At 50.2% G+C, this 141,413-nt stretch overlaps 4 protein-coding genes across 31 annotated transcripts; 1 reads left to right on the forward strand and 3 right to left on the reverse strand.

Moving 5' to 3' along the window:
- Positions 1-992: 992 nt before the first annotated feature.
- On the reverse strand, positions 993-26,189 carry Tyk2 (tyrosine kinase 2). 5 transcript variants are annotated; one of them, XR_015626308.1, is made up of 25 exons: positions 26,120-26,189; positions 23,684-23,840; positions 21,875-22,094; positions 19,369-19,492; positions 18,987-19,134; positions 18,484-18,647; positions 16,176-16,542; positions 15,338-15,538; positions 15,094-15,251; positions 12,230-12,338; positions 11,940-12,135; positions 11,749-11,852; positions 11,475-11,651; positions 11,295-11,382; positions 10,409-10,536; positions 8,718-8,853; positions 8,478-8,632; positions 7,918-8,068; positions 7,606-7,703; positions 6,761-6,953; positions 6,257-6,375; positions 5,264-5,473; positions 4,853-4,970; positions 2,178-2,288; positions 993-2,101 (listed from the first exon to the last, which is right to left on the reverse strand). XR_015626308.1 is itself a non-coding variant. In XM_087560011.1 (25 exons), exons 3-25 carry the CDS (start codon positions 22,080-22,082, stop codon positions 1,967-1,969), a joined length of 3,561 nt encoding a protein of 1,186 aa, XP_087416137.1. In that variant the 5' UTR covers positions 22,083-22,094; positions 23,684-23,840; positions 26,120-26,189; the 3' UTR covers positions 993-1,966. The 5 variants fall into 5 exon arrangements, 3 of the variants coding, with proteins under 3 accessions (XP_087416137.1, XP_087416135.1, NP_001244276.1); XR_015626307.1 differs by having other exon boundaries at positions 21,875-22,135; XM_087560011.1 differs by having other exon boundaries at positions 5,264-5,436.
- A 10,665-nt stretch (positions 26,190-36,854) lies between these two features.
- On the reverse strand, positions 36,855-49,478 carry Cdc37 (cell division cycle 37, HSP90 cochaperone). Its single transcript, NM_053743.2, is given in 8 exon segments — positions 36,855-37,387; positions 38,977-39,048; positions 39,175-39,357; positions 40,553-40,675; positions 40,756-40,871; positions 40,964-41,072; positions 41,499-41,777; positions 49,267-49,478. Coding segments are annotated over 8 exon segments (1,140 nt in total). The 5' UTR covers positions 49,369-49,478; the 3' UTR covers positions 36,855-37,231.
- Positions 49,479-49,534: 56 nt separating this feature from the next.
- Positions 49,535-112,293, forward strand: Pde4a (phosphodiesterase 4A). 22 transcript variants are annotated; one of them, NM_001393736.1, is given in 17 exon segments: positions 49,535-49,656; positions 58,465-58,532; positions 62,017-62,202; positions 88,818-89,009; positions 89,889-89,925; positions 90,017-90,087; positions 92,985-93,034; positions 93,124-93,236; positions 97,221-97,314; positions 99,943-100,139; positions 101,960-102,058; positions 102,147-102,311; positions 103,484-103,583; positions 104,091-104,245; positions 104,423-104,545; positions 105,595-105,777; positions 109,753-112,293. In NM_001393736.1, coding segments are annotated over 15 exon segments (2,292 nt in total). In that variant the 5' UTR covers positions 49,535-49,656; positions 58,465-58,532; positions 62,017-62,140; the 3' UTR covers positions 110,404-112,293.
- A 14,832-nt stretch (positions 112,294-127,125) lies between these two features.
- On the reverse strand, positions 127,126-136,584 carry Keap1 (Kelch-like ECH-associated protein 1). Of its 3 annotated transcripts, none has more exons than NM_057152.2 (6): positions 136,309-136,584; positions 134,306-134,991; positions 130,827-131,500; positions 129,145-129,350; positions 128,659-128,835; positions 127,126-128,268 (listed from the first exon to the last, which is right to left on the reverse strand). In NM_057152.2, exons 2-6 carry the CDS (start codon positions 134,942-134,944, stop codon positions 128,102-128,104), a joined length of 1,863 nt encoding a protein of 620 aa, NP_476493.2. In that variant the 5' UTR covers positions 134,945-134,991; positions 136,309-136,584; the 3' UTR covers positions 127,126-128,101. The 3 variants fall into 3 exon arrangements, with proteins under 3 accessions (NP_476493.2, XP_087416308.1, XP_087416307.1); XM_087560182.1 differs by having other exon boundaries at positions 127,445-128,268; positions 130,827-131,512; positions 136,309-136,483; XM_087560181.1 differs by having other exon boundaries at positions 127,445-128,268; positions 130,827-131,512; positions 136,028-136,483.
- Positions 136,585-141,413: the final 4,829 nt, after the last annotated feature.

Consider the following 141,413-nt stretch of genomic DNA (forward strand, 5'->3'; position numbering starts at 1 on the left):
TGCTAAAACATACAGCATGTATGCAAATGAGTCTGTAAGTAAATTGCCTTGCATTGATTCACCAATGATTTTTTTTTTCTTTTTTGAGACAAGGTCCCTCTGGGTAGTCCTGGCTGGTTTGGAACTCACAGAGTTCTTCCTGTGTCTGCCTTCTCCGTGCTAAGATTAAATGTTGTGTCCCACCGGGGTTGGGGATTTAGCTCAGTGGTAGAGCGCTTGCCTAGCAAGAGCAAGGCCCTAGCAAGGCCCTGGGTTCGGTCCCCAGCTCCGAAAAAAAAGAAAAAAAAATGTTGTGTCCCACCATGCACTGCTCAATGATGGAGTTTATTTAAATGTTGCATGTGTGCATGCGTGCACGTTTGTGTGTGTTTCATGCCAGCCAAGACTACTTTAATGAGATCTTGTCTCAAAAAAAGTTTTTCTTCCCAGCTCCGAAAAAAAGAACCAAAAAAAAAAAAAAAAAGTTTTTCTTCCAAGATAGACTTTCTTTGTAGCCCTGGCTGTCCCAGAGCTCACTCTGTACACCAGGCTGGCCTTTTAAACAAGTGATGCGCTTGGTGGCACGAACTTGTCTTCCAGAGCCTGGGGCTGAGGTGGGAGGGCAGTGAGTTCCAGGCAATATGGATAGAATCTGTGCTGATGCTGACCTGCATCTCGGTAAACAGCAAGCTTGCTAGTGAGCACTGGTATATGTCCTCATGTCAGCGTCAGGAGTTGGCTTCACTGCCGTTAGAAAGTCAGCCTTCTGACTTTATGTGGCTTAAGAACTCACTTCTGATGTTTTAATTCATTTGTGATCCTTGGAATGGAATCAAGGGCTAGGAGCACTATCTCTGAGCCCCGCGCCCAGCCTGTCACTGCCCGGTAGGATTCAGTCACCATGACCAGCCTATGTGAAGTCTCTAGAAAACCTTGGAGAGCTGATGACTTCCCCACCTCCCTCCCTAGAACTCTTCTGAATCTCACCTCCTCACCCAAAGAAAACACCAGAATAGCAATAAACATAAACTTTATTAAACACTCATCTGTGTCTCTCCTAAGCAGTTTAAATGGAACCCATCATCAGCTCTATGAGGTAGAAAGGCTGACCATCCCCATGGCTGAGATGAGCCCAGAGAGGTCAAGACATTTTCCTGAGGTTACACAGGAAGGAAAGGGTAAAATTGGCAGTCCTACATATGTGACAAATGGCCTTCCTGTGTGAATGCATATGTATGTGCAGGTGTGTATGCACATGTTTGTACAGAGGTCAGAGGACAACTCTGGGTATTCTTCCTGAAGCACTGCTCCACCATTTTGTTTTGCTTTTTGGCCTGAGCACCACTGAATGGACTAGGCTTCTTGACAGTGAGGTCCACAAGGCTGCCTGTCTCCATTTCCCCAGCACTGGGACAACAAGCATGTCCTACCACACAGAGCTAACGTGGGTTCTGGGAATTGAACTCACGGCCTTGTGCTTACTTGCAAGGCAAGCACTTTTGAATGCCCCTCACTGACCAAGCCATCTCCCCAGCTTCTAACAAGCAGCTACTGAGTGCCTTCTGTATACCAGGAACTGATCTAGTTGGTGGCTTAGCCAGCTAGGGACCCATGCTAAGCACAGGCTCTCCAGGTCACACTGCAGCTTGGCTGCTGGTTTAGGGGTGATCAGAAGTATCACAGCTTCTTTTGAAGTCTCATTCTGCTTGCACAGCTCGATAGGCTACCTTCCTGAAGATGGACCCCCGAAACCCTCAGGCCTCCAGCAAAGCAAACAGCTTCTTCCCAGCTAATGAAGACAGTAGGTCTCAACTGTGAAAAGACCCAGGACTCCCAGTTATCCCTGTTGAACATCCAGGGTCTGTTCAGGTCATAGCCAGGCTCAGGGCCAAGGAAGGAAACTTAGTTCACAGGTGGGGTTTCAGGCAGAGTAAGGGATAGAGTGTGTGGAGGCCTTTGTGGGGCTGTTCCCCGATGCCCTTGACTCTCAGCACACGCTGAACACTGAAGGCACCTGGCCTTGGTACTTCTCCTGTGCTGTCTTAAGGATGGGCACAAGATTCTGGAACGTGGGCCGGAAGGAGGCCTCTGACTCCCAGCAGTTCTTCATGAGGTGATAGATCTGCGGGAGAAATGGGGCTGTGAGGCCATTTACCCTGACTTGAGGGTGGGAAAGGGGAGCATCTGTCGGGACTCACCTCACAGGGACATCTGTCAGGCCGCGGCAGCCTCTCCCCTCGCTCCAGCAGCTCTGTGAGCCTCAGCACAGTCATCTGGCCCTGGGTTACGCCGATGAGCTCGATGAATTTCTAAAGCACAATTGACAGCCATTATCTGCACAAGCTGTGAACCAGTGACCCGTGCCTCCTAGTGTGTGTGGGCACATACACACACATGCACAGGCAGGATGCATATGCATGGAAAGGCCAGAGGATGACAAAGATGTTCCACTCTGTGCTTGTCTTAGTCCCTGAGACAGGGTCTAGATTCTGTCTCCCTCCCACAGTTTTGGGTAATATGTTGCATACTCATACAGTCATGCCCAGACCATGTACATACATGTCTGCATGTGTGTAGGCACATGTGTGGGGGGCATATGCTCTAGCACATACATTAATATGGATTTCTAATATTAATATGGAGATATGAGGTTGAGCTCAGGAATCATGTTGGACACCATCTTCCACCTTATCCACTGAGGCAGGGTCTCTCAATCAAACCCAGAGGTCCCTGATTTGAATAGCCTGGCTCAGCAGCTTGCTCTAGGAATCCCATCTCTGCCTTCCCTGGAAGGATTTAAAGCAGGTCAACATGCCCTTCTGACAGTCAAACGAGTTCTGGGGACCCGAACTTTTCTCCTCATGTTTGCAAAGCAAGTGCTTAACTACTGAGCCATGTCCCCAGCCCTGGCACTCTTTTGAGGTATCCCAGGCTAACCTTTAACTCCTGATCTGATCCTCCTGCCTCCACCTCCAGTGCTGGGAAGGCAGGCACATCCATTTTATGCTGGGCTGGGGATGGAACCCAGGGCTCCATACATGCCATCCAGTGCTCTACCAACTGAGTCACAGCTCCAGCCCTCTTTAAAACCTGCTTCTTGAGGTAATGATCTCCCTACGGGCTGGTGCTCACCTCTCCAGCTCAAGGGATTCTCCTGCCTTGACCCGAGTAGCCGAGGAGAAAAGCTGTCTTTGGAGCGAATGCTCTCCTGGCTTCGCCCCCTAGCTCTCAGCTAACCAATCACTGTAACCCAAAGCCTTTCAGTGATTCACTGTGAAGTGGACACATGAACTGGTTGGGCCCATCAGAAAAAGTCACAGGAATTTAGAGCAGAAAGAGAGGGTCCCTTGATCTAGTGACTGAGGGATGTCGAGTGACAGCAGGACAGGGGTCACTGTGTATAGCGCAGCCAGCTTCAGTCACCACCACAGTGAATGTGGGATGGAGCTGGACACTGGCTCCTGGCAACAGCAGACGTCTCACTCACATGGACTCTACCACTGCACAGTAAATATCAGGACTTTTGCCTGTGTTGGGCATTTTGAGTATTTCAGTTAAAAACTCCCCTGCAAGGGGAGACGGCTTCGTGGTTGAAGAGTATTTGTTGCTTTTGCAGAGATCTGGGGTTCAGCTCCCAGCATCCTATAGCAGCTCACAACGGCTGTTTCTGAAGTTTCGGATGATGTGATGCCCTCTTCTGGCCTTCCTGGCACAGCACATAGACAGTGCACAGACACACAGTTAGGCAAAGCAGCCATACATATAAAATAGAAATGACAGACTGTCCTGCAGTACCAGCACTGAGTGAGGCTAGAAGGCTGGGAGTTCTAGGGCAGCCCGAGTCCCCAAAGGAGCTCCGTTCTAAAACAAAGTGAGGGCTGCCAAAGGCACTTGGCTGGCTAAAGGCACCTTCCACCGGGCCTGATGACCTCTGACCTCCACATGTGTGCCTCCGCACAATGTGCTCCTCCCCAGTGCGTAAATAAAATGTGATTTTTAGAAATCATTAAAACAAGGCTGGTGACATAGACAAGCTGATAAAGGTGCTCTGTGCTGAGTCCAATCCTGGGGACCACGTGTTCCTGCAAGCTGTCCTCCTGCCTCTGTCAGCATGCTGGCCACCAGGCTCCCTCAGGGTCATGTCTGTCTTGTTACAGGCTCCATGATGACATCATGGCTCCTCTCCACTCTTCTTACCCCATCCCTACCCTAAACTTCTGCTCATGGGCTTCTATTTCCCCAGCTTCTCCTATATAACCTGCCATTTTGGTCTCTTGGTCCCTCCCACCCATCTTAGCCAAATTTAGTCTACTTTCTCTCCCTGTCCTGGACTCTTCAGATGCCTCTGGCTGTTTTCTCCCTTGTGTCTACAATAAGAACCTTCTCCTTGACCACACCTTGCAGTGGTCATGTCCTCACTTTATACATCTGGTGCCAAACGCCCTCCACTACCTGTGTGATATGACATGTGGGTGCACACCAACACATGATGAATGGGTGGGAAAGAACCATACAAACAAACTCCACAGAAACAAAACAGATCCCCACACTGCCAGGCAGCACCTTCCAGGTCAGGCAGGGCCGGGCAGAGAGGCTGGGGCAGAGCCCATCAGCTGCTAACAATGGTGGTGCAGGCCTTTAATCCGAGCACTTGGAGGCAGACACAGGCGGTTCTCTGAGTTGGAGGCCAGCCTGGTCTACAGAGTGAGTTCTAGGACAGCTAGGGTAACATGGAAAAATCCTGTCTTGAAACCCCCCCCACCCCCAAGAGAGTCTGCCAGTGTTGGGGGTGGGGGTTTGAACTTTAAATGCATGCTTTTCTACAAAAGCTCCCTAGCAAACACAAGGGTATAGTGGGATGTCTGTTGCTCACCGTGGGGGGACTCTGGCTAGAGTCACAGTATGTCAACAGCTCATAAAGGGTCACCCCGAAGGACCAGACATCAGATGCATAGTAAAACTTGCACTCCTTTAGGCATTCTGGGGCATACCTGGAAACAGAGGCAGCTCAGGATTGTCTGACTGGAGTTGGAGTTCACAGGCAGGTGAAAGGACCCGAGTTCCAGTTGGGACCTCACCCTTCAGGGCACAGTCTGAGGGGTTACTGACAGACTAAGCCAAGGCAAACTAGCCTAGTGGACTTTAGTCATGCCCCTTTTGTCCCTAGGCCCCGCCCACTGGGCTTCAGCCACGCCCTTTTCATCTCTAAGCCCCGCCCACCTTCCTTCTGCATCCCAGTGTCTTTTCCACCCTGCCCCCTCAGACTATGCCCGCTCCTGATCACCAGAATACTGGGCTGTCCCCGTCCTCGCGCACTCGGTAGTACTCGTGGCCTTCAGGTACAGCCTTGGCTAGGCCAAAGTCTCCAATCTTGACCAGCCGGTCGTTGTCCAGCAGCACGTTTCGCGCAGCGAGGTCTCGGTGAATGTAGTGCTGAGCGTGCAGGTAAGCCATGCCCTGGGGTGGGGCAGAGCGAGTCAGGCTGAGCCCTGGCCTGAGCAAGCAAAGGGAAGAGCCAGAGCAGGGCTTGGAGCTAAGCCAGCAAAGCCAGGTGGGAGGATGAGTTGCGAGGGGCGGGGCTTTGCGGGGAAGGTCAAACGGAGGATTGTGCAAATCTCTACAACAGTGGTTCTCAACCCATGTGTCATGACCCCTGGAGTCCAATGTCTCTTTCAACAAGGGATGGAGTATCAGACTTCCTGCCTATCTGATATTTGCATTGTAGTTCATAACAGTAGCAAAATTAAAGTTATGAAGTAGCAATGAAAATAATTCTATGGTTGGGGTTACCAGAACATAAAGAACTGTATGAAAGGGTTGCAGCATTAGGAAGGTTGAGAACCAGTGCTCTACAAGGTTAGGAGTGGGGCTTTCAGAGCCAAGCTAGGCTGGACAGAAACTGACAGAGAGGTGGTGGGACTTGGTGGGTGGGACCTAGCAGAGATGGCTGGTTCTAGGAATAGGCGATCCTCTACAGGATTTCTCGTGGGGCCTGTAGCTACTAGGCCAGGCACGGTAGGCTACACAGAGGATGGGGATGGGAGGGAGGCTGGCCTCCCGGGTTCAATGGGAGGCGCTAAAAAGGTGCATGCGTCCAGTCTTAAGGAAACTGTAGGGATTAAGGGTGAGGCCCAAGGGGCTGTGTCCAAGTGACCAGGACACAAAAGAGTGAAAGCAATCTAGTCCAAGGACAAGGGCAGGGACAGGAATAGAACCTATTGGACCCAACAGACCCGCCGCAGCAGATTCCACTCTAAAAGGGGCCCGGCCATCCCACCTCGCAGATCTGCTGGGCAAACAACAGGAGCTGAGCCAGCCCCACGCTGTGCCTTGGCAGGTAGTCTCGGAGGCTGCCCAGAGGGACGTATTCCATGACCAGCTGTACAGACTTCTCCCCTGTGAGGCAGAGACCAAGGGCGATGTTGCAGAAGGGTTGGACTCTCTGAATCCTGGAGCCCTGAGCTCTGCACAGATTCCTCCCGTGTAGGGAGAAATGATCAAGACCCGTGCATGCTGGGGCAGGTCCATGCCCTATGGACCTACTCAGAACCCTGTTGCATGCTAGGGGCTTTTCTTCATCCTACCTCTCCCCCACATAGGTAACACCCCCCAACTGAGAAGAAGGCTGCCCAGCCACGCCCCCACGGAGGGTGAGTAATGCTAATTGGTCAGGCCAGGATGGTTCCCACCTCCACCCTAGTGTAGAGATCTTGGATGGACGGAACAGCCACACCCACACACCGTGGCTGCCCCATGCACACCATGGCCAGCTGGTGCACACCTTGGTCTTCACAGCAGCCTTTGTACTTGACAATGTGCTCGTGGTACAGCGTCCGAAGGATTTCGATCTCCCGCTGCCAGCCTGAGCGGAGCTGGGGACCACATCCCTCCTTCAGGGCTTTCACAGCCACCATCTCGCCAGTGCCGTCATTGTTCGGGTCATAGCAGTACAGGCTGACCTTGCCAAAGTGACCCTTGCACAAGTGGGCAGGAGGGTCATCCCGGGCCGTAGAGCTTGCTAGCCCTACTTACTCCTTGTGAAACAAAATTCTTGGGGCTTACTTAGGTCTTTTTCCAATTCCCTGGGCCTTCTTTCAAACTTGAGGAATGTTTACCACTCCCCCATCAGAAAACTATTTATTTTTTTAAACTCACACTCTGTAGCTCAAGTTAGCTTGGAACTTGATATGCAGACCAAGGAGGCCTCAAACTCAGAGATGTGCCTGACTCTTCCTCCTGAGTGCTAGCATAAATTATCATGTCTGGCTCTCAAAACTATTCTCTTTTTTTTTCGGAGCTGGGGACCGAACCCAGGGCCTTGCGCTTCCTAGGTAAGCGCTCTACCACTGAGCTAAATCCCCAGCCCCTCTCAAAACTATTCTTAAGGCTTCCTTAAGCCCTAAATTCCTCGCAGAGTGGCCCTGCCCCTCAGTCTCCAGGCCCTACCACACCTCTCTAAACCAGCTCAAGTCTCCAGATAGACCTCAGCCCTGAAGACTCCATTCCATAGCATCTGAGCCCCAAACCCAGCTCTCCCCCTCCCCGAATCTTCAAGCCTCTCCCCCACATCTCTACCCTACACCCCAGCTGTCCATTCCTACTCCCGCTCTCCAGCCAACGCCTCACCTCACCCAAATCCCGGATCCTTTTCAAGTAACGCTTGTGAAAAACGGTGGGGTCCGATGCTGGTGAGTCCGAGTTCACAGTCGAAGTTCCCACTAGATCTGGGAGAGTCAAAGCCAGCAGTTAGAGCCTGGCTGCTACCCAAACGGTTTCCCATGCCCAGATCCTCACCATCCCTCTTACCCGGAGACCCTTGGGTGAGTATGAAACTGTCTCGCACCACGCCCCAGTGCAGAGGCCTCGGACGTACAGTGCCTGCATTGGTAGGGAACCCCCCACCCCCGCCAGCTGCACCCTCCCGGGGCCCTGGCTCACTCTGTGGCTGCAGTCTTGTGAGGTCCCGCAAAATGGTGCGGAACGATGGCCTCTGTGCGGGTTCATAGCTCAGGCACTGACGGGTGAGTGTGGCCAGCTCCGGGCATGAGGGCTCTGGCAGCTGATGTTTCTTTGTGTAGAACCGTTCTTTCTGTGGGGGTGTTGACCCCAGAAAGTGAGTGCCCCATTCCACCCCACATCTTCCACGAAGGCACAGCGAGCAACAGGGTTAGCTCGGACCAGGACCTAGTCTTTTTATGCCCACTTTACAGAGAAAGCGGCTTAAGCTTAGTAAAGACTAAAGAGTTGGGAATGGGCTCTGCAGAGTGGGGCGGATAGCTACCAACTTCTCCCAGCATCCCGGCTTCCTCCCTGCCCTCAGCTCAGCTGCTTTAATGCCCCCCCACCCCCAACAAAAGCTGTGTCTGGAATCAAGGCTGCTCTGGCTGGCCTGGCGCAAGAGCCAGGTTCTGCATTTGATGATCCCCCCTTTAGGAATCTTTCAGCCACTTAGACAGAGGCCGGAATCCTCCAGACCCATGGAAATCCTCAGGACTTACCTCGGAGGGACCACGGCCCTGCAGAGGTGCCTCTCCATCAAAACAGATCTCAAGGAGGGTGGCACCAAAGCCCCACATGTCCGTGGCAGTGCCCAAGCTGTTGGCCCCTCCGGACAGGCACTCCGGAGCTGTCCAGGGGATTCGCTCCACCCGCTCTGGGAGCATAGGTCACAGGTCAGCCATGGCATGGAAAGGACAGAGAAAGACTATCCCTTGGCCCAGCCCCGCTCCAGAACTCACCTTCCCTGGAGAGGGCGCCTTGGCCCACGCCAGGGTCACTGAGCTTGATGAAGGGGTTGGTACCCTCCTCCAGCCCCAGGCGGGCCAGCAGGATGTTCCGGCCACATACGTTCCCGTGAACCAGATTCTTGTCCTCCTGGGGTGGCAGAGGAGAGGAAAGTGTATGGTTCCCAGGGTTGGGCCCACTGGCCAGCCCTACCCTGTAAGGCTCCTCCCCAAAGGGATAGCCAAGTGAAAATGACGGTTGTCAAATGACAGTAAGGTCGGTCACATTAGGAGCCAAGGTTCTTAGCCAGGAACAAAAAGCCAGAAAACCCCACTGCAGACCCTACTCATGCCAGGCACACCCCTTTGCCCAGGCTGCTCCCACATGCACGCACGCACACGCCTGAAAATGATCTTCCCAAGATTTCCTCACAGCAACCTCCTCACTGTCAGGTGAGGCCTGCCCCGCCCACCCGTTTCAAATTCTGCCTCATTCCCAAGGTAACTGTGCCTCACCTGACCCTCAGTTCTGTGTTATGTGTATGTTATATGTTGCTTTGTGTGCATACGTGTGTAGGTTAAGGATGGATGCTATGGTCTTCCTCAGTTGCCCCTCACCTTATTCTTTGAGACAGGGCCTCGAATTGAATCTGGAGCTCACTGACTGGGGAAGCTAGCCAGGCAGGGATCCTCCAGTCTTTGCCTCTCCAGTGCGAGGGATACAGGCTTTCAATGTGAGCTTCGAGGGATACGATTCACGGCGGTACAGTAAGCATTTACCACTATCTCTCCAGATCCGCCTGCTCAATCCTGACAGCTTTCAGTACCGTTAGCCCTCTCTAAACACAGGCCATCTTCAAACTGAGGTATGATCAAAACTGGCACTCATCGAGAATGAGTGGGTTCCTGTCACTCGCAGAGGCAGAGGTGAGTAGATCTCTAAGAGTTCAAGATCAGCCTGGTCTACATAGCAAGTCCCAGACCAGTCAAAACCGTACAGTGACACACTGCCTCAAAAAAAAAAAAAAAGTAGTAAGATTTTGCATCATTTTCATGACATTTATACTGTAAAAGATGGCCCTCCTGCCTCCGCCTCCCCAGTGCTAAGTCTTAGGGATACATCACACCCTGTTGACAGGGCTGGGATGGACTCCAGGCTTTTCCATGTGAGGCAGATGCTCTACCCCCAGGCCCCACTGTAACGCTTGCATCAGGGTACTGTATAGCCCAGGCTATTCTCAAAATCACTGTATAGCTGAGAATAGCTAAATTCCAAATCTCCCGGCCTCGGCTCCTGGGAGCTGTGATGGCAGGGATGTGTCACCATGTCATTATTCCTGGCTTCACCCATATCCCATTTTCTACAGGAGACTGGAGCACCCACAGATAGGGAAAGATCTATGCTGTCTCTTCCAACTCAGATGTCAGGCCCCAGAGTCCACAGTGTGATAAGTGTGCAGGGTCTGGCACAGAGCCTGGTGCCCTGCTCTTGGGGCCACTGAAGTGAGCGTGAGGATACAAAAGAGAGAAGACCTTCAGGAGACACAATGACAGAACAGCAATGGCTGGGGCATATTAGAGGTCAAGCTTGTGGACAACCCCCCTGGGAGTCACGACTCATAACTCTGGTTAGTGTGGCCTCCCTTTCTGATCCCCAGGGCACCTACGACCATCTCACTGACAAGTATCCCTTCAGGCCCACATACCAGGTAGCTCAGGGCGCTGGCCAGCTGCTGAGCCACGACCATCTTCCAGGGCATGGGCACTCGGCCTCTCTGTCTCCGTAACCACACATCCAGGGGACCGTGCTCTACGAATTCCGCTACAATGATATCTGCAAAGATTTAGCTGCTAGAGGGGCAGCCACCTAGCTCTGTCTCCAGGACCAGGACACTGGGTGCAAAGGTGACATCAAGATAGAGGGGTGGGTCAGGCACAGGCTGGAAAGCAGGATCAAGGGGCACACATGAGGGTACTGCAGTCACAACTGGGGTCAGCCTGCACAAGAAGGTTGGAGGACAGGCAGAGAAGGAACAGAGGTCTAAGCAGGGTGGACACACAGGATGACTGACAACAGAGCTGGGACCTGCCTGGGGCCGTGGCGATGAAGAAATTGGAGGATGTATGATGTATGCAAGAAGGAATTCTGGAAAGGATGGAGACTCACATAGAGCAGACAGGGCAGAGTAGGTATAGCAAGGAGACAGGGTAAGGGGGAGGGTCAGAGTATGATTCAGTGTTAGGATGTAAGCCGAGGGCTGCTATGCGGTGAGGAGTGGGCATTCGCTGTAGGTCAAAGTCTGGTCTCAGGGTTACAGCACAGATTGATGGTCAGATGGCTGGGGTGTGGCTCAGAGGCAGAGCCCCTACCTAGAATCCTCTAGTGAGGACCTGAGGGTATAGCTCAACAAAAGAGCTCCTGCTTGGAATACCAGAGTGAGGGGCTGGGGGTGTCACTCGTGGGTTGAGTGTTTACCCTACATGCTGAAAACCAGGGCTCCATCTCCAGTACCATTAAACAGAAAAGGTGATGAGCTGGGGAGTGTGAAGGGGTAGCATGCAAACCCAGCTGGGTGGGAGGGCTGCACTCACTCTCTGAGCCACGCACGCAGACACCATGCAGGAAAGCCAGGTGCATGTGTGACACCTGGCTCATGAGGCTGGCAGTCTCATAGAAGGCCTGTGGAGACAGGGCAGGGCAGGTCTGCAAACCCACCCCATCCCTCCCAGTTGTCCTCTCCAGATACCCCAGGGTCGGCCTTGCACACTTACCAAGGCGATATCATGGTGACTAGGGTCGAGGACTTTGAGCACCACTCGAAGCTGCTGCCCACTGCCCCTATCAGGCCCAGAGGGGCATCCACTGTCCACTTTGCCCTCATTGGGGCCTCCCACACTTAGCAGGCCCTCATACACATTGGTCCTTGTGCCTTGGCCCAAGTGGGACAGCTGTAAGGAGCGGCACAGGCTGCAGTGAGAGTGGCACTGGAGAGCAGGTAACTCCCCCCCCCTCCCCGATGTGCACACCCTACCACACAACACCTACCTGGGTGATTTCATCCTGGTGAACCCTGTGGAAGCTAAGCTGACTGAGGTTGAGTGGCCGGGTGTGGGCCCTAGACCCCCGCATGATGACAAGGTTGGAGATTTCTAGGCAGAGGAGTGGACATTGCCCTCGTGGGCTGGCTTCAGGGAAGAGTGTCATCCCTACCCTGTGCCTTTCACTCTCCTACTCACCTCTTGGTCGGGGCAGGCAGCAGTGGTGCAACGGGAAACAGTCATCACCAGCTCGCAATGAGCAGCCCTGCAAGGCCTGCCGAAGGTCCCCCAAGCTGTCAAAGGAGCGGCCCCAACCATCAAGCACAAAGGCTCCAGGCTGCTGGGTGATGGGGAACTTTCGGAGGCGTAGGCCCCTAGGGCCGTTTCTGGAAGCCTGTGGAGGCAGATGTGAGAGGGGGTCAGGCAGAGCTCAGATCCAGCTTATGAAGGGAGTATCTCCCTTGCCCTCCACCTGACCCCAGGCCCACCGGGTTTCGATGGGCTACGGTGAGGATCAGTCGGTGCAGGTGGCTGGTGCTCCACTGGATCAGGTAGAGGCCATCCTCTGGCCACAGCTTAGCCTGTACAAATGGGTCCCTGGGAGAGGAGGACAGGGGCACCGTCAAGCCTCTTGGAGTCACTGTGGGACTCATGCCAGACAATGTCCCAGAGATACACACACCAGCTGGGAGACAAGTCAGACAAAGGAGGTGTGGTGGTCCACACCTGTGACTCCATCTCTAGAGTTCCATGCCTTTTCTGTGTTCCATGGGCACTGGAATTTATTCGGGGCGCGCGCGCACACACACACACACACACACACACACACACACACACACACACACACACGAAAATAAAAAGAAACCCATGGAGAATGACTGAGGAAGACTTCAAGGCCAACCTCTGACTGCCTTATGTACACATACATGCATGCAAAACCTTCAGAGAGCCTGTAAGATGCTCTGTGGGGAAGGCACTTGCTAAGAGCAAGATGACCTGAGTTCAGCATCCAGGACCCATGTGATAGGAGGAGAGAACCGCAGGTTGCCCGCTGACTTCCCCACGTACACTATGGCATGTCCTCCCCTCAAATACGTAATGTGTAAAAACCTTCAGAACCACTGAGATTAAGTCCACACGCATCGCTATACATATAAATGACCACTGACAGAGAGTAAAACCCGTGTACCTAACATCAAACACAGCCACTGACAACAGGACAGATGCTGAGGCAGGAAAACAGCTATCTGATGTCACACAGGTCACACCCAGATACAGCCACAAAAGGACAGGGTGATTTACAGTAGAGAGATAGTCACATGTCCCCAAACTACAGACCATGGTTGCTGTTCATCATCCTAGGTCACAGGGCCATGTGGGGACACCATTTCTGTGTGATTTGTCCCCTCTGAGGCTCATGTGATGTCCTACATTCCATGATGAGGGGTCAGACATGATGGGCTGGAGAGATGGCTCAGAGGTTAAGAGCTCTGGTTGCTCTTTTCCAGAGGACACAGGTTTGATTCCTGGCACCCAGAAAGGGGTTCACAACTGTTCTGTAACTCTCAGGTTTTGTGGGTAGCGGGTATGCATGGGGTGCAAATGTATAAACAAGCAACCAAACCAACAAATGGTTCACATAAAATTATAACCACAACCACAGCAATAACAAAACTTAAAAAGTAAGAGGTAGCCACAGGTCCCTAGTCCTAGCATGGGGAGGCAGAGGCAGGAAGATATGGAGTTCAAGGTCACTCTCGGCTGCACTGGAGCCGCATTCTCAAAACGAAACAAAACGAGAGGCAGCAAGATGACTCAGCAGGTACAGGTGCTGGCTGTCGGGTCTGATGACCTGAGTTTGATCCCCCGGTACCAAGACGGTAGGAGGGTCGAGTGCTGTAGACTGTCCTGTGGCCATCCACTGGGAATACCTGCATACAGCACCATGCCCAGTTCACGCACTGCTGGGGATTGAACCAAGGGCTTCGCATGCTAGAAAGCACTACAGCTTGCTCCAGTGAGCTACAGACCCAGTCTAGACTCTTGTCACTACATCTGTGCATGTGTGCACGACACTGCTCATGTCAGAGGACGGCCTGAGCTTCCAGTCCTCACTTCTGCTGTTGGAGGCAGAGGGGGTCTGTTGCGGGCTGCCATGTATACTGGACAGTATCGGTCTCCAGAGAGTCCATCTCTACCTCCCCTGGCACCATAGGAATGCCTGGACCATAACGCGCCGCTGAGCTGTGGGTCTTTTAGGGCTCAAATACAGATAGAGCCTCACACGAGAAGGCAAGCACTTCATCCAGTCATTTCCCCTAGACATGTTTTTAAATTCAATTTTTAAAAGCTGGAGAGATGGCTCAGTCATTAAAGGGGCTTCCTACTCTTCAGTAGGACCCAAGTTCAGTTCCCAGCGCCCACACCGGGTGGCTCACGACCACCTATAATACCAGCTCCAGGAGGATCCGATGCCTCTGCACTCTGTAGGCACCTGTATTCAGGTACGCCAACATACACACATAATTTAAAATGCTTAAGAAAATCCTTACAAGAGAGGGGAGAGGAGAGAGAGAGAAGCCGTGGCAGGATGATGGAGGCTGACGTTAAGATTCTGCTCTGTGTATTTACAGGTTGTTATTAATATTCCTAAGGGATGGATGGTACTGGGCTTTGTATGTTTAAGTGGGCAATTATATATTATCAATTGGGTCAAAGAAAAAAAAAAAAAGAAAATCCTTACAATTTAATTTTGAGACAGTGTCTCACTATGACGTCCCAGCTGACCTGCCTGCACTGAGCTGTGCAGAATCACAGCTGACCTCTTTTCTCATTAAGGATCCAGCTTCAGGTATTTTATTACAGTAATGAAAAGTGAACTAGCGGGCTGGAGAGATGGCTCAGTGGTTAAGAGCACTGCCGGCTCTTCCAGAGGACCTGAGGTCAATTCTCAGCATCCACATGGTGGCTAAAACCCTCTACTGCTGTGTCTGAAGATAGCTACAGTGTAGTCATATGCATAAAAAAAAAGAAAGAAAAGAAAAGTGAACAAGCGTAAGGGCCTTGACATCCTAGAGGTGGCAACAGCAGTGATGAAAATGAGGACCAAAGGCATCATACAGAGGCCAGACAGCTAGACACAGTGACAGACACACTGATGTGGCCCCCAGCTAACTGGCCTGCGGGCTGTACCTAGGTGTGATGTAGCTGTACACACTTGCACACACCCTACGTGGGCTGCAGGAAGCCTGTGTGTACACGCCCCGCCAGTGTATGTGTGAATGTCTCCTAGGATTCCGGCTTCGGCTTCCTGCAGTGCCAACCCTGGCATCCCGGGGACACCATCACTCACATCAGGGGCCCGTGGATGCCATTCTGGATGCTAGTCACCAGCCTCGGGGGTGCTACCTCATGGCACAGGTAGTGGCTGGAGTCAGCAGTCAAGCGGAAATAGCCATCGACCAGGGCCACAAAGGACAGGGCCTCGGCCTGGGAGCAGAGGCACAGCAACTGTGGGGCCAGGAGGACATAGTCAGGGGGCCTGGCAGGACATGACCCAGCCTCTGCCACCAAAACCTAGCACCCGTGGGTCTCACCAAGCACTTGTTGTCTTGAAGGTGGATGTGCACTCGACGCTCCTTTAGTACCACATGGGAAATGTCCTGGAAGTCACAGAAGTAGGTCCAAGGTGGTTCCTGGGGACTCCCTGCCAGGTGCTCTCCAGACTCAGGGGCCTTGGGTTTCTTCCCAGACTGGCTGCCTTGGGGATTCCCTCTGCTGTGACCTCTCTCAGAGTCCTAAAAACCAAAGTTGGGTTGGGGGTGAGAGACAGAGCAAGGCAGGGCTAGTTTGATTTCCCTTAAAGAACAGAAGGAAACTGGGCTGGAGCCTGTAGCTCCCCCGCAGGGGCAGCACCATGAGTTCAACTTCCGCCTCAGTACAGCTGAGTCCCAGGTCAGCTTGTACCGAATGAGACCCTAACTCAAAAGATAAAAATAAAAAACCCTCAGCTGGACGGTGGAGGCACACGCCTTTGATCTGGGGAGGCAGAGGCAGTGGATTTCTGTGGGTCTGAGGCCAAGAGTTCTAGGACAGCCAGGACTATATAGAGAAACCCTGTTTCAAGAAAACCAATAAATAAATACCCCTCAAGGGCCAATGAGATGGCTCAGCAGGTAAAGGTGCTTGCCTCCAAAGCCTGATGACCTGGGTTTGGTCCCCAGAGCTCACATGGTCAGAGGAGAGGAACCAGCTTCCCCAGTTAGTATCTCATTTCCACATGGACACTCTGGGACACCAGCACTCGCCTCCCACAAATAAATGGAGGGTTAAAAACCACAGGGACAGAAACAGGACAGATTGACAGGCCTCTAAAGCCAAGTGAGAAGCTCACATGAGCTCCCCTGAGGGGCTACAGCTATGGTGACTGCTCACCTGGGTCTGTAGTGGACGCCACTGGATACCTCCGGTGCCTGTCACCAGTACCTCATGGGTGGCTGGCCCAGAAGCCAGCTCTGGGCCTGGGTCCCCAGTGGTCTGCCCACTGTTCTGGATGTAGCAGGGGTCCCTCTCAGGCTGGGCCAGAACTTCCAGATGACACACAGGTATGTGCTCTGAGCCAAAACGAGGAGCCAGCCGCTCCAGGGTGGCCAAGTACTTAACCATCACAACCTGTTGGGAGAGGTGGCCAGGCTGGAAGGCCTGCAGGAAGCGGCGGAAGACTCTGCGGAGACGCAGGCGCGTAAGCACATTGTGCTGGCGGATGTGCTGACGGAAGGAGTGAGGGATACAGTTCTTGAAGCTGTAATGGTGACAGGGGGACAGGTCAGGCACGGTGAGTGGCTTGACTATCCTGCTGCTTAATGCAGACAATAAGGCCCGGGTCAGGAATGTGGACATGAAGAACCCAATCTAAAGCACCATGGCTCTGCCCTTAGCCCCAGCACTGCAGAGCGAAACTCTATATATCCTGAAACTTTCTCTCAAGTTGTTTTATTTCATTTTTGTTTTTCTCTCTGTGTGTGCATGGGTGCACATGATCCTGCACACATACATGTGTCCACGATGACAAGAAGAGAGCTTGGAACTGGAGTTACAGGTGGCTGTGAGCTGACGTGTGGGTGCTGGAACTGAACTTAGGTTCCCTGCAGGAGCAGCCCGTGCTCAGAAGCAATCAACCGTCTCTCCAGCTCCTTGTCTTGGTTTTTATATTATATACTTTAGCCCAGGCTAGCTAACTAACTGTGTAGCCAAGGCTGACCTCAAACTTGAAGAGATTTTCCTAGTTCTATGTGCTGGGTGTAAGAATTACAGGTGCACAACACATCTGGCCCTAATTTCTTGTGTCTTGTGTTTTGGGGATAAGGCCTCACACGCCCCGGACTGCTCTTCAACTTACAGTGTGGCTGACACTGACCTTGAATTCCTGATTCTCCTGGCTGTACCTCCCATGTGTTATAATTACAGGTCTGACCAAATACTCTTAGCTTACTTATTTGGGTGTTGGGAGGACCAGGTCATATACACTGTAGCCCAGACTAGCCTACAACTTGTAATTCTCCTGTCTCAGCATACTACTGATTGTGTGACTAGGTCTGTGCCAGAGACAGACCCTTACTGAGCTTCCAGAAATTGCCTCAGATTTGAGATTTGAGTCCCACAGTGCCTTCCAGAAGTCTGCACCGACAGAGAACACCACCTCTGTAGGACTGGCTTTTATGGGATTAATTCTTTTTTTTTTTTTTTTGGTTCTTTTTTTCGGAGCTGGGGACCGAACCCAGGGCCTTGCGCTTCCTAGGCAAGCGCTCTACCACTGAGCTAAATCCCCAACCCCCTTTCTTTTCTTTTTGAGGCGGGGTCTCTATGTAACCCTGGCTGTCCTGGAACTCACTCTGTAGACCAGGCTGGCCTTGACCTCACAGAGTTCCACTATGCCTCTGCCTCCTGGGTGCTGGGATTCAAAGTGTCACGAGGGGCTTGAGAGATGGCTCAGAGGTTACGAGGTCTGTTAAGTGGTCTGCTCTTCCAGAGGCCCTGAGTTCAATTCCCAGCAACCACATAGTGTCTCACACTATGAGATCCTGTACTGGGATCTCACGCCTTCTTCTGGTATGCAAGTGTGCATGCAGATAGAGCCGGGTACATGAAATGAATAAATAAAATCTAAATTTAAAAAATATGTGTATCGGGGCTGGAGAGGTGGCTCAGTGGTTAAGAGCACTCACTGCTCTTCCAGAGGTCCTGAGTTCAATTCCCAGCAACCACTGGTGGCTCACAACCATCTGTAATGGGATCTGATGCCCTCTTCTGGTGTCTGAAGACAGCAACAGTGTATTTATATATATATATATATATATATATATATATATATATATATATATATATATATATAAAATAAATAAATAAGTCTTAAAAAAAAAAAAAACAGTCAGGAGGGTTGGAGCCCCTGGAGCTATGGACAGTTGTGAGTCACCCAATGGAGGTCCTGGCAACCGACCTCAGGTCCTGTGCAAAAGTCAGGTCTGCTGTGCCATTTCAGCCCCTGGGTTTGTATTTCCTTTAGGACCCAATCTGCTTTACAATGTGTCAACTTGCTAAGCTGATATTCTGTCCTAACACTTACAACTAGTACACAGTAGGCGCTCAATACATGTTTGCTGGATGAATGAAGGCAACATGAGGGGTCCACTCTGGGACCCCAGAGCACCCACTTACTCCTGGTTCCTACTCCATTTCCAGTCACCTGATCTCTCTGGCCATCTCCTCCAGGGGGACGCCACGGTTGAGAGCAAGATGGCAGAGGTGCAGAAAGGCCATGCCCAGGCTCTCATTCTTAAAGTGGTGGATCTCTTCCTCGCTAGACAGGTCCCGCAGAGATACCACATCGTTCATGAATTCATGTTTTCCCTGAGGGGTGGAGAATAGATAGAAAAAGAGGTGTGGGGAGGTTTTCGCTCTATTGCCAACAAACTCTAGTATCCTACTTCTAGGCACCTTTTGGGGAGGGAAGAAATAAGCATTTTCCTAAGACCAAGATACCACCCCTGCAGGATTTTAAGACCATGACAGACATCACTAATCAATCCTAGCACTCATTCACCCCAAGTTCTTCTAGTAAAGAGAGCTAAAAGATCCCAGCTGGTATGAGCTGTAATATAGAGCCGAAGTGGAGCTAGAAGTGGAAGGGAGTCCTTAACCATTCCTTTGTTCCCTGAAATGGTCTAAATTCCCCATTCCTGCTCATACCTGCTCAAAAAGGTATTCAAATGAGGCAGAGTCCAAGAGCTGTACACCTTGCTCTGCATGGTCTGAGGAAGTCTCTGCCCCTGGGAAACCACATCGGTATACAGCAGGCTCTTGGGGATTCATGCCATGCCAGTTCCGGAAGTAAAACCTGCAGGGAGGGAAAGGGTGAAGGAAGCCAGGAGGAGGCAGTGGGATAGGTATTTGCCAAAATCAACCTGCGTTTGATCCGAGAGACCATGGCACAGTGGATATACTGGGTTTTCTTCTACGCTGATGCTGTGGCACGTGGATACATGGGCACACGTGCACACACACATATACACACACCACACCCAAGCACACACAACACATTCACACTCTCTCATATACACCCCCTACTCACCTCATTCGAAAATAGAGCCTCAGGGTTGCGTCTTGGGATGTGTCCAGAACGTGGTTTGGGGGCAGCCAGACCTTGGCCTGTGCATCGTAGAGTGCGAAGAGATTCAGGCAGGGTGGAGTGATGCCTGGAACATGGGGGGGAGGAAGTTGAAGCCACTCATCTGCAGATCCTGAGAATCCTACAACCCACTGACTCCTCGAACATGCCCTTCCCAGGCCCCCTCCCATCTGTGAGTTGTCAAATGCTGATGTATGCACAAAGTAGTTCAGCATTTCCACCAGGCCCAGGCTTCCCAGAACTACATTTCCCAGCTTCCTTGCAGCTTGGGTAGGGACACTGGACTAAATGGCATGTAATCCCAGAACTCGGAGGCTGTCCTGAGCTATATGAAACTCTAGCTCAAAAAACAAACAAACAAAAACAAAACAAAACAACAACAACAAAAAAAACAAAAACAGGTTGAGCATGGTGGTACATCCCAGCACTCAGAAGGCAGAGGCAGGTGGATTTCTGTGAGTTCCAGGCCAGCCAGGGCTCCACAGAGAGACCCTGTTTCAAAACACAAATAGCAAAACCAGGTAAACACAAATTCTTCTCCAAGGTTACTACACGTTATTCTCACTAAGGGCTTGATAAAACATGGTACCTCACTTGTAAAAGCCTTCTCATATGCCATGTGCTTTACTCTCTGGCTTAAGCCTCCCCTGGCTCCCTATTCTCTGTGGAGAAATCCCGTCCCCTTCGGCACTGAGTCACCTGGGCCTGGCTTCTGACTCTGATGCTTGCTTTCTTTTTTTTAAATGTATGTGAGTACACTGCAGCTGTCTTCAGACACACCAGAGGGCATTAGATATCATTACAGATGGTTGTGAGCCACCATGTGGTTAGGAATTGAACTCGGGACCTCTGAAAGAGCAATCAGTGCTCTAAGCCACTGAGCCATCTCTCCAGCCCCTGATGCTTACTTTCGATTCCTCTTGTTTAACACAGGGCTCCCAGGGTTCAGGCTGGTCTCGAAGTCCATCTGTAGCTGAGGATAGCCATGAATTTCTTCCTGAGCTTCCTGCCTACACTTCCCAGAGTACAGGGATGACAGGCGAGCCTTGTCACATCTGGCTCTTGTGGTGCTGGGGGTAGAAGCTAGGGTTCTGTGTGTGTGTGCGGGCGGGGCGGGGGGGGGGTTCTGTGCGTGCTGGACAATGTTCTACCAGCTGAGTGACAGTCTTATCCCTGAGTTTCAATTTTTAGTTCCCTTTTCCAGTTCTTAGACCCAGTCAGTCTGAAGGTCTTTTGGTTCCTCAAACAGAGCATATGCTCTGGACCTGTGTGGAGACCATTTTCTCTGTGGTGTAGAGAGAATCTCTGTGCACTGTGTGGGAGCATCACCTGCCAATAAAAAGCTGGTGGCCTCTCATCAAAAAGCAAGAAGTAGAAGGTGGGAGTTCTGGTGGAGATAAAGGAATCCTGGGAGAGTCAGAGGTGGGAAGAGATTTGCCCTGAAGTCTGAGGAAGTCTGATGCATGAAACTGAGACGAGGTAGCCAGCCATACGGCACTCACATAATTAAGTTATGAGCTAGTCAGGGAGCAAGCCCAACGTATGGCCTAGGCATTTATTCATAAGTAATTGAGTCTCGGAATTGTTAATTTTGGGAACTGTGGCGTGCGTGGCTGGAAAAAGCCCACAAAGAAAAAGTCACAAGAAAGAGCAGGTCCTGTTGCTCGTGTCAACACAGCAGAAAGGTGGTGAGAGATGTCACAGTCCAGTACATGTCTTGTGATGGTCTGACCATGTCCCAACGCTCACCAGCCAATATCACCAAAGTCACCTCTTAATGGAAGTTAAGGGTGGTACCACTGACCACTGACGCGTGATTGGGACTGAAAGAAGCTGTGTGGGGAGGTGTGGCCTAACAGTGTTAGCAACTTGACTTTGGGGGATACACAGAGGCTGGAAATCAGAACTTTGCACAAACTGGTAAACACTCTAAGCCCTCACTGGGCATTTTGGGTGGTGGCTATACCACTGGGTCAGATGGCAGCCTCTTACTGGGGGATTCTTTTTTTTTTCTTAAGACTTGTTGATGCGCATTGGTATTTTACCTTCGTGTATGAGTGTGCGAGTGCCAGATCCCCTGGAATGGGAGTTACAGACAGTTGTGAACTACCATGTGGGTGCTGGGAATTGAACCCAGGTCCTCTGGGGGAGCAGCCAGTGCTCCTACCGCTGAGCCGTCCCTCCAGCCCCTTCACTGGGGAAGTCTAGGCAGGAGCCCTATCACTGAGCCTAAGATCTGTTTTCTGAAGCAGGGTCTTCTGGTGTCATCAGTTTGGCCTGGAACTTGTGAGGATCCTCCTGCCTCAGCTTCCCATGTTCTGGGATCACGGGCCTGGCTTAGCAGAGTTCTCCATCCCTGGCCCTGACGTAAGCGGTGCTCGAGCTCACTCCTTTTTGTCCAGTGATGGGGAAACACAGCATCAGCTACTCCCCGGGGCTGTGTACTCACCGACTTTGTGTGCGATGTGGATGCACATCTCCTCTGCAGTCAGAGATGGCTGGCTGAAGGTGACCCAGGGCTCCCCGCCCTCAGGCCCGGGCCAGTGCAGCAGCACCATCAACCGTCCTGTGGGCACCAGGGGCTGAGCTTCTGTGCCATCTGCCTTGCTGTCTTCCGAGGCGGCTCTCCGCCCACACAGAGGCATGCTTGTCACCATTCACGGCGCTGGCTGAAGACAGGCAGGAATACTTACCCGCCAGCCACCCCAACCTTTAGTGAGAGCAAGACATCTTATACTTTTGGTTTCATTTTGGTTTCATTTTGTTTTTTAAGACAGTCTCATATAGCCCAGGTTTGCCTCCAGCTCACTACTGTACTGTTTCTGTGTGTGTGTGTGTGTGTGTGTGTGTGTGTGTGTGTGTGTGTGTGTGTGCGCGCGCGCGCGCGTCAACTCCCACAGAACTGAAGTCACAGGCAGTCATGACCCACTTGATGCGAGTACTGAGACTAGAATTCCAGTTCTCTGGAAGCGTGGTATGTACTCAACGTTCGACTTTGAAGTCATCTAACTAGGTTCTATTTGTTTTCTTTAAAAAAAAAAAAAATTCTCAGTCGGGAGGCAGAGGCAGGCAGATCTCTGAGTTTGAGGCCAGCCTGGTCTACAGAGCAAGTTCGAGGATAGCCAGGGTTATGCAAAGAAACCCTGTCTCAAAAAACAAAAAAACAAAAAACAAAACAAAAAAACACAAAAAGAGGGCTGGAGAGATGGCTCAGCGGTTAAGAGCACTGACTGCTCTTCCAGGGGTTCTGAGTTCAATTCCCAGCAACCACATGGTGGCTCACAACCATCTGTAATGGGATCTGATGCCCTCTTCTGGTGTGTCTGAAGACAGCGACAGTGTACTTATATATAATAAATAAATAAATCTTTAAAAAAAAACAGAAAGAAAGAAGAAAGGAAGGAAGGGAGGGAGGAATATGTACCACCCACCGCCTGAGAAATATTTATTTAGTTTGAACAAACCCTTGAAAAAGATCTTAGTATACTTTTTTCCGGCTGATTTTCAATATATTCAAGCAATCCACCTGCCTCAGCGTTCCGAGCAACTGGAACTACAGATGTACAACAGTTTTAGCAGAGTGAGCCTCCTGTCTTGTTTCTGGAAGGTCAGATTCACACAATGGTCCATCTGTCTTGCTCAAGCTGGCCTCAGAGTGCAAAAAGCCTCCTGACTGTGCCTCCCTCTGCCTCCCGACTGTTGAGCAGGAGTCCCCGACGGGCACTTTCTCTTTCAGTAATCTTTCAACAGTCTGAAAAGCTACCCTGAGGTGCACAGTTAGGGGAGCACTCACCTGCTATCCCAGCACTTCAGAGGGAGGCAGGAAGATCAGGAATTCAAGGTTACCCTCGGATATGTAAAGTATTGAAGGCCAACTAGGGCTACACAATATCCTCTTGTCTCAGGGGACAGCTCAAGGGTTAAAGGTGTTTGCTGCCAAGCCTGTAAGCTGAGCTCTACCCTTGCCCAGGATGGAAGGAGAGAACAGACCAAAAAAACCTGTCTTCTGACCTACACATGTGCTACACACATCCCTATAAAAACACCTTACCAATAATAAACAAAAATAAAATATGTTCAACCCAGGCACCGTGGTGCATGCCTTTCACTGATGACTCTGTGAGTTCAAGGCCAGCTTGGGTCACACAGGGAGATGCTGTCTTAATCACACAGAGGCATGCAGTTCATCAATCAGGCAATCAGTCAGTATCTACTCTGAACCATAGTCCCTGAGGACAGGCGGCTAGATGCAACAGACCTGGCAGTGCGGCTTGAAACTTTCTGTGTGACCTCAGGCAATGCACTTAACCTCTCTGGTCCTCCATTTCCCCAGGTAAATTAAAGATGCTGAGACGGTTGCTATGGAAAGATCTTCCAACCTGGTTCCACATGGCATGGTACTGGGTCAGCAGGACCTGAATTAGACAGGAATAACAACAACCAAATATGACACAAAGAGAATCCGCTGCAGGCGGAGGAGTTGAGAGTAGCACAGCATGTATCCTGTATGCATTGTGTCCTAGGCTTCATCCCCTGACCAGCAGTACTACATTTTAGGGCCAGTGAGATGGCCCGCAGGTAAAGGGACTAGTGGTTAAACGTGGCAACCTGGGTCCAATCCCTTTAACTCACACTGTGGGAGGAGAGAACTACTCTGAGTTGTCCTCCACTTAAACTACATAAGTACATGCTCACACACACAAACATAAGTGTGTGTAACTTAATTATGTCATGAGCTTTACCATTTCAATTTTCCCTTCAGTGCCCCAGATCCACCCCTGTAAGAGACTGGGGCTGCTCTGACTCCATTAGGGAGGTGCACACCTGGGTCCCCACATTTAAGAGACAAGGTTTCACACGAACACGCCTTTAATCCTAGCACTCAAGAGGCAGCGGCAGGCAGAGATCTCAGAGTTCAAGGCCAGCCCGGTCTACAGAGTGAGTTTCCAAACACCTGGGATTACACAGAAACCATTTCATAAAACAAAACAAAAAAGTATAAACATGATGCATGTGTGTGCAAGGTGTACGAGTATGTTCATAGTATGCACATGTTATAGGTATATATATTCATGTTGTATGCGTGTGTGTGCAGGCATACATATGTGTGCATGGCATAAGCATGTATGTACATAAATTATGCATGCATGGATAGTATATGAGTATATACAAGTATATATTGTGTAAGGTATATATGTACATTTTATATGCGTGTGTATATGGTGGATGGATGTGTGGTGGATACACTATGCATAGGTGTACATGAACAGTGTGTACATGCCTGCGTACCTAAGAGTGAAAATCTGCTTCCCATACGTATATATGGAGGCCCAAAGTGAACATTAGGTCCTTCCTCTATTACTTTCTACATTTTTGTGCTTTTTCAAGACAGGGTTTCCCCGTGTAGCCCTGGCTCTCCTGGAATTTGCTCTGTAGACCAGGCTGGCCTCAACCTCAGAGATCCGCCAGCCTCTGCCTCCTAAGTGCTGGGAGTAAAGGCTCACAGCATGGCTGCCTGGTTTCCACCTTATTGTTTTGAAATATGTGTAAGCCTTGTGACTACACATGTCTGCGCTGTACCTCATTGTGCCTGGTACCGATGGAAGCCAGAAGGTGGAGTAAGATCCCCTGGGACTGGACTTATATACAGCTGTGAGCTGCCATGTGGGTGCTGGGAACTAAGTCTGGATCCTCTGGGTTAAAGACGACTTTAACCCTAAGTTATCTCTCCTGCTCCTTCACCTTGGTTTTTGAGGCAGGCTCTTACTAAACCAAGGTCACTGATTTGGCTGGGCTGTCTAGGAGCTCTGTCTCCATCCCCTAGTGCAGGGGTGACGTGGCTGCTGCCACACTCCAGTTTATGTAAGTGCTGGGATTCAAACTCCGGTCCTTGTGCTTGAGGGCACTTTTCCAACTGAGGGAATACCCATTCATCCTTTATTTTATGTTTTTGACATTGGTCTAACAGTGTAGCCCAGGCTGTCCTGGAATTCACACTGTAGCTCACACTGGCCTCCAACTCACAGTGATCCTTCTGTCTCAGTCTTCTAAATGCAGGGATAATGCGCTCTACTCAATATCGTGAGCACACACGCACACACCCTTGTACACACACACATGCACATACACGTTTACACACACACACCCGTGTGTACACACACACACACACACACACACACACACACACACACACTTTTTATTTTGAGGCAGCATTTTACTATAGAGCCTAGACTAACCTAGGCCCACAGCAATCCCCCTGCCTCTGCCTCCCCAGTGTTGGACTCGCAGGTCAGCAAGCCCAACCTTGAGCCCGCCAGCCTTAATAATTTGTGGGGCTGTAGGCACACCTACAGTAAGATCTGTCGGAACGTCTCTCCTCTCTGGGCCAGGTTTCTCATGAGGAAAGAAGGTAGGTACCAGTGGCTTTTAGGAGAGCTCCTTCCCTCCTTCCTGGATCTTCTCAAAGATCCAGGCTCAGCTTTGAAGACGAAATCCATCCAAGTAGTCTGTACTTGCAGAAGCTGCATCTCTCCCCGCCGACTGCCTGAAAACTTGCCTACCCATCTGGCCCAGACGACAACTGCACTGTGCATTCTCCAGGCAGCACACCAGTCCCACTCTGGGGAAGGGTTAATGCTGGCAAGTCCCCAGCCTCCTCCCTGCCAGCTTCCCAGAGAAGACCCTCAGCACTCACCGTTTCCGGAGTTACTCAGACTTGGGACCCTGGACCCCGCCCCACTGCCGCAGGGAGCCGCTGGAAGTCCACCGCCTACGCGCCGCTTGCCATTGGCTGCCTGAAATGCGCATGCCCTTTGGCTGCAGTCCGTCCCGCCCAGCTCACGGTCCTACATTCCTATTGGTCATCGTATAAGAACGGCGGCACTCAGTATGTTGATGATGGGGGATTATTCTAGTCGTGATTTGTTGGTGCGGCAAGCGGAATCGATGAGGCCTCTCCGATTGGACGTTCGAGGTGAGGGCGGAAACGCAGAGGAGGGCTGCAGGGCCGGGCGGAAAAGTGAGGTCTGTTGGCGAAGGTCCTGGAACCTGCATCGTCTAAGCTTCTGGTGACTTACACCAAGGTATTGCGGCTGCAGAGTCACCCAGCCTTGAGGCTCCCAGAGCTATCTCTACCCATCCAACCTCACCCACCACCACCTTTTAAACACAGTAGCCTAAGTCCCACCACACAGGCCTTCCTTGAACAGTCTTTCATAAATAGCCTGTAGCTCAGTTGGTGGACTGCCAGCGGTGCTTGACGTCCTGGCTCCACCCCAGCACCACCAACCACCGTTAAGTGTGAGGACACATGCTTGTAGTCTCAGCACTTGAGTGGTAGAGAAAGCCCAGAAGTTCAATGTCATCCTCTCTACACTGGGGTGGGACGAGATTTGAGAACAACAAATGCTGTATGAGACCCAGTTTTTGTTATTGTCGTTGGCTTGGTTTTTGGAGACCCAGGGTTTTTGTAACCCTGGCTGTCCAGGAAATTGCTCAGTAGACTAGGCTGGCCTCAACTTAGAGATCCCTGCCTCTCAGGTGCTAGGATTGAAGGCACGTGCCACCACCGCATCACTGGTTTTAAATCCATGACAGACAGAACTACATCGAAAAGCCCCAATTCAAAAAAACAAAAACAAAAACAAAACAAAACAAAACAAACCCCCCCCCCAAAAACAAAGAAAATCTCCAATATGTACTACAGAGATAGCTCAGCAGCGAAAGGCATTTGCTGCCAAGCCTGAAGACCCGAGTTAAAGCCCTAGAGCCCCTGATACACACACACACACACACACACACACACACACACACACACACACACGCGCGCGCGCGCGCGCGAACAATGTTTGTAAACAAATACATGGTGAGCAGGGAAGAAGGATCTATCCAAGCAGCAACAATATGAGCACGAGACCATCACCACCACCACCACCACTTCCTCCTTTCTCTGCTTCCTCTTTTTTTTGACTGATTTTATCTGCCCGTGTGTAAATGTACTGTGTGACCTCAGCTGGAACTGGAGTACCAGATGATTGTGAACTACCGTGTGGGTTCTGGGAATCTAACCCTGGTCCACTCTGAGAGCAGTCAGTGCAGTTAGCCAGAGATGTATTTCTCTCTCTCACTCTTTTTTTTAAATTGGATAGTTTTTATTTACATTTCAAATGCTATCCCCTTTCCGGGTTTCCCAGGCATAAACCCCTATCCCATCCCCTCTCCCCCTGCTTCTATGAGGGTGTTCCCCCCACCCACGGACCCCTTCTGCCTCCTGGCCCTGACATTCCCCTACACCGGGGGTGGGGGAGTGTGGGGGGCTGTCCAGCCTTGACAGGACCAAGAGCTTCTCCTCCCATTGGTGACCAACAAGGCCATCCTCTGCTACATATGCAGCTGGAGCCATGGGTCTGTTCATGTGTACTCTTTGGATGGTGGTTTAGTCCCTGGGAGCTCTGATTGGTTGGTATTGTTGTTCTTAGGGGGTTGCAACCCCCCTCTTTTTTTTTTATTGTTTGGTTTCTCAAGACAGGTTTTCTCTGTGTATCCCTGACTGCCCTGGAACTCACTCAGTAGACCAGGCTGGCCTTGAACTCAGTCAGCTGCCTCTGCCTCCCAAGTGCTAAGATTAAAGGCATGCACCATCACTGCCTAGCTGAGATGTAGTTCTTTAAAAAAAAAAATCCAGTTATTGTGATACATGTCTGTAATCTCAGCATCCAGAAGGTAGGTAAAGGAAGGGGATTAGTAATTCAAGGCTAGTCTTGGCCACATGCATCTCATAAAAGAAAATCAGGGGGAAAAAAAAAGCTTAAGATGCTTTGGTAAACCAGCTTCCTTTCATTTTAAATGAAGTTCTCTATGAATATAAGTCATTTACAAGGACAAGCTTTTTTATTATACATTTTTAAGATTTATTTATTTATCTATTTATTTATTTTATGTATGTGAGTACACTGTCGCTGTCTTCAGGCACACCAGAAGATTGTGACCCACCATGTGGGTGCTGGGATTTGAACTCAGGACCTCAGGAAGAGCAGTCAGTGCTCCTAACCACTGAGCCATCTCTCCAGCCCCAAGGACAAGTTTTATTTAGCTTCCTCTGTGTTTTCAAGGTTAAACCTAAAACAAATAACTAAAATCAAGTAGTTTATTTAAAATCAGAACATGTGCAGTTGACTGTCTTGCTCTGCCTACATCAAAGTGTGGACAACGGTTCCATGTTCCTCCTCCACGAGAAAACTGCTCAAACCTGGTCTGATGGTCCAAAGCTTATGCTGTTCTGTGCAGAGCCACTGAAGATATGCTGCTGCCCTTCCCATGTGACAGCTGACCTGTGACCACTGTCCCCAACAAGGCCATTGAGACCACAGGACCCCAGGACACCCATCTAGGTAGTGGGTAAGTCTCTGTTAATTTGATTGATACGTAAGTCATTTGGACTGCACCCTCCTGCTGTAATTTACCCTCCCCAGATCCCTGATGGTGTTGATAGCTAACTGTAGATGTCATTTTAGCAGCCGCTAAACTGCTGGTTTAACAGCTTGATCAATGCATTTCACATATAAAAACCAGGCCTTACTTCTCCGGAGCAACTAGGTCGCCTGATGAACAAGGCAAACTCACAGACAGGTTTACCTGCCTCATACACTTCATATTAAACGGTTTCATATGTAACCTTTATTAACAATTTAAAGGAATTTGCTTTGCAAGGCGTGGACGCAGTAATCAGCCACTTACATATGTTTAACAATAAATAACTGGATAAGAATTTAAAGTTTATATGAATTATTTTTTTAAAGATTTATTTATTATATATTAGTACACAGTCACTGACTTCAGACACACCACAAGAGGGCATCAGATCCCATTACAGACGGTTGTGAGCCACCATGTGGTTGCTAGGATTTGAACTCAGGACCTCTGGAAGAGCAGTCAGTGCTCTTAACCTCTGAGCCACCTCTCTATCTAGCCTGTTTATATGAATTATAAAAAACCTAAAATTAATTCAAATTATAAACCTCTGAGGATATAGAAGTTGAAATCAGTTATGAGGATTTAAAAAGATGACTTACACGGTATAAATACAGCTAGGCAGTGGTGAAGCACACCTTTAGTCCCAGCACTCAGGAGGCAAAGCAGGCTGATGTCTGAATTCAAGGCCAGCCTGATCTACAGAATGAGTCCGGGACAGCCAGGGCTGCACAGAGAAACTGTCTCAAAACAAAAACAAAAACAAAAACACCCCAAATAAACAAAACCTGAAAAAGATAATTAAAAGTTATTTTATGTTGTTGTTCTTATACTAAGATTCCAGAAGTTCAGAGTTTTAACTTTCGTCAGTAGAGTTCTGATAAGCTACTAAGGCTTGACTACTGTTATCTGTCAGGATTTTATATTTCCCCTGGTTGTCTCTTAAATATAAACATAGGGATATTTCTCATCATGCTAAAACCATCTATGTCCGACCTATGCATCCTGGAGGAGAAAGTTTACACTTTTTACCGCAAAGCCATAGCTTTTGCTATGGCTCAAAGGCCTAAGCCTACTCCAGCTGTTTACAGATTCTTGTTGGCTGTTTTCTCTACAAAATGGATTTCAATGCAGATATAAACTGTGATTATGTAAGCCTGACTGTCAAGAAAATCACGAGACTTGGGTCCACCTCCTACAGGTCAACTGCAGAGACCAGATAAGTACTCTGGCCAATCCACAGCCTAGGCTGCCCTGCCTGTTGTCCATTCCTGAGGCACTCCAAATATATGTTTCTTTTAACTTCATTAACTTTTGTCCCTAGCCTGTATCTATATTGACATGGTTCCACTTGGCTGGTGGACACGATCAGAAGTAGATTGCAAACTGCTCCAGAGATGATCTGCACTGTATCAGACCCAAGCAGTCCTACAAAACCAGAAAGCCCTGGACTTACTGATGTGAGCCAGCCCAGAAGTCTCTTCAGTTGGGTCAGCAAACCATATGCTTCTGGTGAGTGCCTTACTGTCCTAATTTCCTCCCCTACTCTGGCTAATAGTCCAGCCTTCCTGGGCTGTGACAGGGCGTCCGATTTTCACTAGAAAGTAGTTACAGAGCAGAGAGCATCACCCCTTTTCCTCAACAAAGTGAGAGTGTTAGATCCTAAGAAACTCCCTGGCAAAGGAAACAAAATGGCTACTTTTTTCTGTTTTAAGATTTATTTATTTATCTTATGTATATGAGTACACTGTCGCTGTCTTCAGACACACCAGAAGAGGGCATCGGATCCCATTACAGATGGTTGTGAGCCACCATGTGGTTGCTGGGGAATGAACTCAGGACCTCTGGAAGAGCAGTCAGTGCTCTTAACCGCTGAGCCATCTCTCCAGCCCCAAAATGTCTACTTATAATACCTATTGACATAACAAGATTATATGGCTTTTAAAAAATTGTTATTGGGCTAGAGAGATGGCTTAGTGGTTAAAAGCACTGGCTGCTCTTCCAGATGATCAGGATTCAGTTCCCAGCACCCACATGGCAGCTCACAAATGTAACTCCAGTTCTGGAGGATTTGCGCATCCTCACTCAGACATACCGATAGCCAAAACATCAATGTACATGTCTTAGTTTTTCTATTGCTGTGATAAAACACCATGGCCAAGGCAACTTACAGAAGGGAAGTTTATTTGGGGCTTAGGGTTTCAGAGGGATAAGAATCCATCGCCACAATGGCATGAAGTATAGCAGAAAGTCCGGGGCATGGAAGACCTGTGAGATAATATCTGCAACCACAAGCAGGAAACAGAGCAAGCCAGGAATGTCATGAGCCTCAACTCTCAAAGCCTACTCCCAGTGATGCACTTCCTCCTGCAAGGTCACATCTTCCACACCTCCCCAAACAGCTACACCAACTGGGAACCACAAAGTCAAACGCCCAGGGCTAGGGGTGACCTCCTCAAACCACAAGAAATGAGAAGCCAGACTTTAGACTAAGACAGTCAAGCTTAGAGCTTCCTGTCAGCTCTGCCCCTGAACCGTGTTTTCTTTCCTTCTACCTTGGGACCCTTACCAACCCTTTCTCTCTTCATCTGGGATGCTTGAGATTGAATCTTGAACCAGAGCTCTGCAGTCTGTGCTCTGCTCACTTCCTCCTTGCTTTTAGGTTTGTTTTTTTTTATACTTGTAGATATGGAAATGTAGCCTGTTGGTGTTTCTGCACAGCACATGTATGCCTGGTGTCCATGAAGGCCAGAAGAGGGCATTGGAGTTACGGATGGGTGTCTACCATGTGAGTCTGAGAAGCAAATCCAAGTCCTCTGCAAGAGCAGCCATCTCCATCCCCCACATCCTCCTCCTCTTCATTTTTTTTCCATGACAGGGCTTCTCTGTGCAGCCCTGGCTGTCCTGGAATTCACTCTGTAGATGAGAATGGCCTCAAACTCAGAGATCCGCTTGCTTCTGCCTCCTGAATGCTGGGATCGAAGGCATGTACCGCGACCACCTGGCTTCTTTCTTCTTTTCTGAGACAGGTGCTTATGCAGTCCAGTTTGTCCTTGATTTCTCTATATAGCTGAGGATGACCTTGAACTCGATAATCCTTCCTCCACTCCTGCTGGGATGATAAAATATGGCTCTGTGTATTCGTGCACATGTATGTACATGGATGAGGATGGGACTGAGCAAGTGTTGATGACACCAGGTTCGTGAGTGCCAGGGATGGGACCTGGGGCACTGTATACACTAGATGAGTACATCACCAAGTTCTGGCCACTGCAAGATTCATTGAGGACCTGTACTGATAACTCTTTCCTGGTCTAGCATGTCAGACCCACCAGTGCCCAGTGGGTAGACACCAAGTAGTCTGAGCTGGAGGCCTAGGTTGCTGTCTTTCTGTTTTCCGAGGGGCCAGCTGTGTCTCCCTGCCTGACCCTCTGTGGTGGTTTGAATGAGAGTGGCCCCCATAGTCATATTTGAATCTGGTCTCCAGTTGGCAATTCTGTTTGGAAAGGGTTAGGAGGTGTGGCCTTGTTGGAGGAGGAGGTCACTGAAGGTGGGTGGATTTGAGACTTCAAAAGACCACGACACTCCCAGTTAGTTCTCCTTTCTATGACCTCCTGCTTGTGTTTCAGGATGTAAGCTCTTAGCTATTGCTCCACTGGCAAGCCTGCCTGCCTGCCTGCCTGCTGCCTGCCTGCCTGCCTGCCTGCCTGCCTGCCTGCTGCCTGCTGCCTGCCTGCCTGCCTGCCTGCCTGCTGCCATGTTCCCACCATGATAAAGGACTCCAACTCTGGAACTCTGATCCCCAATAAATGTGTTCTTTTATAAATGGCCTTGTCCCTTCACAGCAATAAAAGTTAACTAAGGCAGTCTCCTCCTTTGTCACCGCCCAGGCCACAGGAGTTCAATAGCAGGAAGCGGAGTGTGCGAAATTCAAGAGCCGGCTCTGATGGAAGTGACTCTGGGGCTCTGAGGCTGCAGGAGGCCTGGGTGACTCATAACGATGATGGCCATGATAATCACAGCAATAACAAACATAGTTCACCTGCCCTGGGGGACGCGGAGTCACCAGCCAGTGTTTGGCGTTCTCCAGAGGTTCGGCTTTTCCTTGTTTTTTCTTTTTTTGCTTTTTCAAGACAGGGTTTCTCTCTGGAGCTCTGGCTGTCCTGGAACTCATTTTGTAGAGCAGCCCAGCCTCGAACAGAGATCCTCTGACTTATTGTTTGTGTGTGGTATTTATGCACATGCATGTACAGTTGTGGAGGCCAGGGTAAAAACCACAACTGTCATTCCTTAATTGCCCCCCCACCTTGTTTTTGTCGGTTTGTTTTGTTTTTGGTTTGAGACAGGTCTCACTGGCCCGGAACATTCTGCTTGGATAGACAAGCTGACCGATAGGCTCCAATGGCTGGCTGTTTTCCCTACACTGGCTAAGGAGTATGGAGCACCCCATCTGGCTTCCATGGAGGTTCTGAAGCTCAAACCTCACTTCCTCTATAGATCACTTTGTAGACTGAGCTTCCTCTGGGCTGGTTGGCTGCCTTCCCTTCCTCCCTCCCATCTCCTCCTCTATTTCTGTTTGATTTTGTTTTTACATTGTTTTGGGGGCAGGGTCTGTGAAGTTCACTTTAGCCTGGGCTGACCTCCAACTCCTGCTGTCTCAGCTTTCCAGATGTTGGAATTACAGATGTGAGTGCCAGCCCCAGTCTTCAGGTCATTCATAGCAGGACCAACAACCCTCACTCAACAGTGCAGAAAAGCAGCTTCCGGAGCCTACTGGAAAGGTCTGTGTTTGCTCCTCTGACCCAGCTCTTGTAGAACTTCTGCAGAGTAAACCTGGCCAGAACTCAGTAGGGATGCCCAAGGGGTTTCCCCAACAGGGACTTTCCACACTAAGAGGGGAAACCCAGACAGTTAAGGTACGTTTCTAACATGGGGGGATTCCCTTAAGTTCCAATCAGGCCTGGGAAAAGCCATGATAAAGAATTTAAAACAAAGTTTTTTGAATGGGAGAGGTCAGGGAACAGTCAGGCCCCTCTCTCCTGAGGGCTTCAAGGTGATTTTCTGACGTTCAAAAATGGTTCCTTGTTCTGCTGTACATGTGTGTGAAGCCGTATTCTCCAGAAACTGTGTCAACCATGGCAGAGAAAGGAAATACTACAGCAGCAGGGTGCCAACAGACAGCCCACATTCAAGACCCCACTCTGCTGCTGGGACATGCCTCCCTTAACTTTACTGTGTTTTACCTGTCTGTAAAGTGTGACTATCAACTGAATTAGTAAAAAAAAAAGAACCAAGTCAGCAAAGTGCTGGCGCTTCCGTGCAAGGAGCCCGCTTAATGCCCACCACTGTGCAAGGAGCCTAGGAAGATGGGGACAGGAAGCCACCAGAGGCTTCCTGACTAGCCACAGTAACTGATGGGAGTCCCTCTATAATGAGTTACTGAGATGGCTCAGCAGGTAAAGGCACTTGCCTGGCATCAACACTGACTTCTCACTCCAGTTCTCACACGGGGATAAGAGAAACCCAGGCTGCTTTTCAATGTTCCCACAACAAATACGTCAATAAAAATTTTAGACCTATTTGTAGAACTACTTTGTTATGAAAAAAAAAAAAAAACCAAAACCAAAACAAAGCACATTGTGACAAGATAACCCAGGCTAGTCTTGAACTCCGTCCAGACTTGTGCCTCAGTCTCCCAAGTGCTGGGATTATAGGCATGTACTCCTCATCTCTCCTAGGATGATACAATGAGTAAAGATATAACCCAAGCCAGTCTTTCAAAGTAACTCACAACCTTATAATGCTATACACACACGTGTGTGCATGCCCATGCGTGCTCCAGTGCACCCGCACCCACACCCACGCACGCACGACCCCCCTTTGGATCACCTGGAACTGAGTTAACAGACCTTTTAACTAGAGAACACTGGGGACATAGATTTGTGGCTCACTCCTGACCCCTGGTGGACAGACACTCGGACACAAGGGCATTCTGGCCAATCTGCCAATCTTTTTCTGTGGGCCTTTGTGTGCTCCAGGACCCTTTCCCAGTACTGTGGGGGTCTCAGGAGGGAAAGGAAAGGCTCACAGTGGCTGACATTGCCCAAAGTCCACAGAAGGTGATTAATACCCCATCAGTGAGGCAGTCTGGGCGGTTAGGTGTGAAAGACAAGGTCCCAGGAGCTTGTCTAGAAGGCGGTGCTCTGGAGCTGGCTAAAATGGTTTTTTATTCTGTTGTTCTGAGATAGGATCTCACTGTGTAGTCCAACTTGCCTCCAAGTCACCATGCAGACTAAGCTTGCCTCAGATTCAGAGATCAGCTGGTTGCTGTCTCCCAAAGGCTGAGCTGGGTGCTGAGTGTGAAGCAGGTCCCAGAGGGCGATGTGCCCTAGAGGAGGATGAAGGGTTGGACATCTGGAAACTCGTGCTTTGGGTCATTTCAGCTGAGGCAGCTCACGGCACCATTTTTCATGTTTATTCATCTGCTTGTTATCTTTTAGGTCACACTCTTGGGTGGCATGCACACCTGTGTGGAGCTGAGGTCAGTGTGCTGTTGGTTCTCTCCGGACACCATGTAGCATGTCCTGGGAATTCAAACCGCTAAGCTTGGTGGCAAGTGCCCTTCGTGGCCGAGCCGCCTCAGCAGATCATGTAAAATTTACTTTATCTCACATAGCCTGGACAACCATGTACTTTGTGTGTGCCATTAGGCACATGTGTACAAATGCCTGGGTGGACTGGTGGACTCCAGAGGGTGCTGAATGCCCTGCTCTACCAACCATGCTTCAGGTTATCCCTGGTCACGGTCACTCAGGCAATCTGAAACAAGACCAGCAGCCATGAAGCCCCAGGGATGCAGTCTCAATCTCCAACAGCATCGCAGTTACAGAAGCAGGTGTGGCCGCGTCCAGCATTTCTCGTCGGTGCTGTGCTGGTATCTGAACTGAGGTCTTCTCAAGGCCTCTGCAGCAAGAGCGTTTACACAGAGCCACCTTCTCAGTCCACCAGCTTTAACTCCCGAGTCTCTACCTTGGGGCCTGGGATTTGCAGATATGGCCACCACAGGCAGTTTATGCAGGGTAGGGCTAGAAGCCAGAGCTTCCTGAATGCTAGGCAAGCACTCTGTAGACTGGGCCAAAGTCCCAGGTCACTTAATTCATTTTCACTGACAAAGGAGCTCACTGGTCAGCCTGGCCTTGAGCATATGACCCTTCTGTTTTCATTTTCCTAAGTTCAGATTTTTTTTTTTTTTTAAACACTGCTAGAACAAAAACCGCAGGTTAAACCAAGCTTTGTTACTGAACTGTAGCCAGAGCCCCATGGTACTCTTTCCAACAGTAGAATCCTCAGGACTGGAGAAAAGGCTCCGTGTTGCAGAGGACACCGATTTCACTCCAGGGAGCCACATGGTGGACTTAGAGTCATCTGTAACTACAATTCTACAAGACTCTAGCCTCTGCATGTACTAGATGCACATATAGAATACTCATACACAAAAATTAAATCTTAAGCCAGGAGTGCTTTTGATCCCAACACTCAGGACAGGTCATAGAGGCAGGCAGATCTTTGAGTTTGAGGCCAGCCTGGGCTATATATTGTGTTCTCAGACAGCCAAAGGTACACAGAAAACACACAAGGGCATCCACGCACACACACATACAAATTAAATTTTAGAATAGTATGTTCCCCTAGCAGTGGCAAAGTCCAGTGTGAAAGGCTGCATATTTCTCATGTAGCCTAGGCTACCCTCAAACTCCTATCTGTCCTCTTGTCTCCATGGAGTGCTGGGGCTGAGGGAGGAAAAGAACTGGGAGAGGCTGAGATAGACAAGGAGTTGGAGAGACACAGAAGGCCTAGGACTTCTGAACAGTGAAGGACAGGGCAAGGGCATGGCTGTTAGCACTCTGGTTCTCCCCACCTAGGTTCACCCTCTGCCTCAAACAGCACTGAGCCAGTGGCTTCCAGCACCTGGAACTGTTTATTGGACATTGTTGCCAGTTGCAGGACAGAAAGCTAGACAGAAGAGAAACAGTGACCATAGACCCATAGGGACAGACCCTGCCCAGATGGGGACATGTGTATCCCCAACCCGGTGGACCAACCTGGCAGCTGCTGCCCCTCCCCAGACCCCCAGGACTTTGGCATAACGCTGATGGGGGTGGGGGGGCTGCAGACAGCAGAGCCCCTCAACCCGAAGCAGAGAATCTGATGAGTGCTGGGGACAGGCCGGAGGAGAGGGGACATGGGGCAGGCCATGGGCCAGGACGTGAGGAGCAGCAGAAGTGAAGAAGTCGGGAGCTAGGGACATGGTGGCTGGGTTTCCTTTTCTGGAGAAGGGTCACGCACTGATGTCTTTCTCGTTGCCCGCTTTGGGGACGGCTTCCAGCAATGGGTCCCCGGGGCCCGCCTCCTCCCCCTCCTTGGCCTCACCAGACTTGGAGTTGGGGACCCAGAGGCCAGAATCGATGCAACGCTGCATGTGATACTTGGCATCCTGTGGAGAAAGGACAGCAGGTGAGGCTGTGCCAGCGCCATGGTGCCCCACAGTCCCTACGCCTCCTTCAAGGCTGCTCAGCCCCCTTCTACCCTCAGCTGTCTAAAGAACTGGTGTGTGATTCAGCAGTGAAGCTCGCCTAAGGTTCTGAGACTCTTCCATTTCAGCACCAGAGAAGCAGATATGGTGGTACACACTTGTGATCCCACCACTTAGGAAGTAGAGGCAGGAGGGTCAGGAGTTCAAGGTCATCGTCAGCTTGGGCTACATGAGTCTCTGTCTCAAAACACACACACACACACACACACACACACACACACACACACACAAGGGGTGGTGACAGTTCTGGTTCAGCAGTTGAGTACATCCCCTCAAATCATGAGACCCAGAGATTATATTCCAGCACCAAAGTAACAATCAGGATATCCTGAGGGTATCAGGGAACAGAGGCAGGTCTATCTGTGAGCCTAGTTTACAAAGTGAGATCCTATCTCAGAAAAAAGAAGGGAAGGGGGCAATAAATTAAAAAAATTTTAAGCAAACTGGTGTTCTGGCTGCCAGTGTATGCATGTGTGTGTGTGTGTGTGTGTGTGTGTGTGTGTGTGTGTGTGTGTGTCAGATCCTAGAATTGAACCTGGGTTGGAAGAGCAGCCCATGCTCTTAATGACTCTTCAGGCCTTCATCTGGGGCTTGGTGACTGGCCTCACTGTATGCCAGGCCTCACCATGTTAGTAGACAATGACCTTGAACTCATTCCGATCCCTGTAGGTGTGTACACCTCTACTGGGTTTAGTCTCTGCTGGTGACTGAACACAGCATCCTGCATGCAGACCAGGGTGCAGCTCTGCACTGCAGCCTGTCCTACCCAGCAAACTTTTCTTAAGGGCCACACAGTGTCTGCCATATAGTGTCTGGTCACAGTGACTCTGAGTTTATAGCAGAAAATCAATCATAAGTGATGCAAAAAAAAGTTTAGGGACAGCATTTCAATTACGGTCACTCCATAAAGGTTAAGTGGTGAGCTGCCCACTGGGCTTTGCAGACTCCCTTCCAGATGTGCATTCCCACGGGAGGTCGTAGAGTCTCTACTACTGTGGCTAAAGGAGAAGCTGGTGACAGAATTGGCAACAAATCAAGTTTGTTAAAATTCAAACCTGAGTTGGATGCATGGCAGTGATGAGAGGCCCTGCCTAGAATCCCCCAGTGAGGGGTACAGACGTGGCTTAGCAGCTAAGCTTGAAGCGTTGGGTTATATTCCCAGTCACCAAAAAGGAAGAATAAAAGAAAGACAAAAAGAAAAGAAGAGAAGCTCAAGTTTCACTCCTCATGCTGCTGCTTTTGGAGCGCTGGACCTCCCTTTCCTTAGAGAGGCTCAGGAGGGACACTATCTTTCGTTTTTAGAACCACAGCCACACACATAGCTGCCACTGAGTGACACCCTGTCCTTGTCATTCTCAGACAGTTTCGTTGAGTTGCTCTGGCTCATCTCAACTAAGCCTGGCCTTGAACTTACAACCCTGTCTTAGTCTCTGGAGATGACAGGGATGAACTCCCTACTCTGCTGTCCGCTACAGAGACTGGGGACTCACAGTAGGATCCATCTTGCTGATGGCGTCTTGCAGCATCTGTACATCCTTCACATCAAAGCACTTCTGCAGCTCCTGGGTACAGAGAGGCCAGGGTGAGGGCCTGGGCTTGGGATGGGGGGCAATTAAGGGGGGGCGGGGCAGAGGAGCAGCAATGCCCACACATCACCCTCCTCCCTACTGGGCCCTGGAGAGCCACACCTCAGGCAGAGATTCGTAGACCTCCACAGGGTCCAGGCCACCAGGGCCTAGCCTCTTCTTGCGCTCCTCCTCCTCGTACTCCTTCATGGCCTTCTCTATTCGCAGCTTGGCGCGGCCCCGCACACGCTCCTTAAAGGCCTCCAGTTCATACTTGAAGCCCTCCATGTACTGCTGGTCAGCAGTCTGTGGAAGAGGACGGGTGTATTCACTACATGGTTGACAGCCAGGTGCTTAGGGGGCGAGGCCCCTGCAGCAGCTCTTGGAGGCTCCCTGAAGCTTTTCCTGAACTCCACCATGGGTACCTCAAGGCTTGGCCTTTGTCTCCTGTATTCAGTGCCCATTCTACAAGCTTGTGGGCCCATCTGCTAATGGCCAGTCTCCTGGCTCAGCTCACAAGCACTGGCAGGTACCACATCTTCAGTGTACTCCAACAAGGTCTTAGAGACACCCCAGTTCTCAACTGTTCTACACTGCCCTGCTCTCAGCATCCCCATTCCTTCAGAGGAACCAAGTTCGGTACCCATTATCCACATGACAGCTTGCAAACACCAGTAACTCCAGCTCCAGGGATCTAACACCCTCTTCTAGCCTCTGAAGATACTTGCATGTACATGGTGCAAATAAACTCACTCAGGCACACACACAGCAACCAAAAATTAAATATTTATCTATTAAAAAAAAAAAAAAAAAAAGGTTGGGGATTTAGCTCAGTGGTAGAGCGCTTGCCTAGCAGGCGCAAGGCCCTGGGTTCGGTCCCCATCTCCGAAAAAAGAAAAAGAAAAAAAAATGAGGCTAAAAAATTAAAAAATTAAACATTGAGGGGTTGGGGATTTAGCTCAGTGGTAGAGCGCTTGCCTAGGAAGCGCAAGGCCCTGAGTTTGGTCCCCAGCTCCGAAAAAAAAGAACCCAAAAAAAATTAAACATTGAATTATATAATGTTTTGCAATAATTTACATTATAATATATAATAAAATTACTTAAATATTAAAAGTAAATAAATAGAAATCCTCAAATAGGGTCAGCAAGGTGGTTCAGTGGGTGAAAGTGCTTTGCTTGTAAGCCTAACAGCTTGTCTGAGCACAGGAACCCACATAAAGGTAAAGAGAATCAACCACACAATGCTGTCCCCTGATCATATGGGTCCACATATACATCATACATACATACACATATATGTAAGAGACATACGTCCACATATATATATACCACACATATACACACATCATAGATCCATACAATTCTTATAGATTTGAGAAAAAACAAATATGGCTACATTTGGCCACTGTTATCCCCAGACCACCTCAAGTGCTGCTCATAAAGACTGACCTCGGGTCCCTAGTCACACACACTGTAGACCTGGTGGTACAGGAATCATTACCTTGATCTTGGTGAAAAACTGCCGGAAGCAGGCCCGGGGGTCGACCTTCAGACTCTTGGCCAACTCCAGGATGAACTGCATGACCATGGTCTGGTGAGCCACCTGCTCCATCAGGGCACACTTCTGCAGGACAGAGAGGCAGGGTGTCGGTCAGCCGGCGCCAGGGTCGGGGAGTCTGCGCAGCCGGGCAAGGCTGTACTTACCTCCTCGACTTCCAGGTCAATGCACCAGATAACCAGGTAGTTGGCTGTCTCCTCGCACACCAGGTGGACATTGTCTGACAGGTACTTCTGGCTGTCATCCCAGCGGTGGAGCATGCCTGCAGGGAAGGATGTTGGGAAGAAGACGTTGCAGAGGCTGTTGGAAGCCTTCCCTGGCCTTGACTCCTAATGGAGCCTTTGTGCAGCTTACCGAAATGTTTGATCTGTTTCTCGTATTTTTCAACGAAGGTCTTGTGTTTCTGCTCCCTTGCCTCCTCTGAGTCTTCCTCTGCCTTCTCAGGCTTGGTATTGACCATGCTCTGTGACAGGGCGAGAGGGCAAGTGGGCTGGGGCAAGGCAGGGGTGCGCCTGGGGTTTGGGGGCCGTGGCCGCCGCGCCCATCCTGTCCACATCGGAGGCGGTGGCGTCGCTAAGTGCATCAAGGTGGCGGAGGCATGGCCGCGGGCCTTCGGGCAGATCAGAGGGTACGGATGGGCTTCGTTGGCCTCCACTAGCCAATCCCAAGCTCAAATTGTCTGACTGTCTGTCTGACCGTCCGTCCATCCCCTGCCCTCACACCCCTCCCCATGCTTTGCCTGGCTCTCAATGTCAGAATTCTTTTCCTGGTTTACTGGGATGGGGAGACAGGGGTGGACCTAGGGTCTTTACAGGCATGTCTAGCCTCCACCACCCAACTACCCCAGTCAGTCTGACCGTACTCCATAGCGCTCTTGCCGGTGTCCCACCTTGCTGAAGCCATCTTTGCTGAGTGTGTCCACATTCCAGGGCATGTTCTTCTCCTTTTTGCGCATGTCCTCCAGCTTCTGCTCCCAGCTTCGCTCCTCCTTGCGCAGCTGCTGTGCCTCCGCTCGAAGCCTCTCAAGCTCCACCTGGCCACCGCCCTCAGCCACTTCCAGTTCCTTCAGCTTGCGCTGGCACTCGGCTACCTTGCGCTTGCATTCCCGGCAGCCCCGGTCCAGTTCTTCTTTCTCCTTCTGAAACTGTTCCATGCGTTCCACCCGGGCCTGCAGGCAGGGACAGTTAGCAGCCGGTCACTTAGAAAGACTTTAGGAGGGGTTGGGGGTTTAGCTCAGGGGTAGAGCGCTTGCCTAGCAAGCGCAAGGCCCTGGGTTCAGTCCCCAGCTCCGAAAAAAAGAAAAAAGAAGAAAAAGGAGAAAAAAAAAAAAAAAAGAAAGACTTTAGGAGCTGGGCATGGTGGTGCTCACCCTTAGTCCCAGCACTTGGGAGGCAGAGTTGGCCTCGAGTTCGAGGCCAGCCTGATTTACAATGTGAGTTCTAGGAAAAGGGATGACAGAGAAACTTTGGGTTGGGGGAGGGGAAGAACAACTTTGTTCCTTCGTATTGGCCCAGCAATGGCCCCAGGCTTCAATCTCTGTACTGGACTTGACCCCAGGAGATGCATGTACTGATGTCCAACCCCTGGCCTCCAAACTGCTACCCTGCTACTACAGGGACCAGACACACCTGGGTCAGGTTACACCCATGGTCCTTACTGCAGTACAAACTGCCATGTGCTGCCTCCCTGCTGGTGCTCTGCTGCCACGTTTCTGTATTTTTTTTAAAATGATTTATTTATTTTATGTATGTCAGATCCCATTTCAGATGGTTGTGAGCCACCATGTGGGTGCTGGGAATTGAACTCAGGACCTCTGGAAGAGCAGTCAGTGCTCTTAACCACTGAGCCATGTCTCCAGTCCCCACGTTTCTGTATTTTTAAGACTAGATTTAACTAAGGAAACTGTCTCTATGTAGCAGAGAAGGAACCTGAACTCCTGATCCTTCTGCCTCTCAAGTGCAGGTCCAAGATAGGGCAACAGTAACTGACTGTGTGATGGGAGCAACTAAGCAACAGACACCTTGTTCACTTTAATTTTGGAAACAAACGCACAACAATAAAACCCAGCCACATGCGAAGGTCAGAGGACCATGGGCAGCAGTTCCACCGCGTGTGCACTAGGGATTGAACTTAGGTTGTCAGGCTTGGTGGCAAGTGCCTTTACCCACTAAGCCATCTTGCTGGCCCCTGCTTACCATCCTGAAACATCTTGGGTTGCTTCGCCAGCACTACAAGCAAAACCAAAGAAAGCCCTAAGTGGTCACGGTGGAGCACCCCGGTAACCAAGCATTCTGGGAGGCTGAGGCAGGAAGACTGAGTCTGTACCAAGCCAGCCTAGGCAACTCAGCGAAACCTGTCTTGAAATAAAATCTAAGGCTAGGCATGGTAGCAAATGGCTTTAATGCCAACAATGGCAGATGGAGGCAGAAGGATCTGCAGGGCCATCCTCGTCTGCACAGTGAGACCCTATCTCAAAAGATGAGATACACAGGTAATGAAATGAAACCAATTTCAGGGCCAGTGAGATGGTTCAGAAAGTAAAGATACTGGCTGCCAAGCCTGAGGACCTGAGTGGAAAGAGAAGCAATTCACCAAAGTTGTCCTCTGACCTCCACAAGTGCATTGTGGTACACACCACACCACACGCATGCATAACACACACACACACACACACACACACACACACACAGATTAAATTGTGGTACATAACACACACACACACACAGAGATTAATTTGTGGTACATAACACACACACACACACGCACACACACGCACACACACGGAGATTAAATTCACCAAAGCATTTAAGCGGGTTTCTCTGTGTAGCTCTGTCTGTCCTAGGCTGGACTTGAACGCTTGCCTTTGCCTCCTGCTGAGATTAAAGATGTGTGCCACCAAGCCCAGCAGAAAAACAAACAAACCATGCATTACAAAGTTGTTATATGTGTGTGAGTGTGTGTATTTATTTTGTAGTATTAGGGTCAAGTACTATGTCCCAAGCCATTTTATTAATGCTTCTAACATGTATGTGTGTATATGTGCTCACACACATACATCATAACATCATAGCATAGCATGTGGAGAGCAGAGGACATTGCCCAGTTCCAGAGATTGAACTCAGACCCTCGGGCTTGGGAGTAGGTTGGGTGTCTTTACCTGCTGAGTCCTTTAGCTGGCCCTATTTTGCTGTTGTTTTGAAATAGTCTTGCTATGTAGCCTGGAATCCACCGTGTAGCTGATGTTGGCTTTAAACCTGTGGTGAAGTGCCTACATCCTTCTCCCTAGGGCTCTGGTGGCAGGTAAGCACCACCATGACTAGCTTCTCACTAGTCACTTTAAAACAGTCCCTCGAAGTTGCCCAGGCTAGATCAGAACCCACTCTGTAGTCTAGGGGTCTCTGCTCTCGCAAATCCAATTCATGGCTGGCCAGGATGCTAGGTCTATGCGACCAGACGGGCACATTACTGAGTACTCCACAGCTTTACTGTGTCCACTGTGTCACGACGTCATCCACTCATCCACTCATTCAGAGACAGGCTCTTGCATGTGGTGCAGCCTAGCCTTAGCTCCTAGACGCAGATGATCCTCCTTAGCCTTCCCAGTACTGAGATTTCACATGTGTAAGTTCATCTGCCTCTGGTGACATTTACTGAACAGTGTACCACGAGTGAAAAGTAGAACCAACACACATGAGTGCTTGCATATGGGGAGAAAAATCAAAGCACTGGGACGAAAGGGTTCAGCAGGAATGTGCAGTCAAGCCTGATGACCTGGGTTTGATACCTGAGAACTACATGATAGAAAGAGAGACCTGACTCTTTCGAGCTGTCCTCCACACATGCATTCTGGGTACATGTGTAAAAACACATCTATAGCACAAACACAATTAGTGAAAAGAAAAAAATCAAGCATATGCTTGGCCCCTGGGAGTGGCACTATTAAAAGGTGTGGCCTTGTTGGAAGAAGTGTGTCACTGTGGGGGTGGGCTTGGAGGCCCTCCTCCTAGCTGCCTGAGGATGCTCAGTCATTCCTGGCTTCCTTGGGGTGAAGATGTAGAACTTAGATCCTCTAGCACCATGCCTGGCTGGATGCTGTGATGCTGCCATGGTCCCACCAAGATGATAATGGACTGAACCTCTGAACCTGTACGCCAGCCCCAAAAATTAAATGTTGTCCTTTATAAAACTTGCATTGGTTATGGTGCCTGTTCACAGCAATAAGACCCTACCTAAGACAATTACAGTAAGGAGCACTGGAGGGTAGACTGTACAGGGAATGTACAGTGGGACTGTGTTAGCAGGCATGGCTCCCAGGGAAGACAAGGAGGAGTGCTTGTGAAAACATGAGACTTATCACTCAAAAACAGACTGTGTTGCCTATAACCCCAGTACTGTAGGGAGCGGGGACAGGAGGATGACTGGGACCTGTTGGCCCCCAGCCTAGCTCCAGGATCAGTGAGAGACCCTGACTCAAGAGAATGAGCAGAGTTGGGGAAGCAGGGCACCTGTTTCCCCCTGTGTCCTCTGCATGTGAACCCCCTCGTGTGCATACAGGACAAGTCCTTAGATGCAGCAGCCCTGGCCTGTCCTAGGGGCTCTAAGGTCAGCACTCACTGGCTCCAAAGAGCAGGAACTTGCCAAGCTGCTGGCTTCTGGAGGACCGCCACCACTCTCCCTAGTGTCCTCTGAGTAGATGCCAGGGAAGCTGAAGCTAAAAACAGGGACTATGGTGTTGGTGACAGCAGCCTGGCCTGGCGTCCCTCACAGAGGGGACACTAAGGTTCTCAGACTTCTGATACCACACAGTGCTTGCTTGCCCACTTCCCAAACCTTCCCATCTTTCTTTCCTCATAGGATCCTACCCAGGACTGAACCCAGTGCCACACACTTGCTCCACAAGTGGCCTGCTACCAAGCTGCACACACCCCTTTATATTTCATAGTTTGACCTGGTGTTTCCTTTCGTTGCTGAGGCTGGCCTTGAACTTGTGACCTGCCACAGCATCCCCAGGAGCTGGAACACAAGCCTGTGACACCAGGCCAAGCCAGTTTTTTTAATTTTTATTTTTATTAATTTATTTTTGTATTTTTTGAAATAGTGTTTCTCTGTGAAGCCCTAGCTGACCTGGAATTCGCTCTGTAGACCAGGCTGGCCTCGAACTCACAGATTCACCACAGCTCCCCAGTGCTGGGATCAAAGGTGTATGCCACTACTGCTTGGCTAATTTCAAATTTTAATTTATTTTGTGCACGGTGGCAGGCACAGATGTGTGCCAGAGTGTGGATGTGGAGGTCAGAGGACACCCTGTAGTTGTCACTTCTCTCTTTCTACCATGTGACTACCAAGAATCAAACGCAGGTATGTCATCAGGCTTGGTGATTGTGTGATTTTTACATAGGTGCTCGTGTAGCCCAGGCTGGCCGCTACTTGCTATGTAGCAAAGGGTAGCTCTGAGTTCCTGATTCTTCTGCCTCCCTCCCAAGTGCTGGGATGATAGACATGCACTGTCACATCCGTCTTCAAACCACAAGGCACCTAAGCAGTGGAGACAGAACTGTTCCTCAAGGGAATCAGTTAAATACTGGGAAACTATACAGAGCAACTGTATAGAGCACCTGGGTTCTACTCCCATTCTCAAGAAGACCTGAGGCCCAGAGCAGCCAGCCAGAGCCCTCCAAGTCAGAGCACAGCAAGGCCACAGACCTGAAATATGAGCTGTCAAGTCTCTGTACTCAGAACTTATGAAGCCAGCCCCTCACAGATGGACACGGAACATGGTACAGTTAGAATGTACACCAGAGCCTGCCTGTCTCTGGGGTGGGCTAGGGCAGAAGGCCCCACTTCTCTCCTCAGTATTACAGGTATGGCAGCAAGACAGGAAGCGAGGTCTGCACCAGTACACAGGAGGCCTCCCTCCCACCCAGGAGGAAGCCAAACCTCTTCATAAACAGAAATAGGTGTTCCCTAGAATAACCATTCTCCAGCTGTGCGCGGCTCTTCAGTGCTTCCTAACACAATGCTATGTGAGGTACTGGTCTGCACTGCTGCCTGCCAGGCGGTCTTCCCAGGAAACTGGAAGGAATAGGTGTGTAGGTGGGACTAGAGCTGACTGCTGGATTTGGGGAGGATAGGGAAGGACTTTCGAGGAGTAAAGAGGAGAAGCTTTCCTCAGGAAGGTGGAATGCTAACTGCAGAGTACCTGCCAGCAGCCTGGGAGTGTAACAAGCACAGGGCTGATGAGAGAGCTCAGTGGGTGAAGGCCTGCTACCAACCCTGACGGCCTGAGTTTGATCCCGAGCCCACGTGGGTGGAGAGAACGGATTCCAGCAAGTTATCCTCTGACTGTGACAGGGTAGCGTGGCACATTTACACATACATGAGCATGAACATACACAAATACAATGTAACCTAGACAGAGTAAAGACACACAGGTATGTGGGTACAGATGCTTTAATTTGGGGGGCAGGTTAGGCCACTGTCTCTTTACTGCTGTGCTAGAGATGGAACCCAGGACCTCCTGCATGCTAGAGAGTGCTCTACCACTCAACTACATCTTCAGACCACCCTTACATCTAGGTAGTACACTATGGGCCTGCAGGCAATGCTGGCACAAGAGAGGCGGAAGAGCATGGCTTGCTCACACTTGGGGATCTGACGGTCTCAGTCTAAGGCATCTGTTATGGGCAGATTTAAAACTGTGTAGGACTTTATTTTATCTGCCTAGTGATCGACAGGATTCCCTGAGCCCGTGCCAGCCTCATACTTACTATGTGGCTGATGACTTTGAACTTCTGAGCCTCCTGCTTCTATCTTCTCAGTGCTGAGACTACGGGCCTGCCCCACCATGGCTAGCTTTTAAGCCAGATGGAGCCCAAGGCAATGCTTACAACTGAATTCCAGCCCATTTGGTTTTTGAGACAGGGTCTCACGTAGTCCAGGATAGCCTAGAATTTGCCCTATAGCAAGGATTAACTCTGAATTCCAGATCCTTCTACCTCCACCTCCTAAGACCTGAGTTTACAGGTGTGCTACAATGCTCAGAAAGTAAGGTAATGTTGGAACAAGATCCAGGAGGTGCAGAGTTAAATAGAATGATATGAACCCTCGAGAGGCCAATGAAACTGGAGAGGAAGGGCAGGTAGGACAGGAAGGGTTTGGTTTTCTGGGTTGGGATTGGGTGAGCTGTCTTTTCCTTCTCCTTTCCCCCTTTTCTCCCCTCCCCCACTTTCTTTCTCTGTCCTATCCTGCCACTGGACTCCATGCCTCCAAACAGAGTACCCCTATTTAGCTGTGCTGGAACTCTCTGTAGACCAGGCTGGCCTTGAATTCACAGGCCCGCCTGCCTCTGCTTCCTGAGAGCTGGGATTAAAAGTATGTGTCATCACCATCCGGTTTGGTGAGTATTCAATGATGGCTACAAATCATACAGGAGCCAATGTGGGCAGAATGGGGGTCTACTTACTATACTACTAGGAGCAGAGGTTCTGACCGGAAGTTAAGTGGGTGGGGTTTCCTGGAGTAAGGGGAAATAAGAATCTACAGGAGGTGAAAATAAGGAAAGCCACTAGAATTGGATGATGGGCAAGAGTGGAGCTGGGGGTCAAATAGAGAGGCTAAGGGGGCTCTAACACTGAAGTCCCAAGTGTAGCTCTGGTCTATAACCCAGGGAAATCGATCCTGGACTGGGAATCCCAGCTGCAAACTAAGATTGACCATTAAATTAAGAGCAGGGCACAGCCCTCATTTAGTTTGGAAGTTAGGGGGTTGGGGGTTCGGGGGGTTGTCTCTGGGCCTTAATGGAAATTCGTGCCTAAGATCCTGGGAAGTAGATGCCACAATCAGAACGAAGTTTTATGGATCCAGACTCTAGGGGGTGGGGAGAGGCAGAACGGAGATGTGCAATCAGAAGTGGGTGCATGGCTGGGATATGAGATCACCTAACAAAACCTGGGTCCAGACTCTGAGGAAGAATTCTGAGAACAAAAGGTTCCACAAAGGATGATGGGGACCCTACACACATGGGTCAGCTTCGGAGGTGGGGTGGGGTCTAGACTCTGACTAAAGAGTATTAAGAGCTGATAAAATGACTCAGTGTACAGGTGCTTGTGGCAACTCGGGGTGACCTGAGTTCCACACCCAGTTCCAACGAAGTGAAAAGAGAGGCCCAACTTCTGCAAGTTATCCTGTAATCTTCCTTTGCATGCTGTGCCACGTGCACACAAGAACACACACACAATAAGTAAACGTACAAACAGAAGAGATCCACAGCACAGAGAGAAAGCCCGGAGATACAGATGAAGAATTAGAATGAAGAATCCAGGAGTCCTGGGATTAAAAGGTCCAGCCCAGCATGATGGCACATGTCTTTAACCTCAGCACTGGGAAGGCAGAGGCAAGAGGATCTCCGTGAGTTAGAAACCAGCCTCTTCTATATAGCAAGTTCCAGGCCAGGCAAGACTACCCAGTGAGATTTTGTTTTTAAAAAAAGAAGAAAGAAAAGAAAGGGGGAAAGTCTAGATTGTGGAACAGGAGGCTCTGGATGTCAAGAACTGAGGTCTCCCCCGCCCCCCACGCCAGGCGGCCTGGCTAAGAGGTCAGAACTCTAGAGCGGGGGGTCCCGGGAGTGGGGGGAAGGGGATGAGCGCGCACAGCCCCACCTGGTGCCGCCAGCGGAACAGGCTGGCCGTGTCTATGTTGGGGTGCGTCTCGTCCTCATCGTCCGACACCTCGATGTGATCCCAAACGCTGTAGTCCACCATCTTCGCCTCGGAGGCCCGGACTGGCTCCCGGGTCTCCACACGGCCGGGCGCTGAACAGGGACCCACAAGGGCTAGAGAGTCCGCTCGCCCCGCCCCGCCCCTTCCGCTTCCGCCCAGGGCGCCGCGCACGACGGCCCCGCCCCAGCGTCGGCGCATGACGTTCGTCCTTAGCAACGGGAGTCGGCGGCATTGGCAACCGGAGGTCATCTTTAAAGGGCCAGGAGTACGTGGTGCGGCCTTCTGGAAGTTCCCGCCGAAACCAGACTGAACATCCTTTAGAGACAAAAGGTTAGTCTTGTTGGGCGTGGTGGCCCACGGTAATCCAAGTATGCTAGGGGCGAAAACAGGTGGCTCTCTACAAGTTCTAGTCCAGCCAGGGTACATATTGAGACTGTCAAAAAGTCAAAATTGGCTGGGCAGTGGGGACGCAATCTGGCGGATCCAGGCCAGCCTGGTCTACAGAGTGATTTCTAGGACCGTAAGGGTTGTTACACAAACAAACATTCTAAAAAAAAAATAAGTCAAAATTGAGCCTGGAGAAATGGCTCAATGGTTTGGAGAACTGGCTGGTCCTCCCTCACCTACATGGCGGCTCGTACCTATCTGGTAAGTCCATCTCAGGGTATATTGCGCCCCCTTCTGGCCTTCACCCACACCGAGCATGCATGTGGTACACAGATATACTTGCAGGCAAAATATTAATACGCATAGTTTTTTTTAATGATGTTTGCCCTTAAATAGTTTTTTTCCCCAGACAGGGTCTCACTGTATAGCTCCGGCTGTCCTGGAATTCACTATGTAGACCAGGCTGTCTTCAAATGAACAGATCTTTCTACTTCTGCTTCCCAATGCTGGGGTTAAAGGTGTGCACCACTACACCAGACCTGCCCTTAATTTTTTTTTAAAGATTTATTTATTTATATAAGTACACTGTAGCTGCCTTCAGACACACCAGAAGAGGGCATCAGATCCCATTCCAGATGGTTGTGAGCCACCATGTGGTTGCTGGGATTTGAACTCAGGACCTCTGGAAGAGCTGTCGGTGCTCTTAACCACTGAGCCATCTCTCCAGCCCTGCCCTTAATTTTTAAAAAAATATTTATTTGTTTGTTTGTTTGTTTGTTTTGAGACAGAGTTACTCTATGTAGCCTTGACTTTCCTCAAACTCACTCTATAGAGGAGAATAGCCTTGAACTCAGAGCTGTGACTGCCTCATTCTCCGAAGATTAAGTGCTGGGACTAAAGGCATACAGCAGGACCACCTGGCTAGCTAAATAAATAAATAAACAAATAAATATTTAATTAAATTACATCTTAGGTGCTGAAGTGATGGCTCAACAGTTAAGAGCACTGGCTGCTTTTTCAAAGGACTCTGGTTCAATTTCCAGTATCCATATAGCAACTCATATCTGTCTGTAACTCCAGCTCCAGGAGATCTGACACTCTCACACAGGTATATATGCAGACACAATACACGTAAAATAAAAAATAAATAAGTTGGAGGGGTTTTTTTGTTTGGAATTTTTCTCCCTGAGATGGATTCTCAGTGTAACCAGGTGTCCTGGACTTGCTCTGTACACCAGGCTGGCCTCAAACTCAAAGATCTACCTGCCTCTGCCCCCTGAGTGCTAGGATTAAAGGCATGCACCACTATGTTCAGCTAAATATGTAGGTTTTTTAAATTACATTTTATTAATTTTGTGTGTGTTTGTACACCTGTGAACATCAAAACAACTTGGTGAAGTCAGTTTTGTTCCACCATGTGGGTCATCAGACTTGGTAGTAAGTACCTTTATCAACTAAGCCGTCTCCCTGGCCCCAGTCCTTTAAAAAAAGAAGTCTCTGTGTGTGTGTGTGTGTGTGTGTGTGTGTGTGTGTGTGTGTGTGTTAGGTACAAATACCAGGGTACACATGTGAAGGTCTTAAGATCATTTACTGGAGTTAGTTCTCCTCTTTACCTCGAGGTCCCTTTGGATCAAACTTTAGTCGTCCAGCTTTGGTAGACAGCACCTTTACCCGCTGAGCCATCTCATCAGCTCCGGTACTTAAAAAAGAAATTCCACTCATCGGTCGGCGGTGGTGGCACATTCCTTTAATTCCAGCACTTGGGAAGTGGAGGCAGCCAGTTTGGTCTACCTAGTGAGTACCAGGATAGCCAGAGCTGTAGAGAGACGGTATCTCAAAACAAATATTAGATTTATTTATTTATGGGGAAGATGGCGAGTTCTATAAGTGCACATTCTGAAGTCAGAAAACAACTTCTGGGAGTCAGTTGACTTCTTCCACAATGATGATCCCAGGTGTTGTACTCACGTCTTTATTCTTAGTGGCAAGTGGAGTGGAGACTGAGGCTTGAAGTGCCCCTTGACTTAACCCTGCTCTAGGGTTGAAAGAAGTGTTTCAACTCCAGGGTTGGTAGTGCCAGATGTTACAGACCCGTCCTTGAGTGAGGATCAGAAGCAGATGGTGATTAACACAGTCTGGGGAGTTCATACTCTAACACCACCACGCGCCACTCCCACTCCTGCAGCCCTCTTCGTCCAGAATCCATCACCTAAAAAATGTCTCCTTTTTTCGCCTCTGGGTGTCGCTGATGTTTAAGCAGCGACAGCGTTGGCAGCCCTGCCCCCAGGGGGACCCCCGAAAGCACTGGACACGGCTTTCCTGGTCCTCACTATCTGGGGCTGGTGCCCACAGCCTCTTCCAGCTCCCCTTAACCTCTCAATTTCGGCTGGGGCTTGAAGGAGTCCATTGTTTTGAGTTTGAGGTACTCAGGGTCGCACATCCCTCTCAATGTTTTGATACAGGTTTTAGAAACTCACGATGCATCCTGGGGCCAGGATTATTTTAGATTAAGGGATGCATTTTGCGGTGGGGTCAGGTGGAAGAAGAGTGCTTTCCATTTGGCTTGGGAAGGGTCCCTTCCCAGCTTTTCCGGAGCTGTTAGAAAGGGGGCTTTCTGAAACGATAAAGATCTGCAGATTTGGGGGTGTTCCCCATCCGTGGAGCCCGGAGCGGTGGTGGGCATAAAAACCCCTACCCGCTGTGGCCCCTCCCCCTCTCGCTCATTCAAACTCACGAGTGGGTGGGAGGAGCCGGGGAGTCCCCTTTCTCTATCCCTCCTCCTCCTCCAGCTTGGCAATTCACCAGAGCAGCAGCGGTCTATCCTAGCCTGGGCACGCGCATGATAGACATACATCGGGAGGGTCTCCCACACGCCCACACACAGCATCAAAGGGTCTGGACACCCGCCCCCTCCCACTGTCCCGACCCCAGGCCAGAGAGGGCGGAGCTCCTCTGTTCAGCCCCTCTTTCCCAGCAAGGTGAGTTTTGGGATTGCCAGCAATGTGTGTTGGGGAGTGACGGGGGTGGGGGGTGGGGCGACTCCGGGAAGGTAGGGCATCAAAACCATGGGTTTCCTCTAGCTTTCTTTGAAAGCAATGATTCCCTCCACTCTTGCCTTGGTTCTTGTAGGGTCTCCACATCACCTCACCCTGTGTGGTGTGTGTGTGTGTGTGTTCCCAACTAGGCTCCTGACACCGAGCTGCCTAATGGCAGGAACTGGGACCTCCCACCTCATCACCAAGCATTACCAGCTGTGTCCAGCCCCTGGGGACTGGGAAAGATACCCAAACCCAAGTTACTTAGAGCTGTTTCTCTATCTCGAGTCCCCGGTGGCCCGCCTTCTCCCAGAGCAGAATGCTGTGGTGTATCTTGTTTCTTTGGAATGCTGGTGGGGGAATTAGGACTGTTTCTGGGCTGGGCTGAGAGGTGGGAATCCTTGCTGCAAACATCACTGAGTTGCAGTGAGATCTCAGAGATTCCAGCCATTTGTTGTGCACTCCTGTGCTTCTATTCCTTCACCTACTTACAGGCTGGGACCAAGGCAGGCCAGGAGCCAAGCATGTCTGTGCTCTCAAGTCCAGTTCCTTGTTTATTTCATTCCTGTTCCCTAACTACCGACTGTAAACACCAGCCACTTTGGCCACACCATAGCTGCAGCAAAGGAGAGACACTCACAGGTCCCTGTTCCTGGTTGGCCAGAAAGCAAGAGTCATATATAAACAGGTCTTTGTATATAAATTAGACCATCACGATGAAAATTCTGCCAGAAATGGAGGTGTTGGATGGCTGACATCCCAGCACTTGGTGGGTACAGGCAGCAAGGGAGACTAGGAGTTTGAGGCCAGCTTAGGCTTCAGGAGATCCAATCTCAAAAACCAAAAATCTTTCTTGGGACAGTAACCTCACCTTTAATCCCAGCAATCCAGAGGCAGAGGCAGGCAGATTGTTGTGAGTTCCAGGTGAGCCTTGGATACAGGGTGAATTCTAGGGCAGCCAGGGATATGGTGAGACCCTGTTCTGGGGGTTGTTTGTTTGAAGAGATTTATTTATTTATTTTATGTGAGTACACTGTCACTTCTCACCAGAACTGGGCATTGAATTGCATTACAGATGGTTCTGAGCCACCATGTGGTTGCTGGGAATTGAACTCAGGGCCTCTGGAAGAGCAGTCAGGCTCTTAACTGCTGAACCATCTCTCTACCCAAGGCCCTGTTTTTAAAAGAAAAAAAATCTGATTAAGTGAAAGGAAATTAAAGTTCAGACTTGATTCAGATAATTAGACCACAGGGAAAAAAGGGTTACTCCGCCTTTTTTTTTTTTTCCTTTTGGAGATGGTCTCAAGCTGCCTGGGCTGACCTTAGACCTCTTATCCTTGCCTCTATTCCCGAGTGCTATGAAGACAGGTGCTAGCCATCCTGCCTTGTTGCTCTTACACAAGAGATGAGGCATCATTCTTATAAAAATAGGGGCTAACAAGGTGGCTCAGAGAATAAAGGTGCTTGCCACCAAGCCTGGAGATCCAAGGCTCACACGGTGGAAGAGAGAACCAACCCTGTCTTTGAGCTCAGCATATGCACTGTGCTATACATGCCCACCTTCCCCACAGAAATAAATAAATGAAAGTGTTTTCTTTTCTTTTTTGTTGTTTTGGGTTTTGTTTATTTCACCAAGACAGGGTTTCACCAAGACAAGGGATGTACAGATCCTTGGCTGTCCTGGAACTCACTCTGTAGCCCAGGCTGGCCTCAAACTCCCAGAGATCCACCTGTCTCTGCCTCCCAAGTGCTGGGCTTAAAGGTGTATACCACCACCACCCAGCTAAATGTCATTTTTTTTTCAAGTGGAGAAAAGAAAGTAGAAAAAGTACTGTGTGCTAAACCCAGCACCCAGGTAGTCACCACAGAAAGATTGGAATTCCAGGCTGGTCTGGACCTTGTGAGTGGCTGCCTCTTAATCATACAAAGGACTCGTATGGACAGTTAAAACAGTAGCCCTCCTTATAGAGATCCAACTGAGGACAGGGCCTGGCCTGCTGGACTCAGGAGACAGGAGTTGGAACTTTGGTTCTAGGCCAGTGAGGACTACATAGAGAGACCTCACAAAAACAAAACAAAACAAACAGCTGACGACATTTAAAAAGCTGGGGCCATGAGACAGATGAGTAGCTGCTTGCAACTGGATGCCCAGGAAGAACAGCTACGGGGTGACTTTCTCGGCCCACACACAGGCTGTCCAATCCACACAAAGCTGCTCTCCTACCGAACATACACACTAGAGACTGGGATTCAGTGTGGTCCTGGACATTGAGGGACTGAGTAAGGATTTGTACTCGGAACCCATTCCATTCTCTTTACTTTGGGGGAAGTGCTGACACTGAGGCATACCCAACCCAGAACCTGCATTTTAACTCAGAGTTCCTTTCCTTCACTAATATACTGATTATGCATAATAATTAGTACAGTATTTTTTTTTAAAAGATCTTATTTTATTTATGAGCACACTGTAGCTGTGTTCAGACACACACCAGAAGAGGGCATTGGATCTCATTACAGATGGTTGTGAGCCACCATGTGGTTGCTGGGAATTGAACTCAGGACCTCTGGAAGAGCAGTCAGTGCTCTTAACCACTGAGCCATCCCTCCAGCCCTAGTATAGTATTTTTACACATGCACATAAGGAATACATTTTGACCAAAGTCACCCTCCCTTGACCCCCCCTCATGTCTTTCAGGTTTTTTTTTTTTTTTTGGTTTGTTTGTTTTTTGTTTTTTTGGGTGATCCAGTGAATTTCATTACAGTTGTTAAAGGATCATAGACGCCTTACCTTACTGGCAGCAACACCTCTAAAAGAAACATCTCTCCCTCCCCCAGCAACCATTAACTGCTTATAGATCCTCAGGAAAGGAAGGGCTCCACAGGAGACCCACCCCCGATTTTTGAGACAAGGTGTCACTATATAGCCTAGGGTGACCCTGAACCCATGATCCTCTTGCCTCTGTCTCCTTATTGCTGGGACTCCAGGTGAGCACCAACACAGTGGGTGTTTAATAATTTAATGTTACATTAAATTATTTCATAATATATTGTCATGGTGTGTGTCTGTGTGTGTTTGCACACTTGCCCAGGTGCCACAGCAAATGTACTGAGGCCTGAGGACAGCGTATGGGAGTTAGTTCTCTCCTTCTACCATGTTGGTTCCAGGACTGAGCTAAGTCATCGATGTGTCAGCAAACACCTCTCTCCACCTTACGCCCGCCATCTTGCCAACTGCAAACTTGCATCTTTAACCACTGCTTCCTGCTTCGTCCACATACATGAATCCCAAAAAGCAGATGACAGCCACTCAGCTGTCCATCCAGCCTGCGCCAGTCCAGTGATCTGTCCATTCTACAGTCTGCATAGACTCTCATCTCAGCAGGCCCACGCAGACTCACAGAACAGCCCTGCGTGCACTGCGCATGCCTGGCTATCTAGGAAGCTGCACGCAAATGTAAACACAAGTAGGCATGCCCGGGTTCCTGACAGGTTTTCACGGTGCGTCTGCTCTACATGTGGAGCTGAGGTGAGAGCAAACGCTCTGGGCTATGGTGTGAATACAGGCTCCAGACAGGGTTAGTGACTAAGGCCTAGTTCTGCAATACCACGAGAAAAGGACCGTTGAGAATAGTTCCTCCTGGCGGTCTACAGTGCAGTGGCTGAGGGTAAACAATTCGTAACTGCCATGGAGGCCTGTGAGTCTAAGGACTGAGTAGGCAGACACACAGGACACAGAGCAAACAGACACTCAAAGCCCAGTGCAGCCTGCTGTATTATCTGTACCTCTCCGTGCAGGCCTCTGTCAGAGAAGGCAGGCTGAATCTCCACTCCTCCCTTGCCTGGGCCTTTCTCCAGGCTTATTTTTACACAGCTTTATATCTGAGTGGACAGAGCTGGATGTGGTAGCTCACACCTTTAACCCCTATAGTCACGAATCAGAGGAAGGCAGATCCAGATCGACGGGACCTGGAGGTCAGTCTGGTTGATTTATTGAATTCTAGACCAGTCAGGACTACAAAAAAGAGATCCTGTCTACAAAAAGCACAGGCAGTTATGTGGACAATGGAAGCTTGTCCCTACCCTTCTCCTCTCCTCTCATTTATTCCCTAAAAATTTGGGTTTTGCTTGAGACAGGGTCTTATATTCTAGGATTATAGCCATGCACCACCATGCCCATTTATGGTACTGAGGATGGAACCCCAGGCCTTTGGTGCATTGTGGGCAAGCATTCTGCTGACTGAGACACACCCCTAGGCTCCTAAATTCTTAGTGTGTACCATAGGCTGCTAGAAGCATTCGAGATACAGACAGGACTATAGTCTAGTGTACATATTAGTGAGAGGCTGGGGGATGGCTCAGTGGGAGAATATGTAGGAGTCCTTTGGTTTCATCTCCGGTGCTGAAAGATAAAGGGGTTGGGGGTAGATAGACAATAATTGATAGCTGGGAGGAAGTAGCACATGCCTTTAATCCCAACGCCAGAAGATGAGGCAGGTGGATCTCTGTGAGTTTGAGACAAGTCTGATCTATAGATTTCTAGAGCATCCAGGGCTACACAGAGAAACCTAGCCTTGAAAAAAAAAAGCAAAATAAGTATATAAATAGATAAATTGGTAATTAGTAAGCCACATAACTTACTGTAATAGTCTAAAGCAGAGGAGGCTAAATGGGCCAACAGGTAAAGCTGCTTGTCACACTGTCTGTCACACTGTAGCCATGAATTAGTTAAACTGCTTTGGCGCCCAGCAGGTCGAGCATGCACTGCACCCACCAGAGCTCTCTGGATTTGAGAATGAAAGACCTACATAAGCCAGCTAATTTGGATAGGTCTTGACTAGCTCAATTGCTGGGCACTTCTAAACCTCCCTGTGGCTAGCAAACACTCCGTCTTCCTGAGTTAACATCCTTTAAAATCTATTTCATCTCTGCTCCCCCAGACCCGATCAGGGAAGTGGCCCTGAGGAAGTGGCAATCCTTTAGTATCAAAGCCAACTGGGGACAGACAGGGACCCTCATATCTAGAAGCATGGCATCATGGTTGAAGCAGAAACCTGACTCCTGAAAGTTCTTCTGTAGCCTCTACATGAGGGTAGGAGCACGCGTACACCACACTCTTACAGTTCACATACACACACACACACACACACACACACACACACACACACACACACACAATTTAAAAGGTAGTTTAAATTTTAAAAACTAGCTCACACCAACAGGATGAAGGGATCCCAGATTAGAAAGAACACAGACTACCTTGAGACACTTTGTAGGTGGTAAGAAAAGAAGTGCAAAGGTCCTGAGGTCTGAATACTTTCTAAGTGTCCAGGAACAGCAAGGAGACTAACAGTGCTAGCCTCTCTGAATGTTTTATGGCTTCTCAAGGACATCTATAGCTCTGTGAAGCAACAGTTACTAGTTTTGATACTTTTTTTTAAAAACAGTCTCTCACTATATAGCTCTGGCTGTCCTGAAACTATGTAGACCAGGCTAGCCTCAAACTCACAGAGATCTACCCGTCTCTGCCTCCCAAGCGCTGGGATTAAAGCTGTGTACTACAAAGCCTGGCCTTAACAATTACTATTATAGTAAACAGGATGGCAGCCAGCATTTTGTGAGTGCCTGGATCATGTGTTCAGAGTTTCCCTTACCTTATTTTTCTTATCCTCACATCAGCCTTAGCATATATGAGCTAAATAGTACCTTTATGTTACAGGTGAGAAAACTGAAGCCCAGAGAGGCTTGGTGATTTATCCAGGTTAACACCACCAGGACGTGGGAGAGGTAGGCTTTGACTGCAGCTATGCTGGTATGATTATAGAATCTAGGTATCATACTTTGAGCTCTGTTCTCTATAGGGCTGAGCATATGTAGCTGTGTGTATAGAGAGAGAAGGTGCCTTTCTTCCCTTTTTCCAGAACCTGAGGAACAGAAACCTGTGCTACCAGACTCTCTTGCAGCTACACGAATTCTCTCCGTCCTTCTTTTCTTTTCTTTCACAGCCTTTAAAAGTCAAAGCTAGTTGACTAGAGAGATGGCTCAGTGGTAAAGATCACTTAATGCTCTTGTAGAGGACCCAAGTTCAATTACCAGCACTCACATGGCAGGTCACAGCCATCTGTAACTATCTACAACTTAGAGCATTTAACCATGGTATATACACAAACATCGGTATACATAAAATATAAATAATAAGTCTGATTCATATATGCACCCACACGTGAATCTACCACACATGCAGGTTCATACACATGAACATCAAAATGAAAACAACATCAGAGCCAGATGTAGTTATGCAGACCTTTAATTCTAGCATTTGGGAAGAAGAGACAGGTGGATCTCTGTGAGTTCAAAGCCAGTTTGGTCTATACAGTGAGTTCCAGGACAGCCTGTTTCATATCCAACATTTCTTTCTCCCAGAGCCTTCAAAACCCAAAACTGTACCACCAGAGTCCCTTGCAGTTACACTGCATTATTCCCGTGCCCCTTCTTTATTTCAGCATTCTGTGAGTCTGTGGGAGCGTGAAGGGTGCCATTGCCCCATACAATCAGAAGATAATCATAGTCAGCACTTCTACCTTACACTGCATTACCATCTCAGCCATTGCAATAAGACAAGAAAAAGAAGCTAGAAAGAATTAATTCTGGTGATCCGTAACATGGAGGGGGAATGACTGTGTACAACCATGTCTAACTGGGCACAGTGACACATGACTCTGGTCTTAGATACTGGGAAAATTAGAGCTTTATGATCCCAGGAGTTGGCAGCCAACTAGGCAATACAGAATGTGAAATCTCAAAAAGTGGGAAGAGGCAGGCTTGGTGGTTCACATCTATCTCAGCACTTGATAGACTGAGGCTGGAAGACTGAGTTTGAGGTCATCCTGGGCTATGTGTCAAGATTCATTCTCTCTCTCTCACACACATCACATACCACATACAACAGCAGGGAGCATCATATAGCTTAGTAGTAGCTTATTTGGCACTCAGGAGGGGATCCTTAGCATCTCACTGACTCTCCACTCCAAGTTATAATCATTTCTGATAGACTGGAATTTATGTGAGTCCAATCACACAGAAATAACTTAGCTGGATGTGGTAGCTCATAGCACATAAAAACTGGAGGCACACTGGTTAGTGGTTAGCCTTTAATCCCAGCACTCAGGAGACAGAGGCAGGCGAATCTGAGTTCCAGGCCAGCCTGGGCCTGAGAGAAAAGTGCCAGGCTATAGCTGATATTCCAGCGTGGGCAGATAGATATAGGTCAGATATATAGGCAATATAGGCAGTAGCAGTGGTAACAACAACTGCTACTGAAAACGTCCTGTTGCAGAAGAATGAAAGCAATCTACAGAAGAGCAGATATTCTACTGGGCTTGTCATTTTGCTTTAGGGGCCCTTGAAGATGAGGGGCACTTAGTGGAGGGTGGCATATACAGGGCAGAAACCTTCCTAGTGAATGCCCTTACCATTCAGAAGGCAGAGGCAAGTGGATCTGTGAGTTGACGACCAGCCTGGTCTACATAGATCTTGGGTTTTTTTGTTTGTTTTGGGGTTTGGAGATGTGGCTCAGTTGATAGAGCGCTTGCATAGCATACTGTGCAGGAAGCCCTAAATTGGACCTATTAAATGGGCTTAGTGTTGCAAACCTGTAATCCCAGCACCGAAGTGAAGGAAGAGGGATAAGATATTCAAGGTCATAGGGAAGAAGTCTAAAGCTAACCTGAGCTACATAATACCCGTCTGGAAAGAAAAAAGGGAACTGAGGCTCAGAGAGGTAAAGTCAAAGACCCATGGTCACCCCAACCCATATCTTCAGTGCCAGGGTACGAAAGTAGTCAGCCCCCCACCCCCAACACCCATCCCCCGTCACCGCAAGCTGCGTCTGTGTCCCTGTCTGTCTGTTTCTATTTCCACCAGTCCCTGTCTGTCTCCCGCGCCTCTGCCTTGTGCGTCCCCCATCTGTGCCCAGAAGCCGCCGTCTCTCTCTGCGCCGGCCCCCGCACACCGCAGCTATTTCGGGGATTTTGGGTGTAGCAGAAAGCCCGACAGCTCGAAGGAGCGCTTCCTACGGCCCCCAGCTCGGACCACGCGCAGAACGCGGCCGGCTCCTCCGTGGGATTCCCGGACGGGGAAGTCCCAGCGTGGGGCCGCAAGGAACTAGCAGAGAGGCCACTGCGCCCCCAGAGGCCTGCCGCCGCACCTACACCCTCCCTAGCGCGCGTGCGTCACCTGTCATCATGGTAATGGGAGGGCATCATCTCCGCAAGCTTTGCGTCAGCTGTTTGCTGACGTCCGCTGACGTCACATACACCCTTGGGAGAGATGAGCGAGCAATAGGCGAAGGGGCTGCGAAGGTTCCAGACCCAATCTGCAGGGGGAGCCCACGTGTTCTAACAGAAGGTGCCTCTGGTCCTCTGCACAGGCAGGTGACCCTTGACCTGGACTCGCTGAACTGGCATAGGACGGCTGGATGAAGAGGAGCCCGCAGGGTCCTGTTCACAAGCCAGATCTAAGCCCAGGAGCCTGGCGGAGGAAGGACCTGGGTTTGGGGCCGGGCTTAGGCAAGATATTGAGACACCCCTTCTAGTCAATGTAGCTGTTTTCTGAGTGCACACTTATGCCTCAGTTTACCCCTTTGATTGCACTTTCTCCCACTGCTTTCCAGACTGACAAATTTTCAGCCCTAAGGTAGTGGCGAGGGAGCCTTTCTTGTGACTTCTCAGGGAGACAGTTTTGGCAGTAGGTGGAGGAAGATCGTCCTGGGTGAGGACCTGAGGGTCTCAGGTAGAGGAAACTAAGGGAAAAGGGAAAAACTCATTAGAAAACACGACTGGATCACTTACAAAGGATGATACTGGATACAGAGAGAGACCTTTCATCCCAGCGCTTGAGAGGAGAGAGGCAGGTAGTGATCTCAAGACCCCTGTTCTACACGGCAACATTGTCTAAAAGTTAAGAAAAAAAAAAGTGTGGGAATAGATGATAAAATAGGGCACAGTAGCCCAGATCTGTACTGCATGTAGTAAACTGAGGCAGGAGGACCAAGAATTCAAGGCCAGCCTAGGCTACATAAGTTACCCTCCCACTGCAAATTACTATGGCTTTAGAGGGCTCTTTCCCATCTAAGTGTGGGAGGGCATCCTCTACGGGAGGCTCAGAGATGAGAGGCCTGTTTAGCTGCTCTGTGGGGTACCTAAGTAGCTTTATTCCTCCTGGCAATTAGACCAGTAAGACAAGCCCCAATTCCACCCATGTCCCTCCACAGAGACACTGAAAGACCCGAGTCCTGCCGTGCCAACATGCTTGGGACCGACCTGCACCACCCTCTCTCATCAAGCCCTGGTCCGGGCTGGGCTTAGCCTGAGCCCTCGGATCCTGGAGTTCCTGCAATGCCAAGTCGCAAGAGGCTGACACTGCCTCGAATATTCATCGTCAGAAAGAATGGCAACAGGTAGGCAGGAAGGGGATCCGACTGGGAGGTAAGCATGGGAGAATTAAGCCCACCACAAGCCTTTCCAGTGCTCCCAATGTCTGTAAATGTAGCTCACAAGCCTGAAGCCTGTGATTGATTTGTGGCAGCTCTTCCAGGAGGAGCCTGGCAGCCTCAGAAACCTTTTCTTAAGTTGCCTGAGTCAGCAGGGCCTACCTGGATGAAAAGGCTCCTCCAGAGCCTTCTGGATGCCCAGGAAATTCAGAGTGCAGGGCTGGCCTTTGGCCTGTGTGTGGTGCAGCTGCCTCAGTTTCTCTGCTGGCAGCATTCTAGATCCCTCAGCTTTAACCAGGATGGTAGTAGCATTTTGGAGTAGGTCCAAGGCTTGGGGTGTTTGAAAAAAGGCTAAGCCCTATCTGCACTTTTTTAAAAAAAGATTTATTCATTTATTATATATAAGTACACTGTAGATGTCTTCAGACACACCAGAAGAGGGCATCAGATCTCTTTACAGATGGTTGTGAGCCACCATGTGGTTGCTGGGAATTGAACTCAGGACCTCTGGAAGAGCAGTCAGGGCTCTTAACCACTGAGCCATCGCTCCAGCCCACTATCTGCACTTTTTAACAATTTTTATTTTGTTAGTTTTGTTTGTGTATTTATTTACCTAGTTATTTATTGTGCGTCTGTGTTTTGGTGAAAGGACAAACTTTAAGAATCAGTTCTTTTCACTCTACCATGTGGTTCCGAGGATCTGCCTCAAGTGGTCAAGCTTGACAGCAAGCACCTTTACCTGCCGAGCCATCTTACCAGCCCACTAGTTGTGCTTTCTAGCTTTCTCATCTGAGTCCTCCCAGGACAACCTAGCCCTGCCCCCCATGTCGTGGCCAGGAGCTCAGTTAGAGAGCCAAAGAGCTGAGCTGGCTGCGACTGCCACCACCCCTGCCCAGACTCAGCCCCTCCCCCCCATCTTTGTAATGACAACCTCTCCTATCCCCAAAACCCTTCCACTCCTTTGAAGGCTTCTAGGGTCTCTGCTTAAGCCATGATACTATTTACAGATGAGAGAAAAAAGTCCCCTCTCCCACACTCCAACTTCTATTTAATTCAAGTCCTGCTTGATTCACCTCAGTCCCAGAGCCTTTTACCTGCAGCCCAGTGTGGCCCTCCCCCATTCTCCACCTCCAGGTTTACAGCCCCATGACACTCAGCCAAAGCTGGGGCCAAGGTTACAAGGTACAGTTGGGCACGGTCAAATCCCGTTTAGATGCTTGAGAAAAGTAAGGAACAGATACAGTTCTGGCTTTGGGGAACACCTGGGGCTGTTGGTGGGGGGCCAGTTCTTATGCCGCGTTCCTTCGCCCACGCTGAGTCCCCTCCAGCAAGAGAAAAGTGGTTGAGGAAGTTGGAATTTGGGAAAGGTTTGTTGCCTACGTGTTAATAAGAACGGGGGTGGGGGCAAGTATATAAGACCTGCCACCCTAGGCGACCAGAAGAGGGTATGTACGGGGGCGAGGGTTTGGACCAAGGGACATTGCAGCGTCTGAGCAGCGATCTAGCCTGGGAGGGAAGTAGGGTACGAGGGCGCATCGCACCCCACCCCCCAGCCCAGCAGCCATCCGGGCTCAGCTAGAGCCGGGAGGAGGGATGGGGACGCGCTCGGATTCCCACTCGCTCTTTGCTCGTTCGCTCGGCACGGCGCTGAGGGAGGCGGGAGCGTGAGTCACGGCAACTCCGGATTTAGGTGCCGGAAGGGGGGTTCTGAGGGCGGGGGACGCGGGGAAGAGGCTCCGATTGTTTACTCGCCTGAAAACGACAGGGGTGAGGTACACCTCCAAGGCTCTCCTATCCCTGCTACCCCTCCCATCTGCCTCAGTTTACCTTTCGAAGAGCTTAAAGTCTTTAAAAATTAAAAAAAAGAGGGGGCGGCGATTGAACCAGCGGGATTTTCAGTGGGTCAGGGAGTTTGCCATCAAGCTTGCCTAAGTGAGTTGCCACCCGGTGTTAAGAATTGACTTCCACAGAATGTCCCCTGACCTCTCCTCCCCACCACATCTAATGGCTATTTGCAAGGACTGAGGGTACACAGCTGGACCAACTCTTGCTGCAGGAGTTGAGATGTGAAGCATTTGGATGACGAAGTGGGGGACACGGATATCTATACACATACACACAAAATTAATGTACTAATAAAAATTTTTGAAAGATAAAAAGAGGTAGCGATACATATATATTATCCACAGGGGGACCCAAAAGGACACCCCCCCAAAACCTTAAGAGCCCTCCAGGCCGACCACACACCAGCACGTGTCCTCAGTCACAGTCAAGACAACAGAGGAAGAATCATGTGCACAACGCGCACCAGCAACCTCCCATCATAATCACAATACAGCGCCGGAGTGCGTGGGAAGGTGTGCGCAGTCCTGGGCCACCGGAACACACCCCACGGGACGCTCCGCCCTCCCGACGGGACGCACACGTGCGCGCGCATTCTTACACCCCCGACAGCAGCAGCGGGAGCAGCCACCACGTGCGCGCACACACTTCCAAGCGGCATCGAAAACATAGACAACCCTCGGAAGGGGCCACGTGCGTTCACATCCCGCCAGGCGGTGGAGGAACCACAAGCCGTCATGGTCCTGCGTGCAATACTGCTGGCTTGCAGACACCGCGTCTTCTTGGCACGAGGACCACTCCCCGAAAAGGGGACCTGGGAGAAAGGGTGACTGGGGTTCTAGAGCCGAGGATACGACAGCCCCTGACTCCGCCCCAGCCTTGATAGATGCGGCTGAGTGACACCCCGCCAACCAGTCGGATGTCTCCGTCCTGATGCCATTAACCCTTTAACTCTTTGGTCCCTATGCGTGCTTGCTGCTCCAAAGGGCTCTTGGAGATTGGCGCGCGCCCCCTCCCCGGCGGGATTGGGCTGTGCGTGGGTGTGGAGGATCGCCACCCTCCTCTCCTCGGAGGAGGAGGGGGTGGCGCTGTGACAGTCGCCCGGCGTGCGGGGGACAGGGAGGGGCGGGCCGGGGCGGGGAGTCGCGGCTGGCGCCGGGTTCCGAGAGCGCAGCGGGCTCCAAGCGCCAGGAGGACACCGGCGCCGCCGCCGTCCGCGTTCTCCGCCCTTGGGCGCCATGGCCCTACTGAGGCCAGCAGCTCCCGTGGGTCCCCAAGTACCTTGGCCGTGGCGCCACTGAGCTCGGACAGGCCAGGGGTACGCTTTGCCCCCAGGCGCCCCACAAGACAGAGCGGGAGCCATGGAGCCTCCGGCCGCCCCCTCGGAAAGGAGCCTGTCTCTCTCTCTTCCGGGGCCCCGGGAGGGCCAGGCCACCCTGAAGCCGCCCCCCCAGCACCTGTGGCGGCAGCCGAGGACCCCGATCCGCATCCAGCAACGCGGCTACTCGGACAGTGCCGAGCGCTCAGAGACAGAGCGCTCACCGCACCGGCCCATAGAGCGCGCCGACGCCGTGGACACTGGCGACCGGCCAGGCCTGCGGACTACCCGCATGTCCTGGCCCTCGTCCTTCCACGGCACCGGTACCGGCGGAGGCAGCAGTAGGCGGTGAGACTCCCCCGGCGCGCGGAGCGCACAAGAGCTCGAGGGGCGCCACACGCAAAGCTGGCCAAAGGGGGCGCTGTGGGGCGGGTGGGGGGTCAGCGTGACCCGCGTGGGTGGAGAGAGGGGGCACCACTGCACCAGAAGCCCTTTTTCTTATGCGAGGTAAAGTTGGGGGTCGGGGGATTCATGCTGTCTTAGAGGCTTAGACAGTAATGGTTTAGAGCAGCTGTTGGAAAGGAAGTACCTCCTGGAGAGACTCAGTGAGGGCTGGAATCATTGTGTAGTACCCTAGGGAGCATTCCATAAGGGGTGCCAGAACCACCACTCTGGATACTTCCGATGGGGTAGCACACTAGGTGGAGAATTGGATCAGGGCAGCCCTACAGTAGCTGGTGTTAGGAATCCAGGAGTTCTTATGGGGAGCACTGTCCAGGCCTGTATTATGACTTGGAACAAGCCCAGCCAGGCAGTTAGGGCTTCATGGCACCCAAAGATGCCCCATGGACCTGTGCCAAGGGCATATGACGTTCCACCAAAGAGTTCCCACCTTTCTGAAGTGACAGATGAGGGTATAGAGAGTAGCTGGGATTGCTGCCGTGGTAGTCTCAGGGAGAGGTCTTCAGTCGTGTGAGACAGGCTTGGGCTGCCTGCACTCAGGGCTCTGCCTGACTGTTGTGAAGACAAGGATTATGACAGTGGCATTGTGGTTCTGGGCTTCTGAACTGTCCTAAAGTGACTATGTTGGTGTCTGTCACAGTGCTGTAACATCATGGCTGTATCTGCACTCTGCAGAGTGCAGTTGTGACATGGTGACAGTGATGGCTAGCTCTGGCATAGTGTCTGTGGTGGTGACAGAGTAACTGTATCCTTGTGGGACATGGCTAATGTGACATAGTGACTATTTGCTTCCAGGACAGCAAATATATGACAGTTTCCATGTTCCAGGGGACAGACAGGTCCTTGGTGGCAGGACATGTTTCACCAGACTCAGAGGTTTGGGGCTGTGATATGTGTCTTCCTTCCCTGAGCCCCTGGGAGACAATGTGACCATCCTTGTGGCCAGCCGAGACTGGCCTTGAACTTGTGAGGGTCCTGCTTTGGCTTCCTGAGTGCTGAGACAACAGGTGTGCACCACTTTACCCAGCTCAGTCATGCTGTTACTTGTGTCTAGCGGCAGCCCTAACTACTCTGGCTGATACCCAGTGCATTGTCTGCCCCCCACCCCGGGCAGATAGTCCAGGGGTTACAGCCACTGTAAATGGAGCCCTGGCTCTGACTGAGTTCACCAGCCAGCTCCCGCCCCCCACCTCCCGTGATTGATATCTTACATTCACTCACAATTGCCTATTCTCTTGGAGCATCTAAGATGTCACATCTGGGCTTCTCAAGCCTGAGTCCCAAAACGAAGCCCCTTTGGACTACGACTGCAGTTTGCCTACATCTTCCTGGGGACCCCGGGTTTCTGTAGTTCTCCAAGGACAACCCTCTTAATACTCCCAACCCCAGCTACTTGAGTCCCTACCAGGAAGCAAGTGTCGGGCTCCTGAGATTTTTTTTTCCCCCAGAGGGAACTAGGAGAGGGAAGCTGTTAAAAAACAAACCTCACATTAACAGGAAATGCCAAGCCTGAGACTTGGAGCCTCTCTGATGGCAAGGGGTGGGGGAATGGGGAGGTGGAGCCCCAGAAATCAGGCCCTATTCCCTTTTAAGGCCCTGGGGACCTCCTGGACCCCTGCTGTCTGGTGAACAGTGGCTGAGTGGTAGTAGTTTTAATTCCTGGGCTTTTCCTGTGAGGAATCTGTTGGATTCATGAGCAGACTGCAGATCAAAGAGGTCAAAAACTCCTTTCTCCTACCTCAGTCTCAGACAAGTGCCTCCAAGTTCCTGGTTCAGGTTTCCCTGGGACCTTTGCAGAAGCGCTGTGCCTTCCAGTTAGGCACTACCCAGGAGGAACCAGTGGGAGAGTTCTGATGATCAGTGTGAAAAGGATTTTACAGAGACTGTTGCCCCAGGCCCCTGGACTTAGAGGAAGACAGAGGATGCCACAGTGAAGTCTACTTGTCCTGTAGTGAGAAATCAAAAACTGGGTCTGCTAGGGTTTCGGTTTCCCCGTGGGAGTTTGCGGTCTGTGAAGGCTGCAGCTGGGACAGTTGAGTGGCTTGTGGACTGAGAGATGGCGTTGGTGCCAGCGCCCTGCACAGAAAGAGGAAGGGGACCAAGAACAAACGCAGGTCAGCTCCTGAACACACAGGGGATCCCCACCACTCTCCATTCTGGAGTCCAGGTAACTAGCGCAAAGTGGGGTACAGCCACCCCACTCGGCCGATAACACCCTACCCCCAGGGCAGGCACTTTTAAAATTCGAGGTGGCCTCTGCACTCAGTCCTCAGATCTGGCCCGGGGTGGGGGGTTGTACGCGAGACAGCCTTCCTGGCGCGGCCTATAGGACTGAGTCACAGCCTCACCGTGATCTGTCAAAGACAGATGGAAGGCGAGGAAAGGCAGAGGCGAGGGGAGAGAGGGGGCACTGAGTTGGCCTCTTACCACTCATTGGCCCTTCCCAACTTTCTCTCCATCCAGAGGAGCGTTTTCTGACTCCCCGCGAGGGATGTAAGTACAACCGGGCTAGTGTCTCTTTCGTGGGTGATGTCTCTTTCCACTGGGGTCCTCTGCCCTTGTAGTCTCTGCTGCGCTCCCACAGGCCTGTCCGTGCGCTGGGAACTTGGTTCTGGGAGCGCCCTCTGCTGGACTGCGAGAAACGTGCAGCCTTAGCTCTCATTATTATTTCATGTTTATTGAATGCCTCGGGGAGCTGGGCGCCAGGCCGGCCAACCGCAGACTGGGACAGGGCCATGTCCCCTAACTTCACGCTCCTTAGGCCACTGTAGCGGGAACAGCCACCTGGTGGACACTCCCGGAGGAACTTGAAAAAACAGTTGGCCCAGGAACAGTTCCCAGCCCTCCTCAGGCCTAGGTCCCTGCAACCTCCCAATACACCGCCTCTGGAGTACAGCTCACAACATCCTTGGCTGTGGACGTTTTGTTTTTGTTTTTTGGTTTTTTTGTTTGTTTGTTTGCTTGTTTTTGAGACAGGTTCTCACTACATAGCCCTGGCTGTCCTAGAACTTGCTGTGTAGACCAAGCTGGCCTGAAACTTTCAGGCATTCTGGGATTGAAGCCCTGTGCCACCTCAGCTGACTTTTCTTTTGCGTTTTGAGACAGCATCTCTCTGTGTAGGACATCTTGGCTGTCCTGGAGCTAGCTGGGTAGACCAGGCTAGCCTTGGATTTGCAGAGCTCTTCCTACCTCTGCTTCCTGAGTGCTGGGTTACAGATGTGTGCTTCCATGCCTTGTTACTTTAATTTTTAAAAATTATATGCCTGTGTGGGTGGTATGTGCAGATGAATGCAGTTGAGTGCAGGTGCCCACAGAGACCAAAGCTATGGAATCATCTGGAACTGCAGTCCAGGAGGGTGCCAGGATTCAATCTCCCATACTCTGCAAGACTAGTGCCAGCTCTTAACCCCTGAGCTATTTCCATGAACTTCTTTACCAGAGTGAGGTGGTCAAGGTCACAGATAAATAACAGGATTGAAATGACAAAAAGATTCAGGTCTCCACTCTAGAATAGGAGAGATTTGAATGGTGTCTTCTCTCTGGATCTAGGAGAAAGGACAGTTTTTCTTGTTTTCAGTATATTGCATTTTTTACATTATAAGTTTTTAATACTGTGTGTGTATGTTATATGTGTGTGTTGTGTGTGTATGTTGTGTGTGTATGATGTGTGTTGTGTGTGCATGTATGTACGTTGTGTGTTGTGTGCATATATGTTGTATGTGTGTATGTTGTATGCATGTTATATGTGTGTGTGTGTTGTGTGTGGGTGTGTGTGTATGTGGAAACAAATCAGTATTGTGCATGTTCCTCTATTGCTCTCTCCTTGCTTATTTTATTTATTAGTGTGTATGGCTGAGCCTGGTTGCATACGCCTTTAATCGCAGCACTTGGGAAGCAGAGGCAGCTGATCTCTGTGAATTTGAGGCCAGCCTGGGCTACACAGTGAGTTTTTCCAAGCCAGCCAGGAGAAACTTCATAGTGAGACCATGCCTCAAAAAAACAAAACCAATGAAATATTATTAATTTTTATTGTTATTAATATTATGTGTGGTCTGGGTGTGACTTTGGGCATAGTGCAAATGCGGGGTTTAAAAAAAAGCAGCTTTTTTTTTTTTTAAGATTTATTTATTTTATTTATATGAGTACACTGTAGCTGTCCTCAGACACACCAGAAGAGGGCACCAGGTCCCATTACAGATGGTTGTGAGCCACCATGTGGTTGCTGGGATTTGAACCCAGGACCTCTGGAAGAGCAGTCAGTGCTCCTAACCTCTGAGCCATCTCTCCAGCTCAAAAAAGCAGCTTTAGAAAGCTGGTTCTTCCTTCTAGCATGAGTTGTTCTGTGGATGACACTAGGTCCCTAAGCCTGCATGGCAAGTGTTTCTACCCTCTGAGGAATCTTACTAGATAAAGACTTGTGTATGTGTGTGTACCAGGGTGTGAGGTTCCTTGAAAGTCAGAAGAGGATGTCAGATCCCCTGTAGCTGGAGGGGACGTTGTGATCTGTCCAGTGTGGGTTTTATGGACCAAACCATGTCTTCTGCAAGACCAGCACACAGTCTTAGTCACCAAGCTCTGTGTCTAGCCCAACACTTTACTTTGGGATGAAACCCTTCACTGAACTTAGCTTGATTTGTCTGCTGCTGGCCAGCTCCCCACATGGGCATGCCTGCAGACTTGTCTGTCCGTCTGAGTATCCAACTACCCTTGTTTGAGTCTCAGTGTATAGACCAGGCTGGCCTCACACATGTGCTACCATAGCTGGCTTACCTTGGTTTTGAGACGGTGTCTTCTCAGTGGCCTGGAGAGCCTTACTTAGATGAAGCTGGCTGGACAGCATGCTCCAGTCTCCACCTCCCTGGCTCTGAGATTACAAATTCTTGCCACTGCCAGATTTTGTTCTTTAATTTTTATTATTTATTTTATGTGTATGGATGTTTTGCCTGTATGTATGTCTGTGCAACAGGTGTATGCTGTGCCCATGAAGGCCAGAAGAAGGCATTGGATCCCCTGGGACCAGAGCTACAAATGGTTGTACGCCTGTGTGTAGGTGCTAGAAATCAATACCAGTACCTGTCTAAGAGCAGCCAGTGCTCTTAACCGTTTAGCCATCTCTCCAGCACGTTTGTGGCTTTGCTGCTGTTGAGACAAGGTCTCACCATGTAGCTCTGGTGTTCTGGGACTCAGGAGTAGACCAGGCTTGCCCAGAACTTGTGTGCTTTGTTGTTTTGTTTTGTTGAGACAGGGTTTTAATCGTGGCTGTCCTGGAACTTGCTCTGTAGACAAGGGTGGCCTCGATTTCAGAGCTCCGCCTGCCTCTGCCTCCTGAGTGCTGGGATTGGAGGCATGCACTACTGTTACAGATACATTTTTCCCTAAGGATTTAGTTATTTATATTTTTTTATGTATGGTTGTTTTGTTTGCGTCTTATGTCTATGTGCCACGTGTGTGCAGCACACTCAGGGGCAACAAGAGGATGTCAGATCCTCTGGAACTGGCGTTATAGTCCTACTTCACTGCCTGGAAACATTGAGAACCCAGCCTGTGCTGGGCCATCTCTTAGGCTGGTTTTTACCTCTTTTGTTGCTTTTCTTTGGATTTGTTTTGTGTTGTGGAAGGTTTGGGGGCTCTGTGGCAAGCCTGCGGAGGTCAGGTGACACACTCGTGGGAGGTGGTGGTTGCCACTGTGTGTGTCCCAGGCATCACATGCAGGCCTCAGGCTTGCAAAGTATGCTTTGACCTGTGAGCGTCTTGATTTGAAAGAAATCAGATGCAGCCGTTCTCCCCTCCCTTGCTTGGTGGCTGCAGCCTCCTCATCTGTAAGGTGCACTTCCTTCCAGACATGTACCACTAAGGCTGTGTGTGTTCAGTTGATGGAGTACTTGTCCAGCATTCAAGAAGGCCCTGTTTCATCCCTAGCCCAGAAGTCACGCCTGCCATCTCAGCCCCCAGGACGTAGGTGAAGAGGAGCAGGAGTTCACAGTCATACACTGCTACACAGAGAGTTCCAGGGCGGCCTGAGCTACATGAGACCTGTCTCAGAAAAGGGAAGAAAACGCCTTGCTGTCTGGAGTTCTCAGACAGTGGTTGAGGCAGAAGTAACAAAGCCATCAGATAATACAGATGACATGTGGGACAGGAAGCACAGCGGAATCCTGAGGTCAAGCAAGGTGACGTTTGAGCAGAAACCTAGTGAGAATGGGTGTGTCTGGTGGCAAAAGGTGCTAGCCAGAGAGAAAGGGCTGTGTGAAGGTCCTGGGACAGAGTGAGGGAGTCGAAGAGGCAGCTTTCACAGCTTGGTCAGGAGCAGCTAGAGACCTCCTTTACAGAGGCTTTTGAGGAAGGGACAGGAGCTGAGTGTGACAGTCACACATGACAGACACAGACAACCCAAGCATTCTGGAGGGTGAAACTGGAGAATGATACAGTTCTTAAAATTTTACTTTGTATGTATGGGTACTTTGTCTGCATGTCTGTCTGTCTGTGTACCGTGTGTATTCCTGGTGTCCTGCTGATCCCCTGGAACTGAAATCATAAGTGGTTGTGAGCTGCCGTGTGGTTGCTGGAAGTTTAATCTGAGTCTTTTGGATGCGCAAGGGGTTCAGCAGCCCTATCTGGTCTCTGCAGGCTCAGCGAGCCCATGACACACATGCAGAAATGTAGGCAACTGCTTACACACATGAAGTAAAAAAATGAAAACTCTTTTACAGGAAAGAGAAGCTGGGTTCATAGCTCAGGGGTAGACCATGAATGTATGGCACTGACTTCATCCCAGTGCTACATAAACCAGGCACAGGGAGCCACTGCAACCCTAGCATAGATGCAGGGGGAGCAGAAGCTCAAGGACTTGGCTTTCACTACGTGAAACCCCGTCTGAAAAGGAGCCAACGAAAATTCCAGGGCCTGGAGAGACACTCTTCAGTTTAGAGCCTTACAGAAGGAGCCAGGTCCAGTCCTCAGTACCTGGCAGGCTCACTCACCACTGCCTGTGATGCAGTCCAGGGATCGGCACTGTCTGTTAACTTCTGTGATGAGTGCCTGCACTTGCCTATATGTACACACGTACACGCACCACGTATCTTTAAAAATAAAAACGTTTGTTTTTAGAGAGAGTTTTTTTCTGTGTGTAGTAACCCTGGCTGTCCTGGATCTCTCTGTAGACCAGGCTGGCCTTGAAATCAGGGATCTACCCGCCTCTTCCTCTGCTGGGATTAAAAGTACACTAGTACACCCAACAAGAATTTTAAAAAAACAAATAATTTTATTTTTAGAAATCCAGCTCTAGGGGATTTGTATTAGTCAGGTTTCTGTAGAGTCATATAAGTTATAGAATGAAAATCTCTCTCTCTCTCTCTTTCTCTCTCTCTCTCTCTCTCTCTCTCTCTCTCTCTGTGTGTGTGTGTGTGTGTGTGTGTGTGTGTGTGTGTGTGTGTGTAAAAAGGGGGTTTATTAGAATGACTTATAAGCTGCAGTTCAGCTAGTCCAACAACGGCCGACTGTGAATCCAGGTCCAAGAATCTAGGAGTTGTTCAGTCCATGAGGCTGTCCTCAGCTGGTCCTCTGTAGATGGTGGAATCCCAAAGAAGTGAACTCTAATGCCCATGAACTCTAATGCTACCAAGGCCAGGGTGAGCAGGCAGAGAGCAAAGCTGGTTTTTATATGTCCTCATATGAGATTCCAACAGAAGGTGTGACCCAGGGTAGAGGTGTCTTCCCACCTCAAGATCCAGATGGCTGTGTGCCCTCCATTTCTGGATTGAGGTTTGATCCAGACAGAGTCAAGTTCACACCCAAGAGTCGCCATCACAAGGTCTGAGGAGATGATGTATCACTTAACAGCACTGGCCACTCAGACAGGATGTAGATTCTGTTCCTGCACCCACAGGGTAGCTCACTAATGCTCCAGGGGATCTGGCGCCCTCTTTGGGCGCTATATACACATGCAGGCGAAACTCTGTAGACAGACAATAAAAATGAATGGTTTTTAAAATTCAGCTCTGTTCCTTCCATGTTGAGGAACCCTGGCCAAGTGACTGGCCTCAGGTTTTTGCATCTGAAATGGACCCAGTAAGGCTCTCTTCTAGCCTGGGGTGCACACCTTTAATCCTAGCACTGGGGAGGTAGAGGCAGGCAGATCTCTGAGTTTGAGGCCAGCCTGGTCTACAGAGCAAGTTCCAGGACAGCCAGAGTCACACAGAGGAACTCTGTCTTGAAAAACCAAAACTAAACAAAAAGAACCCCACTACCAAGGGCCATTCTAAACAATACAATGTCACTGAAGCTGGCTGCAGAAGGACTTTAGCCAGTCAGTGGGCGAGATCATCTGGGACTTTCCTGGGTCCTGGTGGTTCAGGCCTGGGTCTTCCAGTGACTGGGCTAGGAATTCTCAAACCTGAGGTCCGTCTTCTTGCCTTTCAGGAGACTGTGGCCAAGTCTGTAGGCATTTTAACTGTCATAAACAAAGACGTCACGTGCTACTGACATCTGGTGGGAGAGACGAGAGGCTGTGTGCTTGCTTCACAGGACAGCCTCCAGAACAAGGGTCAACAGGGCCAAGGGTGGGAAGCCCCAAATTTGCAGCAAAGTGACACCACCTCTGGGATCAGGAAAAACCGCTTCTTTCTAGGGATTTCTACATGCAGTTCATTTTTATTTATTTATTTTACTGCACGGGGATGAAACCCAGGGCCTGACACATGTCCACAAATGCTCTGCCACTGAGTGACATTCCCAAGTCAGAATCACTGTGGGAGTGGACTGGGGGACACCCTGCCACCCCTGCACTGTATGACATTCCATTTGCTCCTGTAGGGCACCATGGTTTCTATACATATCCAATACAGCCCTCTCAGACCAGAAAACTTTATAGAAAAAAAGTCAAAATGAGTATTTATGTCACGTGTATGGGAGTTCTGTGTGTTTATATGCCATGTGTGTGCAGTTCCAGAAGAAGGCATCAGGTCCCCTGGAACTAGAGTCACAGAGAATTGTGAGCCACCATGTGGGTGCTGAGAATCAAGGCCAGGTCCTCTGGAAGAGCAGCCAATGGTCTTAACCACTTAACTCTCCAGTGACACCGCCCCCCGCCCCAACTTTAAAAAAAAATCAATTTATCTACTTATTTTGAGATGGGATGCACTGCATGAGCCCCGGTTTATGTGGGGGAAGCTCTGAGGGGTCACTTCTCTCCTTCCATCATGTGGGCTCCATGTCTTCATCTGCCAAGTATTTCCGTGTCCTGCCCCTGCTTCCCAACACCCCCCACAACGCCTCACCTGAGGCAGAGTCTCCACATACAGACCAGGCTCGCCTTAAACCCCAACTCAGTTGACTTTCCAAAGGCCTGGGTGACAGGTGCACACCAACACACCCAACTCCAAACGCGTGTAACAAAGCTCGGGCTATGGGGATGGCTCAGCAGGTAAAGGCTCTTGCTGTGAACTGTGACGGCCTGAGTCTGGTCTCGGGGTAAACATGGTGTGTCACATGGTAGGAGAGAACAGATTCTGGAGGTTGCCCAGTGACTTCCACACAGTGCCTACAGACACACCAGATCAATGAATAAACACTTCAAGTATTAAAAATAGAGCTGGTGGGGTTGGGGATTTAGCTCAGTGGTAGAGTGCTTGCCTAACAAGCGCAAGGCCCTGGGTTCGGTCCCCAGCTCCGAAAAAAAAAAAAAAAGAAAAAAAAATAGAGCTGGAGAGATGGCTAAGAGACGAGTACTTGCTGCTCTTGCAGAGGACCTGAGTTCTGTTCCCAGCTCCCACCTCTGGCAGCTCACAACTGCCCGTAACTCCAGCTCCTGGGGAATCTAACACCGTCTTCTGGCCTCTTCAGACACCCCACAACCACCACACTTGGCATATAAACATAATAAGTAATTAAAATAGTTAAAAATTTTATTTAATTTTGGTTTTGCCAGACAAGGTTTCTCTATGTAGCCCCCGGCTGTCCTGGAACTTGTTTTGTAGACCAGGCTGGCCTCAGACTCTACTTCTCTTGGCCTGTTGAGTGCTGAGTTAAGAGTGTACACCCTGCCTAGCTAACCTTTGGAAGTGTGCGCCCTCAGGGGCTCTGGTAGGAGCTAGAATGAAGGTGGTTGTGAGTCACCCCATGGATGCCGGGAGTCAAACTCAGGTCCTCCAGAGGAGCGGTACAAGCTTTTAACAGCTGAACCGTCTCTCCGGGGCCCAAAATAGTAAGATCTTTAAAAAAACAAAACAAAAAACAGTTAAAAAATATTTTGTCTTTGGTTGTTTGAGACAAGGTCTTATATAGCCCTGACTGGGCTCAAACTCACTCTATAGCCCACCATGACGGTGAATAGCTTGATCCTTCGGTCTCTGTCTGGCTAGTGCTGGACTCAAAATTGTGTACCAGCCTTAAGTGTGTTCAGGCTGTGCCTGGATGGTCTGAGGCTCTGAAATGGCTGGCTGCAGGGACAGCTGAGTATAGGATACAGTTATCACTGTTTCGTGTCGAAGAAAATGAGGGATTCTTAGGAAGTCTTTTTCTTTTCTTTTCTTTTCTTTTTTTTTTTTTTTTCGGAGCTGGGGACCGAACCCAGGGCCTTGTGCTTGCTAGGCAAGTGCTCTACCACTGAGCTAAATCCCCAACCCCTTAGGAAGTCTTTAAAAACCATTTCACAAGGGCCTCATAGTGAAGGCTGGCAAACTGTGGGGTAGCAGGTGTGGCAACACACGCCTGCCATCTCAGCACAGGGAGAAAAGGCAGGAGAATCAGGAGTTCAAGACCAGCTTGGGTTAACACAGCACAACGTCATCTCAAATAAACCAAAGCAAACAAAACAAAACAAAAAAAAAAAAAAACCCAAAACCCACTGCTTTAGCTTCTGACTCAACCACTCAGAGCTCATGTGACCTTGAGATAACTTTAAACAGGCTGTTTTCCTTCAAGGCTCCTCTGTCCCCACCCCCCCTACCCCCAGGTTGGCATAGAAGTTGCTATATAGACCAACCAGGCTGGCCACAAACTCATAGCTCCATCTGCCTTTAGCTCAACAGTGCTGGGATGGAAGCTACCATGCTTGCCTTTGTGAGTGCTTTCTCTGTGTGCACACTGGTTACCGTGGAGGCACACACATTTGACAGCACTGTGTGGCGATCAGAAAAGAACTTCTTGGACTCTGTCCTCACCTTCTATTGTAAAGGTCCTGGAGATTGACCCTAGTCAGTCAGGAGCATGCTCCTTTACTCAGTGAGCCATCCAGGCAGCCCTTGTGTGTTTAGGACAGCCTGGGAAGTGCCAGATCCTCAGGGTACGACTGTCACTGTCCCTTTGTCATTATCCACAGCTTGCACAGTGTGAAAGTCAAACATTTTCACAGGTAACAGCAGCTACAGCTATTGAGTTAGTCCACGTCACATCTAGACATCCCTGGGGCTTCTGGATCATGTAGTCCAGGCTGGTCTTGAACTCACTCAGTAGTTTTGTGATCCTTCTGTGCCCACCTCTGGAGCATTGGAATAGCACTGGGTTGTGCTGGGGGTGTTACCCCAGGGCTGTGTGTGCGCTAAGCAAGCACTCCACCCGCTGAGCCCAGCATTAGTCCTGAGTCGGGTATATCTATTGTACCTACTTTACAGTTGGACAAACTGAGGCTATGTGGAAGTGCTTTGCCAAGTGAAGTGGATAAATTGATAGTAAACCTAGGCTCAAGTTTAGCCCATATGTCTCTGGGCCCTGTGGCACTACTGCCCATAACTCTGGACAGAAAGGTGTTTCTGATCTAGAGCAAGCTTCTTGCCTGATGAGGTATACATGCCCGTCTTGTCAGCACCCAAGAGGCCCAGGCAGCCTCTGAGCTGCTGGCAGCCAGGGGTGGAGGGTGAGACATTAAGTCACTGGCTGTGTTCAAGTCTTCCGAACTCTGACTGCTTTTCTCATCACCAAAAGGGCTGTCCTGGGCCTCACAGGGTCACAGTGGTCACCTCTTAGATCCCAAATGGTCATCCTGTGTGATCTATTGGGCCTGCCTCTCTAGGCAAGATGTCTTCTTGGGTTACCTTGTGAACTGTGTGTGGGGGAGGGCAGTCTCAAAGTAGGCTGGGGAAGAGTTGATGGTGTCTTAGACTTGTAAAGGGGTTCTGCTCACCCCCACCTCTTCCTCCCTGCCCCCCACCCCTCTCATCTACACAGGGTCTCACTATGTAGCTCTGGCTGGTCTGGAACTTGCTGTGTAGACCAGGCTGGCCTTGAACTCATACAGATCTCCCAGCTCTGTCTGCAGAGAGCTCAGATTGAAGGCATGAGCCTTCATGCCCGGAGGTTCTGGAGCTCTTAAGAAGTAGAGAGAATACCATGGGTGTGGCTCAGTTGATGGAATGTTTGCCTAGCATGCATGAGACCCGGGGCCTGGGTTCCGTCCCCAGCACTGGAGGAGATGGAGACCGAGGGATCTGAAGTTTAAGGTCGGCCTGGGCTGCATGAGATGGCTTAGATACACAGACAGAGTAGGAGTGTTAGGGGACATCAGGAGAGCTATCGGTGGCACTCTGAGGCATTCCCAAGACAGTGGATCAGACTATGACCTAAAATCCGGGACTGGAGCCAGTGAAAGGGCTCATCGGGTATGGACAATGGCTACCAAGTCCACTGTGCCCAGCCCAGTCCCTGAGATCCACACAGTGGAAGGAGAATTAGCTGCTGAAGTTGTCTTTGGACCTCCCCGTGTGCACTGTGCCGTGCATGCATGCATACAAATGGGAGGTTACGGGGTTGGGGATTTAGCTCAGTGGTAGAGCGCTTGCCTAGGAAGCGCAAGGCCCTGGGTTTGGTCCCCAGCTCTGAAAAAAAGATCCAAAAACAAACAAACAAACAAAAAAAAAACAAATGGGAGGTCACACAATAATAAATGATAAATGACATCAAGCAAGAATTAAAGCCCAGTGCTGCTGTAAGAGCCGTTGACTAACCTACTGGCATGCTTGTCTTTAGGGTCTGTTGGCAATTTGGCGGTATCAAAACCATGGGGTTTGGTCACATGCCTTGGTGTCCAGAGATATCCCCTGAGCTTGTGTTGGGGTCTCAGCACTTGTAGGGGACATTCTAGGACACTGTGGAGCCACTACAGGGTGGAGGGACATGAGGCAATGTGGAGATTTTTCTTGCAGTGTGTGTGTGGGGGGGTCTGGGGATCCCCAGTGGCTTGTGGACACTGCCTTTGCCTGTGGGAGCTGGACCCAGTTGCTGGGGTGGTGTCTGTGCATGCTGTAAGAGTTTGGGGGATCTGAGCAGCTCTTCATGATGGCACACACCCTAATCCCAGCGCTTGCAAGGCAGAAGCAGGTAGATCTCTGAGTTGGAGGCTGCTCTGGTCTCATAGGGTGTTCCAGGCCAGCCAGAACTACACAGTGAGCCCGTTTCACTCTGACAACATCCCCTGCCCCGCAATAAGCAGTAAATAAAACAATCAATCTGAGAAGCTGTGTCAGTGGCCTTGGTGTCTGAAAGACCCCCTTGTGCTCTCAGAACACCACCGGGATTTGTGGATGCACTTGAGATTCCTGGTGTCCCCTGGTCTTTGGGATTGGGAAGACTCAGAAAGCAATGACATTTGGGGGTCCGTGGCCGCTACCTCAAGCAGCTTGCCTTGGAGGAAGGCGGTTGGGCTTCCTGAGGTCTGAGGCTCCTCGGCCGGGCTCCGCCCTGAGGGCGGCCCGAGCCCAGCCGGAAGGGCCGAGGCGGCCGGGAGGCGCATGGCGCGGAGGGGCTGCGGCCGCATCCCCGAGCCGCGAGCGGCGGCCTTCCCGGAGGCGGCGGCAGAGGACGACGCGTTCCTGCCCGGACCCGCCTCGGTGTCCGCGTTCTTCAGCAGCACACCTCCGACGCCCTACAGACGCCTGAGGCTCTTCCGAGGCGGCATACAGGACTGGGGCCGTCAGGCGTGGGCTGGGTGAGTGTGCGCCGCTCAGGCCACGGGTTCGAGGCCATTCTGCGTTCTCCAGCAAGGCCGTCTGTGGGGCTCCGGGAGGGGGCTGCGGCTTGCTTGCTGCAGCCTCCTTTTTCTTCTTCCGTTTGAGGTAGAGATAAAAAAATCATCCTGCCCTCTAGAGTTGCTGTGGAGAAATCTGATAGGGCATACAGTAGGTGCTCAATAAATGCAGGGTCTCTCACTTCCTGTGCTTACATGAAGCGGTGGTTTTGCCTTAGGGGACTTGAGGCCTATTCAGCATCCATTATGACTCCAGGACCTGTGTTCTTTTCTTTTTTTAGGGGCTGGGGAGATGGCTCAGAGGTTAAGAGCACTTGGTGAGGTTCAGTTCCCAATACCACAACGCACGTGTGGGACTCACAACCACCGTTCCCTCCAGCTACACAGGACCAATACCCTGTACTCAGTGGCACGTTCACTCATGCACACACACATAAGCATAAATATAAGGGTTTCGGGGTTTTTTTTGTTGTTGTTTTTGGTTTTTGTTTTGTTTTTTTTTTTTGTATTTCAAGACAGATTTTTTTCTGTGTAGCCTTTGGCTGTCCTGGAACTCAATCTGTAGACCAGGCTGGCCTCAAGCTCAGAGATCCACTTGTCTCTGCCTCCCCAGTGCTGGAATCAAGGGCATGCACCACCATCCAACCAAGATTTATTTTGTTAAGTTATGTGCATTTATGTGTGTGTGCACAAGTTCCCGTCCCTGTGGAGGCCAGAAGAAAACGCTGGGTCCCTCAGAGCTGGAGTTCCAGGCAGCTGTGAGCCACCTGGTGTAGGTGCTGGGATCCATATTCAGTCTAACTGCTCAGCTCTGGCTAGCTTGGAACTCACTGTACACCAGGCTAGCCCTGAAGTCAAAGAGATCCACCTGCCTCTGCCTCTCCAGTGCTGGGATCAAAAGTGTGTGCCACTATGCCTAGTTCCTTTCTTTCTTGCTTGCTTTCTTTCTTTTTTTTATTTTGTGGGTTAGCTTTTTTGTTTTTACTTTAAACCATTACTTTTTATGTGTATGAATGTTTTGCCTGAAAGTGTGTCCATGCACCAGGTGTGTGCATGGTGCTTTTGGAGGCCACAAGAGGGCATGGGATCCCCTACACATCTGTGTGGGCCGTACTGTGGAGGGACAGCCTGTACTTTTAACCACAGAGCCATCTCTCCAGATGTGGTTTTGTGTTTTGCATTTTGTTTTGAGGCACAGTCTCATGTAACCCAGGGTAGCCTCCAGCTCGCTGTATAGCCAAGGGTGGTCTTGAACTTCTGATCCTCCTGCAGCTACCTCCTGAGTGTAGGATTACAGTCATGGTACACCAGGCGGGTTCAGGCTAGAGCCTTTGTGTGTGTTAGACAGGTGCTCTACTATCTGATCAGTATTCTCAGCTCTGTGGTTTTGAGGTTAGGTCCCACTCTGTAGCCCAGGCTGACCCAACTTAGAGCAAGAGTGTTTGGGTCACAGGCCTGAGCTAACACTCCTGAGAACAAGTTTGTGTTGAGTTCTACCAACTTCTAACAGCCGGTGAAGTGACGGGATGTTGCCTTATGGGGGTGGGTTTGATTGGTGCCCCTCCCCTCCCCAGCTCCGCCTCTAGGCACGTCAGCCCCTCCCGAGGGCTTGTTTGGTAGTGATGCCTCCTTAGGGCACGGAGGTGTGGATGGCTGCCTCGTCAGACTGGATGGGCTGTGGGGACAGAGAGCCTCAGGAAGCGGCCTAGAAACCACATCCGGTGTGCCTTCCAAACATCCCTTTCTCCTGGAGACTGAACTTTGTGGTAGCCTGGAGGTGGGCCCAGGTTGCTTCTGGGTCTCCTCCCTGTCACTGTGCCTGTCCTCCACACATAACTTGTTTAGGACAGAGGCTGTTGGGAGTCACCCTGGGCACTGGGCAAGAAGTGGGCGGGGAAAGGAGAGTTGAGGTTTGGCCTTTAGGATGGGACAAGGTGTAGGGGACACAAATGTCCCTTGGGTTTGATTCTATGCCTGTCTCCCTTTTTTTCCTTCCACTCCTCAGCTCCGCCTCTCAGCATATGTCACCCAGTCCCTCCCTAGGGTCTTGATCTTCCAGCCTTGCACTCCGCCCTCTGGGGTGCATCTGGTTCCCCCGCGGGCACACGGTGGCGATCTGAGACTTGGAAGTGGCACAGCTCGACGTCAGGCTGGGGAGGGGTGGAAGGCGGGGCCGGGACAGAGGGAAGGGCCGCGGGCTGGGAGCCGGGGAAACCGGAGCCCCGGGCGTCCCCAAGGCCCGGGGTGTGGGACCGGCGGGAAGTGGGCGCTCAGTTTCCCAGGGCTCTTCTGCAAGAGGGAAACAGGAGCTGCGGACACTCGCGTGAGGAGGACGCAGGCACCCGGGTGCTCGCGTCCCGTGGAGGACCACAGGGGTGGTGCCAGGGGCTAGGACGCGACAAGTGTGGAGGCGGTGCCGGCGATTACTGTCACCTCGGGCCTGGGTGCAGCGCCGCACACCCTCTCTTGCAGCAGCTGGTCCCCAATGCCGGCCCCGACGGCGCTTGGCTCTCATGCGCTCCAGTGCAGCACCCCGGGCCCGGCCCCGACCCCCGGCCTTGGCATTGCCCCTAGGACCAGAGTCACTGACCCATTTCTCCTTCAGCGAGGAGGACACTCTTCGACACCCTCCGGGCAGATGTGTCAGGTGGGTGGCCTGCAGCCCGTTGCCTTTCGTTGTGACCCGAAGGTGCTCTTGCCTGTTTGTGGAAAGAGGACCCTTTCCAGAGTAGCCGCCCTTTGGGGAATCCACTAAATAGCTTCCCACATCTAGCAAGAGACCCTGACCCCTGCCCTAACCTTAAAAATGTGTGTGCCTGCTGATGGTAGGGCTCCAAAACTGGGTGCTAATTTCCACCTCAACCTGTCTATTCAAAGTTAGTGTTCCTTGGGCCTTTCTGTCCCCCTCAGCTGAGTATCTAGCACTCTCCCTGGCAGCAAATATGGGTGTCCAGCCTGTCACCTGGGCTCCATTCCCAAGCCATTGGCCAAGAGCCAGGCCTTACATGGTTTCTCCAACCCCTACCCCCACCCCACCCCTAGCTGGGGCAGTCGGACTGAAAGCCAAGCCTGGTGTGGGGGAAGGTGCCTGAGAGTGCCCTTAGGGCATTTCGAGTTGGGTGGGTAGAGCAGCGCCAGGAAGTGACCTTTAAGTTTTCTGGAGTTAAGACGTCTCTTCCCTGCCCCACTGCACAATCTGGTCAGAAACCTTGATGGATACAGACACACCTTTTCCAGCAAAAACACACCGGGCCACACCCACAGATGGGTTAAGCTAGGTCACCTAGTGTTTACTATTCTAGACTTCACCAGGGTCTCCGGGTTAATCAAGGCCCTGGGAGGACCCGCAGGTGACCTATGAACATAACCAGTGATCACAAATGTTGTTACAGAAAACCCCTACCCAGCCTGGGATGCACCTTCCTTGTCCCAGGAAGACACTGTCACCAAAATACCCACACACACTTGATAACCACCAGGGTCAGCGACAGCCACAGTGTCTGTGCCAGGCATTCTCATGAGGTCACAGGAACATGAAAACAGACACCTGGTAGTTGGGACACCTGACCCTCCCCATCTTGTGTAGTTCTGCATGACAGGTATGGAAGCACAGGTCCCCTGCCCTAGTCCTCTACATGTACCAAGACTGAACATCCAGTCCCACAAACACCAGTGGCACCTGGCACTGTGAGCCCGCCTGGCAGACACATGCCAGAGCCGGCATTCAACCTCTGAGTGACCTTCACAGAGCTCAGCAGTCCTTTCTACGGAGGCTTCCTGGCACTTCCTCTGAGTCAAGCAGGTGGAGAAGGGGAAGGAGCCTGGGAGACAGCAGGCTTGCCTTCTACTTTCTGCCCCCAGATGCAGAGTCTAGCAGCCCCAGGTTCAAAGCCACCCCAAACCAAATTAATGTTTTGTTTGTTTGTTTGTTAAGCCAAGCTGACCTCTGGTTTGCTGTGTAGCCCAGGATGTCCTTGAACAGCTGATCTTGTCTCTACCTCGTGGGGTGCTGGGATGGCAAGTGTGTACCACACACCTGTGAGGTGAGAGAAGATGTGTAGGACTGGGATGGAACCCAGGACTCTGTGCGCACCAGGCAGTGCCTGACCAGCTGAGCTCCAGCCCAGCCCCACGCATCCTTCTCACCTCCTCATGGTCAGTTTCCTTGCCTGGAAAATGGGGTGCTGATGCGTGTGTGAGCATGTGCCCTAGCATGGGGCTCACTCAACAGCACCATCACATTCTTTTATTATCTGGTACATTGCACAGGGCATAGGACAACTGCCAGATGCCCACTTTCTCCTTCCACTGTGTGAGTCCCTGGGGTACTGAACCTTTTCCTGCTGAGCCGCATCACGGGCTCCTCACCTTACCTTCCTGAGACAGGGTCAGCCACTGAACCGGAAGCTAACTGATGGGGCAAGGCGATGTGGCTCGGCAGACCCCGGCCTCCGTCTTCACCAGAGCTGCTGCTGGTGATCTGGATGCAACCCCTCCTGCTTAGTGGCCAGGACTTTACTAACTACGTTGTCTCCTGAGGTCGCAGAGAGTCTAGAGCTGATCATTGTAGCCATGCTTTCTGGGTGGTGGCTGTAGTGCCAGCATCTTGTCCTCTCTGGGAATAGTTTATGACCTTGCCTCCTTTTGAGAACTCTCCAGCTGACTTTGGGCCACCCCCAAAGCCAGTGACAGACAGAGGGGCAGGGGTCTCTTTTCCTTACCTTTTATTTTTATGTGCATGTATATGGGCATGTGTGTGACAGTCTGCACGCAGAGGTTAGAGGGCAGCTTTTGGGAGTCACCCCTCTTCCTCCACAGTGCAAATCCCAGGGATCAGATTGAGGTCGCTATGCGTGATTGCAGGCTAAGGTTACCTGACCCCTTGTTTCTCCCCAGGCTTCAGTTCAACCGCCCAGTCCTGTCCCCTGTGCCTGCACTCAGCTCAGGGGACATTCAGACCTGAAGCACAAACAACAGGGCCCATGGGACCATCTCCTCACTGTGTGGGCCCCTGTGCTCCCACTGACATGGGCTGCTTCCCTAGGGGCAGGCAGATTTGCTACCAGGATGCCAGCTGAAAGACCTCTCAGGGTCTGTGTGGGTCTCACTCTCCCTCAGCGCCTAAGTTCCTGTGTGGAGGACCAAGGGTGGAGTCCTCAGTGGGAGCCTTAAGCTGCCCTGGCCCTGGGAAGACGGGTTACGGCCATCAGGCAGCTAGTAGGCCACCAAGTCGCAGGTGATGGCTCTGTGCCTCAGTTTTCACGTTCCTTGGGATTTTAACAGGATCCACCTCAAGAAATGTAGTAGAAATAAAGTGGGTCAGTATGTCAAAGCATTATAACAGAAGCAGACAGACAGGAAGGATATGAGAGGTAGGGTGGGCCAGATGGCTCAGTGGGTATACACGCCTGCCACTGAGCCTGACTCTGTGAGTTCCACCCCCGGGGCTCTGTGGGTCAAGAATGGCTCTTGTGAGTCCTCGGATTTCTACATGCCTTGGCACTGACACACTCACACACAGTAAACAAGTAGAATGTAATATGTTTTTTAAATTGAAGTCACTTCTATGTTTAGGCTGGAGTCCTGTGCCCGAGATAGGAAGGCCAACATGCTAAATCCCAAACCAGTGTGAAATCAGAACAGTGGCTGCAGAAATGTGGCTGAGAGAGGAATTCAGCTTAAAGATGCCCTTGGCACGGCAGTGTCCACCGTGCATCGCTGTTGTCACCAAAGGCCAAAGTTCATCCGTGTAGAGCAGGCTGGCCTCTTACACACACAGACCCCTGCTCTGCTTCCCACGTTCTGAGGTTAAGGCAGGCATCACTGTTTATTTTCATCCTTAAAAAGATTTGTTTCCTTTTATGCACACTGATGTTCCACCTGCACCTATGTCTCAGTGTGTGTGTGTGTGTGTGTGTGTGTGTGTGTGTGTGTGTGTGTGTGTCAGAACCCCTGGAAGTAGAGTTACAGACAGTTGTGAGCTGCCGTGTGGGTGCTGGGAATTGAACCCAGGTCCTCTGGAAGAGCAACCAGTGCTCTTAACCACTGAGCCATCTCTCCAGCTCCCCTATTTTTATTTTTAACTACACTCTGTGTGTGTGTGTGTGTGTGTGTGTGTGTGTGTGTGTATTGCCTAGGAGTATGTGGCTACCCATCCCACATCCTGATACACACAAAACTAGAGTACAGTCACCCCACATTATACACGTCGGAACTCACAACTGACCCAGCATGGTGTGGTGCACCTCTAACTCAGAGGGCAGAGGTACCTTTTAGGAGTCAGTCTCTCCTCTATGTGGATCCTAGGAAACAATCCTGGGTGGAGGCTTGGTAGCAAGTGCCTTTACCACCCCACTAGCCCAGCTCTCTCTCTGGCCTGAGTCTTTCTGTTCATCCTTCAATGCTGGAGATACAACCCAGCACCTGGAAAGTGCTTGACTTCTTAGGCTTTGACTTTCTTAGTTGGGTCTCATGTACGTAGTCCAGGCTAACCTTAAACTTGTGATCCTCCTGTTTCCGTGTCCTGCAGTTAGAGTTGTGCCACACTCTGCAGGGCTAGCTGAGAGTTTTGACATGTGTAATGTGGGGTGACTATATTCTAGCTTTATCTTTCTCCATGGGATGGGTGCCCATGTGTGCATGTCTGGAAGTCTGTGGACACCAGGCACCTTCTTCACCAGGCGCCGCCTTCTTTTTTTTAATTTTATTTATTTATTTATATATGAGTATACTGTTGCTGTCTTCAGACACACCAGAAGAGGACATCAGATCCCATTACAGATGGTTGTGAGCCACCATGTGGTTGCTGGGAATTGAACCCAGGACCTCTGGAAGAGCAGTCAGTGCTCTTAACCACTGGTCATCTCTCCAGCCCAACCAGGCGCCTTCTTTTACTGTCCGTGCTACTTTTTGAGACACAGAGCTGTTTGTACTGATGGCCCTTAGGCCCCCAGGGTCTGCCTGTCTCTGCTCCCCAGCAGATGCATGCTGCCGCACACGGCCTTTTCGTGGATCCTGGAGACCAGAACTCGGTTTCTTGTGGTTGTGCAGCAAAGGCTGTATCCACTGAGCCAGATTCTCACCCCAGCTCGTATCATTAGTGAAATCCACTGGGGCAGAACAGCAGAGAGGGAACCCGGTAGGTAAGGAGTAACTGAGGCAGAAAGGCCTCCGCTTAGTCCCCAGGACTCCAGTGGAAGGAAAGAGCTCGCTCCCTCACGTTTTCTGACATCACATGGACCGTGGCACACACACATGCATATATCCATGCACACAGACAAATAGACAAGCTGGAGTTTAGCATACCAGCTGTCCATTTTTTCATGGTGTATGCTATTCCATGGTCTGAGTTTGTTAGAATATGTCAATTCATCAGTTGCTGGGTGGTTTTGGTAATTTCGTTTTTGGTAGTTGACAGCTGCTATGAACATTTTTGTCCAGTTTTGGCCTATGGCCTTTTCAAGTTTTTCTATATACCCAGCCAAGCCTCTCAGTAAATTTTTAATTAAAAAAAAAATCAAAACCTTATTTTTAACATGAGTGTTTTGCCTGCATCTATGTCTGCACCATGTGTATGCCTGGTTCCTGCAGACACCAAAAACAGGGTATCAGATTGCTGGAACTGGAGTTGGTTACAGGTGGTTGTGAGCTAGGAATCAAATGTGCAAGCTGGGAGTCAAATCCATGTCCTCTGCAGGAACAGCCAGGGCTCCAGCGCTGAGCTATGTCTCCAGCCTCTCAGCTGATTTTTAAAGTCTTCTTTTCTTTTTAAAGACAGTTTCTCTGGGTAGCCTTGGCTACCACTCTGTGGACCAGGCTGACCTCAAACTCAGAGATCTGCCTGCCTCTGGTTTCCAAGTGCTGGGACTAAACTGCAAAGACTTTATGGAAGGGTCCTTCCAAAGAACTCAAGGTCACCTTGGTTTGCTAAAGCTGGAACCAAGGTTTATCTTCATGGAGCCCTTCCTGAGAGCCAGCTGACATTCGACCCCAGTGTCCTGCCAGCCCACAGTGCTTTCCTTTGGACTTAGTGTATGGGCACTTGGACAGTGAGCTGTTGTGAAAACCAGAATCACACACCCCCACCCGAATTTGTGTGTGTGTGTGTGTGTGTGTGTGTGTGTGTGTGTGTGTGTGTGTGTGTGTGATTAATTAAACATTCTTATTTATTTTGTTATTTCGTGTGGACACAGGTAGGAGTGTGCACGGGCAGGTTGGAGTGGAGGTCAGAGGATGGGACCATCTCAGTGACCCTTAAATCTTTAATTAATTGGCTTTAGACAGGTTTGACTATACCCGCATTTGCCTCCCAAGGGCTGAGATTGCAGATATAAGCCAGCAGAACATCTTTACCAGCCCCCACACCGCATTTTGTTTTGTTTTGAGACAAGGTTTCATTCATGAAACCCAGGGTAGTCTTTGAATTCTGTTCTTCCTGCCTTCACTTCCCAAGTTGAGGGGGTTACAGCAGGCACCTCTATTCCTGGTTTTATGCCATACTGGGCATGGAACCCAGAGCTTTGAGCAAGCTAGGGATGTAGTCTACCAACTACGACATCCTCAGACAGACTGTGTATACAGAAAAGTGAGGTGAGGTTGGCCATGTGGTGGTGGTGGTGGTGGTGGTGGTGGTGGTGGTGGTGGTGGTGGTGGTAGTGGTGGTGGTGGTGGTGCACGACTTTAATCCCAGCACTTGGGAGACAGAGGCAGGTGGATTGCTATGAGTTCAAGGCCAGCCTGGTCTACAGAGACAGTTCTAAGACAGCCAGGGTTGCACAGAGGAATCCTGTCTTGAAAAACCAAGAAAAAAATGGAAGAGTGTTACCTTCAAGGACTGGACGGAAGTCCCCCTGCTTACATGGCAAGCACTTTACTGACTGAGCCAACTCCCAGCCCTGCCTTCCCCAAATCCCTGACACAAACCTTCTCTGTCACCTTCATACCTGGTGACCTCGCCAGCACCATCTTAGCCCCCCTAACACTTTTTCCTTCTGTCCCTTGCAGCTTGGAGGCAGAAAATGGGCCAACGCCATCCCCTGGCCGCAGCCCCCTGGACTCGCAGGCGAGCCCGGGGCTTGTGCTGCATGCTGGGGCCACCACCAGCCAGCGCCGCGAGTCCTTCCTCTACCGCTCAGACAGCGACTATGACATGTCACCGAAGGCTGTGTCCAGGAGCTCGTCTGTCGCCAGCGAAGCGTGAGCACACCCTGCCCTACTCACCAGAGCCCCTAGGCTGGCCCTGCCACAAGCTGCCCTGCCCAGCAAAGAGGGGGGCACCGAACCCCCAGTATGGTCAGTCCACACCCATTATCCTCCCCGCTCAAGGGTAAGCACTCCCTTTCCCTCTCACACACACTTACAAGCTTGTGAGGTTTGGCCTGCCCACCAGCTCTGCCCAGGTCGCCTCCTCTTCTCCATCCTAGTCAGGGTCTGAGCCTCAAACTTCCTGTGTAGCTGGAGCTGTTCTCAAATTCCTGATCCTCCTGCCTCCAGTACCTTAGTGCAGAGATTACAGATGCCACCACCGTGCCTTATTTATGGGGTACTGGGAATCGAACCCCAGGCTTCTTCTATGCTAGGCAAGCACTGTGCCAGCTGAGCTACATGGCCATGAGCAGGCAAGCTAACCTCAAACTTTCGATTCTCCTGCCTCAGCACTCTTAGGAACTGAGATTGCAAGCCTGTGTTACAGCACTGGCTCTCTGTACTGTCCGTTCCTTTCTACTTTGTTTGGTTCCGGTAATAAATTCATGTGGTGGGCAAGGGTATCCCACTGAGCTGTGTCCCTCTCCTCCAATCATCTCTCCAGCAAAAGAGGAGCCATGCTTTGGGGGCCCCCTCTAGCCTTCCCTTCCTTATGAGCTCCTATGGGGTGGGAGACCCATCTCCCTGCCTTCCTCCCTCACTCAGAGTCCCACCCACCCCCTGGGTAGGCCCCTTCCCCCTCTGCAGCCTCTGAAGTGTGTTCTTCCCACTGTTGCCTTGCATGAATCTCCTCCCTTCCTGCCAGTCCTGAGCCCACACTGCCCGCCCCATCAGCCCGGGGTCCTCATCTGTCCCTGTTCCTATTTTCAGGCACGCTGAGGACCTCATTGTGACACCATTTGCCCAGGTGAGACCTCCTCCTCCTCTCATGGGGAAGGGGCCCAGCCCCGTGGTTCCTGCAGGTAGAAGCCTCTCCTTACCGCTGTCCCCCACCCCAGGTGCTGGCCAGTCTCCGCAGCGTTCGAAGCAACTTCTCACTCTTAACCAATGTGCCCATCCCCAGCAACAAGTAAGTGGGGCTGAGGCCCCAGCACCCACACTCATAACACGGGATGGCTGTCTGCAAATGTGGATCCTGCGACCGTAAACCAGGTGCATCGGTGCACACCTGTGACCCTGGAGCTTGGAACGCAGAGGCAGGAGAATCAGTTCCGTTCATTCTTGGCTAAATGGGAGTTTTAGGACAACCTAGGCTATGAGAGATCTTGTCTCCAGGAGAGGAAGTAAAAAGAACAGGGTTCAGATTCAGCTTGCTTTGTGACCTCAGGCCAGCCAGCACTTGACCCCTCTGTTGAAGCAACCCTAAGTCAGGGGAAGGATCTAGAGCCCTATATAATGGCAGTGAGGCTCCGGGCCCCAAATTCAGCCCTGGGTTCCAGGTTGTGACAATGACGACTTGCTAGACTGATGGCCATGAGAGGTGTTTGCCTTCCGTAAAATGAAAGCTGCGGAAGGGCTCTAATTAGAAAGCTTCTGTGAGAAACCCAGGAGTTGACATGCAGAAAGTGCTAGAACATTGCCTGGTACATAGTATATGCTCAATAAATCAGGATGATTCAAGTCAGGCAAGATGGCTTGATTCATAAAAGATGCTTGCCATCAAACGTGACAACCTGAGTTCATTCCCCAGAACCCACACAGTGGCTAGAGAAACTAACTCCACTGGTCATCCTCTGACCTCCATTGACCCGTCCAGCAGGTCCCAGTTATTCAGGGTTCCAAAGGGGTGTTACCCTTGGGCCTAAATGGGGGGCAAGAGAAAAAGGAGACCAAGCAAGATTCTATTGTCAAGGTCTCGTTTATTGGGATGAACGTTACAGCTTTTAAGGCTTTCAGGTAGGGGGAGTGACCTTTGTGAAACACAGAGGAGGGGGAGATGAGGATATAGGCAGTGATAGCAGGAGGCAAAGAGGTCAGGCAGACCATGAGGTCAGGCAGTGGAGATACCGGGTGTTGACTCAGGAGATAACTGATTTTTGCTTAGGCTGAAGCATCGTGAATGTTAGATTCCTGTGCTGTAAATTCATGGGAGAGGCTTTTGTCCCACAATCTCGAGGCTTTATGACAGTCATCTTAGAGGAGTATGTGTGGCCAAGAGTCACGTAGCCACTTTGAGCTATACAGTCACAAAATGGCCAGGCCCAAATCCAATACGGCTCCCTACACTCCATGTGCACTGTGGCCTGTGTGCCCCATACCTATACAATGATAAGTGTGGGAAAAGGTTTTGGGTTTTTGGTTGGTTTTTTTTTTTTTTTTTAAGATTTATTTGTTTTATGTGAGTACACTGTCGCTATCCTCAGACACACCAGAAGAGGGCATCAGGGCAACAGATAGTCGGGAGCCACCATGTGGTTGCTGGGAATTGAACTCAGGACCTCTGGAAGAATAATTAGTGTTCTTTTTTTTTTTTTTTTTTTTTTTTTTTGGTTCTTTTTTTTTGGAGCTGGGGACCGAACCCAGGGCCTTGCGCTTCCTAGGCAAGCGCTCTACCACTGAGCTAAATCCCCAACCCATAATTAGTGTTCTTAACCACTGAGCCATCTCTCCAGCTCATGAAAAAGGCTTTTTAAAAAATAGGCCTGGGGTTGGGGAGATGAGTGGTTGAATGGTTGAGAGTGGGCCCTGCTCTCAAAGACTTGAGTTCAGTTCTCAGCACACATGTGGTTCACACCGCGGGAATCCAATGCCTTCTTTTTAAATATTTATTTATTTTACGTATGTAAGTACACTGTTGCTGTCTTCAGACACACCAGAAGAAGGCATCAGATCCCATTACAGATGGTTGTGAGCCACCATGTGGTTGCTCGGAATTGAACTTGGGACCTCTGGAAGAGCAGTCAGTGCTCTTAACTACTGAGCCGTCTCACCAGCTGATCCACTGCCTTCTTATAGATTCTGAAGGCACCTGAAGTCACATATGTGTACACACACACACACACACACACACACACACACACACACATAGTTAAACGTTAAAATTGGGATGGTCGTATACACCTCTGGAGGCAGAGGCAGGGGCAGATCTGTGAACTTAGTGGGTTCCTGGTCAGCCAGGGCTACACAGTCTACATAAGGCTGAGGGTGTGACTTACCAGTCCTTGCATAACAGCCATTCTCAAAACTTGAGACATTGGGGAGAAAAGGAAATTTTTTTTTTTTTTGGTTCTTTTTTTTCCGGAGCTGGGGACCGAACCCAGGGCCTTGTGCTTCCTAGGTAAGCGCTCTACCACTGAGCTAAATCCCCAGCCCCTGAGAAAAGGAAATTTGAGAACCTGGGATCTGGCCACCACAGATCAGCAGTGTGGACTCAGTAATACTACTAGAATCCCGCCAGGTGGAGTGTCCCATGGCTCGGGAGGCTGAGGCAAGAAGATTTCCAGTTCCAGTGCAGCCTGAGCTTCAGCGAGATCCTATTTCAAACATTGTCACCTGCTATGTTCTCCCTCTGTATGGGCTCTCAGGCTGGGAGGATGTTTACCCAGCATTCGGAGGGAGGTCAGAATTTAATCTCAGGCCCCACAAGAATGAACAAACAATAAGTAACTGGGCCTCGGGCTCAGCTCATCTAACTGGCACTGAGCCCTGGGTTCCCCCCCAGCACCCTGTCTATATGCAGGGAAGGGTGGCACACACCTGTGATCCACAGCTAAGAAGGTGGGGGTAAGGATCAAGGTCATGTTTGGCGACATCGTGGGTTTGAGGCCAGTGTCAGCTGAGATTATCTCACAGGAGACAAATTCAGACTCTGAGATTCTATGGATTCAGAACCAGGGAAGCTGGTGTTACTCATGGGTAAGGGGGGCTGGTTTTGGGAGAACCCAGGCTGACATCGGAGTCAGTCAGTCAAAATCTCCCTCTCTCTCTCTCTCTCTCTCTCTCTCTCTCTCTCTCTCTCTCTCACAGGAGGTCTCCACTGGGTGGCCCACCCTCTGTCTGCAAGGCCACACTGTCAGGTAGCTAAGCCTAAGCCCAGAGGTTGGGGAAGAGCCCCCTTACCCGTTGTCTGGGGGCCTCTAGGTCACTTCCTGGTCTCTTTCCTCAGAGGAGACGTGCCAGCAGCTGGCCCGGGAGACCCTGGAAGAGCTGGATTGGTGCCTGGAGCAGCTGGAGACCATGCAGACCTACCGCTCTGTCAGCGAGATGGCCTCACACAAGGTGAGCGGGGCTGGGGAGCAGTTAATTCTCTGTGGAGTGCTAGGTGAATCCTTTGGTGGACAGGGCTTTGGTAGATAGTAGGCACCCTTGAAGAGGGCTGGGGAGCAGGGTGACTGAGGTGGGTAGGACCAGTGGGCAGGATGAATGTATAGGGTGAGTGGAGCCAGTCACCAAGGTGAATCCTGGGCCAATGAGCAGTCTGACTACTTCAACAGGGGTGGTATGGTGAGTGGGGTAAATCCTCTGGTGTGGGTGGGCAGACCTCTAGGCAGGGTGGCTGGGGTGTTTATAGGATAGGGTGAACCCAATCCTATGATAGGACCTACAGGTTACTGAATGGAGAAGTGGAGTGGATGCCGGCCCTGGAGCAGGGACTGGGTGCAACGCCAGTCACCAGTTTTAGATGGTGGGCAGGACCCAGGTCTGATTTAGAGCATTGGGTCTGCCGTTTGTCTGTGCCTTTAGAAAAACAAGTAGCGGGCTGGAGAGATGGCTCAGTGGTTAAGAGCACTGACTGCTCTTCCGAAGGTCCTGAGTTCAAATCCCAGCAACCACATGGTGGCTTATAACCATCTGTAATAAGATCTGATGCCCTCTTCTGGTGTGTCTGAACAGCTACAGTGTAATATAAATATAAAAAATAAATCTTAAAAAAAAAAAAGAAAAAGAAAAAAGAAAAACAAGTAGCTTGCCCCTCAGAGCTGAGGGGAGCCTGGTGTCGGGGGTGGGGTGTGGGTTGGAAGGGAGTCGTTGTACATATTTTCTACAGGTGACGGTAGCTCATGGAGGTTGTGCACTTGTGTGACCTCTTTGAGTGTCTATCCCTGGCTTCCAACCTATATGGCTGTTGGCTTTTTAAACATTATTTATTTTTATTTTATGTACATTGGTGATTTGGCTGTATGTATGTCTATGAGGGTGTCAGATTCCTAGAACAGGAGTTACACACAGTTGTGAGCTGCATGTGGTTGCTGGGAATTGAACCCTAGTCCTCTGGAAGAGCAGCCAGTGCTGTTAACCACTGAGCCATCTCTCCAGCCCTAGCGGTTGGCTTTTTGTCTGCTCATTTGCAAGTCTATTTGGAGTCATTCTGAGGAATTGTGTGCAGGCGTGGGCCATCAGAACAGTGTGTGGTTGTGGACATGTAGTCTTGTCGTGTGCTTTGGGTGTCCAGGCTGTGCTGGAGGGATTGGAATCTGAGTATCTCTGGTTTTGTGCAAGTTGTAAGCATAGAAGGAGGGCTTAGGGCTTCCCTACCCAGCTGTGTGGAGTGTGAACTGCCCAACTCCAGGGGGCCATTTGACTTGCTTCTGGGAGCCTGCAGCCCTTGTGGGCGGGTGTCTGTCAGGAAATGAGTGTGCAGGTGGAGGCGGCCTGCCTTTAGGAATGCATATATCCTCGTGGGCTGAGGCTTGTCTGGCTGGGAAAAAGAGTTCAGGGACACTTGTGTCCCTGAGGACAGGTTAAACTGATTTGGGGTGTGGTGTGGTGTGGTGTGTGTGTGTGTGTGTGTGTGTGTGTGTGTGTGTGTGTGTGAGAGAGAGAGAGAGAGAGAGAGAGAGAGAGAGAGAGAGAGAGAGAGAGAATGAGTACGTGTATTGATTTGCACCTTTAAGTGTCAGAACCTCAGTCTGTTTGCCCGTGAACTCTTGAAAGGGGTGGGACTTTTGTGTGAACCATTGTGTGTGTGTTTAAATGTTCAGCCAGGGCTGTATTGTGGCCTTGAAGCTGTGGCGCTCTCTCTCTCTCTCTCTCTCTCTCTCTCTCTCTCTCTCTCTCTCTCTCTCTCTCTCTCTGTGTGTGTGTGTGTGTGTAAGCATTTGGTGTCTGACCGCATTCAGTGTCTAGGTTTGAGGACAGTGTGTCTCAAGGCATGTTTGTGGTGTGGAGTATGTTTCTATCTGGCCATGTCCCTGGATGAGATGTGTCCTCAGAGAAGTTCGAGGGCCTCCTTGCCTCCCCATAGCAGCCTTCTCTGAGTCCCGCTGAGGCCCATGGGCTCCGATGCCCCTTTAACACCCCCCCCACCCCCAGCACCACCTGACTTCAAGTGCAGCCTCCAGTACTGCAGTGAGCGAGCAGCGAGCGAGCAACGACCAGCGCGCACACAGAACTGTGCACACAGAGAGCCCCCAAGCCTCCTCTGCACAGTTCACTTCCCAGGGCACTCACCCTGCCTGTCCCCATGGGCACAGGTCCCCCACTGCCTCCTGCCTCTGCTGCAGAGGTGCTCGTCAGGACCAGGGCTTGGCAGGCGATGTAACCAGGACTGCTGCTGGGAGCGCGGAGGGGAAGGGGGCCCCCAGTCCTGCTGGGCTGGCCCAGGCCCCTCCGCGGCTCCTTTTGGACCTTGTCCCCTCCTCCCCAGCTGCTCCCCTCCACTGCCCCTGGTCCCCAGGAATCACTGACCCAGGGACTCGGCCAAACCTACCTTACCTGTGCGCCAGCCCAGAGCTAAGCTTCCATCATGCCTCTGGTTGACTTCTTCTGCGAGACCTGCTCCAAGCCCTGGCTGGTGGGCTGGTGGGACCAGGTAGGGGGATGCAGGGTCGGGGTGGGGGGGACACCATCCATCAGTCACCTCTGATCTCTCAGGATTGGCACTTAGCTTCAGCTGTTCATGTGTGGCTGGGCCATGTAACATGCTTTGTGGCCTCTGTGTGACCCAGGGCTGGGCGTGCATGGCAGTGTCTGTATCTGAGTGTGAGTGTGTATTTGTGAGCCTCCCTGGGGAAGGTGTCTGCAATGGCTGGGTATCCTGCCTGGTCCTGAAATGGACCGTCTGTTGTGTTTGTGGTATATTTGTTAAGTGCAGTGCTACTTGATATTTCTGGGGGTATGTGACCCCTAAATGTCAGTGACTGAGTTATTGGGGTGTGAACCTTTGGTTGGTGGATCTGAGCATCTGAGCAGTGTGACACTAGATAGACTGAAGACATGGGATTATGTGCAGTGTGTGAGTGTGTGTGTGTGAGTGTGTGAGTGTGTGTGAGTGTGAGTGTGTGTGTGTGTGTGTGTGTGTGTGTGTGAAGTGTGTGTCTGTGTGTCCAGGGTCTCTGGGTAGTATTGAGAAAAGTTATACCCCAATTGTCAGTGTGGCTTACCCCCCTCCAGCCTGCCACCCCCCCCAACCTTGCCTCTACAAGAGTGTGTGTGTTTCTGCTATGGGGTGCTGGGGGTGGGGAGCAAATGCCCTTTCCGCTCCAAGCCCAATGTCACAGGAGACGCCTGTATGAAAGGACATGGGGGGACCAGGAGGGGACCCCCAAACCTATTTGGGAACATATTCCATCCATTTGTACATTATCTACCTGAGGATGGAGGAGAGGGGGGTTTGATGGGAACCCCCTCCCCCAGGTGATGTTACTGTAATTTCCTTGGTTCACTAGTTTTCGGTGTCTAGCCAAACCCTCTCCTCCTCCCACAGAGCTTGGGTGCTCTTAAACCTTCCAGATTAGGCTGGGCCTGCTGAACAGACCCTCATCCTTCCCCTCCCCTCTCCACCCTCCCAATTGAGGTCATGTTTGGCAACACCTAGGCCAGGGTTGGGGGTTTGCTCTGGGAAGGCAAGGGTTAAGGGGCCTCAGGCTTGCCCCCCTTTCCTAGGCTCAGCAGCTGGTTGGAAGGGGAGTTGCTAAGGAGACTCCCATCACCATGGCGACAGGAGTCTCCTGGTGCGCTATTGGTTCTGTGGTCAACGGGAGCTCCTCCCTTCCACAGGTGCTCATTGCATTGCTCTTTGAAGGGGGGTCCTTTTCCTTTACTGGGAATCCCGTCCTCCCAAATTTAGGGGAGCCCCTCCTCCGGAGCCAACAGGACAGGAAGAGCTAATTGCACTCCTCAAGCAGCCTAATTGGGGCTCTGAGTAGAGAAATTGTGGGCCTACAGGAATTTGCCGGGAAGGGCTGTCATATATGCATATCCATTCGTACCCCACCCATCTGGTACCCTATCACCCATTCTTTTTTGGCTCCTTCTCCTCAGTTCAAAAGGATGCTGAACCGTGAGCTCACACACCTGTCGGAAATGAGCAGGTCAGGAAACCAGGTCTCAGAGTACATTTCCAACACATTCCTGGGTGAGTGCAGGGCAGCAGGTGAGAGGGGTGTGGGGCATTGGGTCCAGGGTCACATGTTCAAGAGTCCCCTCTCAAACTGTGAAGCCACCCATATTTCCGTGGAGCCCAATTTATAAATATCTCAAGCCAGGGAGAGTGCTTTGTCGTTAAAGTGCTGACCTCAGAAGTATAAAGACTTGAGTTTAAGACCCTAGGGCCCAGATTAAAGGTCAGGTGCCACAGAGTAGACCTATAATCAAGCTCAGAGTAGGAGGAAACTTTCGCTAGACGAAGGAGCCATATCTATGAGCCCCAGGTTCAATGAGACAGACTCCCTTAAGGTAGAGCCCGCAGTGGGGGCACACACCTTCAATCCCAGCGCTGGGAAGCGGAGGCAGGAGCATCTCTGCAAATTTGAGACTAGCCTGGTCTACATAGTGAGTTCCAGGACAGCTAGGCTACATATGTCTCAAAAAAGAAAAAGGGGAAAAGTAAGCAAGGTGGGCAGCACTGGAACAACAGCGGAGGCTGAGCTGGGCTGGCATGCACGCATGCACGCAGAGAAAGTGTATAAAATCGAAGCCGCCATAGAGATTGAAATAGCATTCTTACCACTCTTCATTATTTATCCATTTATTGAGACACGTTTGCTGTGTAGTTCTGGCTGGCCTGGAACTAGATAGTGGACCAGGCTCAAACAGAATTCCTAAACTTTGAAAAGACTCCAACCAGTGCCAAGGAAGGTTGCCCAATAGGTAGAGCACTGGCTTAGCAAGCACAAGTCGTGGGCTCTTTTACCAGCACAATGTAAACCCACCCTGATGGTGCAGCTCTGGCAGTCCAGAACTCTGGGGAAGCAGGGGGAAGTTCAAGGTCATAGTTTTCTACGTAGCTGGTTAGAAGTTATCTGGCTAAAAAAGACCCTGTCTCAAACTAAAACACGCGTGCGTGCACCCGAGTGTACACACACACACACACACACACACACACACGAGGGCAAAAAGGGTATGTTGGCACACACCTCTGATCCTTGTTTTCAGAATGTGAGTCTGAGAATTGTAAATTTAAGAACAGTCTGGGCTGTGTAGTGAGATGCTGTCTCAAGAAGCCAAAGTAAACTAAACAGAACAGTTCTCACAGACTTTAATCTCGATACTTAGAAGCAGAGGCAAAGAGGTCTGTGTGTGCAAGGCAGCTGCTCTATAAAGCAAATTCCAGGCCAGCCAGGGATGTACAGTCAGTCAGACGCCGTCTAAAAAACAAGCAAAACTGAGGTTGAAGCAGGGGTTTGATACCCAAGGTTGCCCTCTGACCCCTGCCTCTGTATTTGTGGCACTCACACATTCTATGAACACACGTGTGCGCACGTGCACGCACGCGCACACACACACACACACACATGTATACTATTTAAAAATCAATAAAAGCCAGTGTGGTGGCACATGCCATTCACCATGATAGTCAGGAGACAAAGGCAGGCGGATCTCAGAATTCTAGCCAGTCACAAGGAATGATTGCCTGTCTTGAAAAACTAAATAGAACAACAACAGCAAATCAATAAAAGCAAGTATACTGGTGCACACCTGTAATCCCAGCACCTAGGCGGCAGAGGCAGGCAGATCTCTTGAGTTCAAGCCTAACCTGGTCTTCAGATCGAGTTCGAGGACAGCCAGGGCTACACAGAGAAACCCCTGTCTTGAAATCCAAGGGGTAAGGGGAGGACAAGTCAGTAAGGGGGAGAGGCTCTAAAGAGATGGCACAGTGGTTGGGAGTGGATTCAGCTTGGGTTCCCAACACACACATCAGACAGCTCACAACTGCCTGTAACTCCAGTTTCATGGCATCCGATGCTCCCTTCTGGCCTCTCCGAATATCTGCATGCTCATATACACACAACACAAAAAAGAAACTTCATGTGGAGTCCAGCAGTCACAGACTGAGGCAGGAAAATCTCAAGTCCCAGCCTAGAGGACAGGGTGAGACCGTGTCAAATCTTTCAAGACTGGGGGGGGGGGGGATGTGTTAAACCTCCCTCCAGCAGCAATGGTGTGGTACGTCTTAGAATTCTGAGGATGCAGCCAGTGGGATGGTGGCATGCAAATTAGGTCCTCCAAGGTCATAATGGGGTCAGCCCAGCTGGTTCTCAGAAGCTTTTGAAAGCTCAAGAAAAGAGTCTCTGGGGCTGTTCCTCAGGCTGACTGGTACCACGGGGCAGGAGGTCATGGATCCAGAGACCCCCCTTCCCTCCCACCTACAAACGATGTCCCCTCCCACCACTACCCTATGCCATCGTAGTGGGGTCTTCTCTGGTCAAGAAGGTCCCCTGGCTATCCAGAGTCAGCAGCAGCTCACTTGGGGGTCTTCCTCCCACATCCTCATGTCTCATACCATGTTGTGGCCCAAACTGGGCACCAGTCTGAGGGAACTCCATAGTCCAGAACCATCCCTAAGACCCCCACTGCAGCCCACCACCTCCCAGAAAAGTTCTTACATGTGTCCCAGTTTCAAACCTCAGAGAAGAGACCAGCATTGCCGTCCGCAGGATGACCTCATATCAAGTGAGATATCTCAGGACACCACCACAGACTGAGGGATGTGGGGGAGCCTCCTGGAAAGGGCATCTCATGCTTCTTACCTGATCTTTGACAGACAAGCAGAATGAAGTGGAGATCCCCTCACCCACACCTCGGCAGAGAGCCTTCCAGCAGCCCCCGCCGTCAGTGCTGCGACAGTCCCAGCCCATGTCTCAGATCACAGGGCTGAAAAAGCTGGTACACACTGGAAGCTTGAACACCAACGTCCCACGGTTTGGAGTCAAGACAGATCAAGAGGACCTCTTAGCACAAGTAGGTGAGGGGAAGGGGCTCAGCAGGGACAGCATTATCTGGGAGGTGTCCAGCAAGGGTCAGCCAGGCCCTGGGCTCATCTAACCCAAATTCCCAGCTTGCAGAGGCTGGTGTTGTGGGGTGAAGGAAAGGACAGTCAAGAAGAGCTCCAAGCTTGATCCAACAGGGCTCTGGATTTAGACAGCCATTCATTCTAACATACTGTGACCAGCCCTGGTTTACCCCCTTTTCAATCAGTGTTATTAACCGAGTACTGGTATGTAATGTGTTTGGAGGACAGCAGCATTCCTTCCTTGACCCCAACACAACTGAGGTCTCACGAGTAGGTTAGCTTAAAGTCTTGACGTGGGTCTGGGAGTCGGCCGGCTTGGTTCCCAGCTCGCGAGCCAACGGATGTTGGAGAGGTCTGGCATGTTTGTGGACCCAGTGTCCTTCCAGCACCACCTAAACCCAGTGCAGTGGCCTGTGTTCCCAGCACTGGGGAGGTAGAAGCAGGAGAACCAGGCATCCGTAGTCATCCTCCACCTAAGTGAGTCCAAGGCCAGCATGGACTACAGAACATACTGTCACAGAAAAAGATGGGATGGTGCTGGGCGATCGCTCAGTGTTTAAAGTGCGATCTTTCATTCAGAGCCCCACTGCCCACATCAAAAGTTACCCCAGTGTTGGTGAGCAAGGACAGGACAGGATGATCCCTTGGGGTCGCTGGGCAGCCACTATAGCCAAACTGGTGAGCTCCCAGTTCACTGAGAAACTCTGTGAAAAACTGAGCCTGGGGCCAGCAAGCCTGATGACTGTCCTCTGCCCTCCACACATCACACACACACACACACACACACACACACACACACACACACACACACACCCCTGCATACGCACACACACAGATGCACGTATGGCGATGCCTCAGCTGTTAAGAGTGCTTGCTGCTCTTACAGAGGTATCCAGTTCACTTCCCAGGATCCATGATGGGGAGGCCAGGGACCCAGTGCTGCCAGTAATTCCAGAGCCAGGGATGGAACTCATTCTAGCCTTATACACAAGTGATACACAGAGATACACATACACATAAAAGTTTTTTAAGTTTTATAAAGGTAAGAGAGATGGTTCAGCAGTTAAGAGCACTGGATGCTCTTCCAGAGGTCCTGAGTTCAATTCCCAGCAACCACATGGTGGCTCACAACCATCTGTAATGGGATCTGACGCCCTCTTCTGCTGTGTCTGAAGACACCTACAGTGTGCTTATATATAATAAATAAATCTTTAAAGAGAATTTTAAAGAGAAGACTGATTGAGGAATCCGTCTTAAGTTGGCCTCTGATCTCTGTGGTTGCGCATACCTGCAAATAGGCACACACACATACCAAGACTATGGCTGTCTTACAGTCCATGAATCTGGCCGGGTGTGGTGATCCATGCTTTTAATCCCGCCACTAGGGAGGCAGAGGCAGGCAGATGGCTGAGTTCTAAGACAGCCAGGACTACAAAGAGAAACCCAGTGTGGTGAAAGGGATGTTGGAGAATGGCTCAGTGGTTAAGAGCACTGACTACTCTTCCAGAGGTTCTGAGTTCAATTCCCACAACCACATGGTGGCTCCCGACCATCTGCAGTGGGATCTGATGCCCTCTTCTGTCGTGCAGGCACACATGCACTAGAGTACTCATATGCATAAAATAAATACATGTTTTTTAAAGTTAAAAAAGTCACCCATGCATTTGAGCACAATTTGTGAGCAGTAATGAGGCCCAGAGTCCTAGGAAGTAGCTTTCATGTCCCTGGGCCATGCAGGCTCCTGACCTCTTGCCCCCATCACTGCCAGGAACTGGAGAACTTGAGCAAATGGGGCCTGAACATCTTTTGTGTGTCGGAGTACGCTGGAGGCCGCTCACTCAGCTGTATCATGTATACGATATTCCAGGTGATGGGGGAAACGGAGCTGGCTGGGATCCCAGGGGCTGGGCCGGGGCACTGGGGATCAGCAGGCGTCACTGCCTCTTGGCTCTCAGGAGCGGGACCTACTGAAGAAATTCCACATCCCTGTGGACACCATGATGATGTACATGCTGACCCTGGAGGACCACTACCATGCCGACGTGGCCTACCACAACAGCCTGCACGCAGCGGATGTGCTGCAGTCCACACACGTGCTGCTGGCCACGCCCGCACTGGACGTGAGTGCCTGCCACCTCCCCGTCACCACCCTCCCTTCCATCCCGATTCTGTCTTTTCTTGTTTTCGGGGTGCTGTTGCCTGTGTGTGGAGGTCAGAGAACAGCTTTTGGAACTGAGTCTATCTATTCTGCCTTTTTAACATGTAAATCCAGAACCAGACTCCGGTCACCTGTCTTGGTGGCAGTTCCTTTACCCAGTGAGCTATCTCACTAGTGTCTGTTTTATTTTATTAGCGCGTGCCTGTGAGGGGGTGGGCATGTCTGTGTGAGCCGTGGAGCGTGTGCGGGGGAGGACGACGCTCCTGGGTGTTTTGCCTTCCCTTTTGCTTTACTTACAGTCAGGATCTCATTTGAGCTATATATCCCAGACTCGCTGACCTCGAGCTTCCTGGTGTCTCCTGTCTGACTCCCGTCTCACTGGAGGAATATTGGGATTGCAGATGGACACTGTAGCTTTTTTACCTGGGTTCTGGGGATTCAAACGCGTGTCTCCACATTTACGTGACCAGTGCTTTAGCCTCAGAGCCATCTCTCCAGCATGCCCTTTTGTATTTTGAGATGGTCTCATTGTGTGGCCCTAGCTGGCCTGGGACTCACTCTATAGACCGACCAGGCCGATGTCTAACTCTCATAGAGAGCCTGCCTCTGCCTCCTGAATGCTGAGATTAACACCTTGAGTTTTGAAACGGGCTATGGCCTGGGCCACTGAGTGGGAAAGATTGGCCAGCTGGCTCCAGGGATCCACCCCTCTCTGACCTCAGAGCTGAAATTGTAAGGGCAGCCATCGGGCCTGGCTTTTTAATGTGGGGTGCGGGGGCTGGAGAGATGGCTCAGTGGTTAAGAGCACTGACTGCTCTTCCAGAGGTCCTGAGTTCAAATCCCAGCAACCACATGGTGGCTCACAACCATCTGTAATGGGATCTGATGCCCTCTTGTGGCATGCAGGTGTACGTACAGAGAGAGCACTCATACAAAAAAATAAGTAAATAAACCTTTAATGTGGGGTGCGGGTTTGAAGCTCAGGTCCTTGTGCTTGCTTCTCTACATCATCTGCCCAGACACCACCTCTGTCTTTCTCTTCCCTTGTCTTTCTGGAATCCCATCTTTTCCTCATCTCCGTGCTGTCCCCTTTGTGTGAGACTCTGCTTCTCTCTCACTTCTCCTCGCCCCCAGGCTGTGTTCACAGACCTGGAGATTCTTGCTGCCCTCTTCGCTGCTGCCATCCACGATGTGGACCACCCTGGCGTCTCCAACCAGTTCCTAATCAACACCAGTGAGTGGCTTTTTAGGGCTGAGACAGTCAGGCTCAGGGCGTGGCCATTTGGCCTAGGAGCAACATCTGGTTGACCAGAGGTGGAAATAGCTCATGCAGCTGGGATGAGAGAGTAGAGCTGGTCTACCTGGAGCTGGGGCTGGCCAGGATGAAGGTGGACTACCTGGGCTGTGGAAGGGGCTAACCAGATTAGCTTTGGGAAACAACCTGCCTAAGAACCTAGTTTATGGAACATGAAATTAAACCAACTGAGCAAGGGGTGGGGCCAGCCAGGTGAGGGCGGGGCTTGTGAGGATGGGATGGGCCAGCTAGGCTCGGGTTGAGGTCAGCCAGAGGAAAAGTGGAGCTGGAACAGTCTGGGCGCCTGACCCTTGGTTTATTTGGTGAAGCACCGACGTGGCAGAGGAGGGGGCTGGGACTGGTCAGACTGAGGATGGAGCCAATTGGAGACCGGGAGCGCGCGGGGCGGGGCGTGGTACCCAGGTGGTACCACGTGGTACTCCGCAGATTCGGAGCTGGCGTTGATGTACAACGATGAGTCTGTGCTTGAGAACCACCACCTGGCTGTGGGATTCAAGCTGCTGCAAGAAGAGAACTGCGACATCTTCCAGAACCTCAGCAAGCGCCAGCGGCAGAGCCTGCGCAAGATGGTCATCGACATGGTGGGCGGGGCCAGCGCGGTGGGCAGGGCTTTGTGGGCAGGGTGGACCTTAAGAGCTCTCCAGTTTGGCAGAGGGAAATAATTCTAGGGCCAGGGTAGGTGACAGAGAGAGCGGATGACCAGGAGGGTGGACAAGCTTTCAGCTTTTGCTCCCTGACTTGACATGCCTTGCCTTCAGGTGCTGGCCACAGACATGTCCAAACACATGACCCTCCTGGCTGACCTGAAGACTATGGTGGAGACGAAGAAAGTGACCAGCTCCGGAGTTCTCTTGCTGGACAACTACTCTGACCGTATCCAGGTGCCCCAGATCTTTTCTCTTTTTTTTAAAGATTTATTTATTATATATAAGTACACCGTAGCTGTCCTCAGACACACCTGAAGAGGGCATCAGATCACATTATAGATGGTTGTGAGCCACCATGTGGTTACTGGAATTTGAACTCAGGACCTCTGGAAGAACAGTCAGTGCTTTTAACCGCTGAGCCATCTCTCCAGCCCAGTGTCCTAGATCTTTGTTTTTTCTTTTTTCTTTTTTTTTCCCAGAACTGAGGACCGAACCCAGGGCCTTGCGCTTGCTAGGCAAGCGCTCTACCACTAAGCTAAATTCCCAACCCCCAGTGTCCTAGATCTTAATTGCCTCTCCCGTCTTCCCTTTCCGACATGTGCCCCTCCTTCCTCTGTAATATTCCCTTATGCCTCTCTCTCAACCCCTTCCTTCCATCTCTCCCCAAACTGCTCCCCTGAGGGAACCCATCCAACTTCTCTCACCACACACTCACCTCGGCCCAGCTGTCTCTCACCTCTCTCATTTCCCTTGCACTTCTCGCCTCTGCTTGCTTCATCACTCCATCTCATCTGCCCAGCACACACACACACACACACACACACACACACACACACAGGCACACAGATACACCTTCACACATACAGGTAAATGGTTGGGAGTTGAGAAAAACATAGGCCTAGTGAGGGCCTGTAATCCCAGCATTCCAAAGGTAGAGAGAGACTGGAGGATGACCACAGGTCTGAAACAGCCGGGACTCAGTTTGGAGACCCTTTTTTTTTTCTTTTTTTGGTTCTTTTTTTCGGAGCTGGGGACCGAACCCAGGGCCTTGCGCTTCTTAGGCAAGCGCTCTACCACTGAGCTAAATCCCCAACCCTGGAGACCCTTTTTAAAAGTCAAATAGAAACTAAGTCTGAATGTGAGTTAGCATATTCCCAGCACGCAGAAGATGGGGCAGGATCTCAGTTGGAGGGTGTCTGTAGCTACACAGCAATTCGAAGGCCAATCTGGGCTACAAGAGACCCCACAGGCTGGCCTCTGAAGGTCCCCCCCGTCCTCACCAGGTCCTCAGGAACATGGTGCACTGTGCAGACCTCAGCAATCCCACCAAGCCCCTGGAGCTGTACCGACAGTGGACCGACCGCATCATGGCTGAGTTCTTCCAGCAGGGCGACCGAGAACGGGAGCGTGGAATGGAGATCAGCCCCATGTGCGACAAGCACACAGCCTCTGTGGAGAAGTCTCAGGTACAGGGACAGGCCTTCTGGCCAGAGCACAGGCATGGCTTGGCCCTTCTTCAGGACAACAAGCTCATTTGCTTGAGGGCTCTTGTCTCTAGGAGAAGGGAGTTGTTCACCCTTTGGTAGCTTGGCCATCCGAGGATGTCACTCTCCTTTTACAGGGTCATTTTCATAGGTCTCTGGCTTTACACCTACCATAGCATTGGTCTGCTGCAACCCTAGCAGTTTTAAAAAACAGTGCTTTGTGTGCTGGGAGAGGGGATGGTTTTAGTTTTCCATTTGAGCCTTGAACTCGATAGTCAAGGATAAATTGGACTTTCTGAGCTTCCTGCCCTACATCTCTAGTACTGGATCACAGGCCCTGACCACCATGCAGGTCTGTACGTTACTGGGAACAGAGCCCAAAGCAAGCCTGCTCTACTGACCAGACCACAGCCCCAGGCCCCTTTACCTTTAAATACTGGCTAGGACAATAGACCGTAGTCAGGCCCATACCTGGGATTCTCAGACCGTGGCACCAAATTACACTTGTCAGAGGCTTATAAAGCAAAGCCTTTATTTCCTGCCTCTGTCCAAACTGGGGCAGGCATTCACCCCAATATACTTCAAGCCTGTGTACCTCCCCCCACATGCAATCAACCATAAGCTGTGCAGCTAGGCAGCCAGGCCTGTTTACAGAAGTAAAACTACGTGTTTGTTCTGTTACATGAGTAGCAGCTCCCCGTTCTAGGAAGCTCTTTGTCCTTGGGCAAGTAGGGCTCACAGGTTAGAGTCATTCTTGCTTTAAAGATCTGTTAAACACAGTCATTTAATCTTTTTTTTAAAGATTTATTTATTTATTATATATGAGTACACTGTCACTGTCTTCAGACACACCAGAAGAGGGCACCAGATCCCATTACAGATGGTTGTGAGCCACCATGTTGCTGGGAATTGAACTCAGGACCTCTGGAAGAGCAGTCAGTGCTCTTAACCGCTGAGCCATCTCTCCAGGCCCAGTCACTTGATCATAAAACTTGAGCCCTCACAGTATCAGTATATACCTGTGTTCATACTGGACACACGGCACACCCTTAGGGCCAGCTTGTCCTCACACTGGAGCAGGAGGTAGGTTTTAGCCTAAACATTTGGGGCAAGCTTGGGCGTCTTAAACAAGATCTGTCTGGGGGTCACAGCTTAGCGGGTAAAGGTGCTTGACACATGAAAAAAGAGAAATGATCCTACAAGATTGTCCTCTGACATTCACACTCATGCCAAAACACAAATGTATCCCCCAAAATAAATTAAAATTTAGTAAAAATGTTTTTAGGGTTTTTAGTTTTTGCTTTTTAGGCCAGGACTCACCACTTATCTATCCCTAGCTGGCCTGGAGCTTACCGTGTAGATCAGGCTGGCCTGGAACTCAGAGATCTGCCTTCCTCGGCTCCAAGTATTGGGATTAAAAGTCAAGTAAGCAGGTGTAAAGGCCTCTGCACCTGCATACCTGGCCTTTAATCCCAGCACTCTTATACATAAAGTAAATAAATCAATCTTTAAAAAAAGAACCCTTCCCCATAATTAACTATTAAAAGAACACACACACACACACACACACACACACACACACACACACACACTTCCACCTTCTAACCCACCAAATTTGCTTCTTTAAACTTGCACAAGTAAGATGAGAAAACAAGACACTTCTGAGACAAGATGCTAACTGCTGCTGACTGCTGGAGCTGGCCATGGCAAAGGCGTGTGGATCTCTGAGGTTTACACCATCCTGGGCTACAGGGGTAGGCAGAGCTACATATAAAAACCCTCACGTGGGGGTTGGGGATTTAGCTCAGTGGTAGAGCGCTTGCCTAGCAAGCGCAAGGCCCTGGGTTCGGTCCCCAGCTCCAGAAAAAAACAAAACAAAACAAACAAACAAAAAAAAAAAAAAACCCCTCACGTGAAAAACAAAAACAAAAAAACCCAACAAGAGTTCAAGGCCAGTCTGGTCTACACAGTAAGTTCCAGGCTAGCACAAGACTGTCTCAAAACCCAGAATAACAACAAAACATTGGGAAAGGTTGAGGGTGGTGGTATGCCTGCAATCCTCGCACTGCCTGGGCAGACAGGAGAGTCAGGAGTTCAAGCCCATCCTACAGAGCCAGTTTGAGGCCAGCTCTGACTGCAAGGAGACACTATCCCAAAACAAGAACAAGGAAATGGTACTGGATGGTGCATGCCTATAATTGCAGCACTCAGGAGGCTGAGGCAGCAGGATTACCACAAGTTCAAGGTTAGCCTAATCCACGGTGAGCCCCTGTCCCCAAATCCAACCATCTACCTAGCCAAAAACACTTGAAACATTCCATACTGGGGTGGGGAAAGAAGGCTTCGCAGTTAAGGACACCAGGAGTTCAGTTTCCAGAATCCACATGGCGGCTCACAGCCAAGTGCTACTCAAGTCCCAAGGACTCTGAAGCCTTCTTCCGGCCTCTGTAGGCACTAGATGCACATACATACATACATACATACATACATACATACATACATACATACATACAGGCAAAATACCCAAACACACTAAAAATAGTTTGGTATGGGTCAACCTGAGAGTTTTTTATCTGAGACACTCTTGCTGTATAGCCACGGCTGGCCCAGAACTCACTGCGTAGACCAGGATAGCCCTGACCTCCCAGAGATCTTGCCTGCTGCTGCTGCTTACTTGTTTGATTGTTTGGTTCTTTGAGATAAGGTTTCTCTGTGTAGCCCAGGCTGGCCTGGAACTTACTCTGTAGACCAGGCTGGTCCTGAACTCAACGATCTGCCTGCCTCTGCCTCACCAATGCCGGATTAAAGGCCACCACCATCCAATTTATTTAATTTTAAGTGTATGAATGTTTGCCTCTGTGTGTGTGTGTGTGTGTGTGTGTGTGTGCGCGCGCGTGTGTCTGTGTGTGTGTGCGCGTGTGTCTGTGTGTGTGTCTGTGTCTGTGTGTGTCTGTGTCTGTGTGTATCTGTGTGTGTGTGTATCTGTGTCTATGTGTGTCTGTGTGTGTGTGTCTGTGTGTGTTTGCATGTATGTATACCATGTTGATGCCTGATGTCCAAAGAGGGCAGGCAAGGGAGCTGGCGTCCTGGAACTAGAGCTACAGACAGTGGTGAGCTGCCATGAGAGCTTCCCAGGGCACTGGAAGAGCTACTCTCTTTCCAGCCCCGCCCTCATCTCCCAATATGGGGAGCTGAGGCAGGTGGATCTCCAGCCCTGGTTTTGTTTTGTTTTTAACTATATTTTACTTTTTTATGTGTATGAATTTTTTGTTTGAATGTATGTGTTTTCCTGTTAACCACGGAGGCCAGAATAAGGCGTCAGGTGACCTCGAACTGATTTATAGACAGATGTGAGCTTTATTGTGAATGTTGGAATTGAACCTGGCTTTCCTAGTAGAGTAGCCAGTTTTCTTAAGATTTTAGCCATCTCTCTAGCCCAGTTTGTTTGTTTGTTTGGTTGGTTGGTTGGTTTTGGGTTTTCAGACAAGGGTTTCTTTGTGTGGCCCTGGGTATCCGGAACTCTCTGTAGACCAGACTGACCTTGAACTCAGAGATCTGCTGCCTCTGCTTCTCAAGTACTGAGAAAAGTTCTTACTTAAAAACATGAGCCATCGTCTTCCAGCTGTTTGTTGAGTTTCACTTTTGGCTTTGGTTTGTTCAGCGGGTGGGTTTGGGGTGGGTTGTTGTGTCATTTTGGATGACAGGATCTATGTACCCCAGGCTGGTCTCAGACTCAGGGGTGACTTTGAGCACCTCAGCTCCCCAAGTGCTTGCACATAGGCTTGCACCAGCATGCCTGATTCACACATGTCTGGGATGGACCACAGGAGCCCCACATGTCAGGCAATCAGCTGACCCATGCCATCAACCCAGGCTATGGAAGATTGTTTTTAATTGAGTAGCTCCTTCTGCTTGCTCCACCAAATCACTTGTTTAGACCCCCTTCCTCTCTTCTAGGTGGGCTTCATCGACTACATTGTTCATCCATTGTGGGAGACATGGGCAGATCTCGTCCACCCGGATGCCCAAGACATCCTGGACACGCTGGAAGACAACCGGGACTGGTACCACAGTGCCATTCGGCAGAGTCCTTCCCCACCCCTGGAAGAGGAGCCAGGGGGGCTTGGCCATCCGTCCCTGCCTGACAAGTTCCAATTTGAGCTCACCTTGGAGGAAGAGGAGGAAGAGGATTCCTTGGAGGTTCCAGGATTGCCTACCACTGAGGAAACCTTCCTGGCTGCAGAGGATGCCAGAGCTCAAGCTGTGGACTGGTCAAAGGTCAAAGGCCCGAGCACTACAGTGGTGGAAGTGGCAGAGCGCTTGAAGCAGGAGACCGCCTCAGCATATGGTGCTCCTCAGGAGTCCATGGAGGCTGTAGGCTGTTCCTTCAGCCCTGGGACCCCTATTCTGCCTGACGTGAGGACCCTATCCTCCTCAGAGGAGGCCCCGGGCCTCCTGGGCCTCCCCTCCACGGCGGCAGAGGTGGAGGCCCCAAGAGACCATCTGGCTGCCACGAGGGCTTGTTCTGCCTGCTCTGGGACCTCAGGAGACAATTCTGCCATCATCTCTGCTCCAGGCAGGTGGGGGTCAGGCGGAGACCCTGCCTGATCCTTTTTCCCTTCACCCTTGGGTCCTCCCTCCTCCCCACACTTCCCACTCACCACAGACCGCCTCAGCGACTCCTGGCCCTCCTGAGAAAAAAGAAAACAGAAAAGTGGGGTTTTTTTCTCTTTTCTTTTTTTTAACCCTTTCCCCTCTGCCCTTGTCCACAGGGCCTTTTTGTTGAGGTGGGGTATGGGGAGCCAGGAACTGAAGTCCCCAAAAAAAGGGATTTTATTTTTTGAATTTTAATTGTAAAGTTTTTAGAAAAAGAACAAAAAGAAAAAAAAAAAAGAATGAAACACATCAGCTGTAGATGCTCCCCCTCCCCATGCCTGGGCCCGCCTCCTTTCCTTTTCATCGCACCCATCAACCTCAAGTCCAAGGCGCCATCCTCCTGCCTCTTTTGAGACTTGCTCCTTGAGATTCAAGCCTAAGTGTGGCATTGCCTTTTGAGCCGTTCTCCTGAGGTTCAGAGGGCGTCCACAACCCTATTGGGAATAGCCACCCAGAGAGGCTGCCACAGGAGAGGCTGGTTCTCGGCGGGCCACTCCCTGGACCACTGTACTCTACCACAGTCTTCCATGCCTCTTTTCCCTTTCTGTTTTCTGTCTTTTTTGTACAACTCTGGCCACACGGTTGAAAGGGTGGTCAGATGGGCTGTTGCTAAGGTCCAGGGACTCTTGGTTTCTCTCTGTCCCCAGCCTCAGCCTGGGGTCCCACGCCTCTATTCCCTTCTCCAGATGCCATCTTCCTGGTCCACTTTGGGTCACTTTGAATTATCTCCGTTGGAGGAAGGGGGCTCTGTTCCATACGCACAAACACATCCTCCTTCCAGCTGCTTCTTCCTCTTGTTTCTGCCTTAAAGATTCCTGTGGCCATAGATGAAGTCTCCTTGGCTCCCTCCCTCCTTTCCAGTACCCATTCAACTGCCCTGCAGCCCGTCACTCTGCTCCCTCACCAACTCTCATTGCCCCAGGAGGAAGCAATAATGGTGTGTACCACATCCTCCCACCCTGGGCAGCCCTCTCCCCATCTTACCGAGCCTGACCTCCTCCCCGCCCCCCACATCCCCTACCCCCAGCCACAGGCAGTCCCTAAGCAATACAGACAGAGCAAGGCCATTTCTCCAAGCCATGGGGATGAGGGGACTTTTAAAAAGGACGACCCCATTTCCCCTACTACATGGAACCAGTCATCAGCAGGGCAGGGGGAGGTATTGTCCCTCCCTGCCCTGTTACATCTCTGTACACGGTACTGTAGCTGCACCCCAATCCTTCCCCACCTATCCTGTCTACCCCACTAACCCCTCCCCCAACCCCGATGCTTGCAGGATTTTGATTCATTTGTTTATTAAGCGAGAGCGATTGCTGTCCTAGCTGGCGATGAGAATGGGTATCCCTCCTCTCCATGTGTGGGTTTTGTACATACTGTAAGGTTGATATATAAATTATTGTACTGAGATGAAGGAGATAGTGAGCTTGTCTTTCCCTGGGTGAGCCCATTGGCAAGGTGAAGGAGGGCTTCTCCAGGCCGAAGTAACACCTTCCTTCTGTATCATACCAGCTGTATCATACTCCCTGCATGCAGGGTGGACATGCCATCACTTCATGGGAACTTGTGTCATACTGAGGAGGGATGAGGGCTGTGCATAGCTTCCTCCCTGTTCTCTTTCTCCTCCGAGAGCCTCTGATGGGGTACGAGGACTGGCCGAACTCCTGGCCTCCGTCAGCAGTTTTCCCTACCCGGGTGGGTGCAGAACCTTATGAACTGCCTACGTGTTGTCCACATTGACAGTTGATCAATTGCTCTGTGGACTGACAATCAGCCCTTCAGTCTTGTCCCTTATTAAAGTGAGGCTGTCTCCGGGGCTCCCGGCTGATGGCTGATACGGCTTCATTCATTTGTTCCTTGGGATTTTTATTTTGTTTTTTTGTTTTTTTTTTTTGTTTTTTTTTTGGTTCTTTTTTTCGGAGCTGGGGATCGAACCCAGGGCCTTGCGCTTCCTAGGTAAGCACTCTACCACTGAGCTAAATCCCCAGCTTATTTTGTTTTTTTAAGGCTTATTTTTTTCTTCATGTTATAATTTTTTATTTTAGGGTTCAGGACACACAACAAAGGAGAACTTGAGAGATTTAGTTCTCTTTTACCATGCAAATCCCGTGAGTCAGACTCAGGTTGTCAACACAGGCAGCAAGCACCTTTATCTGGCGAGCTATCTCCTGCCCACATTCTGTGAAGCCTGGGTCCCATGTGGCCCAGACGTGTGCTGTGCTGGCCTCAGACCTGCTATGAGCTACGGCTGGCCTCGAACTCTGGAATTGCAGGTGTGTGCCACCATGCCTGGCTGCTATTCACTCACTCATGTGGAGACACATGGTCTCGCTCTGTAGGATGTGAAGTCTGTCTGGTATCTGCCCTCTTTTTTTTTTTTCTGTCATGATTCACAGTTTTCAGTTCAGAACAGTCTTGAATCATGATCCTCCTGCCTCTACCTCCCCTGGTGCTAGGATGATAAGCCTGGTTCTCCACACAGTTTACACAATGTTGGAATGGAACCTGGGACTTCCTGCAGGCTAGGCAAGTGCTCTGCTCACCGAGCAGCATCCCCGTCCTAAATGGCCTGTTGTGCCCGTAGACCCTGAGCAAGCAGTCCTCTTACATGCTGTCTGGAAACACAGTCGGGATCTGTTAGGAGGAGGTTTTTCCCGTGTGTGATGGGGCCGTGCCTGCCACGCTAGGGATGTCCTGGGCAGCTCTGCAGGGGACTCTCTCCTGCCTTTACTTGGCTTCTGGGAATGGATGGGTTGGTGTGTGAGGTGGGTCTCTCTCCCTGATGAGCCACCTCACCAACACAGGACGCTCATTTGGTTTTGTTTTCTCTCGTTTTGTTTTATTTTAAGATAGGCTCTCTCTGCATGGCTCTGGCTGTCCTGGGAAACTCTGTGTAGACCGCTGGCCTCTAACTCTCAAAGACCCTGCTTAATCTCTTTTTTAAAAATGATTTTTATGTGTATAATTATTTTCTAAAGATTCATTTGTTTTTTTATTTTTATGTTCTTGACCGTGTGCCTGGATGCATGTCTGTTCCTTGTGAATGCAGTGCTGAGGAAGACCAGAAGAGGGCGTCAGAGCCTCTGGAACTAGAGTTATAGATGTGGGCTCTGGTGCTCTTAACCACTGAGCCGTCCCTCCAGCCTCTGCATTTTTTTTTTTTTTTAAAGACAAAATCTTCCTTGTGCAGCCTAGGCTAGCCTAGAATTCATATAAAACAGGCTTCTTTCAAAGCTAGAGATTACCCCTGTGTTTACCACCACACCGAACATAGACTTGGGCTCTTATTTAAATGGCTTTTACATTACATTTATTTGATGTGGAGGTGTGAGGTAACTGAGGGGCGCACACACCATGGTACACGAACAACATTTAGTAGTTGGTTCTCTCCTTCCAACATGAGAATCTTGGAATGGAATCAGTCAGCAGGCTTGACCTCAAGGGCCTGCCTACACATGCAGACTCCTAGCTACAGCCTAATGAAAGGGGGATATAACTGAGGGGCGGCTGATGGCACATGACTTTAGTCCTAGCAGAGGCAGGAAGATTTCTGAGTTCGAGGCTAGCCTGGTCTACAGAGTTCCATGACAGCCAAGGCTACACTGAGAAACCCTGTCTCAAAAAAACAAAAGGGAAAAAGAAAGAAGAAAGGGGGATAAAACCAGGCATATTGGCAGACTCCTTTAATCCTCACACTCAGTAGACAAAGCTAGATGAAGTGGATCAGGGCCATCCTGGTCTACATAGTGAGACCCAGGCCAGCCTGATATACATACATAGGGAGACCCTGCTGTAGAGAATTATATCAAGAACCTTTGCCTGGAAAAAGAAAAAAGAAAAGAAATTAAGGCGGTGGCTCACGACTTTAATCCCAGCACTCAGGAGGCAGAGACAGGCAGATCTCTGAGTGAGTGTGAGGCCTGTGATGTCTACAGAGAGAATTCTAGGACAGCCAGAACTGCACAAGAAACCCTGTCTTGAAAAAGAAAACAAGAGCTCAGCGGTTAGGAGCACTGCCTGCTTTTCCAGAGGTCCTGAGTTCAATTCCCAGCAACCACATGGTGGCTCACAACCATCTGTAATGGGATCTGATGCCCTCTTCTGGTGTGTCTGAAGACAGCTACAGTGAACTCACATATAATAAGTAAATAAATAAATCTTTAAAAAAAATGAGGAAATAGAAGGCATTAGACTGGGCTAGACCGCAGCAGCCTGTGACTAGACCACCCAGTGAGGGTAGGGGTATGGCTCAATGGAACAGCTGCCTAGAATTCTGAGGTGACTTATGGTACAGTCTCTTCCCTATCCAGCTTCTTTCTTTTCTCCCCCAGCACAACAATAAACAAGGACTTCAGCTCAAAGCCAGCCTGGTTGGTCTTGTTTAGTTAAGTTTTAGATCACCTAGAGTTACACAGTGGAACCCTGTCTCAGAAAAGGGATGTTGGAGGCCAGCCTGGTCTACAGTGAGTTCCAGGACAGCCAGGGCCATACAGAGACACCATACCTGGAAACAACAGCAGTGTCCCTGAGCTTCAGTTGTCCCTCTATGGAGCAGGAAGAGGTGTGTGCATGGCTGAATGGTAAAGCATGCATTTCCTGGATTGAGTCCCAGCACAGCACCTATGAAGACTTTGCTGGCCTAGAACTTAGCACAGACAGGGTGGCCTGAAAGTCACCAAAATCCACTGTTCTCTCTGGTGCTGAAAACAAGGCCTGTGCTACCATGCCTGGGATTTCCTCCTCCTCTTGCTGCGTGTGTGTGTGTGTGTGTGTGTGTGTGTGTGTGTGTGTGTGTGTGTGTGTGTTTAGTGGTAGAGGCTGACCTTGAACCCTTAACCTCCTGGCTCCACCTCAGTGCTGAGATGAGAGACATTCGGCCCTACTCCTGACATTGTATATATCCTTTCTGTGAGGTGACTCAGTCCAGTGACTACTGACTTTACACTGGATGGCTCTAGAACCAAGTGACATCGAGGACAGGTTTTGGAGGGGACAGATTACCCGACTGGTGGTCTAGGAACAGTTCCCGGGAAACAGCAGGCCGAGAGAATGAGGAACCAGCTTGGACGCTGGGTGGAAAGGCAAACCTGGAAAAATAGTTTTCAGACCATCTTGACCTTTGTACAAGAAGCAAAGAGAAGACCCAGACACTGTCCCAGGGGACCTCAGAGGTTGGCAGGCTGAGGAAAGGTCACGAGGCTGGAGGTCAAGAGGCCACAAGAAAGTCTGGACTGTGGGGAGTTATTGAGTGAACACACACACACACACACACACACACACACACATACACATATACACACACCACACACATACACACCACCACACACCACACACACACACATATACACCACCACACACCACACACACACACATATACACACACACCACACACACACATACACACACCACACACCACACACACACACCACCATCACCACCACCACACACCACATACATACACATAAACATACCAAGTGCTGAACATATTTGCTCCCAGCCTCAATTTCCCCAAGTGTAAAAGGGTTGGTGGGGTGTTAATACATCGTATATTGGAGTACAAACCAAGCAAGCCAGTGAGGGTGACCTGCATCAAACTGTCTCATTAGAATTGCCAGGAGTTGGGAGAGAGGTCCATCTTTCCTCAAGTGAAGGGAAACAGGATGCAGCCCTAGGACCATATCAGAAGAAATGGGGGTGGGGAGACCGTCTGTCTTCCCAGCACTCGGGAGGTGTAGGCAGGACGGACCGTCAGGGCCACTGCAGCATTTGATAGCAGTTTTGGCCGCATGTAAACCAGTCTCAAAAAGAAAACGTTGGGGCTGGAGAGATAGCTCAGTGGTTAAGAGCACCAACTTCCAGAGGTCCTGAGTTCAAATCCCAGCAACCACATGGTGGCTCACAACCATCTGTAATGGGATCCGATGCCCTCAGAGATAAAGACAGCCACAGTGTACTCATATACAAAATAAATATATTAATTAATTAAAAAAAAGAAAATGCTCATGTCCATCAAGACATTTTCTGCAACAGAGACTCAATAAATAAATAAAATAGCTGGATTTTATTTGGTTAGCGGGCTGCGGAGAATGCAGAACGTGCTTGTGCCACAATACCCACATTAGAGAACAATTTACCCATGGGGGCGTTCTCTTCAGCTATGTGGGTTCTGGGGACTGAGGTCAGGCTATCAGACCTTCACACCGTGAGCCAACTTAAAAATTTACTCTGTTAAAAAAAAAATTAGGCCTATGGTAAGCGAATGGTAGCACCTTTAATCCCAGCACTCAGGAGGCAGAAGCAGGTGAATCTCTGAGTTTGAGGTCAGCCTGATCGATATAGTGAGTTCCAGGACAGCCAGGGCTACAAGATTGGACCCTGTCTCAAAAATTATTCCTATTGGGGCTGGGGATTTAGCTCAGTGGTAGAGCGCTTACCTAGGAAGCACAAGGCCCTGGGTTCGGTCCCCAGCTCCGAAAAAAAGAACCAAAAAAAAAAATTATTCCTATTTGTGTGTACACGTGCACATCTGTCTGATGTGCACCAGTTGTGTGCTCTGCCTATAGAAGCCAAAAGACAGTGTCAGATCCCTAAGACCACATACAGGAAGTCATAGGCTGCCAAGTTTGGGTGCTGGGAACCAAACCCATGTTCTCTGCAAAAGCAGCAAATGCTTAACCACTGAGCCATTTTTCCAGGCATCCATTTTTTTAAAAAAGATTTATTTATTTATTATTTATTTTATGTGTACAAGCACAGTGTAGCTGTCTTCAGACACACCAGAAGAGGGCATCAGATCTCATTACAGATGGTTGTGAGCCACCATGTAGTTGCTGGGAATTGAACTCAGGACCTCTGGAAGAGCAGTCAGTGCTCTTAACTGCTGAGCCATCTCTCCAGCCCAATTTATTTCTATTTTTAATTATGTGTGTATGTGTGTGTGTGTGTGAGGGGTATCTGTAAGTGCAGTGCCCAAGAAGGCCAGAAGGGGGGATCAAATCCCCTGGAACTACAGTCCCGGATTATTTAAAGTCACCATGTGAGTGCTGGATCCTCTGGAAGAGCAGCCAGTGCTCTTAACAGCACTACCATCTCTCTGACCCTGGGGAGTGCGGGAGAGACAGATAAATAAGAGAGACAGTCAGATACACATTAAGTCAGATTGAGTGTTCTGCGGGGGGTTGATTAAACGAGATCTCTCAACAGGTGTGAGGTCTTTATTCCCAACACGAGGAAGACAGAGGCAAGTAGATTGAAAGTTCAAAGCCAGTCTTATGTACTCAGAAAGACCCTGTATCAAAACAAGCTTTAATAAACAGAATCACGGGCTGGAGAGATGGCTCAGCGGTTAAGAGCACCCGACTGCTCTTCCAGAGGTCATGAGTTCAATTCCCAGCAACCACATGGTGGCTCACAACCATCTGTAATGAGATCTGATGCCCTCTTCTGGTGTGTCTGAAGACAGCTACAGTGTACTGATATGTAATAAATAAATAAATCTTTAAAAAAAAAAAGAAAAAAAAATAAACAGAATCACACGTAGCCCCGGCCGTTCTGGAGCTCTGTCGGTAGCCGATGATGCCCTTGAACTCATGAGTCTCCTGTTAACACCTCCTAAAAGCTAAAAGTACCACACAGGTTTATCCAAAGCTTAAATCTCAACCAGTTAACGTATCTTCTCAATTTCCCGTGCTGACAAATGCAATAACACTATTCATGTTCAGGCTACATTATAGACATAGTGTGTTGACTACATTATTACCAACAGTCTGTATTACCAGTCAAATCCGTATTATTATGAAATGGGTCCCGGGGTTGGGGATTTAGCTCAGTGGTAGAGCGCTTGCCTAGGAAGCGCAAGGCCCTGGGTTCGGTCCCCAGCTCCGAAAAAAAGAACAAAAAAAAAAAAAAAAAAAAAATGGGTCCCAAGCCAGATGAGAAAGGAGCCAGAGCTGGAAGCACACGCCCTCGCGCGCCCCCTCTTGGGCAACTTCAGAACTACATGAACATCAGGAAGCGGCGTCCGTGCAGACCATCTGAGAGGCGGAGCTAGAGCGGGAGGATATTCCAAGCTATTATTGGCTGAGGTCGCTGTCAGTTGAGAGGAAAATAGCCAATGACGGCTGCGGCCGCTCGACTTCTGATCTGAAGGCTGTGTCCTGTCTCCTGTAGTCCTAATGACCTTGCTTCCTTGATTTGAACAGGACCCTAATTTCTTGAGAATATCCTGGCCCTGGAGTCAATTCTACTTTAGGGTAATATCTAGTTTATCCTTTTGTTTTTGAGACAGAGTTTCATGGAGCACAGGCTGGCCATGAACTCTCATGTCACCGAGCCTGGCCAAAAACTTCTAATCGGATCCTCCTGCTTCTACCTCCTAATTGTTGGGAGCACCACCACGCAACCCTAAGATTTTTTTTTTTTTTTTGGTTCTTTTTTTTCGGAGCTGGGGACCGAACCCAGGGCCTTGAGCTTCCTAGGCAAGCGCTCTACCACTGAGCTAAATCCCCAACCCCTGCAACCCTAAGATTTTATCCTGAGTGATCTCACGGTTCTTTCCACTTTCTTAAAGGAGGCCCACTCAGTCATGGTTGCTGGTCCCCAACAGCATTGTTTCTGCAGAAAACCATCGTTTGTGGTATAAGAACTCTGATATCATTCATCAGAGAACCCTAGAATCTTTCACCTCTCTTCAAAGGCAGTGTAGACCAGGTTGGCCTGGAAGTCACAGAGATCCGCCTGCCTCTGCCTCCTGAGTGCTGGAATTAAAGCCTTGTGCCACCAACGTCCTTATTTACTTATTTTTATTTTATTTATTTATTTTGTGGTTTCGTTTGGTTTTGTTTTATGTTTTGCCTTCTCTGATGTCTTTCAATTTAATGGGATCTTCTGTGGTCCCATGAATAAAAAAAGCCCAAAGCTCTCCTTTCCTCCCCTAAATTGGGAAGAAAAAAAAACAAGACTCAAATCACCCCTTAAAATTGAGAGGTGAGGGGTTGGGGATTTAGCTGAGCGGTAGAGTGCTTGCCTAGCAAGTGAAAGGCCCTGGGTTCGGTCCCCAGCTCCGAAAAAAAGAAGAAAAAAAATTTGAGAGGTAAGGGCTAGCGAGATGGCTCAGTAGTTAAGAGTACTGACTGCTCTTCCAGAGGTCCTGAGTTCAAATCCCAGCAACCACATGGTGGCTCACAACCATCTGTAATGAGATCTGATGCCCTCTCTGGTGTGTCTGAAGACAGCTACAGGGTACTCACATACATGAAATAAATAAGTTTAAAAAAAAAAAAAAAGTACTGACTGCTCTTCCAAAGGTCCTGAGTTCAATTCCCAGCAACCACATGATGGCTCACAACCATCTGTAATGAGCTCTGGTGCCCTCTTCTGACATGCAGCTATATATGCAGAATACTGTGTATATAATAAACAAATAAAAAAAATTGAGAGGTGATAAATTAAAAAAGTCTGGGGCTGCAGAGATGATGGCTCAGCAGTTAAGAGCACTGACTGCTCTTCCAGAGGTCCTGAGTTCAATTCCCAGCAGATCAAAGCTCCATCCCCAGCACTGAAGGAAATTATCTGCCCCACCCCCACCCCAGCACTCTGGAGGTAAAAGCAGATGATTAGGGGTTCAAGCTCGCCCTCCTCTTGGAGCATAGTGAGTTGGAGGCTGGGAAGAGACACAGGAAGAATCCAGTGCACTCAACATCATATATATTTTTTAAGTTTTTGTTTAGGTTTATTTTATTTTTTTGTGTATGAATGTTTTTTGCCTGCTTGTACATCTGTGCACCACATGTGTCTGGTGTTTAAGGAGGTGGTGAGCCTCGGTATGAGTGCTACAAATTGAAGTGAGTCCTTCAGCAAGAACAACTGCTCTAAGCAGTGAGCCACTCTCCAGTCCCAGGTTTTTAAATTATTTTACACGTGTGGTGTTCTTCACATGCCTGTGTGGTGTGTGAGTGTGTGTGTGTGTGTGTGTGTGTGTGTGTGTGTGTGTGTGTGTGATAAGATGCAGTACCAGAGGAGGTCAGAAGAGGGCGATGGATGATGGATCCCTAGAACTAAAGTTACAAACCCAGTGAACTGCCACGTGGATGCTGGCAATCGAACCCAAGTCTGTGAGAGCCAATGCCATCTCAGGGTATTTGAAGCACAGCCTCAAAGATGTCTCCCTGAAGACATCCGATCTGTGTTCCCCGGAGTCCCAAGGTGACACCAGAGGGCCTGCTCAGATGTAGGGAAGAAATTCACGCACACGTAATAGCTGGTCTCCAATGGGCCACACACTGGCATAATCTAGAAGATCTAGCCAGTTCCATGCAACTCCATATATTTGTTTCCTTTTATTTTTTTAGAAAAAGATTTATTTATTTTATGTATGTGAGTACACTGTCACTGTCTTCAGACACACCAGAAGAGGGCGTCAGATCTCATTACAGATGGTTGTGTGCCACCATGTGGTTGCTGGGAATTGAACTCAGGAGTCCTGATTTCTGCCATGTTGGTGGCCAAGCATCAACTCAGGCCATGAGCCTTGGTCACTAGCACCCTTACCAGCAAACCGTGTCTGTCCTGGCTTTGGTGTGTGTGTGGGGGGGGGGGGGTTTAAGGTTTATTTACCTTTATGTGTATGGGGGAGAGGAGTCACCAAGGCGTGCAGCACCCTTAGGCCAGCAGAGGGCTTCTGATCCCCAGAACTGCAGTTACAGATGGTTGTGAGCTGCCGTGTGGGTGCTGGGAATTGAACTCAGGTCCTCTGAAAGAGCAACCAATGCTCTTAACCTTAGCTATCTCTACAGCCCGTATCTAATTTTTTTAGAGATGATCTCCTAGTTAGCCTCAGCTGTCCACTTGACAGGCCAGAGTTATCAGAAGCTGTCTTAATGAGGGGGTAGCCTTAGACCACATTCGATATAGGTATTCCTTTGGAGCATTTTCTTTTTTGTTTTTGATACCGAGTCACTTTATATAGCGCTAGTCTCGAATTCACAGAGACTTGGCATCTGCAGACTGAATGCTGGGATCAAAGGGGTGTGCCGCCATGCCCTGTAGAGAGTTTTCTTGGCTGCCAATTGGTGTAAGAGAGGACTCTGTGGGTGGGGCCAATCCTGGGCTGAGCAGAGGCTGGGAACTGAACCAGTGAGCTGCTTTCCTTGATGGTCTCCACCAGGAGCTCCTCCCCTGAATTCCTGCCCTAACTTGCCTCAGTGATGGAACTGTATGTAAGCTGAAACAGACTTTTTCCTCCCCAAACTGGTTTTGTTCGCGATATCAGAAACCATCACAGTAGCATTGAATATAAACGAGAACAGTGACCTTGTTAAGATTTCCCAGATTCCGGACTGGAGAGATGGCTCAGCGGTTAAGAGCACTGACTGCTCTTCCAGAGGTCCTGAGTTCAAATCCCAGCAACCACATGGTGGCTCACAGCCATCTGTAATGGGATCTGATGCCCTCTTCTGGTGTGTCTGAAGACAGTGACAGTGTACTTATACAAGTATTAAAAAAAAATTCCAGATTCCAGACTCGGAAGAGTTTGCAAACCTGGGCCCTAAGGGCTGGCTCTGATTCACTGTCTCGCTGTCTCCAATTGAAGATGATTTCAGACCCAGGAGCTTGGCTGCTGATTGTGCCTGCCCGCACAGATTTCACTTCAGATGCTTAGTCAGGGAGGGGATGTGCGTGTGTCCTCCATGGTGACTGTCATTCTGGGCTGAGTTTTCCACTCCACACAAGCTTGATTTCCCCCTTTCTCGTTGATTTTTTTTTCTTTTTTTCTTTTTCTTTTTCTTTTTCTTTTTTCTTTTTTTTTTTTTTTTTTGGCTTTCCTTTTCCTGCCTGGCATGGGCGCTGGGAACCAAACCTGGGTCCTCTTCGCCTCTTCAATAGCACTGTGCTCGCCTAACTGCCGAGAGTCTCCCCAACCCTGTTGCTACCCTCGGCACGCCCCCGTATGTGAATGTAAACTTGCTCCATAGACAGTATGGCATTGGCAAATAACCACGGATACCTGAATTTGCTGCTTTGTTACTGAATGAGCTTTGCTGAGGAGAACCCATCAGAATGCCATCCTTAAGAGCATGAATGAGAGCCGGTCGTGGTGGCGCACCCTTTCACACCGGCACGTGGGAGACAGATGCAAGTGGACCTCTGACTTTTGAGGTTCTGTGTAGTGAGTTCTAAGCCATACGTATTCAGACTCTGTCTCAAAAAAGAAAGAAAAAAGAAAGAGGTTGGAGTGATAGAACTCCTGCCTTACAAGAATCCCCTGTGAGGATCTGAAAGTGTGGTTCAGTAAAAGAGCCCCTGCCTTAAACTCCCGGGGGGGGGGGGGGGGCGTGGCTGAGCAGTGTGTTTACACAGCACCACCAAGACTTTTTGGGGTTTTAACTCCAGGAGAGGGGGGGGGCTTCACTCCTCCAGCCAATCAGCTCACTCGCAGTCGTCGCAGTTGTCTTTAGTACGTGCCTAACCAAACGCTGAACCTGAATCACCACAACCTCTCCCCTGGACGATAGCCAATGCCAATGACTTTTGGCTAGCGTTCCCTAACGCACGCCTGTCTCCAGCCAAGCCTGTTGTCTGAGGTTCCAACCTCATGAACTTGGAGTTTCAGTTTGACCCCCATCCACACGCCTCTTCTGTTGGCTGACGAATTTATTTATGGTCATGCTGGGGTTGAGACTGGGGCTTTGCATAGCTCTCCCACTGCCCTACCTGACATTATTGTTTCCTGCAGTGGGAACAACTTGGTTGGGGGGATTTTTTTTTTCAAGACAGGATTTCTCTGTATAGCCCTGGCTGTCCAGAAATTCATTCTGTCAACCAGGCTGGTCCCCAACTCAGAGACCCACCAGCCTCTGCCTCCCTTGTGCTGTTATTAAAGGTTTAAAGGTGGGCACCGCCATTGCAGGACTTACATCCAGGTTTTTGTTTCTCATTTTTGCATGTGCTTGCACGCTACCTATGGTGTACGAGCAGACATACGTGTACGCTTGCAAGTGCATTTGGGTGCTTTTCTATGAGGCCTCGTTTTGACATCCTATGCTAACTTCATGACTCTCCACCCTATTTTCCCAGGCAGGGTCTCCAAGACTCAACCACAGGGAGAGCTGGGTGCAGGGATCCAATCTGAGATAGTACTCTTGTGTGGTAAGTGCTGTATCCACTGAGCCATCTCCCCAACCACTGTGGTTTTCCGTTTTGTTTTGTTTTTGCTCTTGTTTTGCTTAAAAACAAGACCTTGGGCTGGCAAAATGGCTGCTCAGCAGGTAAAGATGCCCCCAAGTCTGGCCTCAGTTGATTCTCAACTGACTCCTTCAATCAATCTCTTCTCTTCTCTTCTCTTCTCTTCTCTTCTCTTCTCTTCTCTTCTCTTCTCTCTCTCTCTCTCTCTCTCTCTCTCTCTCTCTCTCTCTCAATACAAATTAAAATCAAATTAAATGAGAAACATGCTTTCAGCTGGGCGGCGGTAGTGGTGGTGGTGTAGCCTTTAATCCCAGCATTCAGGAGACAAAGGCAGATAGCTCTCTGAGTTCAAGGCCAGCCTGGTTTACAGAGAGTTTCAGAACAGCCTGGGCTACACAGAGAAGCCCTGTCTAGAAAAAAACAAAAAGCAAAAAAGGTGTGAGATGCTCAGTCAGTAAAATGCTTGCTGTATGAGCAAGGGAATCTGAAGTTGATTCCCAGCGCCAAAATCAACATCCAGGCATGGCTGCACAGTTGTAAGCCTGGCGGAGGGAAATAGTCAGGAGAACCCCGAGGCATATGGCCACACACTCCAGCCTAATCAATTAGCTCCAGGTCTTAGTAGATCATATCTCAAAAAGCATTGGAGACAGTTTCTGAGCAATCGCATCTGAGCCTGACCTCTGACCTTGACCTACATGTGTATGCAGACACACATGAACACAAAACGATTTGAAAGGCTGGGTGACTTGGCTCTGTGGAAAAGGGGCTACCAATCCTGATGGTCTGAGTTTTACCTCTGGGTCCCATGTAGTAGGAAGAGTAAGCCAACTCCTAAAAATTGTTCTCTAAGCTCTATCTACACACAGCCCGTGACACACTGACCCCAACACACAAATACACACACAGGCAGGGGTGGCACATGACTTTAACTCCAGCACTCAGGAGGCAGAGGCAGGCAGATCTCTGAGTTTGAGGCTAGCCTAGTTTATAGAGTGTGTTCAAGGACAGCCAGAGTTACACAAAGAAACTCTGTTTTGGAAAAAATTAAAACAATTTAAAAAGAAAAAAGAAAGGAAGGAAGGAAGGAAATGCTCGTTTTGGGGCTGAGGGTGTAGCTCATGGGTAGACCACATATTTAGTATGCAACAGATTCTGGGCTCAAGCCCCAACACTGAGAAAACAAATAAGTCAGCAAGCTTAAAACTGGCTCCTCGGGGCTGGGGATTTAGCTCAGTGGTAGAGCGCTTGCCTAGGAAGCGCAAGGCCCTGGGTTCGGTCCCCAGCTCCAAAAAAAAGAACCAAAAAAAAAAAAAAAACTGGCTCCTAGTGGATCCAGCTGCTGCAGGGCGTGCTGTCCAATAGATGTCCAAAGTCCCAGCCTCACAGCTAACAACCAGCAAACACACCTGATCCTGAGACCCAGAGGCTTCACAGAGACCTTGACCTGAGAGTGAGGGCCGTACGTAACCCTCCACAGCAAAGATCACCCCACTCCAGGGAGAGGAGCTGTACTGGGAGGTTGATCATCTCAGCCGGACATTCAATTCTTCTGGAACTTTCACGGCTGTGCACAAAGACTTTCTTTAATTTCCCTCATCCACATGTTGAGTAGCCACCAGGAAAGGAGTTGACGAGAGGGCTCAGTGGGTAGAGGGGCAAGGGGCTTGCCACCAGCCTTAGGCCCTCAGTTTCAGACCCAGAACCCTCATGACAGAAGAACCTATTCCTGAAAATTCTCCCAACATCCACACAACTGCCACGTGTGCTTGTACCTCTGGCTCCCCCCCAAAAATGGACAAGTGAAATTAAAATAGTAGAAATATCAGAAATGCTGAAAAGACTGCCCAGGTGGCATCTATGAAACTCCTCAGGGGGGCTGGAGAGATGGCTCAGAGGTTAAGAGCACCAACTGCTCTTCCAGAGGTCCTGAGTTCAATTCCCAGCAACCACATGGTGGCTCACAACCATCTGTAATACTGGTGTGTCTGAAGACAGCGACGATGTACTCACATACATAAAATAAATAAATAAAATCTTTAAAAAGAAAAGAAACTCCTCAGGGCTGCAAAGCTTCCTTCTCACCTCCTTCCACTGCAAACCCACGGTGCACCCAGACTTCCTGGTGGCTGTGTAAGTAAATCCTCCTTGCTTCCTTCTATCTTTAAAAAATTATTTTTCAGATGTATGTGCGCTTTTGTGAGTTCATGGGCAGCACAAGCTTGTGGGAGTTTATCCAGGCCAGCAGGCATCAGACCCCACAGGACCGAAGGAGTCACGGGGAGTTGTGGTGTACGTGCTAGGCGCTGAACCTGGGTCCTCTGACAGGGGAGTAGGTGCTCTTAACGGCCTAGCAGCTCTCTCTAGCCCCTTCTCTTCCTTTCTTCTTTCTCCTCAATCCTTCTGGGTTGTATTCCCACATCTTGTACAGAGGTGGAAGACAGAGGAGGGATGCTGGTGCTTTCTTCTATCCCTCCTGTCAGTCTCTCATTTAGAAACAGGTCTCTCTAGGACGACCAGGCTGGTCCCAAACTCAGAGATCCGTGTGTTTCTGCCTCGTCTGCAAGGGCTCTATTGAGCTTCATTTCCAGCTTTTTGAAGACTTTTTAGGTATATAGAGCTGTGTTTGTCTCTCCATGCATTTGTGGACAGGTGCCTCAGACGGCTCTGGTCCTTGGGAAGAACCAAGAAGCCACCTCTCTGGCCTAACGCATCTCCCTATGTGGCTTGGGCTGGAATTCAGAGCTCTGGGATCAAAGGCGTGAGCCACCACACCTCACTCCATACATGTGAGAGGATCTTGCTATGCAGCCCAGGCTGGCCTTGAAGTCTCAATCCTCCTGCCTCAGCTTCCCGTCACTGGGGTTACAGGTCGGTGCTACTATTCCAAGCTATACTTTAGGCGCTGAGACATCTAAGGGAACTGAAAGGGGAGCCATTGGAGATAGAGGTACAGGTGTCTGAAGCCCCCAACATAAGTACTGGGAACAAAAGCTGAGCCCCTGGAAAAGCAGCAAGTGCTCGTAACTGCTGAGCCACCTCCAGCTCCACAGAGAGCCCAGGATGACCCCAAGCCTCCTTTCTCCTGGTGCTTTAAAAATACACCCAGAGCCCAGCATGTCAGCACATGCTTTCTGCTTGCTTTGTTGGCTTCATTTTCTTTTCTGGAGACAGCTTCTCTGTATAACAGCCCTGCTTATCCTGGAATTCACTTTGGAGGCCAGGCTGGTCTCAAACTTGGGAGAGATCTGCTTGCCTCTGCCTCCAAAGTGCGGCCACTGCCCGGCCATTACTCTGAAACGAGGTCCAGTTGGCAAGGCTGGCCTTGCATTGGTTACATGTTTATGCCAGCATGACGCTGAATTTATCGGTGGTTCTGCCCCCTGCTGCTAGGATTACAGGGTGATCCATGATGCCCAGCTTAGAGGTGTTAGGGATGGAACCCAGGGCTCATACATGCCAGGTTAGCTCTGAGCCACTGAGCTGTACCATACCCAATGTCCCAGAAATCTTTATTTTCCTGCTTAGATACAAAGAGGAGAAGCAGGAACCAGGCATGGTGGTATACAGGTATAACTCAGGAGGCTGGGGCAGGCAGCAGGGCCAGGAGTTCAGGGTCTGAATTGAAGGCCATCCTGGACTACATGAGCTCTGGTCTCAAAGCAAAAGACAGGAGGCCCCAGGAGAAGTGTCACAGAAGTTGGGTCATTGGCTTCTAATACCCCGAAACAGACAGACAACTATGTGTCCCACAAGGGAGCAGGATGCCCTAGATGAGTAGAATGCACAATTGTAAGCAGAGACAACAGACAGGTTTCAGATGCCAGCCCCGATCAGGATCTGCGTGTATTTCAATAGCAGAGCTGTCTCTCCCTGAGGGATTCCACTGCCCTCTGAGGACCGGTGTGCAAGGCACTGCCTACTCCATTTTTTATTCTCATGGGAAAGTTACAGGGCTATTTAACAAAATAAGTGTCCAGGGCTTACAGCCCAGAGGCTGCTCTGCAGGTTTGTCCCTGGGCCCCATCTCCAGAGGGAGCCTCTGCCCCTTGGCCTCACCTGTTCCTTCTTTCCCTTGTCCCCTGGAATTGATCACCAAGTTGCAGGAACCAAAGAAAACACATGTGACCTTCCTGCTTTGCCTGTCCCCCCTGAAAGGGGGTCTGGGTGTGGGTGGTAGGAGTTCAGGGGCCTCTCACCTGCGAGGGTGCCCTCCCATACCCCATCCCAGACTGCAGACTTGGATGCTCCAGGGGCTATGACAGAAGGGCCCATGGATTTCAGTTCTGGTCTTCCACAAGGTCCTTTACAAGGCATCCCAGCCGCCCTTCGTGGAAGAAGGCATGGCTTGTTCTGCTGCCTCTTCTGCCCTGTGTTTTGTTTGTGGTTTTGCTTCCTTTTTCTTTAGTACAGAGACAGCAGCGATGCACAGCTTCTGTCCTGTGGCCAGTGCTCAGGTAGTCCAAGTGCTTCAGCAGGTACAGTTTTGTTGATCAATTTGCTTCCGACAGGGTTCCATGGTGACAGCAACACCCACCCCACTGCGGCCAGATGTCAAGCGGGTCACTTCACTCCAGGTATCAGTGTCTGGGTCATAGCATTCCACACTGTCCAGAAAAGTGTGGCCATCGTAGCCTCCTGCAGGGAGAGTGAAGAAAATGGTCACCCCTCAGAGGGCTCAACCCATTATGCACCCACAAAAAGGCAGCAGAAACCAGAAGGGAAAAGAAGCCACCTGTTTGTGATGGATAGGGAGGGGGTGGAATGTGGTTCAGTGGTAAAGCTCCTACCTAGACTTCCCAGTGAAGGTGAGGTGCAGGGTAGGAAGTGTTGTGAGAGTGGGGGGGGGGGCCTCAGTGGTAGAGCGGCTGCCCAGAATACCCCAGTGGGGCGTGGCACAATTAAAGAACACTTGCCAAGCATTCGGGAGTCTCTGGCTTCTATATACTCAGCACCAGAACTTGAAAAAGAAAAGATAAGGACACTTAAGTGTGTTTTTCACCCTGACCCGGCCTCAGAGGGCCTCACCGAGGACGTAGATCCTGCCCTGGTGCACAGCAATCCCCAGCGCGCTCCGGCGATGCTTCATGGAGGCTACGAAAGTCCAGGTCTCTGTCTCCACGTCGTAGCGTTCCACGCTGTTCAGCTGGTCCTGCCCATCGTAGCCTCCTGCGGCATAGATGCAGCTGTGCAGCACACAGACCCCTAAACGAAAGCGCACAGTGAGAGTCACCGTGAGGCTGGTCTCGGATCGGTGCCACTGAACAAGGGACCTTAGCAACCACTACCCTTCCCTCCAGCACTGGAGAAGCTGGGGTAGGAGGATCGAGTTCAAAATCACCCTCATCTACATAAGGACTTCCAGGACAGCCTTAGTTGTAATGACCCTGACTCTTAACAAAACAGTAAAAGCTGGAAGGGAGGAGGGTTATAGATTCCTGGGCTACAAGGAGGAGCGCAGAGAAAGGAAGCTCCTCGTAGGCTGGGTGTGTCTTTACTCCGTGCCCCACTCACCGGCCCCGCTCCGGATGGTATTCATTGGTGTAATCATCCGCCACTCATTCCTCTCCGGGTAGTAACATTCTGCCGAGTTAAGCCGGTTAGTCCCATCAAAGCCCCCCACTGCATACAGCAAGCGGTTGAGCACTGCCACGCCCACGCCGATCCTCCGCGTCAACATTGGCGCGACTAGGTGCCACTCGTCTCGATCTGGCTCATATCTGCGAAGGACATGATGCACCGTGGTCACCCCAGGCTACCGCTGGACTTCCTCACACTAAGGTCCACCATCTACCAGCACTTTGTATTTTTAATATTTTTTTGTAGATAGAATCTTGTTATATAGTCCAAGCTAGCCTTGAACTCTCCGTGGTCTCCTGCTTCGGTGGTCTCCTGCTTCGGTCACACGGTCACCCTGTGCTGGGATGAAGGATGTGCAGCACCATGCCTGGCTCTGATCTCTACTTCTCTCAAGAAGTGTGTGGGATCAGCAGAAGTGAGGGGGAGTCGGCAGCTCAGTTTCCAGAGGAAGAAACTGAGGCTCAGTGTTATCAGTTATGAAAGCAACAGCAATTCCCTTAAGCCTAGGCAGCTTTATCCTTCCCGGCAGCAGTGCCTTGTGCTTCACCCCTAGTGAACTCACTGCCTCACACTACAAGCAAGATTTGCTACGGAAGGGGCTGGGGATTTAGCTCAGTGGTAGAGCGCTTACCTAGCAAGCTCAAGGCCCTGGGTTCGGTCCTCAGCTCAAAAAAAAAAAAAAAGATTTGCTACGGAAATGTGGGGTAGGACTCCAGAAGTCTAACTGGTTCTCCCAGGCGCTTCTCCTCCAAGCAACATGATCAGAAATGGGGTGAATGCGTCCCGGTTGGCCCAGCAGCGTCCAGTCCATACCTGTGTTCCTGGAGTTATTAATAGTGTCCCTGTCCTCCTTGAAAGCGGCCGCTCAGGGAGGCATCAACCCACCATCCTATTCACAGACCACAAACATTAGAGGCCCCTAGGGCATTTGTTTAAAAGTCCATTTTCAGGCTATGGATGGGGTTAGCCCGGGGGCGGGAGGGGGGGGGTAAATGGCTGGCCTGGCATGCACAAAGTCCTAGGTTCTATTCCCAGCACTACAAACACAAAATTTAAACTTTTCTCATTTTCTTACCCTTGCTCCAAGCCCTAAATTTATGTGTTGGGGGGAGGGGGTACAGGAAGAAGGGGGTTGTCTGTTTTGAGACAGGGTCTCATATCCCAGGCTGGCCTTGAACTTGCCATACAGCCAAAGAGAATCTTGACTCCCGATCCTGCTCCCTCGACCTCCCAAGGGCTGGGATGAGAGCTGGTGTCCACTACCACACCCCAGCTGAGTCACACCCCACGCCTGTGCCTTCCTTTTTCTCCCTCTCCTTATGGCAGTGTTGGGGATGAGACCTTAAACCCTGGATTCAAGAAAGAGACCAGGGCACTACCACTTAACTACATCCCTGTTCAGATGATACATTTTAACTAATTATAAACAGCACAACATAATTCACATACTATAGTAACTCCTGCTGTCCTCAGTGTGCTGTGACTCCTATAGGTTTAGGAAGCCCCTTCCAGGATTTCCCAACTCTGGACACTGAGGACAAACATCCCAGCCGCTCAACCTCACGTGGAGGCAGGGACAAGAACACGTACTGTCCCTTAGGGCCTCCGGTGCTCACCTCTCCACGCTGCTGTGGTGGATGCAGCCGTGGGAACCCCCGACTGCGTAGATGTGGCCATCTATGACCCCCACCCCGATGCGGTTGCGCGGCACGCTCATAGAGGCACAGGGCGACCACTGGTTGGTCATGGGGTTGTAGCAGTCCAGGGCGCTGGAATCAGTGTTGCCGTCCGGCGAGTTGTTGCGGCCGCCCACAGCATACAGCAGCCCGCCCACCACGCAGCCCGCCAGCCCACTGCGGGGCACCTGTAGGTCTGCCAGGCGCAGCCAGGAGCCATTGCTCGGGTTGTAGGCCTCCAGGTAGCTGAGCGACTGTCGGAAGTAACCGCCCGCAGTGTAGATGAGGCGGCCCACTTTGGGCGCCCGGCAGGGCACCGCTTGTGTGGGCTTGTGCAGCGTGAGCTCCTGGAAGATCTGCACCAGGTAGTCCTTGCAGCGCGCGTCGGCCTGCAGGATCTCGCACTTTTGCAGCTGTGTCTGCAGGAAGCGTGGCGTGAGAGCGTGGCAGCGCACGGCCCGTAGCAGTGCCTGCACGTAGAAGCGCCGCTGCGGGCAGTCGTATTTGACCCAGTCGATGCACGCATGGAACACCTCGGACTCGCAGCGCACGTTCAGATCATCGCGGCTGATGAGCGTGGCCAGCTGGCAGTGTGACAGGTTGAAGAACTCCTCCTGCTTGGCCACCTGCAGGGAGCTCAGGTGAGAAGGAAGCCCTCCTGGCCGAGCACCCATACACTGGCATCACACGGGCCACACAGTGTGGTATCTTTAGGCGCCTGTATTGATTTTGGTTTTAATTTTTAAAAAAAAAAATATAGCTAGGTGTAGTGGCACACTCCTATAATCCCCTATCCCACGGAAGGCAGAGGAACAAGGGTGTCTGAATTCAAGGCCAGATTGGTCTACATAAGCCAGTTCTAGATCAGGTAGGACAACATAATAAGATCCTGTCTCAAAATAAACAAATAATTGAACCTAGTCTGGCTTTAATCCCAGCATTGGACTAATGGCCACTTGGAAGGGAGAGGCAGGAGATGTCTGTGAGCTCCAGGCCACTTGTTCTACATAGTAAGACCCTCTCTTAAAAAAGGACTTTAAATTACATTTAATTACATTTAAATTACATTTATTGGTTTATTGGGTATGTATGGGAGGTGTGCGACAGCTCATGTCTGACGGGTAGGATCTCGCCTTCCACCTTGTGGTCCCTGGGATTGGTCTTCTGGCTTGGCAGTGAGTGCCCTCACCAGCTCCCAAAGGCACTGGGTTTGTTTGTTTCCTTGTTTTGTTTGTTTAACCCCCTCAGGAATCATATGCTGGAAGGAATCAACTTGTGCAAGTAGTATTCTGACCTCCGCATGAACTGTGGCACATACATTGCCCCCGAAATAAACACAATCAAAATTTTAGATTAATAAAATAAAATATAAAATGATAGGGAGCCTTACGGCTTGGCAGAGATGAGGAGACAACTCGGGAATGAGAGTATGGTATAAACTTCAAGTGAGCCACCAAGGTCCGTGTCGATTCTCGGCACCAGGGAACCTGACACACAAGAATCTTGGGTTTCAGACAAAAGCCTGGGCTATGACAACCTGCTGTCTCAAAAATCTAAATGAATAAACAAAATACATTCATGCTGATTCATACTGACCTTACACAGCCTGAAGGCTGTGCGTGTGTGTGTATCTGACCTGGAACTTGTTACGCGGAGCAGACTGGCCTCCAACTCACAGCTCTGCCTGCCTTTGCCTACCCAGTGCTGGGACTAACGGTGTGCGTAGCCACACTTGGTTTATGTGAGGTGTGGATGGAACCCAGGGCTTCGCACAGGCTGGGGAAGGGTTCTACCAGTCCAGGAGCACATCGGCCCTCCAAAGATTTATGCACTAGGCTTGATGTGCCCGCCACCCATCTTGTGAGGTCAGGTGTGGAACTGTCCACTTGAGAACGACAGATGGTGTTCAAAAGCTTTTGAAGCATTTCAGACTTGGGGTTTGGGTTGGTGATATTCAGAATGCAGTCATGTCCAGGGGACCTTTCTAGTCACTGCCACCCAGAGCCAAGGCTGCTGTTGACTGGCTTTCCCCAAGAACTGCCCTATTACTTTCCCTTGAGGACTTCCTGTATTCAGAAACGAAAATGAAAGCAATACCATGTGAACCCAGGAAAAGCCAAGCAAAGCTGGAGACTGCATGTGTGAGGTTGGTGGGTACCATTGACTGCCTGTTCAATCGCACTCCGAGGGTTTCTCTGTGTAGCCCTGGCTGTCTTGGGACTCCCTCTGTAGATCAGGCTATCCTTGAACTCTTGAACTCAGAGATCTACCTGCCTCTGCCTTCTGAGTGCTGGGATTAAAGGTGTACACCAATATGTTTGCACATATACACCCACACACCCCACTTTTTTTAGACAGGGTCTCACTGTATAGCCCAGGCTGGCCATCACTATTTTTAACACCAAAGAGACCAGGCTGCTGAGGCACTAGGAGGGCATGTCCTCACCTGATGCTCTCTGCATTTGGATTAGGGGCTCAGAAGCTGAGTTTTCAGTCCAGCAATGTGGCTTTGAGGGTAAAGGCATTTTCTGCCAGGCCCTATGATCTGAGTTTAACCTAGAAACATACATAAGGTAGCAAGAGAGAGCCAGTTCCTGCTATTTGTTCTCTGATTTCCACACAAGATCAGTGCATGCATATACACACAAATATATATATATATATATATATGTATTTTTTTTAGGACTTAAAAAACAAAAACAAAACAAAACAATAGCTTCAATAGCCAGGTGTGGTGGTACACACCTTTAATTACTAAGGCAGGTGGATCTCTCTTAGTTCAAGGCCAGGCCAGTCTACAAATTGAGGTCCAGAACAGACAGGACTGTTACACAGAGAAACTCTGTCTCAAAAAACAAAAGTAAAAGAAAAACAAAAAAAGCCTCAGCTAGAGAAGTCTGCCAAAAAAAATAAAATCTAAGGTGCTGGAGAGATGACTCAGCAGTTGAGCGCACTACTGACTGCTCTTCCTGAGGACCAGAGTTCAAATCCCAGCACCCACGTGGCAGCTCACAACTGTCTGTAACTCCAAGACCTGACCCTTTCACATAGAAAAACATTCAGGCAAAACAATAATGCACACAAAATAAAGGTAAATGAATTTTTAAAAAAAGATTTAAAAACAAAAGTAAAACCAAGTCCTGGGGCTCTGCGTTCCATTCCAGTATCTCTTAAGTATACTGGGAGTCTGTGACTACAGTACTTGGGAGACTGACACAGGAATCAGGAACTTAAAACCATCCTCAGATACACAACCAGATTAGGGCCAGCCTGAGCTACATGAGGCCCTATGGAGAAAAGGAGGAAGAAAAAAAGAAATCTTCCTCCAGCCTTGAATGGCCGCTCCAGTCTCGGAGAGCACTATGCTGGCCCATCCCACTTCTTGTGACAACTGAGCCCAAACCCCAGGTCTTACTCACCTCCCCGAAGTGCATGTAGATATACTCCCGAGCACGCTGGTGCAGTTCCGTGCAGCCGATCTGCTCGGCGAAGTTGGCGATGCCGATGGCGTTGCTGGGGTCCAGCTGCTGCACGAGGAAGTCGCTGCAGGCTCGGACCACGCTGTCAATCTGGTACATGACTGCCCCGTTCATCACATGCAGCACACACTTCTCGCCCACGGAGATGGAGGCCGTGTAGGCGAACTCAATTAGCCTCTCCATGACCTTGGGGTGGATGCCTTCAATGGACACCACCTCCATGCCCTGCTCCCGAAGCCCGTTGGTGAACATAGCTTTAAAGACTGGGCTGGAGGAGGCCAGCACCACTTTGTGGGCCATGAATTGGGCAGCTGGGATGTCCTCATATTTGACCTGCAGGGTCACGTCACAGAGCTGCTGGCTCAGCCGAAGCTCGTTCATGATGCCAAAAGCCTGCTTGGTGTGATCCTCTAGTGTGTAACTGAAGGTTCGGTTACCATCCTGCGAGGGCGTCACCTCCGCCTTGCACTCCGTGGATGCATACATCACCGCGTCCCCTGCCCCCTCCGGGCACTTTGACCACAGGGGCAGGAACTGGCTGCTGCGGGGAGCCCCGCTAGGCTTGGGTTCGGGCTGCATGGGGTTCCTGATGACAAGATACAGTTCCACCACTAGCGATTAGGGGCCTGGAAGGAGGGAAGAGTACAGGGCTGGATTAGGCCAGACCCTGCCACATTTTTTTTTTTGTTTGTTTGTTTCTTGTTTTCTTTTGAGACAGGGTCTTAGCCTAGGCTGGCTTCAAACTCACTATGTAAACAAGGCTGTTTGCTGTTTCCTCCCGTGTACTGGGACTACAGTTTGTGTCACCATATCTAGCCAAGCTTTAATTTTTTTTTTTTTTTTTTAGACTAAGCAATGATTTCTAGAGCAGTTTTTGTCAAGCCAAGTGAACTGGACACACCCGGCTCCATTCAAACTGACTTCTTCTCAAATCACCGGCCGTTCCTTTTCCTGCTCAGAATCACCCAATACCTATCCCAGAGCCCAAGAGTGGAAACCCAGCTCCTCAATGGCCTGTAAAACTCCACACCCCCTTCTAGACCTCTTCACTCAGTTCCAGCCATGCTTCCCTTCCCTTCATCCGACATGTCAAATCCCTTTCTTCAACACCTCACCAAAATTTACAGAGCCTGCCATTTATACTTGCAACTGTTCTGAGCTCCAGGGACACAGCAGGAAGACAGAAAAGGCCTGAAAATAAAGCAAGGTCTGTATAGAAAACACTAGGCGAGCACCAAGGCCCTGGGCAGAGTGTGCAGCCTCTGGAACACCCACGGTGAGGGATTCAGGAGACCCTTGGAGACCTGGGGCCAGGACAGGAGTTATGCTTTCAAAGGAGATGTGGGGACACAGAGAGGGCCTGCAGCTGGCTCCCCAGGTTCTGGGGCTCAGCCTGGAGTCGCGTCCCCCAGTGTTATGTCTACTAGGTCACCATGGGGGGGACGACGATGAAATGCTCCAGGGGCCCCAGTAAGTGAGCGACTGTCACGCGTGACCACACTGCCGGAGCTCGGGCCTGGCATTGCGCAGAGGGCTGAGCAGCAGCCACCCGGTACCCGGTGCCTGCTCCAGCGGCCTCCCTAACGCTCGGAGGCGCAGCCCTGACGCCTGGAGAGCCCGCAGGGCCTGGTCCCGGGCCGCGGCCCGGAGCGGCGCACTCACCCCGCCATGGCCGCGCTCTGCCTCCGCCTCCGCCGCGCGGGTCACGGTGACTAAGCACAGCGCACCACCCTGTCACAATAAGAGTCCCGGGGCGCCGGCCGCGGGCGACCCCTACCCTCGACTCGCCTCGGCCACCACCCTACGCGGGTGCACGGGCTGGGCGCGGGTGCGCACTTGGAGGGGTCACGCGCTTCCCCCCACCGCGTGCACGTCCCCACGCGCGACCGCGGGCGGCGCCCGGAGCTGGCTCCCCACCGCATCCTCCGCGGGCGCTCGCTCACCTCCGTCCCACCCCCCCGGGTGTCTCTGTTGGTGCCACGCGTCCAATCCGCACCGCCGGGCCGCCACGCGCCGCGCTTCCGGGAGGAGCCGAGGGCAGCCAGGGGGCCTCGGATCGGGGCAGCGGTGCTGCGGGGTCCCGGGCGGCACGCGTGGGAGGAGCGGGAGGGCGGAAACAGGCGGCGGGCACGCAGAGGCGGTTCCAGCCCTTCCTGCAGGTGCCGGGCGGAGGGAGCAGGGCGTGGGTCAGGGCGGCCCTAGGAGCCTGCCTCCGGGTTAGGCTGTCCAGTACGCCTCTAGCTGAACCTGCCCCAGCGGACCCTCCCACACCCTACCCGGCCCAGCCAGACCTATGTACCTGGTTGAGATACAGATCTTCCTTTAAAATAACTTTTTAATGGTTTCTATTTCAATTCGCATTTTACTTTATGTGTGTGGGTGTTTTGCCTGCGTGTATGTCTGTGCCCCGTGGGCGTGCAGTGCCCCCTAAAGTTACAGGTTATCCACCCTGTGGAGAGGGGGAATTGAACTCTGGTCTTCTGCAAGAGCAACAGGTACTCTTAACTGCTGAGCCAGCACCCCAGCCTTATAACATCTTTTTTGGGAATGGCCTCATTACATAGCCCTGGCTGGCCTCTGCCTCTCGCTCTGCCTCCTGCGTGCCGGGGTGAGGGGGAGTGGGGGGGTGGGGGTTTAAAGGCTGTGACACCACGCAGGGCTTTGTGTACATTAATTTATTTGTGTGTATGCTTGTGTGTAGAGGTCGGGGGATGACTGGCAGAAACTGATTCTCTTCCCCTATGTGGAGCCTGCAAGGTGCAACAGCAGCCCACTTTCCTCTCTCCTCTCTCTGTAGTCATTTTTTCATGAGGAGAGGTGTGGCATTCATCTGAGGGTGTTGGAGAGTTGGAATGCCCAGAATTGCCTTTCTTTGCATTTCTCATTATATATATATATATATATATATATATATATGATAAGAGATTCTTATTTGCTACAAAGGCATTTATGAGAGAAAATTATTTTCTTGACCTATAAGATTTGGCCAATTCTGGCAACTAAGTTCCATCCCTGTTTCTCACGTGGTAGTAAAAAACTTACTCCTCCAAGTTGTCCTCCAACCTCCACATGCACACATAAATTAATTTTGGAAAATAAAGTTATTATTGGTGCTGGAGAGATGGCTCAGTGATTACAGCACTGACAGCTCTTTCAGAGGACCCAGGTTCAATTCCCGGAACTGGTATTAGGGTCAAAATGAACGCCTATAACTCCAGTTACAGGGGATCCCATACCCTTTTCTGGCTTCCACAAGCACCACAACCATGAAGACAAAACACCCATACACATAAAATAAAGATAAATAAAAAAATTTAATATTATTTGACTGACTGGTGCAGACAAGATGTCATTTTTAGCCCAGGCTAGCTTTGAACTCTGTCTCCTGTCTCCATCTCTCCAATGGGATTACAAATGTGTATTCTGGGTTTTTTCTTTCAATTTATTTTTAATTTCATGTTCATTGCTGTTTTGCCTGCATGTATGTCTGTATAAGGTGCATACTGGATCCCTTGGAACGGGAGTTACAGATGGTTGTGAACTGCCATGTGGGTTCTGGGAATTGAACCCAGGTCCTCTGGGAGAGCAGCCAGTGCTCTTAACTGCTGGGCTATCTCTCCAGCCCCAGTTTTACTCATATATGTTTGAGGCTGGATTTCACTTTGTAGCCCAGACTGGCCTTGAGCACACAGTAATTCTCTTGCCTCAGTCTCCCAAGTGCTGGCATTTTTAATATAGACGCCACACTTTGCTATATAATTTTAAGTAATTATTTTATATATTTATCATCTGAATAAAGGAATGTCCGGTGGAAATGATGTTGATCCGTGTGGGAAGTTCCTGGAGACACCACATGAACTCGACCTTTCCTATGTTCAATAAAACTGCAATTCCAGCCTTCTCCAAAGGTGGCGTCTCACCACACTCAGCTATGATGTAGGTGTTGGGATTCCTGCCCTGGTGCCTAAGACCACAATTTCTGTCTCTCAAAGTCAAGCCTCCAGGCCCCATGAGCTGGCTGTGGAGATTTATCAAGGCTCATTCACACAGGTACAGCCATGATTATATAACAGTTTAACTGTCAAAGGACTCGCCCAACTCCTACATTTTTTTTGTAGGCTTCTGACTCAATAGCTGGTGGTATTGCTGTAGTGTGAAATACTATCCAGCCAGTTAAAAGAAGCAAGATGGAGCTGGACCTGGAGATGAAGGCATGAAAATTTAGCTACTCTGGAAGTAGCTGAAGCAGAAGAATGACTGGTTGGATAACAATGAGACCTTGTGTGTGATGGTTTGTGTGTGTGGTGTGTGTGGTGCCCAAGGAGTGGCACTACTAGGAGGTGTGGCCATGTTGGAGTATGTATGTCTCTCTGGGTGTGGGCTTAAGACCCTCACCCAACTGCCTGGAAGTCAGTCTTCCACTAGCAGCCTTCAGAGAAAGATGTAGAACTCTCAGCTCCTCCTGCACCATGCCTGTCTGGATGCTGCCATGCTCCCGCCTTGATGACACTGAACTGACCTCAGAATGTATGCTAGCCCCAGTTAAATGTTGTCCTTATAAGACTTGCCTTGGTCATGGTGTCTGTTCACAGCAATAAAACCCTAAGACAGAAAGAATTTGATACCAGGGACTGGGGTATTACTGTGATAGGCCTGACCATGCTTTTGTTTGGAAGAATGTGGATTTTGGGACTTTGGATTTGGATAGCAGTGGAATGATTTAAATGGGGTTTAATGGGCTATCATACTATGAATATGGAAGACTGTGTTGCTGGGAGTGATTTGAACTGTGCTGACCTGGCCCAAGAGGTTTCAGAGAAGAAGAATTTCAGAATGTGGTATTTTGATGAAAAATGTGGTTGCTTTTTTGCTCTTGTCTGAAGAGTCTACCTGAGGCTAAGGAAAAGAGATTTTTATTAATTGTTTTGAAAAAGGAAGTCTCAAAAACCCTGGTGTAGATTCTGCTGTGTAGTTACTAAAGTTTACTCTCTTTTTTTTAAAGATTTATTTACTTATTATTTATGAGTACACTGTAGCTGTCTTCAGACACACCAGAAGAGGGCACCAGATCCCATTACAGATGGTTGTGAGCCACCATGTGGGTGCTGGGATTTGAACTCAGGTCCTCTGGAAGAGCAGTCAATGTTCTTTTTTTCGGAGCTGGGGATCGAACCCAGGGCCTTGCATTTGCTAGACAAGCGCTCTACGCTCTACCACTGAGCTAAATCCCCAACCCCAGCAGTCAGTGTTCTTAACCACGGAGCTACCTCTTCAGCCCCTAAAGTTCATTCTTTACATTTATTTTGCCTTTTTTTTTTTTTTTCGGAGCTGAGGACCGGAGCTTGCTAGACAAGCACTCTACCACTGAGCTAAATCCCCAACCCCGCTAAAGTTCATTCTTATGAAGAGCATTTTAATGAAAAGGAGCAAGTTGAGAAAGGAAAAAAAATATAAAACCTATGGTTCCAGTATTAAAGGGGCACCAGGAAGTGAGTGGAGCTGACTCCAGTGTTGGAGGATATTAAATTGAATTGAGGGAGTAGTGACCTTGGGGCAAGATCCCACCCAGCTAAATTAGCTCCAGGCAACTTAGTACAAACCTTTAATCCTAGGGGGCAAAGACAAGCAGATCTCTGAGTTCAAGGTCAGTCTAAAACAAAGTAAATTCTAGGTGAAGAAAAACTTAAATCCAGTCTTAGTAGACCACACCTTTAATCCCAGTGTTTAGGAGACAGGCTGCAGATATCTGAGTTCAAAGTCAATCAACGGAGCAAGTTCCAGGACAGCCAAGCTTAGACAGTGAAGGAATTGGAAACTGAAAGCTGGTGATAATGTAATAGAACAAAGGGGCCATGTTCCAGCCCCAGCAAGGAGCAATACTCCTTTGGCCATGTGGCTCTGGCTTCAGAATCCAGAATAGAAGGGACTACTGGGAAAATTGATTCTGGTCAGCTGGAACTAAGAGATTAGCGGTGAATAAGAGGAGACCAGCATCACTGAGGTGAAACCCTCTGGGAAGTGTTGTCTGAGACCACAAAGAAACTGTGTTCCAGATATAGCCAAGGTTACCTGGTGCTGTGGCTGGACTTGGTAATGTGTAAGAGTCACCCAGGTGGTACTGGTTTTGAAGGCATGAAGGGGTCATGAAGAGCAGCTGAGGCTTGGCACTGTGAGAGGCCATGGGAGGCCATTGGTGAAGGTGCAGCCTCGGTGGCAGTTGATGGCCCAGTCTATTCCTGGCTTCCTTGGATGAAGATATAGACCTCTTAGCTCTGCCTGCACCATGCCTTCCTGGATGCTGCAATGCTTCCCCCTTGATGATAATGGTGACCCTTTGAACCTGTAAGCCAGCCCCAATTAAGTGTTGTTATTTATAAGACTTGCCTTGGTCACGGTGTCTGTTCACAGCAGTAAAACTCTAAGGCATTGTATCACACAATTATTTCAAAAACAAAAGAGAGGGGCTGGAGAAATGGCTCAGTGGTCCAGAGGTCCTGAGTTCAAATCCCAGCACCCACATGGTGGCTCACAACCATCTGTAATGAGATCTGATGTCCTCTTCTGGTGTTTCTAAGACAGCTACAGTGTACTCATCTATATTAATAAATAAATAAATAAATCTTTAAAAAAAAAAACAAAAAAACAAAAGAGAAGGCTAGAGAGATGACTCAGTAGTGAAGAGCAGTTAACTGCTCTATCAGAGGACCAGAGTCTAGATCCCAGTACGCACACCAACCAGGTGATACATATGCCTGTGGCTCCAGTTCCCAGCATGCCCCACTTCTACTAACCACGAACACACACACATACACACACACACACACACACACACACACACACACTCTCTTAGAAATTAAAAAAAAAAAAAAGCGGGCAGGGCTGGAGAGATGGCTTAGTGGTTAAGAGCACTGACTACTCTTCCAGGAGTCCTGAGTTCAATTCCCAGCAACCACATGGTGGCTCACAACCATCTGAAATGGAACCTGATGCCCTCTTCTGGTGTGTCTGACAGTGTACTCATATTTAAAAAAAAAAAAAAAGAAAAGAA

The sequence above is a fragment of the Rattus norvegicus genome, chromosome 8 (genome assembly GCF_021556685.1).
Source record: "Rattus norvegicus strain SHRSP/BbbUtx chromosome 8, alternate assembly SHRSP_T2T, whole genome shotgun sequence".
In the NCBI taxonomy this organism is placed as follows: Eukaryota; Metazoa; Chordata; class Mammalia; order Rodentia; family Muridae; genus Rattus; species Rattus norvegicus.

What these genes read in the sequence shown, in the direction of transcription:
- Tyk2 (XM_087560011.1), bottom strand. Translation starts at nt 22,082, where the DNA reads ATGGTGACAAGCATGCCTCTGTGTGGGCGGAGAGCCGCCTCGGAAGAC. An exon ending in GGCGTCCACTACAGACCCAG is followed by an intron (nt 15,539 to 16,175) that starts GTGAGCAGTCAC and finishes TTTGGTTTTTAG; the next exon opens with GACTCTGAGAGAGGTCACAG. An exon ending in AGGGCCGTGGTCCCTCCGAG is followed by an intron (nt 8,069 to 8,477) that starts GTAAGTCCTGAG and finishes ACACCCCCACAG; the next exon opens with AAAGAACGGTTCTACACAAA.
- Pde4a (XM_087560593.1), top strand. Translation starts at nt 79,579, where the DNA reads ATGGCGCGGAGGGGCTGCGGCCGCATCCCCGAGCCGCGAGCGGCGGCC. An exon ending in AAGAGGACCTCTTAGCACAA is followed by an intron (nt 100,140 to 101,959) that starts GTAGGTGAGGGG and finishes CATCACTGCCAG; the next exon opens with GAACTGGAGAACTTGAGCAA. An exon ending in TCATGTATACGATATTCCAG is followed by an intron (nt 102,059 to 102,146) that starts GTGATGGGGGAA and finishes CTTGGCTCTCAG; the next exon opens with GAGCGGGACCTACTGAAGAA.
- Keap1 (XM_087560182.1), bottom strand. Translation starts at nt 134,944, where the DNA reads ATGCAGCCCGAACCCAAGCCTAGCGGGGCTCCCCGCAGCAGCCAGTTC. An exon ending in TACCATCCGGAGCGGGGCCG is followed by an intron (nt 128,836 to 129,144) that starts GTGAGTGGGGCA and finishes GCTTTCGTTTAG; the next exon opens with GGGTCTGTGTGCTGCACAGC. An exon ending in GGGCAGGATCTACGTCCTCG is followed by an intron (nt 128,269 to 128,658) that starts GTGAGGCCCTCT and finishes CTCTCCCTGCAG; the next exon opens with GAGGCTACGATGGCCACACT.